Below are 144,179 nucleotides of genomic sequence, written 5' to 3' on the forward strand. Positions count from 1 at the left end.
ATCTTGGCAGACTTGTTTTTGTGCTAAAAAATTTTTTGAAAAAAGAACAAATGAATATTATTTAACCCAAAGACAGAGAGCCCTTGTTGTTTATATATACTTACACTATATCAGATCTTTATTTATATCTCATAATAACATCTTATATTTTGTTTTGTATAGATTTATCAGGCACAAGAGGCTCTGTCAGATCAGCCATCAGAGCCACACCCACTTTTCTTCACTTCACACACACACACACACACACACACACACACACACACACGTAGGTCGTACACGTGGTTCTGTTGCTCAGACAGATTATGTAGTTCCCTGAAGTATTTCAGCTTTTGCAGATTTTGGCTGAATGGCCTCTGTGTTATTGCTCCATAAATGTCTGCAGTTGTCTTATCTCAAAATGTAACCGTTAATTAATTAATGATGATCAGTAAAGAGAATTAACATTGCATTGTACTGCTTTTGGCTAAATTAATTACCTAAGCTTTAGCACTAGGGAGGCCCCCACGCAACACTTTCAGTAGGATTTTTTTTTAAAGACAGAAAAAATCAGTTGGGCTGCTGTAGTCATGATGCATTTAAAAATCCCTGATTTAAATTTTTTGTTTGAGCACAGAGAGGATATACAAAGAAGAGAGGAACAAAAGTAAGAGCTGGCTTGTGGAAGCAATAATCTTCTCCCATCAGGACCTACTATAGAATCATGCAGATAACGTACAAGCCTGCAGAAGTCCTAGGAGAGCTCTGGTAAGTAATTGTACTAATTGCAAGGAGCAGATGAGACATGTTGGTGCTGATCTACCGATTAAGGAGAAATTGGTTCTTCCTTCCTATTGAGAGCATTACATTAGCTCTTAATATCGACTTTATTCAAGGATTCAACCATCTTAAATTATGTGTTTGATATGATGTGTTTTAATCATTTCATCTGCCGGGAAAGATGCTCAGTTCAGTTATGGTCATGTGTTTACAAAGGTTCAGTTACTAACTGGTTGGTTTCATTGCAATACTGCAAATCGAAGGTAATGAATTTTGATTCATCAACCACATGAACAGCTAGCTGCAGCTAAGCTGAGGTGGGACTTAAAAGACTCAAAGCTTAAAATCCAAAACAAGTATTTGCATACTTCCTCGTGCACGACGATACTGTCCACAGAAAGATATTTTTCCGCTATACATGAAACAAATCAAGGTTTGTGGATTTCTAGAGAAGGATGCTGTCTTTCTGTGCTCACAGTAACACAAGATAAGTGAACTTAATTTCCATAATATTCAAGAGAAATCACACATATATTGAACTTTTTATTTATTTATTTGTGTGGGGGTGTCTTTTAGCTGAGGATAACAGTTTTAACTTAACTACAACACTTAATCAAGACTTGGTGCAAAAAAAAAAAAAAACAGCAAAGCTGAATGAGACCAAATAAATGGTTGATATTAAGAAGGAATGACATTTCCTTAGGCCAAAAGATTTAAATTAATTAAATGAAATAGCATTAGTATTTTTTAAAGGACCACTCTGTATTTCTAAAGGCAATCTCGAACCCTTGCTCAGATTGATACACTGGGACTTGGGTTAGATTTTATCTCATCTAATGATATTTCAGATCCTCCCTCCATTTGGAAAGAACTCCAAATGTAGCTGAATGTTTCAGAAGTGATGCTCATTCTATTTCAGTGTACTATTTCTGAGGTCAAAGTATAACTAGAGGAGTATGAGTAGTCTTACCTAAGCTGGGTAAACAGTAGGGGTGCAACGATATTCGTATCGATATTGAACCGTTCGATACAGTGCTTTCGGTTCGGTACGCATATGTATCGAACAATACAAAATTTGTAATTTATTTTATCAATTTTCCTTCTGACGATGCTGTCTGTGTTGAGCGCTCAGTGAATCTGCGTTCGACTACTCCGCCTAGGGTCGACAGTGCAGCCTAGGCGGAGTAGTCGAACGCAGATTCACTGAGCGCTCAACACAGACAGCATCGTCAGAAGGAAGAGCGCAGGTCAAGCTAGCGAGACAGAAGTTAAGCTCTCCTTACAACATGGACCTCCCCCACCCTCATTCAGATCTGGCGTTTGGAATTATTTTGGTTTTCATGTGACGTATGACCCTGAAGGTAAGCGAGTCATGGACTAAAGTAAAACAGTATGTTGGATGTGCCATGCAATGCTCAATTACATGGGTGGGAACTAGTGTGTTAGCGCAGTTAGCTCGTTAACGTGTTGGCCGTCTAGCCCCATGCACGGAGCTATCGGCGGTAGCTCGTTAACGGAGATTTGCTGTGTTGTGGCGTTAAGGTCATTTCAACGAGATTAACCTGAAAGCACTAGTGGGAACACAACAAATATGACTGCACATTTACGCTGACATCATCCTAGTGCAAAGACAAGTGGAAGCAGACAAAAAACAAGCAAGCATGCTACTAACTTTAGCCGAGTCATTTAGACAGCTGTTCGCACATGATTCTCCTTATGCTGCTGAGAATATAGCCCAGAAGAAGCGGATAGTATAGCTTTTATTTTGGAAAGAGACATTTCTCTGTAATAAACTCTCTTTTCCAAAGATGAGTGATTCCTCAATCAGATACAGGGCTCGCAATATCGCTAGCCCGACGTCCTGGAGCTAGCGATTTTTTTCAGACGGGCTACCAAAATCTATCTCTTCCCTGCCCGTCGGGCTTTTGTAGGAAGGAAAAATATATGTCAATGCTTTTGCATTCTTTCAGAAATGTAGCTGGGTAATTATGTCATTGGCATCGGTGAGCCACTGTCAATATGTGACATATTGAAGTCGCGTTTGAATTTGCGCTTGTTTTTTTGCTTTCACTTTGCAATCGTGCGAACTGTGTATAGAGAGCGACAGCACTGATCTGTGAGTGATGATAATTTGTGCACCAATTCCTCTGACATCGTCTTATTAATCGTTAGCTTACTATGCAAACATGACAAGTGAAATCTCCCGCAGCAAGCTTAAACATGTGAGAGGTTGATCGCGCAGAGAATCGCTGAGCTTATGTGAGTCCGTGTGTAAAAGCAGCAGGATTTATATTTGACTACGATGACCTGGATGACTGAGAACCTTCACAGACAGATATATATTTTAGTTCTGCTGAGCCAAATAAGACAGGTCAGGGTGAAGAAGTGACAGCCAAAGAAAAGCTTACCACAAAACGGAGAAGTTATGACAAATCAGACTATAAGGCAAAAAGAAAGTACAGCTTTATGGTTTCATGGACAAAAGAATTTCTGTGGCTGCAATATGACGAGCAAAATAACCAGGGCTGCACATAAGTGGTCCGCAGGTGCGTATTCGCTGTCAAAAAAATAAACGCGCACAAGGGTTAGGGTTAAATTTAAAAACTGTACTTTTGAGTTAAAATATATATTTATAATTTTAATAAATGACAAATTAAAAAGGCATGAACATTTTTTTGTATCGAAAAAATATCGAACCGTGACACCAAAGTATCGAACCGAACCGAACCGTGAATTTTGTGTATCGTTGCACCCCTAGTAAACAGTCCTGAGTTCCCCTCCTGTTAACTGCAATGCACCAATGACAATTTCAAAAGCAGCCAGGGTTTCACATACAAAGCCTACGGACCAAATGCTGTCGGCTTGCAAGGTTTAGCTAGATAACGTGGTTTGAGCAGAACATCACGGCACGCTGGCTTTCTCTATATCCAAAATTAATGTGTATGTAGTGTATATTTTTATATTTTAGCATGTTCCCTTTAACTGTCTTTACTTAAAAGACCAATCCATGTATATGACTTTGTTAATATCAACTGCGTCATTTTGCACTCCACCAAATTCAGAGAGCGGCTTTTTAGCACACATCAAACCTTCTTAGAGTTAATGTAAAATGCATTAAATGATATCAGTCATAAACTTGACTTTTATCTGTTTTATCTACCAATTGTTTTTCATTCCAGTAGCTCACTCCCATATTGAAATCCCAGCTTTTATATAGTTAGGGTAACTTTAGTCCAAACAATGGAACACTTAAACCCATTGCAAAAGTCTGTGGAGCTTTGCAGCATTATTTGAAATTTATATACTCAACATCTAAGGCAAAAAACATGCAAATTTGAGCCAAACACTGATGTGATTTGCGTGTGTGTGTGTGTGTGTGTGTGTGCAGCACTCTTCATACACAGCTTTGAGAAGCTCTTTATCTTACAAAATCCCCCCTCCCCATACATATATGACCCCCCTTCACCACAAGCCTCCTATCTGTCTCAGCTCTGTTGCATTCCTCAGCCTTCTATTAGTGTCATCACGCTCTATTGAGCTGCACTTGTCATACTGATACCAAACTAATCAAGACTAATGAATTCATTTAACTGATGATAATAATGTTATTAAAATGCAAATTGTTAATTTCTTTTAATTGCTCTACATCACATGTAATCAATCACAACAGCTTCTGTCGTCACCACATATCTTTTTGCCTATTTCTCACTTCGCCCTCACAGTTTGAAGATTTCCATTTTTGCCTTTCCTGTGAAGGGTCCGGCTGTGTTGGTTATTTCTGTCATGGTCTGGTTAGAGATGTGATTGTGTGTCATATCATTTTTTCTTAATCTTCTTGTTTGTCTCTGCTCTGGTGGTTCCGAATGGTCTGGTGACTGTAGAGCTGTAATTGGAAAATGCATGACTGATTTGCAAAGACGGAGCAAACATGCAAGCCTTTTTATCAGCATTCACTGTTCTTACTGGCTCAAAACTGTACTGTTAAATGATAAACAAGAGATTCATAACTCCATCCTGGTTACCAGAGCTCATGTAGAAACCAATAAAGAGGTTCATGGAGGTTATTAACACGGCTTACTCGGCGTGACTTCATGAATATTAAACTTATTAACTGATTATTACAGCTAATATATAAAAAGTAAGGTCTGCTTATGTGAGACCAAACAAAGTTATGCTAAAAAGTCCATGCACAGTGCTATAATACGAGCAGTGCCATTTATCAGTGGAGCTCATTTAACCACTTCTGCAGATAAATCTACAACTGTAAGGTGAATGCAATCAAGTACCATATTGTAATCTGCTTAGTTACTTAGAGATTTCATTGATTTTGAAAGAAAAAGCACAAATAATTTATAACTTTAATTCAGTATCTGCAAAAGAGGCCTATTGTCAGAATCCATCACTTCTGTGTTCCAGTGACACACTGTGTTGTGTGATGCAGGTTTATCAAGGTAAAAAGACTAATTGATGTTTAGAAAGGATTTCTCTTTTTTTTTTAATTATCGGAGCACAGAAAAGACAGTTCAAATGATTAAAGAGGCATTAAAGCATTTTAGACTTTGACAAGTTTCCAGAAGTCCATTTTTAGACTATCAGAGTATTGTAAGTACAGGAAATTACCCAGAATGACTTCATGCAAAGGTTTGTACTACTCCCTGGACAGAACATCACAAACTGCCTCTAAACAGAATAGAAATACAAGCTGAAGCTCCTGGTGCACAACTGAAAATTAGTCAAAATACTTCGACGCCTGTAGATTAAGACAGCGGTCCCTAACCCCCGGGCCTCGGACCGGTACCGGTCCGTGAGTTGTTTGGTACCGGGCCGCGAGAGTTGAGGCTCAGGTGTGAAATGTATGGTTTTCAGGGTTTTTATCGGTTTTCAGCGTTATTTTGTTATCGTTTTTATCGTTAACTTGGTTTTCCTGGGTCTTTTCACGTGTGTTATGAATAAATCTTCTTTTTTTCGGTACCAGTACTAGTTTTATCTTGTTGTATTTATCTGCGACACATTAAAGGCCGGTCCGTGAAAATATTGTCGGGCATAAACCGGTCCGTGGCGCAAAAAAGGTTGGAGACCGCTGGATTAAGACATCTTACAGGTCATCATCTTATTGACTGTAACCCTTAAAAACCAGATTGCTCAAGTTTGTAAAGGGAACAGTAACATTTTAAAACAATTTAAAGTAATGAAGACAATCAGCCAAGGAAGTTCAGAACTTAAACATATAACAACAGCAAAGCGTATAATACATTTTTTAAATAAAATTGTAATATTCTCATTTTTTATGATTTTAATAAAATATGCAAGTCTCATGTTTTCTCTACAGAAACAGGTGATCTGATCAGACCTTAATATCAGAATATAAATTGGGAAACTGTTCTGCAGCATCTTTGACCACAGGTTCTCACGTTTGCAGGGAATTGTAGAATCAACAATGAGGCAAGTGGCTGGTACACAGCAAACAGCGGTGCTTGGAGGCTTAATGAAAAGGTGGAAGGGAATAGATCTGAATATATATTAAGGAACCAACACATGAACTTAATTACAAGGTTACCACAGAAATATACCATAAGATAATTTTCAGACCAACTTTAAGATACATATTCTTAAAATAGAGCGTCATCATTATTTTCAACATTTGCTCTACAGCTGCATCTGAAAGTGCTTTTCACTCCTCAGCATTGTTCAGTGTACCGTTTCTTTTAGTTAGGTGTGTGTTGTTAATGCACAATATGTCAGTGCTCACTGAAGAAAAATAGCCACAACCAAAAATCAATCAGCAAACACAATGTGGTCTGCATTTAATCCAGAGGGTTTATGACCTTCACAGCTTAGAATATCAATTCATCTCAAAATTATTTTCAGCACTCCATCTTCCAGTGTTTTGTTACTCTGCATTGTCAGACCCACAAAATTAATTTGGTTTCATCTCAGGCAGAGATTAATTTGGGACTGAACTGCTGGTGTTTTATCAACAGTAACACTCTAATCTTGTCAACTTGAAGCTAAAACTGGACTTTAAATGAGAAAGTTGGGAAATCTGGAAAAAGGAAAAAAAAATACTGCACATGCCATTGACACATTTTAAGTGTCACTAATTTGTTTTATATTTGTGAAGCTTCTTAAAAAGCTGTAGTTTTGGAAACTTTGTTGCCGAGTATGAATTTCTGACATTGTAGTGTATTCTGTCTATGTATTTGGGTTTAGACCTAAGACTTTAGTTCTTAGGGTTTTGGTTCTTTGCTTCCTCTGTTTTGTGTCTGCCCGTGTGTTCCCTCTGTTCTCTGTCTGTACCGTGTCTCTGAGTCCATTCTGTGTATTTCCTGTTTTACTTTGAAGGTATGTGTCTGATGTCAGTGTGTTCAGTTTTGCACCCTCCCTATGTCGTCATGTTAATTAGGTTCAGCCGTGTCTCCCTCCTGTGTGTAGTTTCCTCGTTTCTCTCTGTGTATTTATAGTGTGTGTCCTCTTGTGCTCGTCACTGGTCTGTCTGTGCTGTATCCCTGAGTCGCTCTGTGTTTCCGCTGCACGTTTAAGGTTTCTGGTCTGTTTTCTTAGCTTCCCAGTACAGGTTATCCTTAGTTTCTGTTCATGCGTTCGGTTTGTACACTACCTCCTGAATAAAGCTCACTCGCATCTCAGCCGTGGCTGCATTTTGGGTCCTCTCTCACAAACTCCACATGGCTTGCCACCGCAGCCGTGACAAAAAACTTATATAGTCATGTGGCCTTCCTCAGAGTTGGAAAGCATATATGAGTGAGGCCCTCTGGGCAAGTTGGGAACATTTCTTACCAACATGTTTCTTACATGCTATGTGTTGATTTTGCTATTTATATGTCAATACATACAATATTTGAAATATTTTTACTGCATTAAGAAAAACTCTGAGATTGCTTATATGCAGTAAAAATATCAGTTCCAGTTATAGCACAGGGATGTTTTCATACTTAAAAATGGTACCATTTGTCAGAGTGAGATACAGTAAAGCCCTGCTTGCTGTTGTTTTGTGTCTTTAACCAGGAGCAGTAACAGATGATCCCCCTGTCTATGTCATGAGTCTCTCTATTGTGCTGGCATTGTGAAAGGTTAGCATTCAGCCTTTGACTCATGGAACCATGGATCAAATGAATTGTGCAGTGACTTTGGAAAGGCTGTGGCCAAGGCTACAGCTGAGCGACAGGAGGTACTTTTTTAACTGCGTGTGTGTGTGTGTGTGTGTGCATGTTGTCAATAGAGGGCTCAAAACAAAGCAGTATGTACAGGCTTCAACAAATAGGAATTACTCTGTGTCAATGGTTTACTCGAGAAAGATGTTAATACAAACAAATGTGGCTCTAAAACTGATATGTAACTTTCACCATTGATGGGGCTTCCAGGTGCAAGCTGTCAGTTCCAGCTGTCAGGCCCTAATTTACCCCCATAATATCAAAGATGCTAGCTTTGATCTGAGCATTGAACCCTTATGGTCTTTCTGGTCTTTAGTCTGGAAGATGAAATGTTCATGTTTTCCAAAAAAAGAGTTTTAAATTTCCATTCGTCTGACCACAGAACAGTTGTTTTTTTTTTTTACTTTGCCTCACTCATGTTAAATGTGTTTTGGCCCAGAGAGAATAACAATCTTTCTGGATCATATATTACGTTTGGGAAAGAAGGACCCAAATGCCTCACTCTTTAGGCCGAACTCAAACAAAAACAACCTTTATGTACAGTGGGGCAAAAAAGTATTTAGTCAGCCACCGATTGTGCAAGTTCCCCCACCTAAAATGATGACAGAGGTCAGTAATTTGCACCAGAGGTACACTTCAACTGTGAGAGACAGAGTGTGAAAAAAAAATCCATGAATCCACATGGTAGGATTTGTAAAGAATTTATTCGTAAATCAGGGTGGAAAATAAGTATTTGGTCAATAACAAAAATACAACTCAATACTTTGTAACATAACCTTTGTTGGCAATAACAGAGGTCAAACGTTTACTATAGGTCTTTACCAGGTTTGCACACACAGTAGCTGGTATTTTGGCCCATTCCTCCATGCAGATCTTCTCGAGAGCAGTGATGTTTTGGGGCTGTCGCCGAGCAACACGGACTTTCAACTCCCACCACAGATTTTCTATGGGGTTGAGGTCTGGAGACTGGCTAGGCCACTCCAGGACTTTCAAATGCTTCTTACGGAGCCACTCCTTTGTTGCCCGGGCGGTGTGTTTTGGATCATTGTCATGTTGGAAGACCCAGCCTCGTTTCATCTTCAAAGTTCTCACTGATGGAAGGAGGTTTTGGCTCAAAATCTCACGATACATGGCCCCATTCATTCTGTCCTTAACACGGATCAGTCGTCCTGTCCCCTTGGCAGAAAAACAGCCCCATAGCATGATGTTTCCACCCCCATGCTTCACAGTAGGTATGGTGTTCTTGGGATGCAACTCAGTATTCTTCTTCCTCCAAACACGACGAGTTGAGTTTATACCAAAAAGTTCTACTTTGGTTTCATCTGACCACATGACATTCTCCCAATCCTCTGCTGTATCATCCATGTGCTCTCTGGCAAACTTCAGACGGGCCTGGACATGCACTGGCTTCAGCAGCGGAACACGTCTGGCACTGCGGGATTTGATTCCCTGCCGTTGTAGTGTGTTACTGATGGTGACCTTTGTTACTTTGGTCCCAGCTCTCTGCAGGTCATTCACCAGGTCCCCCCGTGTGGTTCTGGGATCTTTGCTCACCGTTCTCATGATCATTTTGACCCCACGGGATGAGATCTTGCGTGGAGCCCCAGATCGAGGGAGATTATCAGTGGTCTTGTATGTCTTCCATTTTCTGATGATTGCTCCCACAGTTGATTTTTTCACACCAAGCTGCTTGCCTATTGTAGATTCACTCTTCCCAGTCTGGTGCAGGTCTACAATACTTTTCCTGGTGTCCTTCGAAAGCTCTTTGGTCTTGGCCATGGCGGAGTTTGGAGTCTGGCTGTTTGAGGCTGTGGACAGGTGTCTTTTATACAGATGATGAGTTCAAACAGGTGCCATTCATACAGGTAACGAGTGGGAGACAGAAACGCTTCTTACAGAAGATGTTACAGGTCTGTGAGAGCCAGAGATTTTCCTTGTTTGAGGTGACCAAATACTTATTTTCCACCCTAATTTACGAATAAATTCTTTACAAATCCTACCATGTGAATTCATGGATTTTTTTTTCACATTCTGTCTCTCACAGTTGAAGTGTACCTCTAGTGCAAATTACTGACCTCTGTCATCATTTTAGGTGGGGGAACTTGCACAATCGGTGGCTGACTAAATACTTTTTTGCCCCACTGTATGTGCAGAAGTGAAGTCAATAAACAGCATATTCATATAGAGTTTAAAATATTCCTGAACTCCAGAAGTAAAAAAGAAAGAAAGAAAAATAAAAAACAACCGTATTGGAAATTCGTCTAAAGGCCAGGTCAGTGCCAACAAACCAACCAATTTAAATGAGATTTTTTCCGCCAAGACAAGTGGTCAAATATCATGTCAGAATTATTCACCTTGACCAAAAAACAGCATAGTCATATAGAGTTTCACCTTGATCAAAAGCATTTGGTCAAGGTGAAACTTGCAAAGTAACATTTAACCAAATATTAATAGGTGTGTATGTATATCTCCTGTGTGTGACCCTGTGTGGATTACAGAAAATCCAAAAAAAAGCCCAACTTGTGCTCAAAAGTCTTGTACAGCATACATGATTAAAAAAACAATCATTCCTCCTTGGACAAAGAACAGTTCTAAGATCATTAAAGACCATAACATTCAAAGCATTATGTGTCACGCAGACAAATGAAATGTTTCACTGAAAACACTGTGTCTAGAATAACACAATCAACTGTCTGACATTTCCTTACCTGAATCCATGTATGCATAAAGACATGTATTGCAAATAGCTTAAATAAACTAGACTAGGTCAATAAGACAAAAAATGGGGGGAAAGGCTCAATCAGGAAAAATTACAAATGGGAAAAGAGCTCAGTTTAACAAAGAAAATAAAGTAAAACACAATTAAGGGCTTCAAAAGTCTAAATATAATCAACAGCGAACAGATTTCTTGGGTTAATGATGCAGCAACTTGGAAAAATATAATTCAGTGTACATTAGAAAGTATTTTACACAGAAGCTTTGTAAAAGGGAAAATTAGTAATAGATTTCATATACAGTGCAACACATTCTGTGCCTCATAGTAAAATTGAAAAGCTGCAAAATAAAGAAAAATGACTGTTTAATTATTGTTCATATTCATATATCAAGAGTGACTGTTTTGGGGGGGGGGGGGGTTTCCACCCATGTGCACTCATCACCCACAAGCATATGTGTGTGGGCGATGAGTGCACGGGTGATTCTGTCTTAACACACTGGAGTCAAATTGGCACACTCTATTCATCTGTCCATCAATCAACCTGCACTACATCATAATGATCTGACGGGAGGGGGGCAAAGACTAATGCTAATCCCTCTGAGAAGCTCCAGAGGCTCCCAATTAGAGTCTTGCCAAATGTCAGTCAAAACAATTATCAATCAATCAGCCACAATTATGGATAAACCTGATTAAATTATTGTTATTTCTGACAACTAAATCTATGTTGCATATCACACGTACTGAGTGATGTGACGGCTTTGTGTTTGTGAAGGATTACCGTAGCATTATAAGGAAGCTGGGCAGTCACTGGTGTCCTGCTTGAAGACATCTTGGTAATGTGTTTATTAATGAAGGATTTTAATTAATTAATTAAGAAGAGTATTTTATTTACTATTATCTTAATTTTATATGATCATATTATATTAATATTGTCAATACAAATGAATAGGGAACTCCATGCACTTATGTGTGTAGTGGTCAGTGTTGGTCAAGTTACTTGAAAAAAGTAATCAGTAACTAATTACTGATTACTTCCCCCAAAAAGTAATCCAGTTACTTTACTGATTACTTATTTTCAAAAGTAATTAGTTACTTAGTTAGTTTTTAAAAACATGATTTACAACCTAAATAGGTAATAAAGCGATAGATCTTTCAGCCTAATTCTATTTTTTCTGCATAATCCATCATATAAAATGTAATCAAATGGAAAAGTCTCTTTTTAAAACTTTACGCATGAAGCAAACATTAAATTATATGCAACATTCTCTGACTGGAAGAAATTTGTTTAACATTTAAACCTGATTTCTGCACATTCCAGCACATAAAATAAAATAGGTTTTTGTGTTTACACTCACTCTTTCAAATAAATTCAAGTGAAACACAGCAGAAAATAAATAAAATCAAAGACTCAGCGGTCCTGTTGCTCTATTTTCACCTGTATAGCAGGAGTGGGGCAGGCGGAGGTTTGCCCTGGTGCAGGTGTGCCGCAGCAGTCAGTGGAAGAATCCGCGAGTTTCTCTGGGAATTTCCCATTACATAGCAGCGTATTCGGTGCTTGCTCAGAAGTTTAGGGGGTTTTTTGCTTTAAAAAGAAGTTTTCTTCCCACGCAGTGAGCAGCGGACGCTCATGTTTTCGTCACTTTTTACAGAATCAAACTCAAAGTAAGGTCAGTACTTCCACACTTTAAACGCTACACGGTCATACTCTCTCCTGCACTCGATATATTATCCATTGTTGATCTGCACACAGCTGTTGTCATGAACGTCGCACTCGCTTACGTCACTGTCATGAGACACTCTCACAAAAAAATCACGGTTTTAGCAATGCAGTAACGCAGCGTGCTTACGGGAAAGTAACAGTAATCTAATTACTTTTTTGGCAATAGTAATCCCTTACTTTACTCATTACTTGAAAAAAGTAATCGGATTACAGTAACGCGCTGTAACGCACTACTGCCCATCTCTGGTAGTGGTTAGCTTATCTCACTTTAAAACGGACTAAATGTTTATCCACCAACCCCACACAGTTATTATCAATCAATACACAATACAGGGTTTCAGAATATATTTCAAAGCTTTTCTTTGGATATCGGTTGCTTTCTTATAGCATATTCATAACGTACTTCATACCGTGTACATATTACATACTGTAATAGACCCATTTCTGTAATATACTTACATATCTATATTATTACTAATATATATTGTAATATATCTATATCATGGCTAAAGCACTTCTGGATGGATGCAAACTGCATTTCGTTGCCCTGTACCTGTGACATGTGCAATAACAATAAAGTTGAATTTTATTCTATTCTATTCTTTCAATTCTTGTATCTGACCATTTCCAGAGGAATGTTTTTGTTTTGTTTGGTTTGTTAAGCCACTTAACACTGACCTATGAATCATTCTAGCATAAAAAGGCTCCTAACCCAAGGGATGACATTATGAGCAAGTGTTGTGTTTACATAAAACAGACAAGTTAGCAAAGAACCAGTTTTAAGATGTAGCTTCCCTGCCACAAAATGTATAATTTGTTACAATTTCTCAAGAAAAATGTCAAAGGTAACAGTTTGACAGGCATAAAATTGTATTTTTGCGCCAAAAACTATCTACAGGAGATGAGCAGTTTCTGCCGTGCCCTTAAGAAATAGGGGGGGGGAAATCCATCAAAGACTGGAAACAGTATCTAAGAGATGCATCTGGAGCTGAAGTTGAAGGTTCATCAGAAATGGTCTGAATGGAAGGGTGAGGGTGGGACAGCCATTCTTAAGGAAGGTAAACAGGTAGAAAAGTTATTACAAATTACAAAAGAACTGGATTAAAAGTCACTGGCAAAAGGTCTGATGGCATGAGGAAAACAAATTTGTACATTTTGGTTCAAACTACCATCAATATGTATAGAGGAGGTCAGGAGAGAGGTACAACATTGAGTCTACAGCCATCTGTAAAACATGGTGGATGCTCTGCTGTGGTTTGGGGCTGCATTTCAGCCAGACGGACTGGGGATCTTGCCTGATGGAATTATGAACACAGAAAAGCACCGTCAGATTTTGATCCATCATGCAATTACATCTGAAAAGTGTAACGTTGGCAACGGCTTCAATTTTCAGCATAACAATGATCCCAATCATACTGCCAATGCGGTAAAAGCATACCTGGACTGAAAAACACACTGTGGAACACCATCAGTCATGGATTAGCCTCCCCAGAGCCCAGACCTCAAAGTTACTGAAATAGTGTGGGATCATCTTGACAAGAACAAGCAAACGGCAACACACATCCTTTGAAAGCCCTTCAAGAAGCCTAGAAAATTATCCCTGAAGCATACTTAAGATTTGGCATGACCACTGTTATTCTTCAACACAGCATGGACTCTCTTAGCCGTTTTCTTGTCATTTCCTTCACTTTCAGCTCATTAGAATTATACAAGCTCTGTTTTTGCCTTATATATTTTATCTCCAAGTACCTTTACACGTTTCAATAAATTGCTACGCCTATTCCTAACTTTCCTACCAAAATATCAAGAAATAGGAGATGGCCCAGAGCTGTTCTTTCAGTGGCCCAATGAATCACTGATGTAAACAGCCCCATAGCTTGGCTGGATTAATGCAAATGTCTTTTCACCTAAAATTGAAAAAAGCTCAATGTCTGCACTTTTTATGTTGTGGGGTTATGGTGTGGGAGTAACATGTCAAAATTGTCCAAAAAACAGAGTAACCACATATAACCACAATCATTACCTTTTACATTAACTTCTTCACCTCCAAATCATCCAATCTGTGCTCACTGAGAGGGAAAAAGTACTGTATTTTCAGTGAGGCTGTTCCTTCAAGTAGTATAACCAATACTGCAACTGCAGCAATGCTGTATGCTATAATGTCCTTATGCAGCCTTCAGTTCACTCTAACACTGTCCAACATAGGAAGAAACGGGCGTGCCCTGATTACTGAATCCCTCCTTGGCTATTGTAAGGGTCTCTTGCCCTGCTTGGGAAAGCAGAGTGGCTTTCGCCATTAGCGTCTGCTTTGCTGAAGGTGATGGATTCTAACATTATGTGAAACTGTACATACACTCACATTACCTTCCCTCTCATTAGTCTCATGCACATAACTTATGAAACCAAGCAGCTCACATGCAATGTCACTCCATCCATTCCTTATTGACACCTTGTGCTCGTTGAGTGGGCTGCAATGATTTGGCTTGATAATAAGTCACCTGACTGAGTCCATTTTTTTACCCAGAAGGCATATATTCCACGGTAGAGCTGCTAGGAGACGATAAGACGGTGAAGAGATAATGGCTATTGGTATGCCATGTTATAGCACCTGAGAGGGCGTTAATTACCGTGCTTATGGGTGTTTGACAGGAATGCTGAGAGGAGAAAAGGACAGCAAGGTATTGTCAAGAGTGCACAAGGCGTCATTATCACAGGATTAGGATTTCTGTGGCGTCAAGCTAAACAGTGTAACATCAGGAGTACACAAAACACAGCAAAGTTGTTTGAAATGAGTCAGCTGGTTTTTCCTCTCTCTGTGTCTCTCTGCTTAACAATGTTTGATTTAAATTTAAAGCTGATGAGCTGCAACACAAAGATGTCCAAGTTTAGATACGGGCCAACTTTCTACCAAGTGATTAATTAATTTTCAAAGTAACAGCTGCAGCTGCTTAGTTTCATTCCCAGTGGTTTTCTCTTACTGTGTTCTGGTTTATAACATTGAAAATGTTATTGAATTTATGTATAATATACTGTACTCTTAAGCCTAAATGCTGTGAAGCAGTTGATTATGACACCTCAGCAGCTGGAAGCCTTAAAGCAAAACTCAAGTTTGTTTGTTTTTTAATACCAGGGTCTTTAGTTTTACTCATTATAGAATGGAGCAATATACTGACAGCTGTGCAACACAAAACTAAGCAAAGACACAAAGAGTCAGAAGTTTACAAGTTCATTTAGACCAGTGGTTCTCAAACTTTTCACAATGAGTACCACCTCATAAAATATATGGCTCTTGAAGAACCACCCTTATGACCAACATTAAAATACAGTAGTATAGGCCTATTTAACACCACATACAGTTTACACAAGACAGTTTTATTTCTTATATGAATACTATTTATTTTAAATGTCATAAACAGGACGTGACAAGTGATAATAATAACAACTGTACTGCATTAAAACATTCACAGCAGGTGGGATATCCAATCTTTAAGTGATGACCTGATGAACCCTGCTTCCAGGTCCCAACTACTGTGCATTTATTAAGGCTGTTGTGTTTTTAACATTTTTTTAATGTTTTGCGTCTTGTTCTACATAATCTGAACAAGCCCCTAAAAAAATCAGTGATTACTGTTTGCCTCTCTCAGTTTTTGTCATCACTATTCATTTTAAAGCTCAGTTTTAAAACCTTACAATGTAACTACAGCCCAGCCCATGCAGCAGTATATTAATGACTAACCTTATATTGCAGTTGTTCTCCTGCCATGCAGCTACATTTGTTCCTAACCATCTGGAACCCTCATTGAGGGTTTATATGATGCTAACCATAGCTGTGTAGCTACCCACCACATAGCACATCATTATATACCAGCTAGCCCAACTTCAGTAACACTACAAACATCACTGCTGTTTAGTTTTCTGTCTTCATTTATGTCGGAAGTGATAGCAGAGCTGTACATTTAAATTTTTGCTGTGGCAGTTAAGCTGCCGGATTTTTGGCTTCACGACCCTCCTTCATGGTTCGTGCACATCGCAACTCAGTTTGCTCTTCGTGGCGTTTTGGGCGATGATACAAAATACCATCATGCGGTGGCCTCGCTGGATCCGCTGTCCACCCGCCGTGTGATGACCCTCCTCTGGGATCCCCCAACCCAAGGGAAATACACCGCTCTCAAGGCGCTGCTCCGATGCAGAACGGCCAAGAAACTCCTCTCTCTCTCAGGCCTGGGTGATGGTACTGCTCTCAAGCTCATGGAGAGCACGCTGTCCTTGCTAGGAATGGTATATTATTTAATCTTAAAAAAATTGGAGATTTCCCGCGTACCACCCAAGTACCACTAGTGGTACACGTACTACCAGAGAAGCCCGCGTACCACTTTGAGAATGACTGATCTAGACCACACTTTAACTGGATCCATCCATTATTTTTTCAACCCTTGTATGAATAATCATTTTTCAACAAGATTCAGAACTCCTTCAGTAATCTTAACGTGCAGACGAGGCTGATCAAGGGTGTCTTTATTATCCTCCAAGGGGCAATTTGTTATACAATCAGCAGAAATCACACAACCATCAAACAATAATAAATAAATCAAATGAAAACAAACACACTTAGAAAAAAGCAGCATTGGAAACACAGTGAACTTTTATGTCTATTTATCCTGCGTGTTGCCATGTAGCCACACAGAAGCAACTTGAGCTCCTTAGATAAGGGGTGGCAAGGCCTTGTTCAAAGTTCTAACTTGTTTCGCTGTTCATTTTGAATATACCTTTAAGTCTCTTTTTCTTTTTTTAGGTTCAGTGACTCATAGCAGCTAACGAAAAAAAAATGTAATAACAGATTCAATAAAAAGGGCTGTTGAAAGAAAAACCACATAGCTCACAATAGAAGTTCTACAGAGAACATCCACCTCAAACTCAAAGGTCAGCTGATTAATTATAGTGCCAAGATGTTTAGACTAGTACACAAACCTTTAACACCGCAGGCGAGATGGTTGTAGAATCCATCCTAAAATCCATGATCATCTCTTTAGTGTTGAATAAGAACAACTTGCACCAGTCCTAACAACAGAGCCAAGATCAGGTCATCACTACCCAGTAAAGTCACACTGACTGCCCTGTCTGCAAACTTAAAAATATGCCGCCTCACGTATTGGCTTTAGCGCTGGTTGGTGTATGGCACAAATAAATAAGCAGCTCTGTGGTGTTCCAAAGCAGCAGAGAAGAACATCAGATAAACACCCTTATATTCAACATATCGAGCCAGCTTTTAGGAATGTAATAAATACTTGCAAACTCTCCTGCTAAAGCCTTGGGCTACTTACAAGATTCTAAAAGAAAAAGACACCTTTTTTTAATGTGCAAAAGTCTTTGCACCCTCTAAGTTTGGCAGGACCATAGAGTGCCCAGTGCATCATCAGTACCCCTGCATGACCTAAAACCAATCTGGAATGGGTTTAGATTTGCCTGCACTGTGTGTGGAAGCATCTCTTTAACTATCATCTCAAATTACTGCATTATAACAGAGGCAAATGTCACAGGCCTGTGGTCATCAAGTGGCTTAGGAGTGGTGTTTTTTGATAATGATATTGTCATTAGTTTCACAGGTATTTGCAGGATTTGGCATTTTTACATGATGAGCTAATGATGGCAGTGGGATGGGAAAATTAAAATGCCACCAAAGTTAATAAAAATCCAACCTTACGGGGACAATGAATGTCTATAAATAATGTCATATCAAACCATGCAAATGTTGATGAGACCTGAAACAGAAAAGATCATGGCTCTAAAACAAAACTTGGGTGAAACGTCACTGACACTCAAATTCTAGACACTATGACCAAGATGATCTAAATGACATGTTGAGCCATCAAATAGTTGTTGAGAAATCTGATTTAAAAATAGGGAAATTTGGCTGTGTCTTTCGTGGTTTTAATCAACAGTTCTTCAGATAACACCAGCAAATAACATTTGCAGATAATATCACAATAGGGATTCAGATCAAGCGAGTAATCTTCCAGGTAACTCTTTAGTTCAGAAGTTCTGAGGCTCATGGGCAGTTTTCCAAAATGCACAGGATTAGGTAAGTTTTCGCATGTTTGTGTTGTTTGGTGTTTAGCTCAGACTTGCAACATACACTTGGTAGTTGAGTCTGTTTGAGGTCAGATCGTGTTCACACCATAAACAAACCTCTGGAGTTCTTTTGGAACCGGACTGAGAACACCTACTCCAAAGGGTCTTGGTCCAGTAATTTTGGTCTGTACACATATTTGATTACTGTGTTCAAATCTGCACAGGAAAAGCCAGAGTTATATTTAAACTACTAAACACTGCAGATATGAAAACACTGAGAAGTGGGAGTCATTTTTGGGGGCTTTAACTATCTGTGCAAAATTTCACTACAATATGTGTTTGTCTGTGTGTAGAGTAATACAACACTCATGTCACAAGAAAACTTTTAATTCTAGCTTTGGTATCATGTCATTGTGGGAACCACTGAATGTGAAAATGACAGTAAACACAACTAAAACTAGTTGTTGTGCCCATCCATTGCAGTTGAAAGCACGTGCATTGAGTTCCGGTACATCTGGAAGGTCGTAGTTGAGGGAAACAATATTCTCTGCACAGCTAATGTCATCATGCTTTTCGATGTTTGCTTTGATTGCTGTTCCATTTCTTTTTGTTCATGTTTTAAATCTCAGTTAACATCATCATTCTACTCTGTTTCACCTACCTTTGTTCTTCTTTCCACCAATTTTGGTTATCGCCTGTGTTATTTGAGCTAGTCAGTACACCTGGCACCGTAGCTGCTCACTGTTGTGTTGCCAGACTGTCTTTGAACCAAAGGTCCACTGCAGTCAGGCATCGGCCATTCTCAAGTTTGTTTTCCTTATGTTTTCTTGTTAGGGTTGTTCTTTGCGACCTCTAGTCTGTTCTGGGACTTTTGTCCGAGTTTTCACCTTTGTACGTTATTTAGTGTGTGTTTTGGTCTTTCTCTCTCTGGCTTTTGCCTTTTTTTCCTCATCCTTGCTTTGGTTGCTTCAATAGATGACAACCTGCGTGTAACCTAGGGTGTTATTAAAGTTTGGGATTTTTTACTTTTGCCTGTCTCTCTTCTCCTATGTTTGGATCCTCTCTGCTGTGAATCGCCACAGATGAATATAATAAGGAAAGTTTGAGTAATAACCTCTCATGAAACCTGTAATTTCAATAGATTTTAATGTAGTTAAACAGCAGATGTCCCTACATCCATGCTTCTGTTCTGCAATTTACAAAAATAAAGCTGGTGACTAAAATGTGCAACCAGTAGTAATGTTGTGCCGAATATGATTTTTTAAAAGAGCATCCTGTGGGGAAGCAAAATCTCTTTTACAAGCCTTAAAATGAATGTGCACAGACTGAGAAGTAGGGGTGGGTTTTGATAATCGATTCATCGATTAAAATCGATTCTGGCTTGGATAATGTGATATCCATTCATTAAAATCCTGAATCGATTTTTTTATATAAATGTATTTTGCCCAAAATTCCAGAATCTCAGGTGAAACGTCACAAAATTTTGACAACCACCAAACATTTACAGTGGGGCAAAAAAGTATTTAGTCAGCCACCGATTGTGCAAGTTCCCCCACTTAAAATGATGACAGAGGTCAGTAATTTGCACCAGAGGTACACTTCAACTGTGAGAGACAGAATGTGAAAAAAAAATCCATGAATTCACATGGTAGGATTTGTAAAGAATTTATTCGTAAATTAGGGTGGAAAATAAGTATTTGGTCACCTCAAACAAGGAAAATCTCTGGCTCTCACAGACCTGTAACGTCTTCTGTAAGAAGCTTTTCTGTCCCCCACTCGTTACCTGTATGAATGGCACCTGTTTGAACTCATCATCTGTATAAAAGACACCTGTCCACAGCCTCAAACAGTCAGACTCCAAACTCCGCCATGGCCAAGACCAAAGAGCTTTCGAAGGACACTAGGAAAAGTATTGTAGACCTGCACCAGACTGGGAAGAGTGAATCTACAATAGGCAAGCAGCTTGGTGTGAAAAAATCAACTATGGGAGCAATCATCAGAAAATGGAAGACATACAAGACCACTGATAATCTCCCTCGATCTGGGGCTCCACGCAAGATCTCATCCCGTGGGGTCAAAATGATCATGAGAACGGTGAGCAAAGATCCCAGAACTACACGGGGGGACCTGGTGAATGACCTGCAGAGAGCTGGGACCAAAGTAACAAAGGTCACCATCAGTAACACACTACAACGGCAGGGAATCAAATCCCGCAGTGCCAGACGTGTTCCGCTGCTGAAGCCAATGCATGTCCAGGCCCGTCTGAAGTTTGCCAGAGAGCACATGGATGATACAGCAGAGGATTGGGAGAATGTCATGTGGTCAGATGAAACCAAAGTAGAACTTTTTGGTATAAACTCAACTCGTCATGTTTGGAGGAAGACGAATACTGAGTTGCATCCCAAGAACACCATACCTACTGTGAAGCATGGGGGTGGAAACATCATGCTATGGGGCTGTTTTTCTGCCAAGGGGACAGGACGACTGATCCGTGTTAAGGACAGAATGAATGGGGCCATGAATCGTGAGATTTTGAGCCAAAACCTCCTTCCATCAGTGAGAACTTTGAAGATGAGACGAGGCTGGGTCTTCCAACATGACAATGATCCAAAACACACCGCCCGGGCAACAAAGGAGTGGCTCCGTAAGAAGCATTTGAAAGTCCTGGAGTGGCCTAGCCAGTCTCCAGACCTCAACCCCATAGAAAATCTGTGGCGGGAGTTGAAAGTCCGTGTTGCTCGGCGACAGCCCCAAAACATCACTGCTCTCGAGAAGATCTGCATGGAGGAATGGGCCAAAATACCAGCTACTGTGTGTGCAAACCTGGTAAAGACCTATAGTAAACGTTTGACCTCTGTTATTGCCAACAAAGGTTATGTTACAAAGTATTGAGTTGTATTTTTGTTATTGACCAAATACTTATTTTCCACCCTGATTTACGAATAAATTCTTTACAAATCCTACCATGTGGATTCATGGATTTTTTTTTTCACATTCTGTCTCTCACAGTTGAAGTGTACCTCTGGTGCAAATTACTGACCTGTGTCATCATTTTAGGTGGGGGAACTTGCACAATCGGTGGCTGACTAAATACTTTTTTGCCCCACTGTAAATCAGTAAATGAGAGCAGGAACACGGCTTCTGCACAAAGACGTAACCACAAAGCGCGGACCCGCAGATCAGAAGCAGTGAGATGTCGCCTTTCTCACCCGACGGCACGGACACGGTCGGGGCTGAAAGCCGACAGCTCACTGATTCTGATGTTTCAGGGGTTCGTGCTTTGTGTTTATGTCCTTTTTGCGCTGATTCTAAAGCTGTTAGTTTGATCTCTCTCCAAACAATATTGACCGAACCAGCAGCAAAAGAAGATTCAAACTAAGCTTCACATAAACATCGTCATGGATTCCCTCTGACTTTTGCTGTTTTGCTTCCACCACGATAAAATCACACTTCATGCACAGCTCTCTCTCTCTTTCTCAGTGTACTTCAAGAACAGTTTCCTGTCTAAAAATCTGTTTTCTTCATTATTCGCTTGCTTGCTACGCACAAGACGACCGTTGTTTACAGCGCTGTCGGCCAATGTTTTTTTTTCCTTTTACATTCTTCCGAAAAGAAAACCTAATTTCTGCTGTTCAATAAGCTTCTGAACAAATTTAAACTTTTTAAAATTATACAAAATGCAAAATGCTTAGCCGTGTCTCTAATAAAACCGCTGTAACTTCAGAGGTAATGTTCATATGTTGATTAATGGGTTTCTTTCGTTTTTTGATGTACTGCAGAATATTTTTATAAAATCCCAGGCCAGGAAAATCACCTTCATGTTTTTCTGTTTTATCTTCAGCTACTTTGACACAAAGGCATCTGCTGTGACGGTCACACCTTTGATAAAATCTGGAAAGTGTCAGCTGCCTTTTTATAGATACAAAAATATGTAAATGTACTGATCTGAATTATAATATTTCTGACTGTCTGAGGCAAAATTTCCCCGATTCAAATCGATTTGAATCGAATCAAATCGTGGATCAAATCGATTCAAGACCTTGTGAATCGGAATCGAATCGATTCTAGAAATCAGTGACGATACCCAGCCCTACTGAGAAGTTTTCTCTCTGTGATAAAAATGAATAAAATAAGAGAAAACAAGAGCAATCACCGAGTAGCTCCCCAGTTGGGCAGTTGGCATGGCAACAAGAAAACACTGCTCTATCTGCTCTTTATAGGGATTATCAACATAGTTGGGATGCATCCTTGATTAGTCTGCACTGAAGGAAAGCTACTGTGTGTATTTCTGAAGTGAATAAAGTCCTAGAAAGTGAAATATAAAGAAACAAAATTAGTCCTTTTCTAGTTTAATGTGTGTTTGAGAACTTTGCATCGAGACACATAAGAGAAACTTTGCACTTGGAGAAAACTGAAGTCAAATGAATGGGAGAATTGACATCTAAAACTTCAAAATGTGCATAAAAAAGTCCTGATGCATGCTCAATGATCAGTGTTTGTTGTTCCATGGTCATAACAATTTGCATATCAATGATCAAGGAACTGACCTCACAGCCCATTGTTGTTTATAAAGCAGGGAAAACCTGCAGTCAGCTGAGACTGAAGAAGTCACTTGGATGAGTGATGAAAAGTTTCTTCCATTGAAAACGCTCCATCCAGATGACCAGAATCAACTTTTGGAGTGCTTATAAATGTTTATTTATTCCAGATATTTTTGCAATTACAGTACTTACACAACAAAGCCAGCTAAACAACAGCAGCTGGTTATAAGCTTACTTGTTCATGTCTAAATCCAACAATTTCCACTTCAAATAAATTTTCACTAACACTGGCTAACAGCAGATAACAGCAGTACTTACTGACAGAAAAATTCAGGATATCCTTAACTCACCTCAGTATTGCTGGCATTTAACAGACGTGAGCTCGCATCGGACTCTTTTCAGAAAGTTTTACAGCCTCCTCCAGAGTAAAAAGATGTACAGTTACGTCTCCACCACCCTGTTCAGTCATGAGCCTTATTCTTACTTTACTTCCCGTGTCTCATTATTCAGATTTAGCTCGGCCCCGTACAGTTCCACTTTGCCCTCATCACCTCCTGTGTATTTATCCCCTGTTTGTCTCAGTTCCTTGTCACATCGTACTGTTTCTGTTTCCCAAGTTGTGTCAGAGTTCCTGGAGTAACCCCTAGTGCATCCTATGTTTGTTCATGGACTTTGTTATTGTTGTCAACCGCACTACTGCCTCGCTTCCAGTAAAAGCTTATTTTCATTTGATCCCTGCGTGCCTATGAGTCTGCATCTAATATGACATCTACACATCTTATATCAACCAGTAATAGCTCATAAAGATGCATATTTAGATGCCTCATTGGTCAGAGGAAGCCAATTCTTTGAATTCATATATGTGTGGCGCCTGGATCCACAATTAGCATCATAACTCACTGAAATTTCATGTGGATTTCTGCAGTACAAATGCTAAATGCTTATTTGTGATTAAAAGTGTGTATTTTCTTTTATAAAAGCACTGCATCTTATTATAATAGTGTGATGGCATGCCACACATGGTAAGCTCCACACCTCACCACCAGGTGATTCACTTTAGTTTACGTTGCAGTCACTACTTTAATATATTCTACTTATTGTTCAGTGTTGTTTCTTTATTAAATTTATTTATTTTTCTATCACACCTTCCAATGTTTATATGGCGTGCACACATATTAACACTGCAAGGTCAAAGTTCTGTTTTATGTTATATTAATATATCTTTCTTTGTTTGAGTTACCTGGGGTTTGGCTTCTCCTCCTGCCTGGCAAAAGGTGTGTCATCTGGTTTAGCTAAACGAGGAATTTAAGTTCCCCCTGTGTCATTTCAGGAGGTCAGTTTATCTTATGTTTGTTTGAGATTTTGCTAATTGTTATCTTGAGTTTAGTCTATTGAGTTGACCTCTTTTATTGGGCTGCCTGTTTAAGTTTTGGCTTTGTTAAATATATTTTCATATTTTTTGGGTCAATAAAACCCCTTTTTTGAATTAAACACCTGTGTCCTTTATGCTTTACTGCTTGGTCCCTGACAAATAGTAAAAGTAATTTCTTTAATGTAATTTTTAAAATCAGTATTTAAATTCTTTAGATACTTTTTGCAATCATGTGTTTGAATTGGCTGTATTGAAACCTGTTAATTGGTAAATTGTTTAAGTCAACAGATACAGTTTCTAAGTTTCACTTTACAGAAGCGCCAACTTTGCACAAATGACCAGAAAATGGGTCTTTGACACGTGTCCTCTACCTTTATCTCCTGGTTGGTACACAGGTCTGTCTGAACAACCATGTAGTTCATGTAGTTTTTTAGCTACATTTCAGTCAAATGTGCAAGTTAGCTGCTGTGTTCCCTGCATTTTTATCTGTCCATCCACCCATCCATTTTCTTCTACTTATCCAAAGTCAGCTCATGGTTTCAGGGTATTCCAGCTGGTACTAAGTGGCTCTTATTACAGACTGAGCATCATTTAAATGCCACAGTCTACCTGAGTATTGTTTCCAACCGTGACTGTCTCTTTATGATCACAGTGTACCCATCTTCTGGTGGCTGCATCTAGCAGGATAATGCACCATGTCACAAAGGTCAGAACATCTCAAAGTGGTTTCTTGGACACGACACTGTACTCACATGCCCTCCACCGTCATCAAATCTCAATCCAAAAGAGCACCTTTGGGCTGCAGTAAAACAAGGAATTACCATCTTGGATGTGTCTGCAGTAACTGTATAATGTTGTCACGTCAACATAAAGCAAAAACTCTGAGGACTGTTTCCAGAAACTTGCTGATCTGTGCCATGAAGGGGGTCCAACCAGGTACAAGCAACATGGAACTAACAGACTGCCCGGTGAGTGTACATACTCAAGATATCAACGTATTTATTCATGCAAAAATTTCCAAAAGAATTCTTCTCTGTTAGATTTGGCATTTCATTTTAAAAGCCTCACAATATTAAAAAAAAAACAAATAAAATAGAAAGAACTGAACCTAACAAGTGCAGCGTCCACATGTACTGTATGTGTGTGCATATGATTAGCTTACCTACACTAAAAACAGCAGTTACCACGGCTGTGGCTCTGGCTTCATATCAAGAAATTAGGAGCACGGTGAAAACTTAGGAGGTGTTGTCAGTTTTGGTGTAATTACTTTCACTGCCAGAAAGCAGAAAAAACTTGCAGCAGATTTTTTATACTGCACTTATTCATACAAGTATAAAAGTGTCACATCCACACCCTTGTCACACGAATTTAAATGATCTTATTGTCGATAAAATGAGTCATACCATCAATTTATTATTTAAATTTCTATTTTTGTAACTCTGAGGTGTTAATATGAAACTCAATGCCCAGCTGATTAAACTTCCGTGCAACGTCCAGTAATAACAGCTAAAAACCACCGGTACAATGAAAAATTAAAGGAAAACCATCCTGCGCTCACAATATTATTACAGCCACTTACATATTTCTGTCTGTCATTTAAAAATGAATGTTTGAGAGCAGGATAATGGGAATAATCCCGCTGCCCATTTTCAAATTAAATTTTGGTGTTCGTGGTGAGAGGAGTGTGTGTGCTCATCTCTTGGAAGCAAATCCTCCATTTGAATAACTTCCCTCAAGGCTTGATGGATGTGATACAGATATTAGATTTCCATCACTTCAAACTCTGAAGTTTCTGCCACTGGGTGACTAAATAATTGAAGACTTCTCCCATAAAAAATGCAATATATCTGTGTGAGAAAAATGTTGCTTCCTTAAATTTATCAGTCAATATTTCAAAAGGGTGGATGAGTCTATCCCCAGCAGCATAACTATTTGTAAGCAGAGGACTTAAAATGACTCACTTTTACGCCAGCACTCTAAGATTGTGTCAGTTTTATTTTGTGCAGTTGACATGAAACTTGTTGGTTTTAATTAAACATTTACTAGTTGCTTTTTAATAATTTTTATTGACTAGTGTGTGTGTGTGTGTATGTGTGTTTTAACTATCTTCACGTCCTTGCTGCCAGGTGTTTTTAAAGGTCAGATCTGATGGTTACAAATAGTGACTTCTGTGTCATGAAGACAGAGCTCTAGCTCCAACTGAAGAACCTTCAGAGGTAAACTTTCCTCGGTCTCCAGGTTGCACGATACTGTCTTGAACAACTCCTTATTTCTTTATATCTTGGGATTTTGAATATGAGCAAACATACATGGAAAAAATATAAGCAAAGAGCAGGTTTGTATCATTTTAACCAGCTTAAAAGTCTTTTTTGATATGTCCATCTTTATTCTTCAGCACAGCCTGAATTCGTCTTTGCATTTCTTTAAGAATAAAGCTTTGCATATGACTCGTGTCTTCACTGTACACAAGCCATATGCATATACTTTTCTCTGTCAAGCTGATCCAACATGGGTTGGGCTTCTTCTGTATGTCTCAGATTTCAAATATTGGATTGATCACTCCGTAATACCTATTGCCTGACTTCCATTGCTTATATGGTTTGAGTATGATACCTCAGCCTTTTCTCCTGGTTTCTCTTCCTTAAGAATGGCTTCTTGACAGTCAGCCCCGTCCTGTTTTGATCAACTAAAGGTCCAGATATATCTTTCAGGTCCAGTGTCAATTTTTCTATTTCTTAGGGACATGACTTCTGATGATTCTGTTCATCTGCTGTGGATACTTTTAAAGCCTACCACTTCTTCTCTTGTCCTCTGCATGCACATACTGAGTTAAAAAGTTGTGAATTCTTTGGGACTCAACTTGTTGATGGAAAAATACTATTTTATTCTTATCAAACTGTGCTATCTTTGGCATTTTTCATAGATTCAACTACAGACATGGGAACAAGTTATTGTTTGCAACAAGCTGCCAGTAATAAAATGCCAAAAGGTATAATTTAAAATAGGCTTTTTGCTAAGCTGTGCAAACACCAGAGTGCTTCTTCCACTGAGTTCTGTTTTTATGCTTGAATGATTCATGGGTCAATGTTAAGTGGATTAACAAATAAAAAATCATTCCTCTGAAAATTATCACGTACAAGAAATAAACTGAGCCAGTGCCCAAAGAAAAACTTTGAAATGCCAAAGGCCATTGTAAATCTGGCTCAATGGAAGGAAAACTTTTTTAAAAATGAGGGATGGTGGTTCAAGACTTTTGCACAGTACTGTACTGTTAGAGTAAAATACTGCATTTAAATGCATGCTTCTATGCAGAAGAGATTAAGATGACACAGTTCCACAAATAATTACTTCAGTTATTTATATCTGTAATTTAAGGGGAGACCTAGGCATTACTTCAGACTTCTCAGGATATGACTCATTGTATTCTTTTACAAAGAAGGCACAGTGGCTCTTCATCTTCAAAGTCAGTGACTGCCAAACCCTTAGTTGTTTGCTTTATCCCTCAGTCTGCTAAAGAGTAATTAGCACGGCCGTTCATTAATTACTTATGAGTTCATGGCCTGACATCGGAGCGCTGCCCGGGCAGGTGACTGTATCTGTCAGCTGAATCCAATTTGCCAACTCGCCGGACGTTCGTGATTTGTTCAATCAAGACGTCACAGACAATTTGTCTGGTACGCCTCGGCCACCTCCGAGCTCTTCACAGAAAAGAAAATTAGAGTATCCGTCAGCCGTCCCAAAGGGTCTTGCCTTTGGGAGATGTAGCATCCTCCCCCTCTGTTGACAGACCTGGCGCCTGCCTCACTTGTCACTGTAATTAGTTTTGTTTCACTACCATTGTGCTCAGCAGCTCTACTTTATTGCTGCATAGCCATGTGCAGTCAGGGCTCATTCCACAGTGTTGCATTAAACAAGGCTGCTTTTAAATGCTCTGACATGAAAAGCAAGCTTTCTCCTCAAACACTGATTTCTCCTGCTCTCAGCTGGTAATAAGTAAACATACTTTTTGTGTCCAGCTCCCTGCTTATTTGCAACAATTACAGCCCAGTGTTCCACTGATGATCTGTGGATAACTTTAATTAATCAGCTGGATAATGGTGCATGTGATCAGTGCAGAAGAAAAAGGTCATGTGGGGGCTTGGCCCATCACGGATGGGAGAGCAAATCTCGGAGACTGATGAACAGCAGCAGAATGTTATTTTATCAGCCAACACGTGGTCTCTCTGGTAGCAGTTATCTGGTGTGCACAGGATTTAAGGAACATGGAACCAGGACAAAACCAGATTTAGCATTATGTCTGATTGTGGAAATGATACCACGGTTTAAGGAAACCATGCTCATCGTCTGCAGACAGATATATTTTCTTGCAACGTAACAGGCTTATTTACCAACCTGTTGTAACCGGCGCTTGTTTGCCCATGAATCTAAAGCCAATACCAAGAGTCAAATGAACTCGGGGATTTATGCTAGAAATAGCTAACTGAGGCAAAGAGAATGTGCCCTGTATTTTGGAAATATTGTAGCTCGAGGAAATAATTTGCACTTATGACTCAATTTTGAGAAGAGTATTGAAGAAGAATAGACAGCTCTCTCAAAGAAAATAATGGAAAAAAGATTGAGATTCTGGTTTCATCTCACACTTAGGCATGCTCTCTAAACATTAGTAGCGTGCAATTTGTGTGCACTACCAAATTAAATCTGAACAAAATAAAAGTACATGCTCTTTCACTTTTAAGGGTTTACATTACATCTGGTCCTTAGCAGGTCTTAAAATTATTTAAATACATTATTTTAATATAATAACAGATGACATGTTGCATTGTCTCATTGTTTATTTAGGAAAAAACCTAAGCTATAATGCTGAAGCAGTGTGAGAAACGTAAGGGGATAGTGGGATGGTAAGCAGCAGTTATTCAAATGTCTTTGATTAAATTATCATCGACATCTTTTTGTTTGTTTTTTATTTTCTAAACTGTTAAAATTACATTACAGTCACATGCTATGCCTAAAAGTGGAGGTCAAAGTGGCATTGTGGCTATGCATGTAAAACAAACCTAAGCTCTTTCATGAACAGAGAATAAGACAGAATGGGATATTTACAGTTGTGCACAGTAACTCAAGGATATCTTTGGTAGATAAACGGACTAAAAATAGATAACCTTATGAGTAAGAGAGGAAAATAATGAATGAAAATAAAAGTGAATGAAACAACACAGAGTAAGATAGAATAGAATTGGGGCAGCCAGTTTCACCCAGATATAGCTACACGGTAAGGTAATATTTCTAAATGGTTGAAAAAGAGTTTCCATGTGTTCAAAAATTTTGCAGTTGACCCACGTAGAGTATATTTGATCTTTTCCAACTTATTAAAATGAAGCGAATCTCTGATCCAGGCCTCATGTGAGGAAGAGGAGGATGACTTCCACTGGAGCAAAATCAGACGAGAGTTAAAAGGGTCACGTTTTGGCAAAACAATCTCGCCAGGTGTCACACCAAACAGAGCAACTGGGGCAGTTGGATCTAGGTGTGCCTGAAGTACTTCTGACAGTTTACTGAAAATTTCTGACCAAAGGGACAGAACCAGAGCATGCGCATCAGTGCCAGGAGCTTGTTTACGTCTATCACAGACAGAGTCAACATCGGGGTAGATTTTTTGGAAAGCTTGGGTTTTGATTAGTCTGCATAGTACAGCCCCTAAACTGGACTAGCACTAATAGATAATGAGTTTACTTGGATCAGGAAATTGCCCAGGACTTTGTGAGGATACACTTCTCCAAGTCCTGCTCCCAAAGTGAACTAATAGCTGACAATGGGGCACTCTGAAGAGAGGTTTCTTTTGTAGCTGGATGAAATTGCACCTTTTTTATTCCGAAGTGGAAGTAAAAAGGTGTCAGTGGGTGGAGTTAAAGGTTGAGAGGGAAAATGGTGGGTCACTCCTGAAATTGCGAACTTGAAGGTATCTGAAAAAGTCGTTTTTTCAGGATCCTATACTTAGCTACAAGTTGTTCGGAGGAAGGGAAAACTTCCACAGTATACAGATCATGAAATCCTTATTAAATGATTTTATACACAAAGTAACAAAGCCTCCTTCCCCTAGCAAAGTCCTAAAAATATGATTCCTGATTCATAATTTGCAGGCCACGGTGGCACGTAATTGATTCCAGATTTTAAGGGTCTTCTTCCCTGATAAATTTCTGCAGTATTCTGCAATGTCTGGACCTCTAGAGGTCTAGACCAGAGCAGTCAGGGATGATGGTACACAGGAAGAACTCGCTATTCTCAGCCACTCTGGGATGTCAGGTGCATCGTTCTCATGCAGCCAGTACTGCAGTATATGGAGGGTAGATGCCCAGTAATAAAGGGAAATTTGGTAGCGCCATTCCTCCAACCTCCCAGGCCTCTGTAGAAATATTTTACTGATCCTTGAGGGTGTTTTATTCCAAACAAACCCTAAGATCAAATCAAGTTTCCTGAAAAAGGATTTGGAGATAAAAAAATGGGGACACACGGAAACAGGAAAGACAATTTTGGCAAAACATTTATCTTAACTAGGCATATCTGACCAGATATAGACAGAGGTAGTCCTTTATTTCAAAAAGGAGTATATTTTAGAGTCAAATGTGAGTGCGTCTGTCTGACGGTTGCAAAGTCAAGCAACAAGACAATAATCACAAGCTCAGCAGCAAATCTACAACAGAATGGATTAAAAAGAAAGTGACTCAGTCAAAGTCCAAACCTCAGCCTGATTGAAGATAGCTGTGATTAAATGCATGCTTCCAACTTCAATTAATTGAAGCTATGTTATAGAGAAGAATGGCTCAAACTTCCTTCAAAATGATGTAACAGGCTGATAAAGTTCTTCAAGTTAGGGCACGTGCACAATAGGACCAGAGATGATTATGCGAGAAACGTTTCCATGACCTCTTCATGTAAACAGAACACTGCTTTTACATCTTCAGCTGCATCAAAATGAAACGTCCTTTTAGTTCACCTGAATTCAGTGGATCTCTTTAAAGAAAAATATCAAATGTAATTTCAAAAGTTGCTAAGTTACTAAAGCTTTAATAAATTGGTTTGATTAAATCAAGAGGGCACTGCTCTTGACTTTATATTGTGCTACATTCCTAGAAATCGGAAAAAAAATATGTTAATACAACTAAATAAAAAAAAATTAGATGGGGCCTTTCACTCCATTCATTGAATCTACATGATGGACATCAATAACACTTGTAGCAAAGTACTCAGCACCTGTGAGATCCCTTTATATTTCCCTTGTGATGTTTTGTGCACACTGCTATTTTAGAAAAGCAATTGCATGTGGGGATAAAATATCCTTTGTCCAGTAAGTTGACCATTTTCCTGAAGCCTTTGTGTTTCCTGGACACGTATCTTTGTTCAAACGTGATTAGGTTGATGATTTCAGAGAATGCGTGTGAGCTGGATGGATACAATGACACACTGTAGAGACTCACTCTCATGAACGTCTGAGCTGATGTTGAGCAGATGATTCACATTAGCAACCACTGCATTGTTTTTCTTGGCCTTCATGCATTAGTTATGCTGCTGTTTGTGGTTAGTTGTGTTGCTCTGTGGCTCACACACAACTCTACATTACTCTCTATATAATTCTCTATATAATTTCTTCTTGGCTAACATCATTTGTCCTAAATCCATGATAGTATTTCCAAATGACAGATGATGATCCACTTCTAGAGTCGAGCTCTTTCCCCTCTGCTGTGCCAGACATTGGATTTTTTTACAGAAAACGTCAAGCTGCGAGGTTCAGGGAACTGCTGTGATTGGCACATGAAGGTGGGTGATCAGCATGCGTGTGCATAGGGACATTAATGGGTACATTTTATAATTTATGGGCAACAAATGAAGAACTAATGGAGACTTTGTCTGACAAGAAAAGATTGAGTTTAAAAGAACAAATGTCTCATTTTAAAGAAAGTAAAATAAACCTGTGCTACTCAACTACACTTTCTAACCACAATAAAACAGCACCTCTAAACCCAGTGGCCTTTTTTCGTTTCCCTAATTTGCATCTCCCTGTCTCCTTTGTCTTCTGTCCTCCTGCCTGTGATCCAGAAATCAATCGCTGAACACCATGTTGAAGGGTGTGTGTGTGTGTGTGTGTGTGTGTGTGTGTGTGTGTACTAAACCAGGAACAGGGTCCCAGAAGCAGCTCTACACTCTGTGTCACTTAAAATAGCACTGGGCCTCCCCCCCCCAAAAGCTACATCAAGCGTACAGAGGGCAGGAAGTCAGATGGGAATGGTATAAAGAATCCAGTCATTTTTCAAAATAAAAGACAAACCACACTGCTCCTCAAAAGCTCCCAATCTGTGTGCGTGATTTGAAGCAGTGCAAAGCACAACATCAAAAACATGCATCATATATAGGAACTGAACCAAAACAGGTGACAGAACCAAAAATGAGCAAGCACGTGTGTGCAAAGCAGAACATAAAACTCGTGAAAGTACTTTTAATTTAAAACTTAAAAAAAAAACAAAACCTAAAAAGTGATATTTACTCTTAGAAAATTGTGAATCATAGATTTGTATGCCACTCCAGTGGCCTATAAAATACTGAAACCTGGCTTTAAAGACTGGCTCCTATTCAGCACAAAGGCATTACTGAAGCTGGCCACTGATGGTGATAAGGTCTGACTCGCAGTCTGAGTTCCAATTTATCCCAAAGCTGTTGGATGGTGTTTTAGGTCAGGGCTCTGTGTAGGCCAGTTAGGATCTTCTAAATCAAACTGGGAGAAGTTTTTCTTTATAGACCTGGCTTTGTGCCAATTTGTCAGGTGGGATGGGGTGGGGGGATTGCCAAGGTGAAAAAGGAAAGGGTCGAGCACAAACTACTGCTGGAAGCACACTCTTCTCTATAATATCACTGAATGCTGAAGCATTAAAATTTCTCCTAATTAGAGCCGAGGGGCCTAACCAAACCATGGAAAACATGCTCAGACCACATGCATTTGAGTGTAGTTTTCATACTGAATAATAGTCGAGGCAACGTAAGGAAAGAAAGAATTATGCAACCTCTGGGAGGTCCAGCTTTTTTTAAACATGCTGCTTCCAATCATCCTTGCTAGTTGTCATTTCAAGTGCACACCAGAATAGGCTCCATGCTGTCTCGCCCACCTTAGCATACATTTTCAAAGTTCAAGTATTCATTGAACTATTCTCTAGTTTTGGGGGGGTTTTTTCAAACCCATTTTTTCCCACTCTCAGCCTAGGAACACCTGCTCTTCAGTCCACAGCCATTAGTTTGTTCTAGCATCAGTCCACTCCTCTCACACACAGGTATCGCATCCTGCCACTACAATAACAACAGTAATGAACTGACTGGCAAGTGGCAGCTGTGCTCTGACCGCTCCTCTGACTTAAACCGATTCACTTCAACCCATAATGGTTTTTTTATTCCCAACGCTCCAGTATTACCAATACCACACACATGTTGCGGGTTCATTTATAACCAAGGACAGCCTTTTAGTAATCAGATAGAGGTTCGATAAACGCTGAACTGCTGACTCCCTCGAGGAAGGCTTCTGAAGGGCGATTTACCACCTCAGTGCTGATGTGATGTCTACCCTCTGCTGGCTCTGTGTGTCTGTATATGGAGGAGGCGTGGGGTATATGTGTGTGTACAGTCCTTTGAGAAGGGATAGACAGTGTGTGACAGAAGAACAGACTGATAGGCCCAGAATCCCCTTTGGCTCCTCTGGAAAAAAAAATAGCAGCAGACAAGCATCTGATGATGCAGCCTTATATTCTGTCCAGTGACAACACAATTTACACCTCTGAAAAGACACATCGATGCATAATAGCGTCTTTGACATTTTCATATAAATAAACATTTCCATCCCTCATAATGCAAAACAAATATTACGCAATAGGGGCTAAACCTCTGCTCATATCCTGAAAGCATTTCCATTTACTGTTTTTCTTTGATTTGATTTTATAAATATATATATATGTACATACGTGCCATGCTGTAGACCTTTTTATGGGAATAAGCTTGGTGGCCCACAGGAAATGATTTTTTTTCTCACAAAGCAAGAGTGACGCACATTTTTAATAAATACAAGAAAATAAAAGAAATGAAAGACAGAGAAAGTGGCAAGAGGGTAAAATTCTTTACAAAGCTGTAGAAAGAGAGCACAGAGGGCTACAGAAAAACATTTCAGCTTGAGGGTCTTCATCAGCATCACTGTAAAATATATACAGAGAATGTCTTAATATTGTTATAGAGTGGAAACAAATTAAAACAACCAGTTATATACACTGATTAGCCAGTTTGTTAGGTAAACCTCTTGATGAAAATATCTGATTTATCCGTTAACATTTAGGCATGTAGACCTGGCTCCAACTGAATATCTGAATGGTATCATTACACCTCTTGTTACAGCCAATGCATGCAGGAAAGATTGTCTAAACGCACAACATGCGATGGGCTGCAGCAGCAGAAGACCACACAGGAACAGGAAACACAGGAAACAATTCATACAGCCTCATTAAAATTGGACAGTAGGAGATTGGAAAACATTTCAGATGACAGGGTCATAACGTCACGTCGACAACACGAACGCATGGATCCATCCTGCCTTGTGTCACTTGTTCAGGATATTTCTGGTGGTGTAATGATGTGGCAGATATTTTCTTGGCAAACATACAAACTGTGCATCATTCAAACAACTTCGACAACAAAAATCAACTACAAATTGTGCATCTTACGTCCCCTCAAAGTGTTATATTAATGAGAAGCCCTGAGAAAAAATACATCTTTTAAAGAAAAGGCAATATACCACCTATAAAATGAAGAGAAAAAATTTTGGTTTTTCTGCTAGAGAGAGTTTCTGAGACTGAATCTAAGACAAAGTAAAAATTGATTTCACCTTTTTTTAATGCAAACCTTAACCACACTTTGATATAGTTAATGGAACTCGTAATCTTGATTTAAAGGAGCAACACCGTGACAAGAAGATTGTATTACAGCAGCAAATTGTTCACAGTTCAGCTGTGTTTTTAGCACCTGGATCAGCAATCACTGATATGAAATGGAAAATGCACTTCCACTTACCATCTACATGATGTGCGCCATGTATGGGTTGTGTCAGTTGATTCCGAGAACAGATGAATTATTGTCTTTCCTTTCATAAAGGAGGAACAAGCAAATCTTTTACTAAAGGAGGTAATAAGGGAAGCACTGAAGCACCTTTCCTTAGACTTTGAGAACTTGGACAGTTGTTGTTATGACAGCCACTCAGATCATTCTTGCTCAATATTCTCAGCTGGGAGAATTTCAGAGCAAAATTGACTATTCAACCACATCCATCATCCAGTGTCCAGGGGAAAAAATGCACCAAAAGGATGGTGTTTAAGTTTACTCCGTCTACCCAGAGTAACACAGATCCACTTAACTGACTTAAAAAGACAATTGTAAAAAAAAAAAAAAAAAAAAATCGAGTTGCAAAGCACTACCTACAGAAAAGTTATGAAAAATATATATCTGACAATACCACAAACAACTGATTAAAATAATGCTGCCATAGAAATGTCACAAAACCCAAAATAACCTTTTCAAGTATCATAAAAGAAGTGTCTAGAAGTTATGGATATCTTTCTATAAATATGTTTTACTTTCCTCTGTGAGCTCCAAATGTTCATGAGCATGCAAACTTCATGCACAATTTATTCATAAACATGAACTCATTATACAGGCCTCATAAGCACATTATTTATGTGCTGCTCAAGTGAAAAAGAATAATTTAAACTCGATGTACAGCGTGCTTGTGGTAAAAGGGAGCTTCTCCCCCTCTTTGTGATGTCTTGGCTCTGCTCAGCAGCCTTGCATGAATAAATAAATAAATGCATGTCCTCCTGTCGTCTTCAGTTTCTTCAAGGTTTAGCTCCTCGAAACAATGTCCTGGGCAAAGGCGGGCATGGAGGAGGCTGTATGTCTTTTTGTTTTCCCCCCGCCTTCCTCGTTCCATTCTCTGAAGATTATGAACATATGATGACAGCAGCACAACATAATGCAGAAAATAGAAAAAAGTAGCTTAGCGCTTCTCACAGGCTTGACAGGGACACTGAAAGACAGACTGTGCTTAACAATCAAACAATACAGTGAACATACATTTTGCATTGGTTTCTAACACAAAAAGACACAAAAGTAGGAGAGAGAAATGTAGCAGGAATCCTGGAATCCTGTATTGCATCTGTGTATTGTAAACCCCCTTTAAAAAAAATAGACTGGTATTTATGTAGCAGTTTCAGCGTTTACTGACCGCTCACAGTGCTTTTACACCACAGACCACATTCATACAACACGTCACCTTCTCAAATCTATACCTATAGACATTTCAGACTCACCGGTTAACCTTAGATATCTTTTGCCTGTGAAAGGAAATCAGTGCACCCAGAGACAAAAAAATAAATAAATATACAGAAACAGGAAGAACATGCCAACTGCTCACAGAAAGCCCCCAGGAAGATCTGAGCCCATGAAATTCTTGCTGTGCTAACCAATGCACCACCATGCCACCGTTGATTTTTATGCATGAAGTTCAATGGGGCCCAGGATTTTGGATAATGTTTCCTGTAGCTCTGAAGTGAGCTTTTCAGAGCTGGAAAGAATAAACCTGATGATGTCATCAGGGTGCTATTGAGCTGCATTTTGGGAGTCCAGTATTTTTGGCACTCTGGTACTCACAAATATGCTGGCCTCTGGTGCTTTAAAATCCACCACTTTTTTCACTGTGTGAGAACCACAGTTACTGCAGGCCTCTGAAATGTATGTATATACAAATGTGGGGGCACATAGAAATAGAGCAAAATTCACCATCCAGTTTTTAATCCAGACAGGAATCATACATCTACAATGTAAAGACTGGACATACATACATATATACATACATATAAGATATTCTTTTAAATGGAAATAACCCCAAAGTTAATCCAGCAGGAGGCGACTCCTTTGCTTTAAAGGGACTTTCAGTTCTTTAGATGTCTATGTTCAAAAGATAGCTTTTAAATGATCCCACAGAGTAAAACATGTTGCAAATCAAGGCATGATTTAGGACTTGTTAGTCACAACTATTGTGACCAACAAGCAAGGAGAAACCTGCTTGCCACATCTGCCACCTGAGGCTGGATCTCCTTAGACTCCCATGCTAAATTTATTTTAAATCAAAAGAAATGCCTCATCAGCAATATTTGACTCCCGGCACTCACATATCTGCATGTAGAAAGACTATTTATTTAGTTATATGTTTAATTTGGAGAAGAATTTGTTCTCTTTTTTTCCACTTTTTTGTTTTTTCTTGGTTACAGTGTTATGTTGCCTAGTGACAGGAGTCCTGACTCCTTTTCCTGCTACTGTGGCAGTATAGCAACAATCTGCAAGGAGTGACAATAGCTTCAAAACAACTGCTGTTTACGTGACATTTTTACCACAAGTGACTGAAAGGATCACTTCACACACCTGACAAATTCAAACTTAGTGGGAAGGTGGAGCTTTACTGTTGCTGTGTACACACCTCAAGCAGGTAGTTGGGTTTGTTTGGGTTTTCTTTTTCTTTTTTTCAGGCCACTTTCAGTTCACAGCAGATGAAGGGGAATCTCGGCTCGCTCCATAGTAAATGTTGGTCTTAGAAATGGGTTGTGGGAACAGTAAGGTGCTGCCTGAGGCATCTAAGAAAAGCTATGTAAGTGTGGTGCAGTCACTAGTAGCTTTCAGTAAAGGACATGAGGATGATGATGAGCCAAAGAAACAAAAGAAGAAGCAAAAAAATCCATGGTTTTCTGCCAGTGTTCACCTAGGACCAAGCAGCAAACAGCAAATCAAACAAAGACAAGAATGGAACAAGGTTCCCAGGTATAAGGACAAGTTTGAGCCACGCGTCACAGCACGGTAAGTGTTCACAGTTTGAATAATTATTTCTTCAGAGTTTTTAAAGCAGACAGTATTTTTCATGCTATGCTTGCTGGAAATTGTATTTTGTACATCCATGATATTTAAATCTGCCAATCTTGTACTGGAAAAAAAAAAATCAAGAATCAAATATAACATGGTGGATGGTTGAAATTTAGGCCCCTCAAAATCCAGGAAAGTGGCAACTGATAGATTGGCTTTTATCCACTAATCTTGAGGCCAGTACATTATTTGGCAATAGCAATTTACAGCCAAACATAAGTGGAAAAGCCTGCATTTGCAGTGCTCATAGGAGCCTTTTAACATTCGTCTTTCTCATTCTTTCCAACCCAACATCCTGCAATAATGGTAGACAGTCATTTGAGATCCTTGGGGGTTTTAATGCCGGAAACACCGCCTTCCTGTACTTGTCAGATAAAGGCCTAGAAACAATTAAAGGAACAAAACTGATTCCTTTTTAAGGGGAAACATGTGTATTGCTCATCATCCCATAATTCAAAGCTTGCATAAAGTATTGCCTTGTTTATTGGCGATCTAAATCAGGATCATACATATTGGTTTGATCGACTTTGCATGCTGTATAGCATAGTGCAAAACATATATTCCCATACATCAGGACTGCAGCTGCAGGGAGAGACATTTAGTGCTTTGCAGCAGTGTATCATGAGATAGTTATGCTGTAATGAGTCACCATTCCCCTTCTGCCCTGTCAGGTATGACATCAAAGCCCTGATTGGTCGTGGAAGCTTCAGTCGTGTTGTGCGTGTGGAGCACAGGGCAACTCGCCAGCCCTTTGCCATAAAAATGATGGAGGTAGAGGCCCCAGAGGGTCGTGAGGTGTGTGATTCTGAACTAGCAGTGCTGCAGAGGGTGAGCCATGCTAATGTCATTCAGCTGGTTGAGGTGTTCCAGTTTCCACAGCGTGTTTACATGGTACTGGAACTGGCGACAGGAGGGGAACTTTTGGACCGTGTTGTCAGCAGGGGCCACTTCACTGAGCGAGATGCTACCCAGGCCATCCAGATGATACTGGCTGCATTGGTATACCTGCACAGCCTGGGAATCACCCACAGAGACTTGAAGCCTGAGAATCTTCTGTACTACCACCCCGGAGCAGACTCCAGATTGTTGGTGACCGACTTTGGATTGTCTGCTTTTGCCAGCACACTCACCAGGTGTGAGATTTCTGAACGAGGCAACGAGGAAACTGGAGAGTCGTGGTCTTTGAGGACCACTTGTGGAACCCCTGAGTACATGGCTCCTGAAATGTTGCTGAGGAGACCCTATTCCTGTGCAGTGGACATGTGGGCTTTAGGGGTAATTGCCTACATTTTGCTGAGTGGAACTGTGCCGTTTGAGGATGACAGCCGCACACGGCTCTACAGATCCATTGTGAGAGGAAAATATAGCTTCCGTGGAAATGTAAGTTTACTGGACTTTTTGTTCAGTTATGTTTAGTAAGTAATTTTGGATAGCAAATAGAGGTTCTAGAGGATTTAATAAACTAAATGAGAAAATTTTGCACCATAAGCACGTTGTGCTACTGCTAAAACTCTTTGACCAGAATAAAGGAAATATGAAGACAGATTGGATTTAAGTGCGACCCACAGCAGATTCAAGAAGAATTTTTGTCTTTTTATTAATTTTTTGGTGGGTAAATGTGCCTGTTTGTTGATGTTTTTCTGCTAATCATGAAATGAAAAATACACAAAATGTTGTTAGAGACACTATGAGCAGGAAAAGTAGCCCACAGATGTAATTTACAGGCTGAACTGAAAAACATACCCTTTAATGACAAACAAGTGGATATCAGCCGTAAGGACCAGGTGAAAATGGAAAACAGTATGATAGGTTTGTAGCTTGAACCTATTCGCTGGAACGTTGAGGACAATATAATTACACAGCAAGCAAGACCCGAAGTAGGCAAAGTTCTTCATGTTACTCATGCATGAGGGAGACCTGCCTGGGGTCAAGCGTCGTTCCCCCACTTGACCTCCGTCAGACTCTCAGCCAGGTTCCCCATAGCACTCCTTTTATTGTGGTTACATGAATATGCATAGGGTCATTAACATATAACATCTTACATAGGTATACATGTGAACAAAGAATACTGTGTATGTGTGTGTGTGTGTGTGTGTGTATGTGTGTGTGTGTGTGTGTATGTGTGTGTGTGTGTGTGAGGTCAAGATGTGACCCTGTGAAGACTCCCCAAACGCTGGTGCCAGGAGTCTAGCGGGTCCATCTGAACAAAAGGCTCTTATACTTAAAGAGATATACATATGTTTGCTATGACATATATCAACAAAGAGAAAATACGACCTCTCCTAGGAGGTGTGTGATCTATGCCAGAACACTCTGTAGAGGAGTGAACGCACTCCCCCTTCATGCTACTCAGAGTTGTTACAGACCTCCTAGGATGAGACATTCTTTCAATCTACAAATGATTATACACCTCTAAGCATATATGGTTAAATATTTCTAAGCATAAATGACAATCAACAATACAAAATCTAACACAGTAGGATCCTGAAAATCTGTAGGCCGACTTACTGATAAGTATCCAAATTAACCTAAACCATGTCACTTGTGTTGGTGTAGAATGTGGATGATTTAAAAGCTAAAGTATTATTAACATCAATATGTTTCGAAGTGCCTTAGGTCAAGCCAGTATAGGTTGCTAGCACATAGCTAATATTAGCCTTTTAGCAGCTAACTAGGTAGAGTGCTAAAATAATTCCATACTGAAATCATATTTTTATACAGTTAAATGTGTTTTCTTTGCATTTTATATTGTGAGGTGACTTTTCCCCCACTGAGAGTGGTATTCATATGCTGAACTCTAGCAACACTCAGCGAAACTGTCTGTTTAAAGTAACTGTTAACGTGCTGTAGCTTGTTGCTAGCACAGTGATTGCTTGGTTTATGGAATGCAAAATTATGATCAAGTTTTATACTTCTTTTATACTTCCCAAATAGTGCTGTGGTAACTTTTATTTGTGATCTACATGTTGCACTGGTTTCTAAACAGTCGGTTTATTTCAATATAACATGCCCAATCTCCCAGGAGCCATTCAGTTTGGACCATGATCGCAAACTGAGTGATGAGATTCAGCTGCAGGTAATTTCCTAACAGGACAGGCACAGCTTGTTAATTGCAACCAGAAAAGCATTTAAATTTAGGTCATACATGTATATGTTAAATCTAGGCCTAATGTGGCAGAGAATCATTATAATGAAAACATTCTTCAGTAACTGACAGGCTCTAATGTGGGACTGCAAACCGTGCAAATATTTTTTGACATTGGTTCTGTTGCGCTCTTCTATTAAAACAACTTAGATCACTTCAGGAAATGCCTGATTAACAAAAGTTTATTTCTTTACCGTCAACATGTGCAACGCATTTTTTTGCAGATTTCATGGGGAATCTTGTGTGTGTGTGTGTGTGTGTGTGTGTGTGTGTGTGTGTGTGTGTGTGTGTGTGTGTGTGTGTGTGTGTGTGTGTGTGTGTGTGTGTCTGACAATCCGTGCAGGTCGTGTTAGAGGACAACTCATGAGATTATGGTGAAAACTGTGAGCGCTGTCCATGGTCCTGAAATTTTAACAGTTTAATTTGACTGTAATAAAACTTTATTAGGGAAAACTGTGTTTGATCTCTATCTGAGGCACGATTGTTTTCAAGATAGGGTTCAAAGTCCATGTCGTCATCCCTTTGTTCTCTCAGTTCTTCAGCTATTTCACTTCAAATCTGATCGTGCAGGCTATGATAATCCTGCACCTGCATGAGTTTTCATGCTTGATTTAAATATTCCTCTTTCTATATTTTATGCCTTGAGAAAGAAACTGCCAGGAATGCATATGCAGGAGGCTCAGTTGCAAAAATCTCCAAGTTTCCACCTCTTACAAGCAATCTTGCCATTGCGCTCTCTTTTTAAATACCAACTTTACTTTTGTTAGGGAAAAACCCAGTTTGTTTTGGCATAAGGCATTAAATCTTAATCTTGAAAACAGAAAGAAGCTGAAGAAAACTGTCAAGGTAACCTTGAGCATCTATTAGAAATGCGTCTTTGTTCATTTTCAACTTTTTGGCCAGCTGTGGCCTCACCCACTGAAGTGCATCTGCTTCCAGCATAATCATTGAAAAAAATGTAGTTTTAACTAAATCCCTGATTTTCATTTTGACATCTGGTCTTCTCCCTATAGTATAATCTGGCATTATTTATGACGTGCATGCTCTGAAATTATGCAAAACATTTCTTCACATATGGTCATTACATCTACTCACCACACAATAATAATTCATACCTTAATCACTGCGCTTTTAGAACTACCAGAAATGGTACCATCCTTCCATCCTTGCCTGACATAAGTAGGAAAAAAAAGTCAGCTCAGCACATTGCAGTACTGGTGTGGTAACAAGGTGAACCTCTCCTTGTTTTCATGTCTTCTTCTGCAATATTGCAAAGCACATGAAAGAAAATGTGAAAGTTTGTTGTGATGTCTTTGAGTTCCTCGCTTGGTTTGGTTCTTTGAGAATGCTTTGAAATGGTGGGAAATGGGGCCTTGCGTGATTTTCTCCCCACTTCCCTATATCATATAACTGAAGTGGGTGTTTTTAAAAGCCTATTCAGTCAAGCTCAGTAGTGAGTTCGGGCTTGTTCTTTCACGCTGATTACACACAACGCTGGATTATTCACTGGGCTTTAAGCCTGGCTCGATTCTTAGGGATGCAGTCTGACATTTTAGTCTGGCATACAAGAGGCTCCCTGGACTATTATCCCTGTGTTTACCGCTGCACTGACCACCAGCTGAACAATAATGCAAAATCCTTCTAAACTTCATGCAAGAGCTTATTTTATGTTTTTCACGGTGGTTTTTGACATAGCACATATGTAGGCCACGCTAGTGAGGAAAAAGTCTTGACATTAAAGCTAAAAGCAACATTTATAGAACCGTACGCTCAGTCTCTCACATCTCAGTGAGATGCAGTCAAGGCATCAATCTGTAAATTCATATGGTCGTATTATAAAGACATCATACATGGCTGAGTAACAGTCCAGGGCTTGATAGATCAGCCATCAATCACATTTCCATGTTGACAAGGCACTTATTCTCTGTCATGTGCGAGTATCCACCCTCTCCAGCAGAGTGACAACACAGTTAAGCGCGCACGCTGTGATAATAATGTAGTGAAGGTTGACAAGTACCCACAAAACGTGGACGTCTGTCATCACAAGGGCTCCTCATGTCATTAAGAAGGGTTCCTCTCTTTGGGTGCCTCAGGAATTTCTTTCACATACTAAACTTGACTTGAAGCGCATCAGTTGGAATGACATGTCCACCAATTAAACAAAGTGACTATTGGACTTTGCCCCCTTCCCAAAAAATGTGCTTTTCGCAGCAAGAAGGGGAACACTGACTGACTGGATCCTCAGTGTCTTACGGCGTACTACTACTGAATGACAGGGGTGGTTTGCCTGGAGTGATATCTTCTTGACTTGAGATGTTACAAGTGAATGTGATTGGATGTCAATCCAATCTGTGCATTTTCACCTCCACAGAGACTGGAGAGCAGGTGTTGCCAATAACATGAACAATGGCTCGTTCCAATCAAGTGTCCCAGTATGGCGTAACAGTGCAAACAAAGCAAATGCCATAGCGAGACACTGAAAAGTAAAGCAGTCAAAAGGAATGAAGACATAATTAACTCGATTTCTGTGGTCAATAGGAAAAAAAGGAGTAAAAATAAAGTTGGTATGATCACAGATGCAGTCAGCATGGCAAGACAGCCTTTGAAGACATTTGCTGGCAGTGCACATTCTGCTTCAACAAGATGGCAGAGATGCAGTAAATTAGTACAATTTGACACAACAAGTGATAATATTAAACAGTGGAAACCATCTGGTAAATCTAGATATGGTTTAAAACCCAAATACCCGCTGCTATTAATTTATTGAAAACCTGCAGTGCTGTATTAGAGCAAGCCCGGTACATTTATTAGATTTTTGTTACCTATCCAGCGTATCAGCCCCTTTTGCATTATGAAGTGTTACGGCAACACAAATTTGTTTAATGGGCTTTACAAAAAATAAATAAATAAATGCATAAAAATTATGTAGACTTGCTGCCTCGTAAAATATGCGTATCTGCTTAATAAGGGTGAATAATAATATTTTGAGTGTTTAGTACTAATGAGGATAATTCACATGAACTAAAAGAATTTCAGTTTGAATTAAATGCACTTTGGACAACCTAGGTTTAGCAAATTTTATCATTTAAAAAGAAAAGAGAACTAAAAAAATCCCACTTTTGTTACATTTCTGTTCCCCATGCGCTGCGCAATAACAGGTCCACAAACCCTAACAACACCACTGACCAGGAGCACTAATCAAAACAAGAATCTCAATCACCACAAGACTGCAAAATTACTGAAACAAAAATCCCTGCGCTGCTAACTTAAGGGTTTAAAGTTAAATATTAACAGTGCAGACGATGAAACCAGATCAAATTATTAAATCAAACAAGTATGCAAGGCTGTACTCTAAAGCAAAAACTCAATGCAGATAACTCAATATAAGTGAGGGTACTGTTTGCATTTACAGTGTTACAGGAATGAGTTATTACTTTTAAGCCTAAAAGTTTCACTCTACCCAGCCCAAAGCCATGTTAAGTAAGTTAGCATATTTCTGTATAACCACATGCATTAACACATGGGTTTTTTTAAACATTTACAGCAGACTGCAGTCATCGGAGACCATGTATAAATATGTATTCAATGATGCAGTGTAGCAAAAAGGATTAACTTCAGGTACAGATGGACATAACTGTTTTTTCTCCTCTTCCTCACTATGTAAATTAATACACAGGGGCTGCAATTACAAACATTTTTCCAAATGTATCAGCAACCTTTTGTTTTTATTCAGGCTGAACGGGGACTTTGGGCACATGCATGTGTGTAATTTTGCGTGAAAATGTGAGTGGGATGGGGGAGGTTTGAGGAGAGAGGCGAAGGTGAGACTGAATCGGAAATGCAGAAGGCCGCTGGCACCTTCCCACGAATTGAGTCCCTTTGTCTCACCGGCAGCTCCCACCCCTTCTTTTATTGCACTAGCAGCAGACACACAAACGGTACATTCATACGTGCCATGCACGCTCCACTCACAGGTGCAGCAGCTCCTCGCCTGAGGACCTGTAGTGCAAACTCACGCTGATGTGTTTGCTCAGTAGTGAGCGTGAGGAAGAGGGGGAGCCGGGTGTTGATGGCACGGGAGTGAGGGAGGATGCGAGTGAGGAAAAGAGGAGGGGGCAGAGGACAAGCAGGACAGAAGAAGGAACGGATGTAGCCTCAAGGGCTTTGAACGCCTTATCACTTAGTCCCTTCTCTCTGTATAAGACAAATAATTTCCTTTGCACATAATCGGGGACATCTCATCTGTGTGACTGTATTTTGTTTGTGTGCCTGCGAGCGTGAATGTGTGGCAGTCTTTTGCATGTAAAGCAGCAGTCCTCGCATTAGTTCTGTCCAGGTAGCCTGGTAACCTCCTCTGCATTCTGCCGCTGTGTTATGGAAGCCACACTTTCCTGACCCAGCCCAAATGTCTACATCTCCAAGCAGGAGGCCAAATGGGGTAATGGTTAGGCCAGTCTGCCCCCTAGTGAGCACCATGTGAACAGCCCCAGCCTCCACTTGGCCACAGTATATTGTACATGACAGCCCACTCTCTCCTGCATCCGAGTATTGATATTTTGATTACTGTGGGTTAGCTGGTACTTTCACCTGAATTAGCAACAGGCCACCTTCTCTATTTGGACTTATTATGATGAAGCATATTTACCTTGGCTTTCTTGCTCGGGGAAGGCTGCCAGGTGAATCAGATTGCAGTAAATTGTGAGACAGACACTCGTGGAGTGCTTCATGTGATCTGCTCTTGCTGCTTCTCCCTTTTTACTCCCAGCAGGAGCCTTGATGGTTGCACCTGAGAGGTGAGAGTAACAAAGGGTATAACGCCTGCTCTTTTAGTCCACTCTCTGGGCATCTTCTGCTTCTCCCTGTCCAGCACCCTGCAAACATTTACCATGCACCACTGACACCTGACACGTCCACACCCCACTACATGTTCAATTAGATAAACTGATCAGGAAATTGAACCCGGTTGTCCTTTGTTTGTTGCGGGCCTGAGCTGAGCCGGTAACACTCATTACTCAAAAGTGCGTTATCCTCCTGATCACATTAGCGCAATCCAAGCTTCTAGCGTTTTCTTCATTTGTTGCAATTACAGCTTTGTCAGGTAAAGATGTAGCGTGGCGCAAACACAGTCACTGGAGCTTCTCATTCACTCTAACAAGATGTTGCTCAATAAGCCAAGCCCTGTAGGTTTTTCCACTGCTTATACCGTATCTGCACTCCACTCATCTCCCTCCTCTCTCTTTCTCTCCCCTCGTTGGCTAGCTCTCAGCTCAGCAGTGATGTATAACACTAGCTCTCGCCCCCTTCCTCTAAACGCAATAAAGCCTTTGTGTATTTTGACGTGAAAAATGTTCAAAATAAGGGGGAGAGATAAACTTCCTGAAGGAGGCTCGGTTCCAAGGAGGCAACTCAGTTATGTCTCTTCTTCTTTAAGTGTACAGGAGGAAGGGAAACTTTTGATACCTCTCAACAGCAGCATCAAAGACTTTTACTGCATAATTCCAGCTTTTTTCTCATACATTGCCATCAGGCACTAAACGTATGTATTCCCGTTATTTCAGATCAAGGACAAAAGGCATCTGCTAGCCACAGCTGCTATCAAGTGTGTATTTCATGGCAAGGTAATAAGAGGCCTCGCCAAATCACCACCAGTGCCAGATAAAGGGGAAAGTCAGACTTGTTAGTCGTGGGAGCTCAATCAAACGGTGTCACTCTGCCTGCCTCTCAGGTGTGAAATAACAACAGTGTGAGAAGAAAGTTTGACTGAGAATCTTTTCTTTTTTTTTATGACTCGTTCTGCTGGCAGCTCAGCACCCTGTGCTGTGCTTATACACTCACACTCCCCACCCCACCCCCAGTCACTACACTGTGAGAATAAGAAAGTCCCCCACTTCTTTGAATTCCTCTCACCGGCAACAGTCTCGCGATTGTCAATTTCATGCTTGATTAATTGTCATTACTCCGCCAGAGACAAAAAAAGGAGAGAGAAATGTATTTCAGGATTAAAATGGAGAGCTAGACCTCCCTAAAGAGTGAGATTTAGTCTGAGCAAGGTTGAGCAAAGAAGCAGAGAGTTTTACACTCTGATTTCACTGCGTTTAGCTTTTTCAGTCCTCAGACAAACATGCCACAGAAATATTTGAGCGCACTGTGCTGAATATGGAAATAGAGAACAGAGATTAAGAAAGGGATCTTTTCATTGTGTTCAATACTACTCAGTAATAATTGAAATCACCAAATTTGATGGAAAAATCATGCAATTTGTTTTCTAATTACTCTAGTTACATAAGTGTTAACAAAGGTGTACCACAGGGTTCTGTTTTAGGACCTCTTTTAGTTGCCATTTTTTTAAAAGTGTCAAAATTTAGAAGGACTACAATTCATCTCTATCTTTAAATAATACTTTTTCATAGACGATAGTTCCTTTTGTGGCCCAAGTGGTACTGTACTCCTACAATTCAATCACATACTGAAAACTCTCATACTGAAAATATCCTCTCATTAAAAAATAAAAAAAATGTGCTTGGCTGGATGACAAACTGTGCTTTAAATAAAACATATAAGTGAGTTTTGGCAAATCTCTGGCTTCACATATATGTGAAACTATAAATCAGTATTGCACTGGACCAGGTTCTAAGATGAAAACTGTCTCTTAATGCCAACATTAGAAAAAAAATGGATTTAATTTGCTAAAAGCCAGACAAGTGGAACCATCTGAAATTTGTACAATTAGAGAAGTTAATTTCTTTTAAATGTGAAACTTCTTGGTCACATCAAGCACAGCGACCTTTTGTTGTCATTTTTACTTACAGTATTGCTTTATTATGTCAAGTTTTTATTGTTTTGAATATATTTATATGTATGTTTTCTTAGTTTAATTGTAATCAAGGATTTTTGTAAAATTGTGATAATGATTATGACCATTCAACATTAACCAGTTGCCTGATTTTCTTTTTGCTTTGATTCCAGATCAATCTAGTTGAAAATCTGTATCAATAATATTTTTATTTAAAATTTGATGGAAGCACAAAGGTCATCACTTTCCCGAGGCAGGCCTCTAGAAAGTTGATTCCCTGACTAAGAACCAAGGCTGTGATGAATAATTTAATGAATTTGAATTATGATAAGGATTCTGATGTCTTCTCTCACCCTGCAAAGATGGCTTTGCCGATTTCAAAGCACTCTTTAATGTCAGCTTGGGTCATGACAAGGCGGATGATTTGCAATGGATTCCACTGAAGCTCATCTTTGCTGCCTTTATTGTGCACCCAAAAAAATCCCACACATGCAGCAGAGCTGTCCTACCTCCCAGTCTTTGTATTCATTCAGCCAAGACTGCTGCTTCCTTTTGCCCAGTGACATTTAGCTTTCTTTTGAGTTTAGTTCTGCTTGTTAGGCCTGCAGAGCTCAGGGATCATAGTTTTATTGCTTTGTTAGAATGAAATCTTGCATCCCGCTTTGAAGCAGCTCGGAATCTGTGCATGCGCCTCTTCTAGATACCCAGCTATTAGAGCGCTGTGGGTGTCTGTGTGTGTGTGTGAGGGGTTTTGTAGGCTGAATTGTCATCTTCTTGGGTGAGAGTGTTAATAGTCTGCTTGTTCTATCCACAGCCTTGGCCTTCAGTGTCCAACTTGGCTAAGGACTTCATTCTGCACCTGCTAGTGTTGGACCCGGCCACCCGCCTCACTGCCGAAAAAGCCGTCCGCCACCCCTGGGTGGTCACCACGGCAGCCAACTCCTCCATGACGAACCTCCATAGATCTATTTCGCAGAATCTCAGGCAGCGGGCATCACGCAGCTCCTCCCGGTGCCCCAGCAGCAGCACCACAAGCTCCACTGATGCCAGCAGCCTGGGAAGGCTAATGCCACCAGAGACAAAGCCGAAGCAGCAGCAGCAGCAGGGAAGAGCAGCTGGACTGATTCAGCCTCAGAGAGCCATACAACCTCGAGCCAGAGGGCACAAGGAGCATCAGCATCATCCAACTAAAGCATTAGATTCACGAGAAGGCTAATGAAAGGATGGAACCAGCTGCCCCAGCTCTGCTCACGAACCACAGGGAGCCTAAGTGCCTGGGACAGGTGTTGTGACAAGAAAGTTTTCTGGATTGAAGTCAGGTTTTTCTACCAGAGTAATAACCCAGGTTCCCCTAAAGGCTCATTTCCATCTTCCATTAGTTTCTTGTGGGTGAATATCCTTTGATTCTGAGGTTCTGGCCAATACAGAGACAGAGCTGTCCACCTCCACAAAATCTCCAGCCCCTGGTTATTCACACTGCTCAGACTAATGGATTCAAGGTCTCATTTAGATCATTATGAGTCACAACATCACCTGCCTGTGAAGAGGTTCATTCTAAAAACCTAAAAATTTATCATTTGAGCAATGGGAGGTAATCATAGCCAGGATGATAAAATATTGCTGTTTCCTCTTTGATCTATTTTTTTTTATTATTTAAACTCCCCCATCACCACACAGCATATTTTGAGGAAAAAGAAGGAAGTATGACAGCGCTCTTGTCTTTCCCTTTGTTTTCATTCCTCCTACATAGGAGCACCCACAGTCCTGTGGAAACACTGAAAGCACAACCCATATATATACAGTGGCAGGCCTCTATCACGTTAAAACGAAGCTCTGGGATAAAGAGCTGCATCTTCTCCTGCACACTTTGTGTGAGCTGTAAACAACAGCAAAGAGCCTTCTTAAGAATATGTGTTATTTTCCAGTGAGAAGTTTTAAATTGAAATGCAAATATGTTACAGGAGGGGAAAGGCGTGGAAAGGCTGGATTAAAATGCAAGCGTGATGCCAAATATAATTGCCAGTGAAATCCAGTGTTATTTATCAGACATTACGTTTTAAAAGATTTAACAACAAAAGGAAAATCCACCAGATATTGGTGGATTTTCCTTTTGTTGTTAAATCTTTTAAAACTAATGCTTGGACTGTCTATGGATTCAAACTGTTTCTGACAATTGTAAGAGTTGTAAGTGTAAGAGAGCGCAATAAAAAGACAGCACAAGAGAGACGAGACAGTTTGTATATTAAAGTTTAATATTCAAGTCCATGGTTGTAAAAAAAAAAAAAATCTAGATTATTTTCAAAACCACTGATGCACATATACACATTAGCCACAACACTCAAACCACTAACTAGTGAAGCAAAACACATTAATCGTTTCAGTGTGAAATCCTTTGATTTGACACGCACACCCTGCCAAAACAATGGCAACCAGTGGGCTCCCTGGCGCACCCCAATGGCAGTGGTTTCTTGTAACAGAATAAAACACAATTTGTTCATATTATTCACATGGTCAAAAATGTCATAACACTGTTAGCTTTTTTAAATATCTTTAACAAAATGCTAAGATGTTCCATGCTATGCTCTCAATCCCTTCTCGTGGCCTTTGGCTGACAAATACTACAAGCTGTTTAGTATCAGCTTGAACTATCTTGGCCAAACACCAGTCAGGCAAAATTAACTTCAAGGTCACATCATTTTTGCTCTTGATAATGAAACTTTAGAGATGGCCGTGGGATGCAGCTGGAATCTTTAGAAAGTGCTAATAAATGGACCTTAAGGTTGCCACTGAAATACAAGTTCAACTTGGAAAAACCACCCAGCTCCATTCTCACCAATACAGCAAAGAAGATGCTTTACCAAGCTGTAAAAATGTACACTATGATGTAATTTGGAAGAGGTCTGTGTATTATTTCTTCAGCAGGGAGCACAGACACTTAACACTCGCCTCTCAAAGGCTGCCCATACTCAGTGACCCGAGATCAATGTCCCTTTGGGCAGAACAGAAGAGCTGCCGGTTGGAAGTAAAAGGGAAAAAAACACAGAGAACAGCATACAAGTAGGATGGTGGTGGGCAAAGAAAATCTCCTTAAAAGACCTGAGCCAACACTGCGTGGTCTTCTTTCTCTGTCCTTTGATGCCTTTTCTATATTTTGCTTTAAAATGAGTCAGTAACTTTTTGCTCTTAGAACCATATCGCTTCATATATTATGAGAAAACTTCATTTTCTTTGCCTTTTTTTCCCCTGAACTGTTTGCAAAGTTTGACAGAACGCTTGAGAATGAGCTGATTTGTTATGGATTTCTGTTTCAAACTCTGCAAATAAAATTCCATTCACGGGCTGATAAAGAAATTTGAATTGAATTAAACCAAATCGAAGTCAGCAATAGTGGAAAGTGGTCTTTTTGTTTAATCCTTTATCTTTAAGACGGGAAAGCAAACTAACTGTCACGTCTTTGTATTGGCCAGCTCATTTTTGCACACTGACTAATTCCATTGTTTTTGCTGTTATAGTAGGTTTAGAGTGGGCAGTGAGAGCCGCTTGATCTCGAGGAAATTTCTATACATATTTACTGCTGTCTTTAATAGAGCTCTGCAGAAAATCTCCCTATTATTTTAGCTTGTGATGCTATGTGATCAGTCAGCTATTGCTGCGCGAGATAAAACCATACTATTATTCATTATTCCCACCAGTTGCATGCAAATAAAGCTACCGTTATCGTTCACATAGCTTATTTTTTGACTTCTCTACCTTGCAAATTCAACATATTGGATTTGAGGTTTAAAATATCTCCTCTTGCAAGTGGAGGAAAGTCCTGAGCCTTTGTATTTTGAGCAAGAACTGTGTCCTCAAAACTCATTTAGCTTGTGTGCTGCTGGGTCAATATCTTTTGGGGCTTTAGTCGCATGCTGTGGTCAGCAAGGCCAAACAATCGAGAAAGCAGAGCTCTGCAAAGATTGTAAGAGATAGCGTGTGCTCTCTAACACCGGCCCAGTGCTATATGAGGACAAGTATGACAAGTAAGTGTCTTTTTCTTTTCTTCAGCTTTTCTCAGCAGAAAGCTGGGGAATTATTCTCTTTATCTTTGGCCTTACTTGAAGAGATCATTTGCTGCTCACGACCCTGAAACATAAGCCAGTTGATCCACTTGTGGCTGCTACAGGAAAGAGGATAACAGAGGGAGGGAGAGGTGGCAAAGTCCCACAGCTCGTGTTTTGCACAGGATGTGTATAAAGAAACCATCTGGTCCCACCCCCAGAGGGAAGGCACCCCTACTCTCCTTCACGTTTGTCTACACACAGTAGAATCAGTCAAGGTAAGTGCCTTTTATTTCTATTGTATAAACCAAACACCCACAGGTCAAATTCATAGTCTTTTGTAAGCTGCTCAGTGCAGAGATTATTTTCCTTAAACAGCAATTACAACTCCACTCTGCCTTAATGATTTGAGAGGAAAGAATGGTCAACATTTTAGCCAGTAAATTACTTTTTTTTCTCTTCCAGATGAGCATCCTATTTGCTGTTGTCCTGTTATTGTACTGCAGATGCAAAGCCACAGGAACACAAGGTGGGTCAATACTTTTCTCATTGAGGATGCAATGAAAGTAAACTGTCTCATTATTCTTGCCGCTCAGAAATTCTCATTTAGATTGTAGCCCGGATCCCACCAGTTGTTTGCCAGTCAAAATTTGCTCTTGTCATCTGCTGCAGGCTGAGCCGCTCTCTCTTTTATATGCAGCGCAGCTCCAGACGCGATGGGACAGCAGGTGGACGTGCGTTCACTTCTGCGGGGCAATTTTTATTCTTTTCTCCTTTTTTTTGCAGTGTGTCACAATGATAAAAGCAAATGGGTTTGAATCAAATTTTAGGAAATACACTTATGTTAGTTGCCTTCACAGAAAGATATCCAGGATTTCTCTCGTCTGTGTAATCACTACTCATTCGCAGACAGTTGTGAGAGGATGGACTCCCCTCTAGTGTGTCTGAATGCTAAATATGAAGCTGCAGCAAACAGTCAGGTACATTAGCTCAGCGGTCCAACCTTTTTTTTTGCGCCATGGACCAGTTTATGTCCGACAGTATTTTCAGGGGTCGTCCTTTAAAGTGTCGCGGCTAAATACAACAAAATAAAACCAGTACCACTACCAAAAAAAAGAAGATTTATTCATAACACATGGGAAAAGACCCAGGGAAACCTAGTTAACGATAAAAACAATAACAAAATAACGATAAAAACCAATAAAAAACATACATTTCACACCTGAGCCTCCACTCTCGCAGTCCGGTACCAAAAGACTCATGGACCGGTGGTTGGGGACCGCTGCATTAGCTCACTACGGATGAGGGAACCAATCGGCTAGTTAGCCGATTTATCCTTTGGGGGCAACAGTATTTTTTGTTTGGCTCATAAACTCTACTAGCCACCAGTATGCCCACCATGTGAAGTCCAACTGTTTCCAAATAGTTGTGGCTCTAAATAAAAAAGTAACCCTAAAGCATACCTTCCTTTATCTCTTTTTTTTTTTCACTTTCATAATTAAGACCACACACTCAACAGGAAAATACTCAGAGGTCATTTTCCTTTTCCTTTCTGCAACCAAATGTATCTGCCCTGCTGGCCATTGCCAAAAATGCAGGTTATAGTTTAAAGTTTTTAGTTTATTTATTTATATAGCACATTTAATTACAACAGGAGCGTTGACCAAAGTGCTGTACAAGAATACAACATACCTAATAAAATAACTTAGAGTATTGATAGCAAACACCAAATATGAATTAACAAATAACTCTCATGCTGTATTAAAAGCCAGTAAACAAAAATGTTTTTTAAGATAAGATTTAAAAAGATTGACAGTAGGAGCCTGTCTGATGTATGGGGGTAAATTATTCCACAGCTTAGGTGCTACGACTGCAAATGCTCGATCGCCTCTATGAACCAGCCTCGACCTTGGTACGGCTAAAAGCAAAAGATCACTTGATCTAAGAGATCTGAGGGGGGTATAAGTCTGCAAGAGGTCAGACAAATATCCGGGAGCCAGGTTTATGGCACTTTTCTGACCCTAAAGCTTGCGTCCATCTTTTATTTACCATCTATACTTGAACATATAAGCAGGGTATCCAGTTAAAAAAAACATATGTGTGCTTCAAAACTTCCTGTTCTGTCCACCAGCCATTGTTTCCATCTATCCACCCATTTCCTTATGCATATCAAATTCAGGGCTGCAGGGGAGTTTGAATTTTTTTTAAAATTGCATTCTGACTTGTTTGTTTGTTTGGGGGGTTTATTTCAGTTCCATTTCAGTTAGTTTCCAGAGTGGATTTTCTTGTTTTAGTTTAGTTTTTATTGGTTTCGGTGTTAGTTTTTCAACTTTTGAATTATTATTACATGGTGGGAATATGTCAGTGGCATGACATCCTGTATCCACACAACAAAATGTTCTCAGGTGTGACTGATCAACAGAAAGTGCTACAAAACACCTGTTTGCTAGACTACAGTTATCTGCGTATTCATAAGCAGATATCAGTTTATAGAGATTCAGTTAGCTTAAACAGTTAAGATACCTCTGTAGTTTTAAAAAAAATAATCTATTTATGGACTACAATTTAGGAGGTATTGATGCATACAGATTTTTAGTGTGACTAAACTGATGACAAACAGCCAGCAGTGTGATTCTGATCATATATTGACTTGAAATGTAATTCACAAAGCCTGCATTTTTAACATGGGTCAAGTACAAACTATAGAATGTTTTTTAAGTTGTAAGAAAAGCGTTGCTAGGTGACTGACAAGGAAAAATGTGCATTGACAATTTGTGATTTTGTGCTATGAGAAACAGAGAGAGGAAAAATCTGATCGGCTAATCCCTTGACTTCCAAAATGTATCCAGTACAGAGCATAAAAATCTAAGTTTGCTTTTCTTCTGCGTACGGTGCATTCACATGATGGAATATTGGAGCCTCTTGCTAGTTTCTGTTCTCTTGCAGACCATTCACATCACAAATGTGAAAGTCAAGGGGTCAGGAGCTGTGGAGAGTGCCTGGCAGCAGGGCCACATTGTGCCTGGTGTACTTAGGAGGTGAATGGCCTCGGAAATACGCTGTGACTTCTTTTTTGGCGGGTTCACTGTTAACTGAACACCAAGTATATTTTTGGTCCACAAAAAGTTTTTCAGTACTCCAGATCTGTTCCTTTAACAGAGAGATGCTTAGTGGATATAGAAATCTCCAATTTATTTGAGTGGAGACCTTGAAAAGTTAGCAGTGGATGGGTTAAGTCCTAGTTTGCATTTTGTATTAAGATTGAATGCTATTACTGATTAATCCTAATAAAATTAAGTAATTACATATTTAATAACTTAAATTACAGTACTGTGTAAAAGTCTCAAGCCACACCTTATATCTTCATATGCTGCTTGGGAAATAGGTGCAAAATATAGAAGGCAAAAACAGAGTCTGTGCAATCTAAGGAACTTGAAGGTGAATATTTTTTTTAAAAATGGCTTCACGACAGCCACCCTTCAACTGAGAACATTTCTGATCAAGATTAAACTCAAGCGCCTCTCACAGGTGCTATGTCAGGTATTTGCTGCACTTTTTCCTATTTCGGAAGAACACAACTTTCATATAATCTTCATTTTGCTATAGCTATAGCGATAGCTGATGAAGCTATGGCTTTTTTAGGCCTGCCACTTCTTCTGTCCTCTATTTGTCCAGTTCTCCAGTTTCTTTGATTTTTTATGGGCAGACTGCACACGATGCCAAAATATCGCATCTTTTCAGCTCATAGAATCAGCTTGTTGGTTCAAAAGTACCATTTTATGTCTATTAAATTGTGTTATCTCTTCCTATCTCTCTTTCTCTCAGTGTTTAATGGTTTAACAACTAAAAAAGATCCCTCTAAAAATGGTCAGATACAAGGACTGAACTGAAAATGAGTGAAAAAGGAGCCACTGTCCAAAGGAAAACTTAGCAAGACCTTCAGAAAGTCTGAAAAATTATAGCTCAAGACGCCTTTTAAAAACAACTGCATGAATGTCTGACTCCTTGGAAGCAAAAATATAAACTATTCAAGGGTGGTTCAAAACTTTTGCACAGTACTGTATATTTAGTACATCATATGTTGTCGTGTGCATGTTGTGTTGTATCAAACAGTGATGTAAGCGTGTGTTTTATAACAACAGTAAACCCTGTAAGCAAATTTTGAATATGGAACATCATATGTGTTCCATTTTAATGATGTTGTTGAAAGATGACGGGCTTTGTTTTTTGAGTTAAAAGAAACACACAGAGACACACACACACATTCACATCCTTTCTGTACTGCTTCCATTAACTGCAGCACTGACTTTGCCCTTTTTGCAGTCAGTGTTGATGTAAGGCGTTGAACTTAACTTAAACCTGTGTAAAGAATTTTCTAGAAGTGGGTCAGCACATATGGGAGCGCTGCGACACAGCTGGAGCCCTGCTAAAGAGGGGCTGTCCTTTTGATCACCTGGAGGACCCTAGAGGTTCCACTGTCCTTCTGAAAAACCGGAAGATCACCTTTCATCCTAAAGAACAAAGACATAAACGCTTGCACAGAGTAGTGACCCAGCTCCAGCCTCAGACTGTCCTGCTGCACCTCAGACCAGGTGGGTATAAATTACCAGTATAATTAATGCATTTTTAATTACATTAGTAATGTCACTTATTAGCTTTAGCAAACTGCACATAAAAGAGGGATGTAGCCAATGTCATTAGTTTGTGTAATGCAATTTTTTAAGCACTTAGCCTTAATCGTGATAACATCACGGGAAGGAAAGGACACTACATGTATTGTATCATGGTGACAATGCAAAGTCAAGTGAATAAGGCCCGAGCCACACAGCCCTAAAGACCAGTCTGCAGCCAATTTGCAACCACTGGTTGCTGGGGTGGCAGCAAGGTGGTGCGGTGATTAGGACTGTTGTTCTCTCTGAGTACTCCAGCTTCCTGCCACAGTCCAAAGACATTTGATTAGATTAACTAGTAATTCTAAATTGCCCATAGGTGTTAATGTGAGTGTCTTTATGTGTTAGCCCTGCCTCTCACCCTCTTGCGCTATGGTAGCTGGGTTAGGCTCCAGCCTGGTAGCAGAGAGGATAAGCGGAAATAATGGATGGTGGATCAGAGTGGATTGATATTTGCTAGGGAAAAATGTGTATTGGCCAAAAAATTGCAATTGCTTGAGTCACTAGCAGATTACTAGTTTGCTTACTTGTCTAAAAATACTTTTTATAAGCAGTACTGAAACTCTGAACAGTGAGACATAAAATGCATTGCTTTTAAAGTTCCACCTGGTGAAATGTGTTGGCTTCAGCACTGACGCATAAGTTGCATTTTGAAACTGAACTCTCTCCATTTCTAGTCTGTGTTACTCCTTCTCAAGTTTTTAATATCACTCAGCTAGCAATTAACAAGTGTTTGAAGACAAGTCAAGGTGTTCCATGTAGACATAACGGATGACTGTGGCAATCTGCTAGTGACCAAAGTAGTCTGGAGATTTTTGGTGCAGCTCTCTCCTTGTGACTGATTTCACCTAATGACAGCTTTCCTTCAAGCTTTCCTGTTCATCTTATGAAACTAAAGCCATCGTAAGTCAGTCAAAATAAAAAAAAAATACCTTTAGAAGCAATGACCAAATCAGGTTTACAGGGTTTTGTGCACAACCTTGGCTGAGTAATGAGGAGACCAAAAACACCCAGCGACACCCACACACAAAAGAAACCATGAACCACAAAATCTTTTTGTATCAACTGCATAAAATATCAAATGTAAAAGTAGAAACCTTCCACAAATATCAGAATCAGCCTGAAACAGTGTGTGATGTGTGCACACTTCCAAATAGTACCGAGCTACTTTTATAGCTGTGGTGTGTTTTGCAGTAGAATTTCCACATTTCGCATCTATAGGAGAACCCCAGAGCTTTGAGGTGAAGTTCAAACAGGTGAAGGACTACCTCATAGACCTGTACTACCTGATGGATCTGTCTTTTTCCATGGAGGATGACCTGATGAATGTTAAAAAGTTGGGGGCTGACCTCATGAAAGAAATGAAGAATATCACCAGTGACTTCAGATTGGGTCTGTTTGCCTCAGTTTCCTTATCATATGAAATTTAGGTCAATGCAATTTTCTTATAACTTTTTATATCTGTATATTCTTTTTTTTTTTTTTTTTGAATACCCTTGTGCCCCATTTACATAGTTATACACCTGGGAGCTGCCCAGTATAATCATAATCTTACTACTGACCACTGAGCAGCACTGCTGGAGTGATTGGGAATTAGGTGCTTTGCTCAAGGACAACTGGTAGCTTTTGGGAGACAGGAAACCATTAGTTATCTTACTTCCCCCCCACCCCCACCCCAACCTTTTTTTTTTTCATTCACTTCTCACAGCACACAGTACTCTTATTTTCCTTTGTTCCTTTCCACTTCCACTTCCAAAAGGTTTTGTTGCATTTGTGGGAAAGACAGTGATTCTATACATCAACACTGCAAAGGACATGCTCCGAAATCCCTGTAAAAGGACTTAGCCCTGGCCCTGCACCCCTCCCTTCACCTACCACAACATCCTAAGCCTCACCACCAACGGAAGCCTCTTCACAGAGCTGGTAGGGGGGCAACGGATCTCCAGTAACCTGGATTCACCAGAGGTTGGGTTGAATGACCTGATGCAGGCCACCATGTGTGAGGTAATGTGAGAAAGCCCAGCAGGGAGCTCGACTGCAATACAGATATTGTTGCTTTTGTTTGAGTGGGCGTTATCTGGAGGAAGTGGAAAGACTGCAGACAATAGATGAAAGGGCTATTACAGAATACTAAGCTTCCTTTGGGAAACTGCATCGCTCAGTTTTGGGTGTATCTTAGACTCACAAGCTCTTAAACATGAAAATTTGATTTCTATAATTGAATTTCACAGGTTTTTGATCTAAGCCCTAAACTTGAAGGCACAAAATATTACTCATTCACAGTTATTTGATTACATAGAAAAGCAGGAAGGTAATTCTTTTCTAGAAGTCTGTCAGAAACACTTAGGTCGTGGTCGCTGTGTTCAATTTTCTGCCAATCGGTAATTTATTGACTAAATGTTCTTCACTTGCAGCGGCAGATTGGCTGGAGAAACGTGACCCGTCTGCTGGTGTTCTCCACGGATGCTGTTTTCCACGTTGCTGGAGATGGAAAATTATCCTGCATTGTGCTTCCAAATGATGGGAAGTGTCACTTGCTACAAATATATACATTTTTTAGAAGAACTTTAATTTTTTTTTTTTACTAAAGAAAAAAAGTTCAAGCTTAAATGGTGTTTTCATTATAGGTCTATTATAGTTGGACTTACACTGAAATGGGCCAAACATTGAAAATCATTGCAGAATTAATGTTTTATTTAATGGTTTTAGGATTCCTAGTTCAAACCTGTCAGCTGTATGGGACTTGCATGTTCTCCCTGTGCATGCATTGGGTCCCTCCAGGTATTCCAGCTTCCTCTCACAGTCCAGAGACATGCATGTCAGGTTAATTGGTGATTCTAAATTGGCCATAGGGCTGAGTGACTGTCTGTCTCCCTGTATTAGTCCTGTTACAGACTCACCCATTATCAGTTGGGATAGGCTCTAGCCCCCTGTTAAAAAAAACCACGGATGCATAAATCAACAATATGTCTATGTTACTTCAGTGTGCTACAGCAGACCATGGATAATATTTTTTAGCCCATGAAAAACACAAGCACTCTCATGGTGTGATCTGTTAGATGTGTAGTGCTACAGTAAAAGTGTGTTCTCCTCTGTCACTGGACTCTATAGACAGGTACACCAATCCAAATTACTGAATTCAGGTGTTCCAATACCTTCGATGGCCTCTGGTGGAAAGGCGATTATATGTTGTAGTATTTCAGGAGTTGGGCTCAGTCCCTTAGATCTAAATAAAGGAACTTTTAATGTGTCAACATAACAAGACATTTAGGACTGTTTCATGCTCCCAACTTTTTGGGAACAGTTTGGTGAGGGCGCCTTCGTGCTCCCACATGATCGCGTACCAGTGCACAAAGCTAGGTCCATAAAGACATAGATAAGTGAGCGGGTGTGAAAGAACGTGACTGGCCTGCATAGAGTCCTGACCTCAACCTTATAAAACACCTTTTAGATGAATTAGACCAGAGACTGCAAACCAGGTCTGGGAAGATGGTTAAACATTCCCATAAACACACTTGTAAACCTTGTGGAAAGCCTTACCAGAAGAGCCGAAGCTGTTATATCTCCGATGGGTAATCCATATTAAACCCTGTGGATTAAGAATGGGATGTTTAGCACCTCGAGGTGACTGCTGTTGTGATTTGGCGCTTTATAAATAAAATTGAATTGGACTGAATGTTACAGAGGCAGACAAGCAGATACTTTTGAGATTACAGATAGATAGATAGATAGATAGATAGATAGATAGATAGATAGATAGATAGATAGATAGATAGATAGATAGATAGATAGATAGATAGATAGATAGATAGATAGATAGATAGATAGATAGATAGATAGATAGATAGATAGATAGATAGATAGATAGATAGATAGATAGATAGATAGATAGATAGATAGATAGATAGATAGATAGTGCTACTTCTGCTACTTCTGCTACTTCTAGCAAACATAGCATTTCAGAGCAATGCAAATTACTTTTAGATCCATTTTCACTAAAAAGGCTTTTATAGACCCAAAATATACACCAGCAACAAAAGACAAATATTTTTCATGAATTAATAAAGACCTTGCAAGAACTAAAAGGAGTGTAAATATCAGATTTCTATCCTTTTATTGCTCTGCAACACAGTTTAATAGGGTAATAATGCTGCTCGTTGTCTACTGGGATTGTCTGTCAGTTTCTTTTCAAACTCATCTCACTTGTTGAGAAAACGGATTAATCCTGCCTTGTGAAATCCCACAGTTATACTCACAGGTAAAAACCGAAGCTTTACCTTGCCAGAATGAGCCATCACAGAGGTATATGTGTTTTCACTTACTTTCATGCATGCTTGGGTGACTGTGGTCCCAAGGAGCATACAGTGTTTATCCTATGGACCAGATATTGCAACGCGTGCTAAATTGATTCCCGTCTGCAGTGAAATAGAGGTCCAGGCAGCTGCAGAGAAAGTCAAAGACAGTGATTTAAAGGTCAGAATCAACAGCACAGTTCCCTGGGTAGAGAAGATGCTGACAGGCACACCCTGATGGGAAACAGCTGGAGTGTTTGTGGAGTAATTCAAACCAAAGCTTTCATCTCTTAATCTCACCCGGGTTGTGTATAGAAGGCTGGGTGGGTGTGTGCTGTGCAGGTGCTCAAAGAGCATGCACGCCTGGATGTGTGCTTGTGAGTGTAATTCTTTATACGCGTGTATTAAACATCCATATAGGTGTCTCGTTAGGTTCATGAGACTGTTAGTGTCCTGACCTCATTCCAGTCCAGACACTTGACAGGTGGAGTGAATATGGATGCATTATTAATCTATTTCTGTCTCAATGCATGGCCACCCAAGGCTGAAAATGGATGTGCAAGATACGGGCGTCACTCCTCTTTGAATGGGACTTATTTATCTATTTGGAGGGAATGGAAAGTCTGTTACGGTGAGTGAATGAAATGAGCAATAGAAAGAGTTGTTAGATGGGAGGGAAAGAGGGAGGACAGCAATAGAAGGAAGAGGTAGAGCATGCTTAACTACTTATTACACATATATATTCTGGCCTGACTGTTATGCATTGCAATTTGCATCTGCCCTGATTCCACTGTGACAGGACCATCCTTCGGTGGCTCAGATTGCTGAAACACTGAGACAGAAGAACGTCCAGATCATCTTTGCTGTCACTGAAAAAGTCGCACCCTTGTATAAGGTATAGCAGGGCCTATCTGCAATAATTTATCATTTATTTGTTTGTGTTTATTTTGATGCTTTGCCGTTTGAGTTTTTATCTAAAGCTGACTGTAGACTGTAGCCCATATAAAAGATGGAAGTATCCACCATGACATCACCCAATGATTAATGGACTACATTTCGGAAGCCTCGAGTGTGGCATTTCTTCTGTCTACATGTTGTTTTATTGGACCCAGAAATTATCATATTTGCATTGATTAGCTAATGCTAGCTAGCTTGGATAACACTCCATGACAGTTTTCAAAGGATATTCTGCAGTCACATGAAAAACTAAATGACTCAATAGGTTTTGTAGCTTGTAGGAACAATACCTTTAGCAACAATAACCTGAAGCAATGATTTTCTGTACGACTTTATCAGTCTTTCACATTGTTTTGGAGGAATATTAGCCCACTGTTCTTCATAGCTTTTTCATTGAGGTTTGTTGGCATTTCTTTATGCACAGCTCTCTTAAGGTCTGACTTCAGCATAACAATGTGGTTGAGGTTTGGACTTTAACCGGACCATTAAAACACCTTGATTATTTTCTTTTTCAATCATTCTGTTGTAAATTTGCTGCTCTGCTGCAATGACTCCAATGACCCATGACCTGCTGCCATGATCCCAGTTTCAGTCCAGCTTTAGCTGTCAGACAGATGGCCTCATAATTGACTCCAGGATACTTTGGTATACCAAGGAGTTAATGGTTGCTTTAATGATTGCCAGGTGCCCTGGTCCTGTGGCTGTAAAACAAGCTCAAATTATCATCCCTCCACCACCCTTCTGATAGTTGATATGAGGTGTTTGTGCTGAAGTTTCATGTTTGATTATCTCCAAACATGACAGTGTGCATTATGGCCAAATATTTCCACTTCTTTTCATCCATCCAAAGGACATTTTTCCAGAAGTTTTGTGTTTTGTTCAGAAGCAACATGGCAACTTAAGCCAAGCTGCCATGTTGTTTTCTAAAGAGAAGAGGAAATCCCCTCCAAACAAGTCATTTTTGGAGGCTTGTAGAGTCTAAAATGTAGCTCTTGAGGGGTTTTTCTGAGCATTGAAATGTCTGACCACGGAGTGAACTTGCTAGGATGCCCACTCCTGGAAAGACTGATAACTGTCTTGAATGTTTTGAATGCCTTGACGTTAGATAACATACTCTTTTACCATGCATAACTTTAAATCTTACTCAGTTTAGTTTGATTTGTATAGCTGTATTAAACGGGAAAACCAACTATTGTACTATTTTACTATTTATTTCTACTATTTGCTGTAAAAATGTTTACGTTTTAAGCTTCCCTGTTCCCTTCGATGCCAACTGAGTAAAATTATGTAGCAGTTTCTGGAAAATCTATAATTTTTTAACCACTTGCATTGCACTTTTGCCAAAAACCTTCACCACATTGCATTTTCACTGGTTACCTTTTATATTAAAGACCTAAAAAAACAACAACAAAAAAACAATGTGCATTATTGTAGAACTGTTTTCCACTGTGCATTTGGTGCTCCAGTAAATATTAACTGCAACTCTCAGTTGCTAAAGTAAACCAAACTACTCAAGTGCATTATAATGAAGATAGATGAGACTCATTGCAAGGGTTTCACTATCAGTTCTCTATTTTCTGCACATGGAGTGCTGGTGCCTAATCAAGGACCAATACCACCTATTTCCACTTAAAAGCAAAAAGCTATGAAAAACTTTACTGATGATTTGCCTGCAAATGGACCCTAACCTTAAGAACACAGTCAACATCTATAACACACAGGAATGAGTTGTTCTACATTGCCAGTTCACTGTTGTTCTGAATCTTTATGCTATATGTTGGTAAATCCAGAATTAAAGTTAATCTTTACCTTGATCCATCAGAGGGGGTTATTTTCACCATAACTATGCAAGCCCCTGTGCTCTGACACTACGTTCCACAGCCCTTAAGTAAGTCATCTGCTTGGCAGCCATCCTTGTTATAGCTCCAGGCACGCCTCCTGTCTAAATGAAAGGTTCCACATCTTTAATTTAATTGCATAGCTGGTTCATTCAAAACCAGTCAAAGAATTGACTTTTTCTATAAATTAATGAATAACTAAAGCCATCCTTCCACACACAGTTTATGTGATACACATTTGAATTAGCTGTAGTTCAGTCCAGAGATTTGACATGTTTGTATCTGTCAGAGCACTTGAACAAATGCCATGATCATTCCCATTATGAATACAGTAAGTCATGAAAAATGCATACTTGCCTGCTTCTCTGTTATAACTATCGTGAACCTCTGGCATGCATCAGTGCAACAACACGACAGGCTCATATGTTAGTTTAGCTCGTGGAAGGGCAAAGGTTGTACGCCACCGTCTTTACTTATCAACTCTTATAATCTCTCTGAAACATTTGGTTCGTTTTTTGCTTGTCCAGCTGGAAGACTTTGAATAAATGCATAAGCATTAATTTGACATTAAAGATGCCGTTGGGAAGAAGATACTTCTTCAGGAAGAAGCATCTTCCCAAAATGTGAGCTCAGAATGCTGTCCAACAACTCCCACAACATCCTGCAGATAATTGTTGAAGCATATAGTGTAAGTGAACCACAAACTCCCTTCCTACAGAGGTCATTAGCCTCATGTGTATAGCTTGCTGACACCACCTCATCTTTGAGAGGTTAACTGCTTTACTGGCTATAGGCACTGACCTCTGAGGTTGTTATGGAGCACAGCAAGTTTCCACCGGGCTAGCACATCTCCTATACTCCCACTGTAATGACCACAGGCCGAGGCATGGAGAACAGGGGAGGAGATGCTCCAACATCTCTGTAGATGACGAGGTGAGTAGCTGCATGTAGCCGCGGCTCTGTGTGTGGTAAATTGTGTGAGTGATTCTGTTAGCATGCGGCCATCCTCTGTTGAAGAGATGGTAATGCTGATTATGATTACCTCATTAGTGGAGGATTATAATGGTGCTCAAGGAATTCTCACCCCCCTCTAGGTGAGCTTTAATGTAAGAATCACAGCACCTCTGTGTGTGGCTGCTTCACAAAGACCATGCCGCTTTATTATTAAGCCCCAAGGCTATAGTGAAGAGGTTGAGGTCCTGCTGAGCCCCATATGTGAGTGTTCATGTCAAAAGGACAGGGTCCCACACAGTCTTTCATGTAGCCATGGCAACAGGACTTTGGAGTGTGGCGCATGCAGGTAGGTGAAGCGGCTTGACGGCATCAATTTGGCTAACAAGTTTAATTCCAGGTTATTAAGGGGGGAAACAGGCTGATGTGTGTTCCTGTGTTGCAGGTGTAAAGCAGGGAGAGCCGGGACATTTTCTGAATGTGAGCAAGAGGAGTCGGGCACAGCAGTTGACTCACACCTTTGTCGCCGTGATAATGCATCTGAAGTGTGCAGTGGGCACAGAAAGCGCATTTGCGGGAGGTGTGTTTGTCAAAAGAGCAGCAAAAAGCCCAGCCATGTGTACTATGGGGAGCTGTGTGAGTGCAGTGATTTCAGCTGTGATCAGTACCGAGGACTACAATGTGGAGGTATAGTAGCAGGAACACATCTACAAAAAAATAACAGGAGGCCAGTATGTCTTTTTTAAAATTGTTTGTTCTACTGTCCCAGGGCGCGGCAGGTGTGTGTGGGGGGAGTGTTTGTGTTCCCCAGCATTCAGGGGCCGAGCTTACGAGTGTCTGTCTCAGGATGGACAGATTTGTGGAGGCAGCCACTGCGGCACCTGCATTTGCCATGACAAGCGCTTCCAGGGCCCGACCTGTGAGCTTTGCCCTTCTTGTCCCAGCATCTGTAACTTGCACCACTACTACGACCTTTAAAGTTCAGGGCACAAAAACATGAAAATGAAAGATTCTGCCACACTCTTTTTTAAAAGCTGACATTTTCATAATCATGAATATGTCGAGTAACGTTAGTCACTTGCTACTTTCCAAGGTTGCTGCCTTTGCAATACAAGAAATGAAGTGCATGTCGGTTTGTATGCAGCCTACTACTACACCATAAAAAGTAAGAAGCTTGTTAATTTTCCTCTGAGTGACTGCTCTGGCCAAACTAAAAGCTACCTCTTCTGTTCCTGAGCTCCACCACCGCCATCATTCTCCTCCTCAATGTGCCACCAGTGCTGTGGAGCTGCTGTGCTTAGTTCGTTTGCAGGCATCCTTAATCAAATTTGAAGTAGAGCTCCTCACAGCTGACAGACACTTATTATCACCCAGGCACAGTTTCCTTTTCCCTTGTTGTTCTTTTCCCTTTCACCCACAAATGTAAAATGTTGCAAACTCCTTCACCTCACTGGCTAAGATCCACATGCACACTGACTAATATACTAATAAACAACTACATACAAAAAAGCAGCGGACAAACAGAAAGAAATGCATTATTAATCTGTTATGCTTGGTTCTGTGGCAATAAAAGGAATGGGTAACACTACCGGTAACTTAACTGTAATGGATTGCTTATATTAAAAGTGACTAAATAAATGATTGCTTGAACTGCATAACTAACAGAGTTCTCTGAAGAGTTACCCCCTACATTGAGAGCACGTTGGGGGTGCTTTAATTGCCTTTATAACTAAACACATTTTCACTTTTGATTATGGTTCTTTTCACAGAGAATGTGTATCATGCAGGGCCTTCTCAGTGGGCTTGAGTCCAAATGAGTGCAAGATGAAGTGTGCCCACCTGAACCTCGCCTTGGTAGGTCAGACTGGTGTCTTAGTAACAGTGGCTTTCTCCCCAGGCCTTTGCAGGTGAATGGAAGTGGACTCAGAAGGCTGTATAGTGCATTTTTGGGTGAGGACCCTAGGAAGAGAAAAGTCTTTCTATATAGCTTGCAAACGAGGTAAGCAGAGCCAAATGCTCAATTTTTTTATGACTACACCAGTATATCAACATTAGATGAAGAAATTCTGTCAGTTGTAGCAGCTCCAGGGAATTGTTTTATGCAAAAACACATTTTATTATAGTAATAAGGGAAAGGCAGGGCACCAACAGAGATATAGATTAAACCTCTTTAATGCGCCTTATTGGCTGATGGTGGCATAAATGCAAATCACGTCTGTAGAATTCTTTAGGACTTTGTATTCTGCAGTCTGCCCTTTGTAAGTTGGTTAATGATGCCACAGTGAGATTGTACAAGCACATTAATTTTATCTGAAATTCACAAACACGCAGTCTATGGCTGCTAAAGCGCTGTGGCTTCTTCTTGTCTTTCAAGAGTGCCCACCGGGGCCGAATGTGATCCTGATTACCACAGTGCTTTCAGGCTCTGTTGTGGTGCTGGGTGTGGCTTTGTTGCTGCTATGGAAACTACTCACCAGCATCCATGACCACAGGGAGTTTGCCCGCTTTCAGAGAGCGCTGGAGCAGAGACGCTGGAACAGGGTGAGCCCCTGCCCAAACAAATCCTTCAGTCTGTCACAGACTGCACAATAAATGCAGGAGTTTGTCTAGGGAACACCAGTACAGAGACCTATCAACAGTTAACACAATAAAGTGGGGTAAATTCAATACCAAGGCAATAGGAAATTCAGCAATAGCAAACAGAAATGTATGACTACATTAAAAGTAAAACATTCATTCACCTACACCTCCAGTCAATCAATAGGAAAGTAAATCAAATACCGAATAACAGTCATGTCGTGACACTTGTTTTGTTGTGTTGCAGAAGGACAACACCATCTACAAAAGGGCCATCATGACAGTTGTCAACTGGAAATATAAAGAGAACTGACAGCAGCCGTGGAAGGAGATCAACTTTTCAATCAGGATCCCCGTCGTGAAGCACAATGAAACAACATCCTTCCCCCTGAACTGTTGTCAACAGATGGGACCAACTTGTCTGTGTGGGTTGGTGGGTTGGGGTGGGGGGGCTGAGGGTGAGGTGGATGTTGACGCTGATGTCTAACTTACTCGCCTTTGATCTCAAACACGCAACCTTGGACTGCATGTCTTCAATCCTTCACTGCATGCACGGCACGCACACATATTCAAAGAGCATCTCCCTTCCATCATAAGCTGCTTCTTATATACAAGCTTGCTGTCCGTGGGATATATGCAAAGTTATGCCCTCACATTTTGAAATTCCACAAAGGCTAATTACATATAGCTGAATATTTTGTTGGGGCATGCATATGTGTTTGGGGGGGGGGGGGGGGGGGGGTTCCCATTTGTGCTGATGGCTGGCTCAGCTGTGTAACTCGGGGCTCAGGAGGCGAGAGATTGTGAGGTGAGCATCCTGCATTCTGCGTTGCAATTCCAGCAGAAGCACAGGTCTTTGCGCAGGTCTCCACTGCCCTCTAGATGAGAGGAAAAGAAAGTGTCACTACGCAGGAAAAGATGGAAGGTGCTTCGAGTCACTGTAGCTATAGAAGATGACATTTTTGACACCAGTGCAAAATCCTGACTCTTGGGATTTTATTTTTTTTTGTACTCCAGCAGACCTGTGCATTTGTTAAACAGATATAGAGACAGATATGCTGCACAACTTTAAATGTGCAGCTAGTGTATGTGCCAACCACTTAACCGGTGCACTGGGCTGAATCGTGTAAACGCAGAGAAACAATGGGATGTTCAGATCTAAATGGATATTAGGGTTTTTTTTCCCACTGCCTACAGATGGCTGCTGATGACCTTGCTGGGAGAGTTGAGCAAAGCAATATTCATCAAAGTGATGCCTCCCCTCCACTCCCAGAGTCACTGGGCAGGCGTGCATGCAGCTTTAACAGCTAGTGGGGGTAGTGGGAGGTGGGAAGCGGCGGCGGCAGCAGCAGCAGTGGTGGTGGTGTTGAAGCAGCACAGAAAATGACTCCATATGCTTCCACTATACTATGCAGCATTCTCTTTGGACGGTGTCTGATCATGAAAAATGTGCAGTGCAGATACCAGAGCATCAGAAAAGGAAGGAAAAAGGAAGCAGGAGCAGCCCTGCCCTGCGACAAAACTAGTGGAGGGGCAGAGGGCGGTGGAGGGAGGTGACCAGCCCAGGAGACAGTTATGTAACAAATACTGCAGCTATGTTATGAAAAAAAAATGTATCTGATTATTTGCTGTTCAGTAAGTGGCTCTAATAAGTTTTGCCCTTTGACTCCGTCTGTGTTTAAAAGCCTATTTAAATCCTATTATTTGCACACTACCGTAATAAATTCGCATTAATGCATGACAACATTTTTCCTATTATTATTATTATTGTTACTTATGTTGTTGTTATTCGTGGGTGGGCGGGGTTACTAGTGAGCTCATCCTCCCCGAGTTCTCCACAGGTGATTGGTGGCTTTTACCGTCCAATCACAATCCGCCTGTAAAGTGGTTTGGTGGTCACTTTGGATCGTTTTTGGGTTGTTTTTTTTTTTGGATCGAAGTAACCTGAGCTAACTAACCAAGTTTTTCGTCAGCGACAGGACAGCTCCTCCTTTACCCTTGCTTTGGCTTCCAATGACCTCTCTTTTTGCATCAACGGCATTTGCATATACATAAAAAGAAACTGAATATCCTTCTTTTTTTTTTCTCTCTCTGAGGCGTCCTAGAAGGGAGCTAACAAGCGTTAGCATTAGGCTAGCATGACAGCCAGAAGAACAACTGCCACCATCACCATCCTCCTCCTCCCCTGTGGGTTTGCTGGCACCGGGTAAGTTGCGAGTCAAGCTCAAGCTTGTTTTCCCCGTGTTGTATCCTTGGGAAGCGAAAGTTGTGGCTTTAAAGTCACTTGCGAGCTCAAATGAAACTGTTGGTGGCTGTCCGCAAACTGTTAGCTGGCTAGTAAATGGCGCAGGGTCAGGGTAACTGGGCTAAGCTAGCGTTAAGCTAGCATCTCTATCGCTCTTCTTTGTGCAAGCAGCTGTGTCTGGTCTTGAGAACTGAACGAATTAAAAAGCCTTCGAAAACTCATTTTTGGGGGGGTCGAAGCGGTGCCCAATTGCTTGTCATTTGCTAAAACGATACCTTACAGCTTTTTTGCTGTCGTGTCCTGTTCTGTTTACCCATCTGTTCCACCATATATGGCTTACTCTACTGTGTACTCTATTGCAGGAGCAAAACTTGCTGTGTGTGCTTCAAAACAGTCCAAAGCCAATGGATATGGGAAAATTCATTCGTACAAACATTTACTTGGCAGCGTTAGTGTATACGTAGATAGCAGATGTAGAAATTGTCGACGTTTTCTCCATTGTAAACCTGCATACAGAGTTAAAGAGTCCTATAGAGAAAATAACCTCACAGCAGATGCCGAGATGTCTTCTGGGCTTAGAATTTATATTTGTTTCCAGTAATAACTTCCAGTAATAATGATGTTTATAAGCACTTCTTCTTTTTTGACTCATTTTGTTTCACAGGCCTCCATTATGGTCTACAGATGTCAGCCTATGTCTCCCAAATGGATGACGATTATTGTGACCAAAATCTTCGCCTGGATCTTGTATTCATCGCCACAAAAATTTTCACCCATCTCTTCAGGTTATTTGCGTTTCTTCTTATTTTCAGTGATTTTGATGAAGACTGTAACGGGAGGGTAGCTGGTTTCCATGGTTTTCTTCCACTTATCCAATTCAGGATCGTAGTAGGGCTGGGGCCTATCCGGTTGTTCAGTGATGACGCGACGAATCCTACTTCCGGGCCTAAAGTAGTCTGCGTTTAATATGGCTTTTATGTTGTTAACATGTTTAATGTTATGTATTTTCTTCGATTTAATCTCAAAAAGCTCCTAAAACAGTCAGTGATCACTGTTGACCTCCCTCGCTTTTATTACCGCTAATCATTTATTTAAGCTCAGTTTTTAAAACCTTAGGATGTACCGTAGGGCTGGGCGATATGACCCAAAATTCATATCTCGATATTTTTTAGCTGGATGGCGATATAAGATATATATCTCGATTTTTTTTTTTTTTTTAAGCCATAAGTTAAGAACAAAAAGAGAGTTCTTAGTCACACTGTGTCCCAGATGTCACACGGGCACTTTTATTTACATACAGCGTAGATATTACTCAAAAATAAATTATCAGCATATATTAAATAATCATGGTCCATAAATAAAAGAAAACAATGTTGTTTTTGTGCATAACAAAAAGCTCACAATTGTGCAGTCAAAATGTAAACTAATAGACGCTGAGCATAATAACAAAGAGACAGATTTCACAGCTGCACCACGTCTCTGAACAGGTGCCATCCTTATACACACACAGTACGTATCACTCCGCGAGGCGGCTCCTCTGTAGCCGTAATTCTCCGACAATCCATCAAGCGGTGCAGCTCCGTAGCTTAGCAAAGTCATATTAAAACATTTTTTGACAGATTGCTGAGCGCTGTGTACCACATAAAATCGGTTCGCGGTCAGTAAGCACAACCAGAATTCATACATAAGGCGCACTGTCGATTTTTGAGAAAAGGAAAGGATTTTAGGCCGTGCAGCCCCTCTGGGCTGCATGTCGTTAGCGCGGTTAGCTCGCTAACACGTTGACGCCATCCAGCCCCACGCACGGTAACTCGCTAATGGAGATTTTCCGCTTTCATCTTGTCATTGCCTGCAGGTGAAGCTATGGGGGAGTTGTGTTCAGTGCAGGAGAGGCGAGGCCGAGTAACGTTGCGTAGAGACAAAAGTGGACGAAAGAGAGGCAAACCTGCGGCTCCACAAGTATAATTATAACGTAACATAGACTATATCGATATAAACGATATTGTCACATCTTATATCTCGTATGAAAATATATCGATATTTTTTAAAAACTCGATATATCGCCCAGCCCTAATGTACCGTATTTCCCGGACTACAAAGCGCACCTGAATATTAGCCGCACAAGCTAAAATCAGGGGAAAATCCTGTTTTGTACATACATTAGCCGCACCTGACTAAAAGCCGCAGGTGTTTCAATGTTGACTTATCATATGTAAGAGAATATGCACAAAGGGAATTGTCAGGAAAGAGATGGCTGTTTGGAGACACACCCCTTTTATTAATATTTTGAAAAACAAGTTATGGGTACATATTTGCACATGTAGTACATAACAGTAACCTACAGCACACCAGAAAAATAGATTCGGACTACCTTTTAGGCTCAGGTGAAGTGACACGGAGAAGAAAAGTCAGTCATTCACCATCTTTCTCTTCTTCCTGCGCTCTAAAACCACCAAAGTCCTCTTCTCCAATGTCGGAAACGAACAGGCTCAGGATGGCTTCGTCATCCACTCTCCGCTTCTCCCCTTCGTTGTCACTTTCAAAACCAAAGAAATCCTCGTTGTCAGTGTCAGAGTCGAACACCCTCAGAAGGGCCGTGGCGGTGTCCTCCTCTCCATCATGCAGCAGTCCAGCCCTTCAAAATCCGTTGGTGATCGTGGATGTTTTCGCACTTTTCCACGCTGTCAGAATCCACCGGTGGAGTTGGGCATAACTTGCTTTTCGCAAGTTTATCGCCGCTCGTCATCCACGCCTCCCGCTGAATGCGTAGCGCTACTTTGAAGTTTGTTTTTCGCGCTACTTCATACGGCACTACGTTGCCTGGCGGACGGACATGTGACTAACATACCACTCTTGAACCTCGATCCTTCCGCCAGGCAACGTAGTGCCGTACAACAGCGGAACAAACAAAACAAATCGTCTTACGATATCACAAAAATCATGGAAAATCCATAGAAAAGCCGCACCTGACTAAAAGCCGCAGGGTTCAAAGCTTGTGCAAAAAGTAGCGGCTTATAGCCCGACAATTACGGTAACTACAGCCCAGCCCATGCAGCAGTATATGAATGACTAACCTCGTATTGTGGATGGATTATCTCAGTTGTTCTCCTGGCTGAAGTTTGGTCCTTTTACACCATCCTGCCATGCGATTACATTTGTTCCTGACCACCGAGAACACTCACGTTAACTTTTATCGAGTGGGAAAAAAGTTAGCTTGTTTATATTATGCTAACATAGCTGTGTCGCTAGCGGTCACATAGCACATCATTATATACCAGCTAGCCAAACTTCAGTAACCCTACAAACGTCACTGCTGTTTAATTTTCTGTCTTCATTTATGCTGGAAGTGATAGCAGAGCTGTACGTTTTAATTTGTTTCCAAAACCCCGCAGTCAGGACATGCTATATTGTATTTAGATAGAAGCTAGCGAGCTAACTCCCTGCTAACTTCTAACTCCGTTAAATGTCATAAATTCCGTTTTCATGGATGCCTGGATGTTAAACTCAATTGTTACACCTGGTAGAGCAGAACGCTGATCATTTTATTAAAGATGAAAGACTTTAGACAGTTTTTCAACTCTCAGTAATGCCATAGTGATCGTTTGATATATGGACCTGCAGCGGAGTTTAGGCCCAGACACGGCTAGTGACGTCAGACTTAACGACCGGATAGAGATTGATAGACCATGTGACTTTTGCGCATTGCATGCTGGGAACTCGTGGCAAAACAATCCAAGTACCGCGTCAAATGCAAGCATTTGCAGCACCGCAAAACGTTCATTCTCCGGTTCCAATACCTTCTTGCTTTGTCTTTGCTCCCCAAAAAAGGTATGTACAAAATGAAGGAGAACAATGCCGGTCCGTACAAAGACAGACTTGATGAAAAGTCAAAGAAAGATACGAGGAAAAAAAATCAAAGGAGTGAAAGGGTTAGACCCGTACGAGCACACAGAGTGGACAAAATACGTTCGCGTGCTGCCCAACTTTCACCACGCTAATTATACGGTTCTTGGAGTGAGTGCATACACTCATGAAGTTTAGTAACTTCAGGTCACTGCAACAAGCCCAGGTACAGTTTACCGACGGATGGGTACAGGAACTTGAAATGCACCGTGTAGAACGAAAGACCATCGTACGAACAAATGTAAGTTTACCAGTCTCACAAATCGTCTTCATAAATACACATTCGTTAACAGTTTATTAATGGGAACTTTGAGCTAAACTGTAATTAATTAGTAGTGGAAATAATTTCTGGTACGCATTACAGAAATGCAGCAGTGACAATAATATTGTATGCTGTAATTGTACTGGGCAATTAGTGATACAAAAAAACAAAGGAGCATAGCGCGACAATTTCTGTTCAGCACCAGACTTGCTTGTAAACTATATCACCAATTATGTTAAGAAAAATGACGTATTAACTACAACAAAACACTAACCTTTGTGGGAATGCTTGGAGCAGACTAACCTGTGAGCTGGAGTGTTCTGGGACGTTATATTTGGTCTTTGAATGGCTGCAATCCAGGCCATCCGTCGCGTCTTTGTTACTTCGGAAACATGGCTTGAACAATTTCTCTTCAACGATGTAATCCGATAACAACCGATCTCTTTACCCGTCGGCTTCCCGTGGCTGACATGCGACCGGCTATTGCAGTTAATAATACAACAGCTTCTTGCCATTTTTTTTTTTTTGCTTCTTTTATCGCTGTGTAACAGATTTCAATTGAAAGCCTGTGTGCGCTAGTACCTCTTGCCACGACTTCCCAGAATCCTTTGCGGTGTTACCCCTGAATGACGTCACATTTTCAATCTCTATTCCAGTTGTCAATGGGCAAGAGGTGGGGTACAACTCTGGACAGGATGCCAATCTGTCACAGGGCTAACACAAAGAGACATAGATTCACATTTATGATGAATTTAGACTCACCGCTTAATCTAACATCGATTTCGCTAGTAGCAGGTCTGAGATTTATGGATTTGAAGGCCTTGGTGAGGACTGGCAGTGGCCCCAGGTCAGACAGATCCTTGTGTACTAATGAGGGGTGTGAGAACTGGGAAAAGTGGGGAGGAGGGTGAGGCATAAAAATAAGAACAAACAGGCTGCAGTGCAGGAATGATCAAGGAAATCAAGGAAATGGAACAAGCCAATGTATCTGTAGAGAGAGACCAGGCATGTACAGGGAAAAGATGCAAACTTAACACAAAAAGGCCCTAGCTGGTCTGTGCGTTCAACCCTATCTATTGTGCCTCCTCCTAATATCTGTATTAATGCTGTAGTTTTTAATGTATTGAGTCTTTGTGTATAATAGTGCATGTTTGCATGCCGAGAAATCATCTTGGAGCAGTAATATTAAAAGTAAAAAGTGCTGTGTTCATAAAGCCAGAAATATCCTTATTCAGGCTGCCTACTTTCTTGATCAACTATAAAAATGGAAAACAAGAATGCATGCAGCTAATGGCTTAATGGTCAAGAATGAAGAAGCTATTGCATTTAATTATTGTTCCATTAAATGAAACGGACCAGCAAATGTGCTGTGATAAAGATTTGCTGAAATGAACAAGTTTGGAAGTTGGTGGCTTCCCTGATTTATTTCAGCTCTCTGCAGTGAGAAATTGTGATGCTGATCATGATGCACCAATGAAAGTGAGAAATGTGTCATCTAACATTTGGTCAGATGTAAACTACATCTCAGAAGAACCAGTCAGGGTGGTAGGTTTACTTTTCTGCAGCATTTCCTGTACTGGCAACCACCAATGAGAAGATGAAGCTTCGGCGAGATGAAGCTACAGTTAATCACAGCAAATTGACACTTAAAAAATTAAAGCATTATATGCACCAGTGTATTTTTGTTTCTGTTGCCAAAAAAGGCATGTAACATTGTTGTGGTTAAAACGGCATGTATGTACCGATTAGAAAGAGTTATTGCTCTGGGGTACTTCTTATTCTTACTGGCCAGGCACCAAAAAGATGCACATTGTCAAATATGAAATACACAGTAAAGGTCACTTAGTAAAGTGATGCACTTGAAAAATGATATAAATAAGGGTGCTTCCTGGATTCAGATGTTGTTTTTTTTACATTGGGATGTAATCACTTTGTTAGATATACCTTTTCATTAGTGCTAACTCAATGCATTTAGGCATGTAAACATGGCCAACGCAACCTACTGAAGTTCAAACTGAGCATCAGAAAGGGGAAAGAAAGATGGTTTATGTAGCTTTGAACCTGGGATGTTGGTGCCAGATGGACTGGTCTGAGTAGTTCAGAAACTGCTGATGTACTGGGATTTTTCCACACACAACCGTCTCTAGGGTTTCAGAAAATGTTCACAAAAGAGAAAGTACCTTGTTGATGCTAGAGGTCTGAGGAGAATGGCCACACAGCTTTAAGCTAATGGGCAAGGTAAAAGTAAGTCAAATACTCAGTGGTTACACAGAGCATCTGTGAATGAACAACACAGTGAACCTTAAAGCAGATGATCCACAGCTCAGAAGACTACACTGAGTGTAACTCTTGTCAGCTAAGAACAAAAAACTGAGCCCGCAGTTTGCAAGTACTCACCATAATTGGACAGTAGAAGTTTGGAAAAATGTTGCCAGGCTTGAGTCTTCATTTTCTGTTGTGACATTTGGAAGGGTCACAAGTTGTTGTAAACTACATGAAAGTGTGGATCCATACTGCTTTTTATTAATGGATCAGGATGATGTTCTGTGGGATATTTACTTTGGGGCCCTTAGTAGTAACTGAACTAAGCTGGTACTGACCACATTTATCCCATAATGACCAGTGTGCCCATCTTCTGGTGGCACACATAATGTCATGAAACTGAAATCATCTAAATCATACTTTTCATGAACATGATAGTGAGTTCACCGTATTTCAATGGCCACTACAGTCAATAGATCAATAGTGTATAATAATATAATATATAAAAGATACTGTCATTTTTATATATATGGACATTAACTTCTTTACAGTAAGTGTATTTTATATTCAGTTTCCAGGGTGAACTGCTCTTCACATACAACAACACAAATAAGGCCAGAATACATATTTGTTTATTGCTCAACCTAAACCAGTTTTGTTCCTGTTTCTTTCACCTTCTAGAGCATTTTCTGTAGTATTTGGGCGTAACGTTGCGGCTGTGATGACGACACATCGGACTACTTCCTGGCTCTGACCACGTTAATACGTTTTGTGCATTCGCATGAACACAAGTCAGTCCAATTATAATTAAAAGTGTAGTGTTTGCACCACAGGGTGGCGATATTTGCAAAACAATTCACTAATTGATACAGCATGTTCTGGTTGTTCATAATATTTTTAACACACGATACAAGTTTGAAGAATTGCGTCCTTGCTGTGTTAGAAAACACCCGTGAAACCTCTGAGTTAGGGTGGTGTGTCAGTCCTTAATACGATCTGTCTATATGTGGCGGCATAATGAATGAGTTACGTCCTTTTTACATTTTTTAAAAACAATATCTATATATACTTTTTTTTTTTGAAGATGTAAAATATATGTATTTTCTTACGTCAGCATCAGCCTGTCGTATAACAGCATGAGAACACCCCGAGCCTAGGAAGTTCACATCCCATCATCAGCATCCAGCGTTGTTGTTTTTTTTTTTTTTCCCCGCTGTCGATTCAGCCCCTCCTTCCTCCCTTTTCTCGTACCCCAAGGGTCTCGCGAGCGCGCACGCGTGCGAAACTGCGTGGGAATGGCTGTTTGTATGATCGAGGGGGTTGGGCCGCTTGGAGCGAGCGGTGAGCTGCATGAGTTTGTAATGTCCGCCATGTTGGCAATGGCGTATTGAACCAGGGAGGAACAGCGGTGCCTACGAGAGAAAGAGACCGACAGAGAGCGATCGAGACCCGGGCCTGCCCGGCTCTGTTCGCGCTGCTACGGACCCAAGCCCGCCCTCAATCGACCGGCTGACTCTCAGAGACCGTCACAGATTCATCCATGAGAACTCGAGGCAGACCTGCTGTTATTCCTAGCAGATCGAATAGATTTATGCTGCATCTTTTATTATAAAAATGAGTAAATTGTCGTTTCGGGCACGGGCACTGGATGCTAGTAAGCCCCTGCCCGTCTTCCGCTGCGAGGATTTGCCGGACCTGCACGAATATGCCTCAATCAACCGGGCAGTACCGCAGATGCCAACGGGGATGGAAAAAGAGGAGGAATCGGTATGTTATTTTATTGCTGCCCGACTGGCGGTGGATCTTTGGCGGCATTTTCATAGCGCGAGGCGCCGCTATGTTGCCTGCGCAAGCTTGTGCAAAATGGCCGCCATATTTTCTCTTTCGTGCGCACGATAGAGCTCGATGAAAACTGAATTCTACTAACCCGTTTCACCACGAGTGGCTGTGTAAGGTTGCAATATTGTGATATTTTATTGGTAAGCCGTGTTGTGTCCGTTTATTTCCTTTTAAGCAGTACCTGAATGCACAAAGAAGTCACGTGACCTCTATCTGTTCCACCATTTTGTTGACTTTCTCGTTGGTAAAGGCGAGCGGGATAGGCCTTGGACGTGGTGTACTTTTCGTTAGCGAATGCCAGGGGGAGACACTGAGCCTTCAGCCCCGGTTGACAGCTAGGCGCCTCGTGTTGACAGCCACAGCCCTGCCATGTGTGCTGCCTGTTTCGCGGAGAACGCGGAGTTTAAAAATATGTCCCAGAGCTCTGCTTTATGATTAATAACGGCACTCCTCTTCACATATACGTGGTTCAGTTCCTGTAAACTGTGTTACGACATGCATGGTGTAGCCATGACGGTGCCATTCATGGGGAAGTTTCATTCGTGTAGTGCAGCACGTGGATGTAGTCTTCTTTTCTGGAGCCATATTCCAAGTATCTTATTGGTTAGAAGCGTCGATGGCAAGAAAACGGTGACGATAGAGAATTTCAGTTATGTTTCTGAAAATTGGGCTTAAATTACTCTTATGAAAGTGTCTTATTGCAACTAATTTATTACTTGAATCCTTCATAATTGCATGAGTTTGGCCCACTGAGATGTCTGTACTGTGGTATTAGTCGGATTTTTGTTTTTTAACACTATAGTATATTGTTCTGCTTTTACTCACGTGTTTTGAGATTACACATATTCAAATTATATCCAAATACACAAATTTGCATTTGCCTGTAGACAGATTGGTCTATATGTTTTGACCACAAAGCCTTTCATTTAGAGTTTATACCTGAAATGAAAGCTGTTTTTCTGATAGTACACAAAGTTTAAGTTGCTCATGCATTACCTGCTCATCTGGTCGGCCCCACTGACTTTTTCTAATTCACTTTTATACACCACCTGAGATGCCTCAGCAGACACAAACATGATCCACAGATGGGATGTAAAGCAAGTTGAAATCCTGCTTTCATACCCTCCTCAACCTGCTGTGCACATACACAGCAGAAATTGCATAACAGTGTGACAGAAGAGATAAAGAGGACAGTTTTACTCCAAGCCTGTGCGTGGCTTAGCTCCCTGACCCACATCCTGTCCAGGAACAGTGGGGTGTTGTTGCATTGACTAAATACCCAAATGTTGGCTGAGAGTTATGTTGTTCTAACTTACCAGCAGGCACAGTTTGTGAGTGTTTGTTGCGTCACAATGCATGTGCATCACTTTGTCTCTTTAATTCATAATTTTAGCTTGCAAGTGTAACCAGAATCTAAATCAGGTGGAAGTTTTTGTTGTTGTTGTTATAATATAATCAAGGGACTAATTTCATCAGCATTTAAACCTTCAAACCTCTGGCAAACAATTAACTTCTGACACAATCTATTTTTGCAATGCAACAGGACATCTTTGCTTGCACCATGTCCTGCATAGTGTAAATAGTTTGTGTGTTCCAGTGGCTGTTACCTTTACACTCACATTGAATTGTTCCATAACGTCTGGGGAAGTTAAAAGGTAAATCTGTAAACCACGTTTTTGACTACAAAATTAAAATGCTTTAGAGGTGGACTTTGTCCCTGCGACGCCACAATTTATGATTCACAATACGTCAGCCAGTAAATCCTCCTGTCTTTAATTATAATTTACAGAATTGTCTCAATGTTTTATTTAGTATGATGCTAAGTCAGCAGGAAATGGTTTACTGATGGAGGGGAAGGGAGTTGAGGCTAGTTTTCCCATCTGTAACAGTAATGTCCTTATTCACCTAGAGAAGTCGCCCCCTGCTGGCTGTCAGGTATACGCTTTTCAGTCCTGGAAGCTACATCTATCCTTCACACTGTTTGCAGTCATGATTTCTCTTTGTGTGTATTTATTAACACACAAAGTATTGAACAGTTTGTTTAATCGACTAACGGTCTTAAATTGAGTGATTTCTAGAATTATCACTGATTTCTGGTAGTGTTACTAAAATGTGTGGCACAGTGAAATTGGATGCTTCTGTGCAAACAGGAGAAACATGTAAAGCCAAACAAAACACAGCCACCAAAATGCTCCGTGTGGATCTCCTTCAAAAAAACCAAATGGACAAAAATGATGTCTGGTGCACACTACGTCCATAAAGCTACCATATTACAGCTCGACTACAGGGTCATTTAACAAGTATTAGGTATGGGCATGTGTCAAGTTAACCTTTATTAAATTTAAAATGTTAATACTTTAGAGGGGGCTTGCATTCGTGACCACTTTAGCTTTAAATTGAAAGGACGTCCCCCTCTCCCATACTAATCATATAGTACTTATGCACCTGCGTGATGTTTTGTGAGGGTTGATATTGAGCGACATTGTTTCTCCACTGAATTTTGAGTGTTGTTCAACATAAATCACTTTTTCTCATCTGTGGAAAACTAGCAGTACTTGTGGATTTTACACAATATGTGTTCTTGGATTTGCTGAAATGCACCACCCTCACTTCCTCGCCTTCCTCTGGGCATGTTGAGCTGAAAACACCTGCTGGAGGCCACACTTTTGTTGCCATGGCAACTTTTATTGGAGTCATCTATTTTTTCTTGGGAACATTTAATGGAGGGAACGCGTGGTGCTGTGAAAAATAGATTTTCATTTGTCTCTCCTCGATCTGCATCTGTGACCGTGACAGAAAGCATAACTGCCACTGAGTCCCAGAACATTTTGTGTGGGAAGAACAAGAGAATCTGAGGTTCAATTAGAGCTGGGCGATATGAGATTTTTTCATATCATGATATGTTTTTTTCATTTCAGGCGATAACGATATCTATCACGATATAAGCCAAATAACTATATTTGTAAGATTTAAATGTGCCGTTGCTCATAAGTAAAATGTGAAATAATCAGCAGCTTGTTTTTAAATATTTATTTCCCATAATAAGTTCAACAGGGTAGATGTACTTAAGGAACATGAGACTTTTTCAGATAAATAAAGGCAAATATTGCAAACTACGCACAAGGCAGCCGCTAAAGCGTTTAAGTTTCAAAATAGAACAAACAAAACAGACTAAATTGTCAATTCCACTTAGAAACAAAGTATTAATTCTAAAAATAAATCTTAGTTTGTTTTACAGAAGAACAGACAAAACTGACTAACTTTTGTCAATATCAAATAAACTGAGAACTAAAAGGAAATTCTCAATCTCTCCTTGTTGTATAGCTTAGCTTTTCAAACAGTTTTAACAGTTACTTTAGTCTGACAAAAGCCGAATGACGAATTAGCGCTTCCAGTCAGAGACTGAGGCTACGTCCACATGTACACGGGTATTTTTGAAAACTGAGATTTTTCGTTTTAAAAAATAATCCCGTCCACACATAAAGGCAGAAATGAAGGAAAACGCTGCTATGAACATGCCAAAGCAGCAGGTGGCGCTAGATTCCTAACCGTGCAGAAATGTTGGCCAATCAGAAGTCTAGAAGCCTCGGTGGGGAAAAAGTAAACAAAGCTGGGGCATAGAAGCAGAACCGAGTCGTATGTGTGGAGGGACAGTAACTGTGTGTATTTGTAAGCATTTAAACACTGCAGAGAGTAGAATTAACAGTAACAGTATTGTAGAAATTCATTTCACCGAAACAATAACGTGGCGCACAGTGTGACGCATGCACCAGTTTATTGTATTTCCAGACTTGCTTTCGGCACATTTACAGTGCACGCTACTCTGTTTTTTGTCAGACTTGAAATAGCCGAAATACCTTCCCACTACGGAACTTCTATGGCTCTTCCGTTCGACAATCTCTCCGGCATTGGAACCATCATCTGTTTACTCTTCGGTCACGCTCGGTTGACTTTTCTAGTCGGCACACTCATGTCCTCCATTATGCGCTGGCTCCATTACCCGCTGGCTGCTTCCCAAACAAACACACGTGCGGCTTGGCACTTGTGCTGTACGTAACAAGTCACGCGACGTGACGCTGCGGCTGTGATTGGTTCGGCTCTGCGCTACTTAATTTGGATTGGCTGACCTTTTTTTTTTTTTTTTTTTTTTTTTTGAGGACAAGAGCGGCGAGGTCTATCGCGATAGCTTAATTTCTCTATCGAGTAAAAGTTATATCGCGATACATATCGTTATCGTTCTATCGCCCAGCTCTAGGTTCAATATTAGATTGTGTTTTCTCGGGTGGAAAGCCGTTAGAAGCTACTTTGTATCCAGTTGTTTTCACTATTTGTGCCCACTTTGCACTAGATGTGTCACAAGACCAAAAACGTTGTCTGTACCAAAATAAGTCAAATGCATACATTACAAAGCATAGTGTGCTAATACATGATCATGAATCATCATATTCTTATAAAATGAACAGTAAGCCTACTAATTAGCTATTAGAGTAGCTTTGCATGATCCACTGCTCAAACTAATTCTTTGCAGCCTGCAAACTGTGCAAGCTCCTCTAAATTTAAGCCAGCTTTCTTCTTATTGGCTGCATCTTACAAACAAAAGGATTGACCTGAAGTTGGGAGTGGCCGCTGTGCTCACCCTAAGCTGGTTCCCTGATTTGACCATATGAGAGAGATCTGCTTTCACTGACATCATGCAGAGCCAGAAAAGAAATTGTGTTCAGATAAGTGTGAAGGCTGAGCTTCAGGCCTTGTATGATACTGGTAAATATGCTAAACTCATCATTTGAACCTTTAGCTTTTTGTAATATGCTCATTTCATCATTGTAACTTGATTGTACAAAGCAGGATATAAGAAAAAGCATAAAATTTAATTTACTTAAAGTCCCAGTTTCTTATTTTTACTTTTTTGGAAGCAAGACCATAGGGACAAGTAATTTTCAGCATCCAAAAACTGTTGAAAGTTCAAACAGCATAATGGCACATCAACTTGAAAGTTTGGCTAACACAGGCTTTTGCTGTGGGTCCCGTAATAACCTGGTTCACTTGTTCTCATGTGCCATTCACAAAATCCTTTTATCCGACACTCTCAACTCCTCTGCAGAGGAAATCCCAGGCTGTGAACCATGCTTGTGAGGATCACAGCTGTGAAAGATCAGGATATCTTTAGGTCAGAGAAGGCTCAGGGCTGCCTGCTGCAACCTGCCGAACCAATATCCTTTATAGAAGCTCGCAAAGGCAGGTCTGGGCCAGGCTCAGGTTTAATTGGCACCTTACGTGCACGCTTTATGCAGGTTCCTTATCTCACAAAGCTCCTGGGTTCATCAGCATGTCAGACGGTAGGGTTCAGAGAGGGCAGTGTCTTTGTGGCGGTTTTATGAGCAAACGCATCCTTCACTGTGCCAGTCAAACATGTAGTTTACATAAGCTCATGCCATGTCAGTAGACAACGCTTTGATAAGCAGTACTCTCTGAGCTGTAACAGTTGCTGAGTAACAGTGCAGACAACAGTTAAGTACATTTTGTAAGAAATGTATTTCAGTTGAATACTAGTTTGGAGTGGTTTGATTTCTTGCATCATTGTGCTTCAATTTTTGCTTGTAATTATCAATACAGGCTGGTGTTTCAAAGACTTAAACTATGCTTTTAATTTAGATATGAGAAGTCTCATGTAAATGTGCGTGCAAAGCGTAACTTTTAACGTTTTAAGTCTCTGAGCTCAGAGAACCACAGCTTCTGCAGTTTGGGTTTAACCCAGGAAGGACTTTTTAAATGTACAATGACACAGAGCTGTTGGCTAATATGCAGGAAGTTGTGTTTGTGGGCAGTGAACATGGCTGTGTGAAATTTTTAATAAGTGTGCCTGCCCAGCCTGCTCACGCTCGCAGTCGCAGCCAAATCTGGTTCTTTGTTTTTGTCCTGACCCTTCAATTTGTGTAACCGTGCCAAATTGAGTCTTGGTTGAGAGTGCTATTCAAGCTTTAGATTGTGGTTAAGTTAGTGCTTGGTAAAAAGTTGTGTATTTCTCTCTTGTGCTCTTTTAGAGCCTGCGGCAAGCAGGAAATGCTGGGATTTAGGATGTTGTGGATGATGTCTAAAATCCTCAGTGGTGAACACTTTCGCAGTTGACACAATAAGATGTTTTTCTTGGCGTAGACTGTGCTTGATGGGTTTACAAGGGGCAGATGGTTCAGCTCTGGGCACATGCTGTGTCCTTTGATGCCAGTTCACAGCTCTGATATGGTTCCCCTGTTAGTCCATGCAGAGCTCCTCGTGGCTTTGAATTTTTATTTAAGGCAGTTCAGACACCCATGCAAGTGTGGAAGTGTATAAAACTGAGTCGTTGTCAGGGAATGCTTGTTTGTGGTCATATTTGCCAGGCGCAGTTGGTATCTCTTAACATTGACCCACATTTCAGATTCTAGCCAATAAACTGTAGTTGAGAAAACGTGTGTGAAGTGTAAAATGAGTAGGAGCTCTGTTAAAATACTTGTTAGAGCAAGACGGATCTTGAGTTGGTTTGACTTGATTGGCCGTCTGTTGCATCAACCACAAATAAAAGGCCTACAGATATTGTGTGCTACAGAGTGAGCGTGCAGTGCTAGTAAGTTGCAGTGTCTTTCATGCAGATCTTAATGCCAGTGCATAAGCGAGAGCTTTGCTTAAACTCCTGTCATTTAGTAATAACACTGATTCTGAACTCCGAGGAGCTAGGGCCGTTCGATACAACGATATATATCGGATGACGATATAAAAACGTCTATCGTTTCATTTTACGCTATCGTTTGTTTCGGGGTGTCGCAAAATAAACTCTTTACGGCAATATTTTTTTCATCGTTTTAATGGTCACTGTAGTGGCTATATTAATTTATTACAGTTCTTTCTTTCTCTTATATTTTAATAACCACACTACGGACGGACAAGCGCCTGTTTTTATGCGTTGTGGTTAGCAACAACAACGGTAAAACCACCGTGTGTCTGCTTGTTTATTTTCCACATAAACCTTTCACAATAAAGCTCAAGATCCTGTTGAGACTTTGCTCTTTCATGTGATTCAGTTTATTTTGAAGATTATTTACAGATGAGAATTAAAAAAGAGCCGTCAGGTGCTAAAAAATAAACCTTAGACTCAAACGTTAGAACAGGCTTTTCCCCGCAGCACGCCGTGTAATAAATACTCACAAAGAAAACGGCAGCCGTTACAACTTATGTCTAAAAATGTATCGTTTCATGCATCGGTTAAAACACTCGACTCCAGCTACATGACGCGCAGCTGGAAACACTTCCTGCAAGTCGAGCTGCCCGAGATTCACAGAATTTACAGAAAATGTTACATTTTTGTGATTTATATCGTTATCGGGATGATAGAATTCTTATATCGGGATATGAGATTTTGGTCATATCGCACAGCCCTACGAGGAGCAGTATGCTGTTTGGAAAATTAAGACACTGTTTTATACAGGGGGAAAAAGATTCATGTTTTTGTGGGATTCTTCCAAACAACATATATTTCAGGTAACTATCAGTTGTGTAATATGAAAACATTTTGTACTTGCTGAGTTCAAGAGTCAAACAGTCTGAGTCATTTGCCCACGTTTATGCTTCTGCTGCCAAGTTGGAGTACCAGATTTGCTGCTGAAGAAACTTTGCAGGTATTTTAATATGATCCACTGGCTCAACATAGGCAACAGAATATCTGTAAACTTTTTTCTTCTCTCTCCATTTGTTCCACCTGAGAGATGCAGTAAATAATAATGAGTCATTGTTGTGAGTGATAGTGGGGTTACCTGAGGGGTCCTCAAAAAGAGGTGTTTGCCACAAAGCACATGCTACAAAGTCCAACTCGGCTGACTGTGAAGCTCACCTTTCCAAACTCATTGACATGGCAGTGCACTTGCTGATACTCCTACACTGTTCTCCTGCTGATGACTCATTTCTCTGAGACATCATTACTGTGTTGGCATACATTATATAGACATAACAAACTATGATAAATATTATGCTTTGCCTGTCAGACAAGCCTAGACAAATGAATTGAGATTAGGTTTAAAATGACAGCTAAGAAATGCCACACAAACACTGAAAGATAATGAGCGAAGGGAACTGGAGAGGATTCACACCCAGGAGGTGCAGGATGTTCAAACGAGTGCGATTTTTATTTTGACCCAGCGGCTGACATGTTTGTCCCTGACTTTTGATGATGAATACACCCTAGAGGAAGAGGAAATGTTGGCAGCACCATATGAAGCCAGTGAGGGTTTCACAAGGGATGGAGAGATGACCATTCATGTAGCAGGCCTTTCCTGTTTTGGAACATTTTGTATTTGAACAACTGCCATCATGCTTTGCACTGACAAATAAGATTGCAGTAGCTGATGTTTATATGTTAAGTGTAAATTTCTGTTTTGTTTCTGTGTTTATTTCATTCAAAGGTTAGTGTGATAAAAGGATTGTAGACTTTAAACTGGTTTGCAGGGGGTTTCCTGCCTCTTAAACAGGTATACGAAAGGCTGGATTTACAAAGCTGAGTCTGGGGTTCCTTATTTAACAGAAGTCTGTGATTGTTCTTGTGGTATCTATTGCTGTTTGATAACCAACAATGGCGTTTATGCTTCACTAAATGAAGCCCAACTAAGAAAACATTACTATCCTGGTGTTGATTTCAAGGAAGACAAAAACTAAACTAAATCCTGGTTAATTTTGGGTGTAAATTTGAGTATAGATTTTTTTTTTCTGGCACAAGATGTAAACAGTACCTCAGTCTACTATCAGTCAAAATATTTCAAACATCTGCATTGGCTCAGAATTTCATAATTCTGTATTTCACAGTGTGACAGATGTTTTAAACCAATCAGTCAGAGCAATAAGCAATGCCAGTGTTTTTTGTATTATTTCTTCTGTGCCAGGGAACTAAAGAAATCTCCAGAATGAAAACAACATTTAGGCAGCGCAAAATTGAGCCAACACAATAGATAAACATCAGCCGCTGCCATCTTATTTGCCAATATACTGATGAAAGCCAGCCAGACCATAAACATTGGCCAGCCTAAGACATTTGCAGAAAAAGGCTAATATCAGCCACTCCTGACGTGCATCCTTTGGTTTTACATACGGATTCTCGATGTTATGTACATGAAACATTTCACAGCTCTGTCCTCGCAGACCTTCCTCTGGAGCTCGTCCAGTGAGAGGTTTAGGCTGTAATCTCTTTAATGTGAGAGGTCTGACGCCACAGATCACATTTATTATCCTGTTAAGTACAATACTTTAAGCACTTGGCGTTCTTTAACATCTGGACTGCTTATGGTTATTAGTCCTGTGCAAGCACAGCGAAACGATATCATGCACCTCATAATGAAACAACTTTTGGTCTTAACTAAATCACTCATTGTCATTGTTTCCATTACACACTGTTGTACGTACATGCAGATGCACAACAGAATGAAATGGGGGGGGTGATGTGTAAAATGAGTATTGAAGTAATTAAAAGATTTTTTTTAGTTTGTCAACTTGTAAACAAGATGGTTTAAGAAACAATCCGGAGTCTTTTTTTTCCTTTTTTTTAAATAATTCTTTGTGTACAAATGTCTCTTGACAAATCAAGATACTGATCACTGCAGAAGTCTTTACATTTTTTTCTAAACAGCAGCTTCTTTCTCTCTTTCAGGAGCACCATCTCCAGCGGGCCATCTCAGCGCAGCAGGTATATGGCGAGAAGCGGGACAACATGGTTATCCCCGTCCCCGAGGCGGAGTGCAACATCACGCACTACGAGTCCCTCTACCCCGGGGAGTTCAAAATGCCAAAGCAGCTTATTCACATACAGCGTGAGTAGCAGGCTGCGTGCAAGTGGATTATCTTCTTAGCTGTGTTAGTGGTCTGTGAGCATGTGGTGATGTTGCCGTTTGGCTGCACCGGATGGCTTCAGGGTGTTTGTCCTGCTGATTGAGAGATTTTAGTGTTTGTGGTTTTGATGAGAAACCTGTGAGTAATTAGAAGCGCTTTTCTAAGAGATGTGTATTTATATTGTATGTTTTGTTTTCTGGACGGTTTTCTGAAAGTTAGTGCTTTTTCATGTGGACATAATATTGACACACATAGTTGTTGCTTTTTTTTCTTAAGAAAACTTTAAGATTAAGTCTTGTTGTTTGGCATTTACTGTAGCCATGAAATGTCCTGTGTTCGCATTAGTGAAATGTCAAACTTTGAGACTGCTGTTGCAGATACTTTCACCATAATTTGGCAGTCATCTTAACATTTTAAATGTAGGGGCGGTGAGGGTAACACTGCAAGCTTTTCCAAATGCCACTGGCTTTGACAGGTTAATGTGTTGATTACAGTGGCTCTGATAGTGGCTGTTCAGTAAACATCTTATTTTTTCACCCGAGGGCCACAGTAGTGACAGCCACTTTGAATTTATTTTCTGCAGAATCTCAATGTCAGATTGGCAGGGCCAAAAAAATACAAAGCCAGGGGCAATATTTATGTTCAAATGGTAGATTACATTCACATCTCATATTTGTCCTAAAGTGTTGCCTTATTGAATGGGTGAAAGCACACAACTAAACTGAAGCACAGCGCTTTGTTATGATAAAATGCTGTTTATGTTTTGAGCATAGTTCGGCTGCAGTTGGCTGAAGATAAAGGCTTCAGCAGTTCATATCCTATGGGTTGTGTTATTGACATTGCTTGAAAGGCACTGTTGCTAAATACAAAATGATGGTGAATTATAAAGTCTCTGTATTGTAAGCCCAGGCTTTGCTGACTGAAATGTGTCATAGTTATCTAATATTGATTCATCAATTTGATACACACTGCAGCCTCTGCTGGTATTGTTCAGAAAAGTGATGTTTTGTTTAGTTCAGCAGCCTCATTCCTGCAATGTCTTTGAAATATTTTCTTGGCTGCATCTGTCTCTCCAGTAACCAGCTCTTTTTTTTCTTTTTCTTTTTTTCCCACAGCTTTTAGTTTGGATACAGAGCAGCCAGACTATGACCTAGATTCAGAGGATGAGACGTTTGTGAATAAGCTGAAGAAGAAAATGGAAATCACTGCTCTGCAGTTTGAAGAAATGATAGACCGGCTGGAAAAAGGCAGTGGACAGCAGGTATATGTAACCCTGTGTGGGGAAAGTATTGCTTTGCATGCACACAGTCTTTTTATTCACTTTACACTGAATAAAATGTACACTCTGAGTCACTTTTTGCATTACTCCATTATGTTTAACTTGTATTTTAGTCATTTGAGAGGCCTGTTATTCTCTTTGTCAGTGGTTTCTTTAAAAGTTACTATTTATTGACGAATAAGCACTTCACATGACATTGAAAAAGACAAAATATGAGTTTATGTGATGTGCCTGAAGGCAGCGTGACTGCTTAAAATCTAAAGCCTTTGTTTTGTTGTGTCTTGGTGTGTTCATAGTGACTGCTTGTTTAAACCAGCTGGACTTAAGTGCTCAACTATGTGTAATAATTATTTCCAGAATGATGTGGCTCAGGCCATTACACTAACTTGGTCTGGCCTGTGTTGCTCTGTAGCTTGTCAGTCTACAGGAAGCCAAACTGCTGCTGAAGGAGGACGATGAACTGATCAAGGAGGTCTTTGACTACTGGAGCCGGAAGAGGAAAACCAGCAAGGGTGGCTGCCTCATCCCCAGCGTCAAGCAGGAGAAGAGGGATGGCTCTAGCACCTGCGACCCTTATGTGGCCTTTCGCCGACGGACAGAGAAGATGCAAACTAGGAAGGTAGGACTTTCTAGCCAAAAATGAGTAAGATAAAGGCAAATTAAAGGACATAAATTATGCTGACCTACATTTCTACTGGGGCTTCACCAATCCAACTTTTGAAGATAAAAACCTAGAACCCTTGTATTATCTTTTTACCAACGTAATTATATAAGCAGTTTCCATGGGTTTTGGTATGGTCCAAACTAGGGGTGCAACGATACACAAAATTCACGGTTCGGTTCGATACTTTGGTGTCACGGTTCGATATTTTTTCGATACAAAAAAAATGTTCATGCCTTTTTAATTTGTCATTTATTAAAATTATAAATATATATTTTAACTCAAAAGTACAGTTTTTAAATTTAACCCTAACCCTTGTGCGTGTTTTTTATTTTGACAGCGAATGCGCACCTGCGGACCACTTATGTGCAGCCCTGGTTATATAGCTCGTCATATCGCAGCCACAGAAATTATTTTGTCCATGAAACCATAAAGCTGCACTTTCTTTTTGCCTTATAGTCTGATTTGTCATAACTTCTCCGTTTTGTGGTAAGCTTTTCTTTGGCTGTCACTTCTTCACCCTGACCTGTCTTATTTGGCTCAGCAGAACTAAAATATATATACTGCTGCTTTTACACACGCACTCACATAAGCTCAGCGATTCTCTGCACGATCAACCTCTCACATGTTTAAGCTTGCTGCGGGAGATTTCACTTGTCATGTTTGCATAGTAAGCTAACGATTAATAAGACGATGTCAGAGGAATTGGTGCACAAATTATCATCACTCACAGATCAGTGCTGTCGCTCTCTATACACAGTTCACGTGATTGCAAAGTGAAAGCAAAAAAACAAGCGCAAATTCAAACGCGACTTCAATATGTCACATATTGACAGTGGCTCACCGATGCCAATGACATAATTACCCAGCTACATTTCCGAAAGAATGCAAAAGCATTGACATATATTTTTCCTACAATAGCCCGACGGGCAGGGAAGAGATAGATTTTGGTAGCCCGACTGAAAAAATCGCTAGCTCCAGGACGTCGGGCTAGCGATATTGCAAGCCCTGTATCTGATTGAGGAATCACTCATCTTTGGAAAAGAGAGTTTATTACAGAGAAATGTCTCTTTCCAAAATAAAAGCTATACTATCCGCTTCTTCTGGGCTATATTCTCAGCAGCATAAGGAGAATCATGTGCTAACAGCTGTCTAAATGACTCGGCTAAAGTTAGTAGCATGCTTGCTTTTTTTTGTCTGCTTCCACTTGTCTTTGCACTAGGATGATGTCGGCGTAAATGTGCAGTCATATTCGTTGTGTTCCCACTAGTGCTTTCAGGTTAATCTCGTTGAAATGACCTTAACGCCACAACACGGCAAATCTCCGTTAACGAGCTACCGCCGATCGCTCCGTGCGTGGGGCTAGACGGCCAACACGTTAACGAGCTAACTGCGCTAACACACTAGTTCACACCAATGTAATTGAGCATTGCATGGCACATTCAACATACTGTTTTACTTTAGTCCATGACTCGCTTACCTTTAGGGTCATACGTCACATGAAAATCAAAATAATTCCAAACGCCAGATCTGAATGAGGTTCAATTTGCCTGTTGCAAGGAGAGCTTAACTTCTGTCTCGCTAGCTTGCCCTGCACTCTTCCTTCTGACTATGCTGTCTGTGTTGAGCGCTCAGTGGATCTGCGCTCGACAGTGCAGCCTAGGCGGAGTAGTCGAACACAGATTCACTGAGCGCTCAACACAGACAGCATCGTCAGAAGGAAAATTGATAAAATAAATTACAAATGTTGTATTGTTCGATACATATGCGTACCGAACCGAAAGCACTGTATCGAACGGTTCAATATCGATACGAATATCGTTGCACCCCTAGTCCAAACATATTGGCTTTAAAGTGGTTCAGATGAGGCAGATAAATATTTTGTCCCTACAGTAGTGTTCCCCTAAGATGAAAGATGAGCAGTTGAATATTTCCATACCTTAACCTTTTTAAAGATTTTCAGTTAAAATGGAAACTAATTTAAGGTGACATCCACCAGACACCTCACGGAATGAGATTATCACAATATTTAACTCACAATATGACATTATTTTGCTGTTTAAAAAAGATTTTTTTTAGATTGTGTGATTTGCTGACTATTGCAGTAACATTGTGATTAATCACCTTTTGTCTATTGCAGCTACGCTTCTGTATTGATACAGTATTCACAAGCAAAATATTGGAATTGAGATTTCTGACACTGAATCATCACTGCTCTGTTTTCAGAATCGAAAGAATGATGAGGCCTCATATGAGAAGATGCTGAAGCTGCGCAGGGACTTGAGTCGAGCTGTCACCATCTTAGAGATGATCAAAAGAAGAGAGAAGAGCAAGAGGGAACTGTTGCACCTCACACTGGAAATTGTGGAAAAGAGGTAAGAAAGTTGACTAAACTGCACCTTGTCAGACAAGTAGTTGCTATAAAGGAGACCTTTTCACTTGTACTCTCAAACCACATGCCCCACTTATCTGATTGGATGACATTTTCAAAAGCGGGTCATTCAGGGTAATAGCTAACGGCTGTGCCCTTGTCCTGTTTTGGGAATGCTTTCTGATAACATCTTAAGAAGCTGAGATGATAACAGCGTGGTGTTTTGGACAGTGTATGTGGTGAACCTTCATATTTGATTAGCCTGTTGTTTACTTGCCAAGTCTGAAATTCAGCACAATGCTTGTCTGCATGACTGATCATACAAAAGTCAACCACATATTTTCTGTAAGGCCAGGCTTCACTGCTCCTGTTAATTGGGGTCACAGTTAAATGCACTTTTCCATGCAAAGTTCACCTTGTTTATTCAGTAGTGTTTGGACCACATTAGCTCAGTGATGTCTGGGTCCTGGTCAAGGCTTTGCTTTCCCCAGTCTTTTAAGCAGTATAGTGGACTCTATCTCTGTATTCCATCCATCCATTCGCTTCCGCTTATCCTTTTCAGGGTCGCGGGGGGCGCTGGAGCCTATCCCAGCTGTCATAGGGCGAGAGGCAGGGTATCTCTGTATTATAAAATATAAACTTTGTGTTTTCCAAACTCCATTTTGGATTGTCCTCCCTCCACCCCCCAGTGGAGCCTTTGCAATCCATCTAAACATGACATCCGAATGGAATGAATTTACTCTGAAAGTAGCTGTCAGCGTGAGCTTAAATTGGACCCTTCTCCTTGAAGTGCTTTTGATTTGTAGTGACATTTCAATTTCCTCTTGTTATCCCAGCCTGGTTTCTGCCTGCGCATCACAGCTAGTGCTCACTCTCAGACTGGACCACTCTGTTCCCAGTAGGTAGTTTTTCCCGGTCACTTTATGATGCTATGCTGCTGTAGAGGGGCTCAGGTGTAATGTCTGGTGGGTGCAGTCTGTCATTTGTGTGTCTCAAGCCCTTACTGTGCATTGAAGTTTAGGTTCTTTTGTGTTTCAACTGTGGTTGCATGATGTTAGCAGTTATACATTATTCATGGTAATGTTAGTGATAAATTGAAGTAGTTTACACAAATTTCCAAGCTTAATATAGTCAACTAAAACTATGTGGGAGATGCATCTGTTAGAGCCCGAGCGGTTTTCATGACAGTATGTCATCTACAATATTTAAAACTGAAGCGAATAAAAACAACTTGAACCTAAGTGTGTAATATTTCGTATTATTATGTCTAATGTTATTGTTGAACTGACATGTTGGGATGCACTGATTCAACTATTCATTTCTGATCCGATACCAGTCTTAAGTAAACAAACTCTGCTCCTCACTGTGAAACTCGGAAGCATTCTATATTTCTAAGGCAGCCAACCCTCCATTACTTTTCTGTTAACGTCCTCTATAACAAATATGCAGCAAAAAAAGAGAAGTCATCGCCAGTAAAAACCGGGCACTCTGTCCATCTTCACAGATCTGGAGTTGAGTGCACTATTACTTTGTATCCTGTACACTTCCAGCTTTTTTTATTGATGCATTATCTCCTTCTGGCAACTCATACACTGCTGCTGATTTATTGTGTAGTAAACTGGATCAGCTATAGATGGGCTTTTGTCAAATATCCGATTGAGCTTTGTTTTACCAATAATTGTTCATACTTACTGTGTGAGCTGATAAAGCTGAAGTTGGCAGGAGTGCAGTTGTAATACTAAAAATTAGGGGTGCAACAATACTCGTATCGATATTGAACCGTTTGATACAGTGCTTTTGGTTCGGTATGCATATGTATCGAACAATACAAATTGTTTTTATTTATTTTATCAACTTTTCTTCTGACGATGCTGTCTGTGTTGAGAGCTCAGTGGATCTGCGTTCGACTACTCTGCCTAGGCTGATTCTCCTTATGGGGACCTGATATGTTTAATATGCTGCTGAGAATATAGCCCAGAAGAAGCGTATAGTATAGTTTTTATTTTGGAAAGAGACATTTCTCTGTAATAAACTCTCTTTTCCAAAGATGAGTGATTCCTCAATCAGATACAGGGCTTGCAATATCGCTAGCCCGACGTCCCGGAGCTAGCGATTTTTTTCTCGATCAGATAAATTTTTTTATTATTGTTGTTTCAGTAACATTAAATTAAAAAACTGTACTTTTGAGTTAAAATATATATTTATAATTTTAATAAATTACAAATTAAAAAGGCATCAACATTTTTTGTATCGAAAAAATATCGAACCGTGACACCAAAGTATCGAACCGAACCGTGAATTTAGTGTATCGTTGCACCCCTACTAAAAATGTTAACTTCTTTGCTTTGATTTTCCTCATATTTTGCCTTTCTCTCTGTGTCCACCAGGAATGTGTTGCCAGACTTTGGTAGTGAGGTGATGGCAGAAGCACTGGCACAGCGGGCTCTGGTGAAGCCTGTTTACACCATCCCCATCATTCCCCTGTCCAGCAGTAACCAGTACAGACATCAGGACCACTTGGACATGAAGGACTACAAGAAAGTAAGGACATGTTCATCGTGTGTGTGTGTGTGTGTGTGTGTGTGTGTGTGTGTGTGTGTGTATACAGAATGAGGAGCAAACTACGGGAAATTGTATTGACTTTGAATTCGTCCTTTAGTTGAGTCAATTCACTCAAGCTGCTTAATGCTGTACTCTGTATTGGCACACTGAGTCATATCAGACCTTGGCATTTTCATTCTGAAAGGGTGCATGGTTTGAAATGACAACTAGGTCTAAATTATTAAAAATAATTTCCCTTATGGATAAGAAACTGCAAATTTGTACTTAAGTTTATTATAGTATAACAGTTCTTAACAACACACAGGAGCAAATGTTGGACAGTGTTTTATCCGTTAAATGTAATGATATAAAGCTAAACGTCCCTTTGTTTACATATTATAGCACTTAATTACTTTGCACAGTTGTGACCTCGGTGTCATCGGAACTTCATTAGCTCCAGTGTCCACCAGCTCTCCCCTTGCCCTGCAATGAGACACCCATTTCCCCTTCTTTTATCTTCTGCCTCCTCCTCTTCCCCTTTACCAGCTGGCTGACCTTTTGCTTTTATTTACACACGTTCATTTTCAGTTTAACTCTACCCCTCCTCCCTCGTCACTCCAACCCTTATTTTTTACAGTGATTAGGCACAGCCGTTCTTCACTGTAGCCTCCCTGCCTCTCTGTTTGCTTTGTCCCCAGAGTGTAAGGACTGAATGAAATCCTACTAATCCTAGCAGAAGTTGGATCGTGTTCAGACAGGGAGGGGTTGTCCCACTGGGGAAGTTTGGGGGTGAAAGGTGGCACGGGGTAGATTTGGGAGGGAGGGGGAGGACAGCCATCTGGCTAGGCAGCGGCATCTGGCACGTGCCACCATCTGCATATCAATGCCTCTCTTTACTTGCTGTTGTTTCTGCACACACTCTAGGTGCCTGTGCATAGACCACCAACACTCAATTGCCGCCAGCAGTATTGTGTCGCGTATGAAAAAGTGTTCTTGATTACACAGACTGCAGTATAAACATGTTTTCATTTCCTTTCCTTCTTCACAGCCTGAGAAGACGGAGGCAGTTCGAACCAAAAGGAAATATGAAAAGAAACCCAAAATCCTGCCTATGTCAGCGCCTCAACATTCAGGGCCCCCTGTGTTCAATCCCAAGGACCTTAACCAGTATGATTTCCCCAGCTCAGATGAAGAACCATTCTCACAGGTAACATTTGGTTCCAGCCCTTCGGTTGTGATGCAATTTCAGTGGGATTTTTACAGAGACTAATATTATACATGAACAAACATGGAACAGAAGTTGAAAGCAGTGATATTGTGTGCTCAATCTGTAAAAACCATGTTTGGCTAGTAATACATTTCTTATTTTCCCTTTAGGAGGGCATGAATTGAAGTTCCTAGCTTTTCCTTTACTTACATTTTTTGTGTCGTGTAGATTCATTCAGGTTCCTCAGAGGCAGAAGAAGAGAATGACCCAGATGGCTGCTATGCGTTCAGGAGGAAGGCCGGCTGTCAGTACTACGCTGTGAGTGCCCTCCTGTGACTCCCGTGCTTCTATTTATAGTGCCAACAGCAGGCTGGCCAGTCTGGCTGCTCTTTCTTCCACACTCTACTGGACAGAACAATGCAATAATGAAATCACCTGTTTTATTTTCAACTTCTGTTTGTTCTCAGATCTAATCGTTTTTTGTTTTTTTCCCCCTTTATCTTCCCTCAGTATCGTCCAGACGAGAGTGGCAGCTGGCCCTGGGTAAGCCCGTCAGATGGTGGGCTCGGCGATCCACGCTTCCGCTACTGTCTGACCTCGCTGAACATCCCAAGGCGCTGCATAGGTTTGTCAAGGCGCCGTGTGGCCAGAGGCGGCAGGTGAGTTCAGTCTGGCTGTTTGTTACAGAGCCTTTGAGGGTCATGCATGTGTTGATCATTTGGGTAAATCAACCCGCCCCACCCCACTCTAACAAAAAAGAAAAAACAGTGTTATTTCTTTAATTTTTTTTGCGAAGCACTTCATCCCTTGTTGCTGACATGAAGAACAATAAGGGTGACACGAAGGTATTACTATTCATGGTTTTCATGATGTACCAACTTCTCCAAATTCTGGAGAAATTAAATATGAAATGTGTTTAGGAATGTTGCCAGTATCAAATGGAGCAGAGGAAATTGAGCCAAGTGTTAGCTGTCACTGCCAAGGTTGTTTACCATTCCAACTCTTTGGCAGGTTACCAGCGACCGTTTGGCAGGCACATTTTATTATAAATATCAAGCTGGCAGGTGAAATGAACATGACAGTCCCATTTTAGGATTTACCTGTCACTGTAGCATGTGTTTAGTTTAAAAAACAAAACTTAAATGTGCCCTGCAGCCTTTTCTGATATCTCCTCAGTATTTACACAGACAGTTAAATACACCGAGCTGGGTAGCAGCTTCCTCAGTGCCAGGTGTGAAAGAGACCAAACGAGGGTCACACAGTATCTGCTCCCCGGGCACACATGAGATAAGCAATGTTCTGTTTGTGTCTGCAGTGACCTTATCAACTTCCCCAAGGGAGATTGAAGGATTCCTCTAGCTCTGAATTGAAACATCTTTTCAGTATAATGTACTATGGTAATGCTTGATCGTGTTAGGAAGCATGGAAAGTGGGTTAACAATAGTGTGGCTGTGGGGTTTGTAATGTCAGTGACGGTTCAGTTGTTTGCCTTGTTTTGTTTAAGAGGATGTGTGTAGGTTGATAAAGTTTTGTTTTTTTTAAGAAGATATTTTGTAACAAACACTCTTTAAAGGTGTTAAATTGTTTTAAAGTTGGAATGGTCTCAAATGTTTTCATTCACTTTTTAACTATACATTAAAAACACAAAGAACTGATTTGATTATGTTCAGTTTTAATGTGTATTTTAACTGCAAGTTGGTCTTAAACTTCAAATAAAGTGTTATTTAAAAAAATAAACTCTTAACTAAAACCTGTAAGACATACGTATAAATTGTAGTACTGTGCTTCAGTGCATTATGTTTTGGGTTGTTTTCTGACATTTCAAGCACAATTTTAAATATTATAACATCTTAAAATGTCTCTGTATGTTTTTTACTAGGGCTAGAACATGGCCTTGCAGTTTGAGTGATAAGGCTGTACTTCTAACAGCAGTTGTCTCATTTTTTGCTAAATATTACCCAGCTGAACCTATGAAGTAATAAGCTAGACTTATGTCATTACAAAAGTATTCTGTTTTTCTCATGAAATAGCCCACTATATGAGGTCCTCTCCAGTGAACATTTTTATTGTTTCACAGGGAAATGCTTCACTCAGTGCAGTCATTATCGTAGGACCTTGATGTTGTGCTGTTAATGACTAAAGCATGTTTTTCATGTAAACAGACCTTTAATGACTGGTAGTAAAAAGCTCACGTAACATGTTGATGTTTTAGGATCTTGTTGGACAGAGCGCACACAGATGTAGACAACATCTGCCAGAGCCTGGACTCTGACCCAGAGCCCGAACCACTCGCCTCACCACTTCCAAGCTCTCCGCTCCACATCTCCAACGCCAGTACCTCAGAAACCAATACCTCGGACCCAGCCAGCTCCTTCCACCTTCCCCCATCTTCATCACCCCTGTCGTCATTAAAACCGAAGGACCTCAGCCAGATTCTTTTGAACATTAAATCTTGCCGCTGGAGGCACTTCAGACCACGGACGCTATCTCATCACCCTTTGGGTGGAGATTTGTCACGCAGAGGATTTAGGGATTTTAGCTGGACTGTGTCGGGACTAAACCGAACCCTGTCTGGAGGAGCCAGCGCCCAGAATCGCATTGGGCCAGCCACCACTCCTGTAAATGGTAAGTCACTTGTTTATTCTACCATGCTGGTTATTATTTTTTAGGGATAGGTTTACATTACTCAGTCACAAGTGTCCCTACGCATCCAGTTAAATAACATTAGTTGTCTACATGGCTATAAAAAAAGTATACTGAAAGGTTTAAATCCCAAATGTGGGACTCTCTGGGAAGGCTGTTTTCACTTTGTGTTTATTGTCATAGCTCTGAGTGGAAGATGGTAAAACACTGAATTGTGTGTTCGAAGAAATTGGTTCATCTGAGTAAAATATACATTTGTAAGACAATCTTTAATTGGAAATAGGCCAGCACATAAAATGTACAGGCAAATTTTGTTTTCGGAAATGTGTTGCTGGCATCAAATTTTTTAAAAAACAGTAAAATGTTGGTTTTGGAGCCTTGGTACCACTGAGGATCACCTCATCTTTAAACAGTGCTTGCTTGGAGGGCGCTGAAATGAGAAAACCAATTCTTCTAGTTTTGAAAGCAGAGTGTTATCAAATGCTGGTGTAGATACAGTGCTATGCTGTCATGTAACTTCATTACTGAAATTTTGGACTGTGGAATAATAACAGATCTCGTGGGCCATTCAGTGTCCAGTTTTTATGCAGACAGTTTTCCTTTTTAAACCTTAGTCTTACTTAAAATGAACTAGGGCCTATTGGAGACTGTTGTACATCTATGCTTTGTTTTTCTTTGCATGGTAAACATTTCAGTTGCGTTCAGTGATCCACTGTGTTCACTGACAGTGGTTTTCAGAGAGGTCCAGGAATAGATTTTTCACTACAAAACCTGCGTTAGTTTCCAGCTTTGGCTGCTGCATCCAGAGATTTATTAATTTTTTGTCTTTTGGTGTGCATTACACAATGTTGCTATTGATTTTTTTGTTTGGTTGGTTTTTTTTGCCAATGATCAAACTTTTTTTTTTTTTTCTTTTTTAAGTGTTTTGAAGTTTTACGCTATGTCCCAACAGTTCTATAAACGCATTCTGTGCTCAAACGAAGTTTATTATGGCATCAGGAGTGTGCAGCCACTGCTAGCTCCATGTCACAACTATAAACACATCATTTTGTATTTTACTTACACACACACACACACACACACACACATGAAGAAATACAGTTTTGTTTTCAGTTAATTTTACAGCTGCTTTAATTATGGGTGTTCAGTCATCTTCTAAGAATCTGGAGACTTGTTTGGAGTGGGGTTTGTAGAGCACCGTGCTGTACTTTATGATTGTTTTCTTATTGCTTCTTGATTTTGTCAGTTTTCAGCTCATCTTGTGTTTACAAAAACACATCCTGCAGAATTGTTTTTCTGGGTTGCACATGGAGCAGTGCAGTTAGGTTTATCCACGCATAATGCAACAATAATGGTGTTAGTTGGCATTTATTTTGGGATGTGACCTGTGTAACATTTTTTGATGAGGCACCTTAAAGGTAGATTGCGCTGCTCATGCCTAGTAAAATCACAAACTTTGTACTTTCGTTCCCCCTTTCCTTTTCATACATAAAATGATATGTTCCCCTAGCTTGGGGGATTCACTTAGAACATGGCTTTTTCTAAACAGATTTGGAATATCCTGTGAAGTGAATCAATGCTGGAGATAGGAAAACAGGGTGGTGATTTCAGAGACTGGGTAACAATTTAACCCTTTACAGGCGATCGGAGCGGGCACGCTCCATTTTGCGTAACTATTTTTAAATCCCGGTAGCACTGCAACCACGTAAGCTAGTGCAATAATTTTTTTTGCATATGAAACCGGAGGAGTTGTACTTACATCTTATGCTATCAGCTTGTCCTAGGTCACAGTTTCCTTCCACATATAGCTTTGCAAAAACTGCATAAAAATCACTTGCAGCAACAAAAACATGATATTCCAGAAACACGCTTCGCCGATCCGATCAGCTGTTTGTAACACTTCCTACGTCCATCAGCACTAACTATCACATGACCGCATGACCTGCCCGAAACCGGAAGTGACGTCATTTTGCGGAAATGTAGTTTTTTTACGATCGGGGCCTTATGAGCCTATACTTGTGTTTTAAAAAGTTATGTTTGAGTTTATGACTTTCTGTGTCGTTTCTGGGATGCTTAGGACTCATATTGCACTGCTGGAAATAGTTTATTTTGATGCATATGCTGTTATTTTGCAAATTTGCACTATAATATTTATTTTCGTTTTTCCTGCAGTATATAAAAATTGGTGTATTTCAAAAATAAAACTATGAAGACACTCAAAATAAATTTCCTGTGGTGGGAAACTAGTTTGTGCAACTTTTTTGTATTTACAGTTTTGAGGGATGAGCCTCTTAAATTTCTCTAACTAGAAATATATGTTAAAAAAACAAAAACGATTTTCAATTTTTTTTGTAGTTTATTGCACTTTTTTGCAATTTATGTAATTACTATGCACCTAATACATACATATTATTAAAGTTTGGGCTATAATGGTTGTATTGATGTATAGCAACTTGAAATGCTCCCAAAAATGGCTACACAGCATGTAAAAATATAATATAAGCTCTGGCGGACTTGGTTCTATGGTAGGTCTTAAAGGGTTAAAGAGGATATGAATTTACCAGAAGCCTGGCTTGACTTAGTTTACACTTATTTGTTTGACAGTACTGGCAAGTTAAAGAGGAAACTCTTATTGATTTTATTGTGTAACGACAAAAATTAAGCACAGATGAAACCAATTTTTCCTCCATGTCTTCTCAACATTTCGTCTGCCTTTACAAAAAAGGAAAGCAATGAGACTGCCAGGTTACTTACTCACTATCACCAGTTCACTGTTTTGCTGTTCAGCCCTCACAGCTCCTGACAGTGCTTATATCTGTAAAGGATGCTGTAAACAAGTACGGTCAACTCAGACAGATACTCCACCTCTCTCTGTGATGGGACATTTTAGATAAGCAACATGTAAAGTTTAGTCAGCTGAAAGCTGTGAGGAGCAGTGCAGTCCTGCAATACTTTGGTGTAGGAAATAAGTGGTTGTCTGGCAGCTGTGTCAGAATGAGCTGACATGTAAGAATTTGGCCCAAGCAGATTTGTTCAGACATTAAGCATCATACATTGCAAAAAATCCTCAGTTTAAGAGGAGACACAAATTCATGGGGCTTGTGTGCTCATATTGTCGGTCAAAAGCCCGGATAAATGGGAGTGTTGCGTCAGAAAGGTCATCCAGTGTAAAATCTGTGCCAAACTAAACATGTGGATCCATCTACTGTGGCTGTCCCTTTAGTAAATAAAGAAAGAACCAAATTTCTTTATATTTTAAATATAATTTTAATTTAAAATAAGTCTGGTATCCCCTGCAGGGTGTAGCCTCCCTCACCCTGTGACTGGGATAGGCTCCAGCTTCTTTGTGACCCTGAGTAGGATGAGTGGTTAAGGGAGAGTGAAATAAATGGATAAAATACAGACGTTGGGGAGGTGGGGCGCACAAGGTTATCTGGTAAGGAGCTGGTTCCTGACCAAGCAAGGGCATGAGGGCACCTGTTAGTCTAGCTCAGGGGTGTCAAACTCAAATACACAGTGGGCCAAAATTCAAAACTGGAACAAAGTCACGGGCTAATGTTAATATTTATTGAAATATATTTATTCCTCCAGATATAAGAATGAATCTTTTCTTATGGACTCAAACACATTTTGCTGAAAAACTGAATATGGAACAAGCAAAGCTTAATACTAAACAATATATATATTAGCTGTATAATACCAGTAGGCCAGCTCTAATAGTAATTTGGTATGGCTTTGCGGGCCAAATGTAATTAGGCTGCGGGCCAAATTTGGCCAGAGTTTGACACCTATGGTCTAGCTGATCTATGAATCATTTTATTGACCCAAAATTAACTAAATAGTTGAGTTAGGGTTTTCAGAGAGGGGCAAAGACACACTATTTTATAGGACAAACTTCCTAAAAGCAAGTAGTGAACATTTATACCAAAAATTCAGCTTTTTTTTTTTTTTTTTTTTTTTTTTTTTTTTTTTTTTTTCAATTATTCAAAAACAAAATCTTATTTTTAATTAAAATGTATTTTTTGCCCAGCCTTTGCTGCCACCTTTGAAAAACTTGAAATGAAATGATGTTGATTGTGTGCATGTCCACAGCATGGAGTCATGAGGTGGCAGTCATGTAATTGGATAGCCTGTAATTGGTGGATATCTGAGAAGCTATTTAGCTTCAGATAATAACTGTAAACTACATTTTTTTTGGGGGGGGGGGGTTGTCTTCTCTTATTAAGCATTTGAGCTCATTCTTTCAAATCATTGAGCCATAGTTTAAACATGAATAGAGATTTTGCTGTTTACTAGGGCTGGGCCATATTATACCGTTCACGGTAATACCAGTATAATGTTAGGCAACGATAGGAAAATGAAATATCGCGATAGAATATGAGTAAAACGCGCATGCGCAGTGCCTTTGTTTTCATACGCACATGGCCGATTGTTGAGTGAAACAGATGAACCAGAATTGGTTTGTAAAAATGGTGCAACTTCAGTGATGTGGAACTGGTTTGGTGTTTGTCCGTCAGATACACGACAAAGCACATTTTTTTTGCAGAACATGCAAGCGGCCGTCGTTATTGCCGTGTTTGTCGGACTAAGATGCTCTTAAATCTGGGAGTAATCTGGGTCCTAAACTCCGTCTTTTTCAGGTCAAACGAACACTGCAGCATCACTGAGAGTTAAAAACTGTCTAAATTCTTTCATCTTTAATAAAACGATCAGCATTGCTGCTTTACCAGGTGTAACTATGAAGTTTAACTTCCAGGCATCCATGAAAACAAAATTTATTACATTTAACGGAGTTAGAAGTTAGCAGGAAGCTAGCGGAAGTTAGCTCGCTAGTTTCGCTAGTTACCTAAGCATGATATAGCACGTTCTGACTGAGAGATATCTGAAAAAATTAAAACGTACAGCTCTGCTATCACTTCCAACATAAATGAAGACAGAAAACTAAAAAGCAGTGACGTTTGTGGGGTTACTGAAGTTGGGCTAGCTGATATATAATGATGTGCTACGTGATCACTAGCGACACAGCTATGTTAGCATAACATAAACAGTGAAGCTGGAGGACGAACACTAACACTTTTCCACTTATAAAAGTTAACGTTAAGGTTCCTGATAGTTAGAGACAAATGCAATCGCATGGCAGGATGCTGTAAACGGACCAAACTTCAGTCAGGAGAACAACTGAGATAATCCATCCACAATACAAGGTTAGTCATTAATATACTGCAACAACATGGGAATAGATCAGCTGCCAGAGAATTCAACATTAATGAATCAATGGTACAGAAGTGGAGGAAGCAAGAAGAATGAGTTTAATAAAGTTTGATTTATCTGACTGCTTTGTTTCGCTTAATGTGCCTTATAATCCCGTGCACCTTATGGTCCGAAAAATACGTACTGCACACTACAGTTTAATGTTGCAAAGCACCTTTTTAATTTCAGTGGATATTATACATGGTTATGCTCAGTATATGTCAGCCCATTTCTACTGGAAATGCCTTTTGGTTAAACTTTCAGCAAGGAATTTGCATTTGCACTGTTACATTTTTATAAAGCTTTAATGTACATAAAAACCAGCTTCTTGTTTAAGTGAAAATAAATGGAAGTTTGTCTTTTTGCGCTAGTAATGTTGTGGAGTTGCATTTTGTCTCGCATCAATTATATCGTCAGTTATATCGTTATCGCAAATTTTCAAATATATATCGTGATAAATATTTTTGGCCATATCGCCCTGCTCTACTGTTTACAATACAGTGTAAAACAAACTATGTATGAAAACATGAAATATGTCCCTGTTTGCTATTGTTATTCTTGTCCTAGCTTGACACCTTCTTGGTCACAGTGCAGTGTCGTACACTGTTGAGCTCTCCAACATGTGCAAGCTCACGAAGTGGCCACAAGCCCTGCTAGCATGAACCTTATATCACTGTGCATATACAGGTTTGAAATGTACAGTCATGCCCCCTGAGCATAAACCACTGTGTGACTGTGTTTGAGAGGCCTTCAAACTGGTCTTTCTAGCTTATTATACATTTTTCTGTACCCTGTGGCAAGACGCCTACACCAACCAAACCTTTGGATTGTTCTCTCTAAAAGCCCCCCAAAGGAACTACATTTTATATACATCTGCAGAAAGCCAAGTTGTCTGTAACTGCTTGTATTAACAATCATTCTTGAATGATTTTGAAATAAATAAATGCTGCATGTATATGTAAAAGGCGGGAGTAGCTTGAATTGTAACAATATGGAATCATGTTTTAGTTACTTTATTAATAATGTTATATGAAGTATCTAAAGATTTTTTTTTTTTTAATGTAGTAAACCAAACACTATTTCCCTCTTTTGACATGCCTGCAGGCTATCAGCAGCCAAAGAAATCAGCCAGATTAAAAATTTACGCTAAACCCAACATCTGCTTAGAAATGTGTTGTTTCAGCTTGTTCTTACTTCAGCACCTTCATTTCTATGTAAAACAACGTGTTGGTCGTTGGAAGCAGCTGAAAAGATTAGCTTTCTTCATCTTTAAGCATGTTGATGAAGTGGCTTGGTAAAGGACCGTTATTGGTAGCCCCTTTTTCTGACTGATGCTAGAAATTTCACAGCTTTAATCTGGGACTTTAAGAGAAACCACAGTCTTTAAATAAAACTATGGTATGCTGCTAAATTAACCATCTATTAACTTTACAAATGGACAAACTGATGGCTCTTGCTGCATAGCACCTATAGTTAGCTGTTTTAAATTTGCTTTATCTGCTTGCTGCTATCATAACAAATTATTTCCACAAAGGCTGACAGAGCACATTAATCCACATGTTTAATTTGTCACTGATTTTTATGCCAGATGAGCTTCCTGTCGCAGCTCTGCTAATTATCTGAGCCTTTAACAGGCACCAGGAGTACACTAGCTTGTGACTCCCAGAAGCTGGGTGTGTTACTGTTGGGTAGCTGCTAAAAGTGGCTACCTTGTATGTATGCACCAGCCAGGGTTAATATTATGGATAAGTGTTCATTAAAAGGAGTTGAAACAGGAGTAGTGACCTCTTGTGTTGTTTAGCATTGTAAAGGTGAACTACTGCAGTTGCTAGTGAAGGGGGACTGTGTGCCTGCCTGTCGGCAGCAGTGTTAGCTGAAGTTGTGTGTAAGCTGGAGGAGGCAAAGACAGCACTGTTGGTATCAATACTGTCACAAATGAGTAAATAATCCAATAGTAAGCATTTTCAGGATCAATTTTTATCTGGGAATTGATTTAACAACCATAATCTGCTTGCTGACAGCTGGAGCATAAACACACACCCTTAACAGTCCTGCAGTCTTTACTGCTGTGTAGAAGCCAATCCAAGGAATGTTGAAGCGAAAAAGCGCATTTCCCCCATCCTGTTTTTCACCCTTGCCTTTTCTCTCACACAGTGTTCACGGCTGAGCAGTACCAGCAGCACCAGGAGCAGCTGGCCCTCATGCAGAAACAGCAGCTGGAGCAGAGCGAACAGCAGCAGCAACAAGCCAACATTGTTCCTACAACTACCAACACACAGGTCAGTGTGTACCCTTTCTGTACCTTTTTATTGTAGTAGACTCGGGTAGCTGTCCAGTATTAAGAAGGCAACGGGATTAGGAGGAGGTGGTATTACCACAGAAGTGTAATATTCTGTCCAGAATTGCTGGGATGATTCTCAACACTTGTGTCATTCTCTGCAACCAAGTGGCACATTTAAAATGTGCTTTTCTGGCCAAGTAGTCAAACTAAATGAGCCAGACTTCTCCCACTGATTTACAGCTGAAGGTCACTTCCCTCATCCTTAGGAAGTGGGACACATCCTCATTCCCACGAGCAGCGTTAATGCCCTTAGCTGATTTGGCCGCAAAAGTGCTGAGCTCAGTTGTTTCAGCAGTTTCATACATTTTAACACAGGAGTCAAGCATTTGGCACAGACCCACATTTTCTTTTTTCTACATGCCTCTGGTTTCCAGGCGCTCATATCCAAGACATTAGACCAGGCCAGCGCCCAGTTTGCTGCTTCAGCCCTCGTCACCACGGATCAGCTGCTGGCTTGTAAGTCCAAAGAGGACCCAGTACCGGTAGTCACGAGTGGAGTCAATGGGATCCTCCCAGGTGCAGGTGAGTGACGCAAATATGTAGTCGCTATGTGCATATATCTTTATGTTAAAAGGAGCATGAGCCAAAGATCTTAGGGACAATTTCCAGGATACATAATAGTTGGAGAGACCAATTTAAAGCAATGTCTTTAGGGCTCAATTTTTGGAAATACTTGGTTTAGATTGTGCATTCATGTCACCTCAGAGGCTGGGGAGAAAAAACAAGCCCAAAAAAAAGCAAACGACAACAACAAAAAATAACGCTGCCAACAGCCTCACAATTACCATAGTGTTGCATCAGCACCTCTGACAGTGTCAACAAACTTAACATAAGCTTCAGAGAGATGGAAGTTATTGCAGCACTGTTGGTTAGGGTTGCATTAGATTGTGCAGGTGCACCTCTGATCCAAAATGGTATTTTGTCATTGCACAGGGAACTTTATAGCTCCAGGTTTGTGTGGCTGCCTGACTACATTAGCTGTTATCATTTGCATTCATGAGACCTTTTCTTCATCCACCAGGTGTTTTCAAAGGTTTGCACCTATCCAGCACAACAGCAGCCCATCACCAGACCAACCAGATGACGCACACTACCACCACCGCAGCCCCCACTTTCCTCCAACCTTCCTCCAACTCGGCCACCCCTTCGCCCGCAAATGCCGTCCCCACCTCCCTCAACTCCAACCCCGGCGCTCATGCAGCAGCGGCACTGGGGCTCCTGGGGTGCAGCGCTGCCAGTGCCACCCCTGCCACCACTCAGGTCCTCCTCGGGAACAACATCTGTCTGGGCGTGTCGTCGGCCGCCAGCCTGGCTGCACGCCACATCCCCCGGACCCTTGGCAATGTGCCATCCTCTGCCTTAAAGCTGTCCACCACCACCAACTTGCAGATCCCCAAAGTATCTGGAGCAACATCCATGGACATGAGCTCCAGGTGAGGCTTTGCTCAGCATTTCTAATATGTGGCAGGTAAATATAAGTTTGTTTTTTACTAATCTTTATTGTTAAGCTTAAGGGAACTGGGATAATGCTGAGTAAGCATGAAATTGCTAAGTTCTGTTATATGTACTGTACTTACGCTGTGTCCTATAAGAACCATTGGACAAATGTCCCACATGCCTCCATAAAGAAAGATACACTTGTTGAATATGATCACTGTGTGAGATTGTGGCAGTCATGTATGGGTTTGGGTTGAAGCCAAAAAAAATCAATTAAAATACTACCACGTCCAGCTATCTTTATGAGAACCATTTTTAGTTTTGTGATTACATTTAGTTCAACGTCTTTTTTCACACAATTTCAAAAGCCTGATTAAGTGCTAACACTTGAAGAAAAGGAAGGTTTAGGTCAGGGCAGTAACTCAAGCTTTTTTGCCATGCTCTGCTTCAGAAGCAAAACATTTTTACGCCCCACCCCAACAAATTATTTCCTCACTCAAGCTGAGTTTTATTTTTATTTTTTTAAAGAAGAAGAAAAAAAGACCTCAGTGCAGTAGTATGTCATGTTTAATTCCCCAAGAAATTTTTCTCCATTCAATTTTTTTTGTCATCCCCCATCTGTTGGTGCCTCAAAGCTTGAGAACTCCTGGGTTAGGGTAAGGGTTTATCCCTACATGCTCATGCTCAGTTCTTTTTAGCCCCCATGAAAGAGGTTTTGACTTTCCATTCAGGGGAATTTAATTTTGTTCAGGACATGAAGTGACATTAACAGGCCCCTTGCCTTAACTGCATATTGACTAATGAGGCTTACACGTGTCCAGTCATCTCCAATACACAAGAAAATACCAGCGTTTCCCCAGCACTGACTGGGGAAACACTGGTAACAGAGCCCAGAGAATCTTTAGCCAAAATATGACAATTGCTGATCTAAATATCATCAGATAGGCAGCTGGACAGACTTCTTGAAATATTAGGCAGATTTGGCACTCAGAGGTTGCATATTGGATCAATCTGAGTAAAACTCGCTGCTGATAACTACATAGATGACAGTTGGTCACATTTGTAATATCAGTCAGCACTATTCGTTGCTTCAGTTCAAAACTCGAGTCGGAGTTACAAGTTTTTTTAAAATATTTTGTTCCCCCTGTTGTTTTATTGGCGTAGTTGCCACATCACTTCCTTCCATCCTGCCTGTACACACCCTTTCAGAGTTAAAGGATTTCAGCATCATTACACTTTGTGGCATTGCGTTCTGTTCATTTTGTTGTTGTTGTTTTGACTGACTTCACACTGTCACAATCTTTAATTAATTTACAGCAGAACCAAAGCTGCCCAGACACAACATAAACCTACCTGAATTGAAGAAACATAAACATGCATAGAGGAAGAGATATTTTGATATGTATTCATTCAGTCATCACATATTACACAGACTGTACAAAACAGCTCACAAGAGACTTTATTGTAAGATTGTCAGTGTTGCAGAAGTCTCAGATTCACTTTTATATCATGTTTGTTTCGAGATAAGCGCTAAAGCTTTTGCATTACGAGACACAATCCCTGGTTTAAGTAGTCAGCTGGACCTGGCAGATATGACCAAAATAACTGCCAGCAAGCCACAAGTGGCACATAAAGTGTGTGGGAGAAAAGTTTGAAGAACAGCAGGGATTAATGTTTTTCTTTGTCTCCACAGGGAAAATCACGATGAAGAAAAGCCAGCACTGAACAATATAGCAGACAACACAGTGGCCATGGAGGTGACGTAGTAGCGGTGCAGCAAAGAGTCCGCTCTTTAGGTGCTGTGCATCGTAGCATCGGGAATGCAAAAGGGACGGCAGGACTCGGACTCGCAGACGGGACGTGTGGCCGCGGCCGCTCGCAATTCTCATCTCTCTCATACTTTTTAAACCTTTTCTTTCTTCCCTTTTGGTTTTTTTTTGTTACTGTTAAAAGTAAAATATTGACACCTGTAAATTATGAATATGGCAAAGTTAGTATCTGTACAGTAACTTCATATTTGTAATATCCTCCCCACCACCCAGTGTATATATACTACTTGAATACAGAACTGTCCATTTTTGATGTTTTGCACTTGGGAGTCAAAGGAAAAAAAAAAAGTGAGCCAAGTAACTTGTGGCGAGTGTGAGAGACGTGCGAGTTGTATAGAGAAGAGTTTTATTACATCATGTGCATGGTGCGGAGCCTGCTGTTTTTATCTATTTATTGTGCTGTGTTTACAGTTTCTTTGTTTTGTTTTTTTAATTTTTGTTTTGTTTTGATTTTTATTTGTACACTGTACCTTTTGTTGGTTCCTGTGCTGTAGTAAATGTTAGGTAGCTACGGACTCCTGGGTATTTTTGTATATTGTGAACACAAAGCAGGTCTCACCCCCCCCTACAAACACACACACAGATTTATTTTGGCTCCCCGTGCTTCTCTCTGTGGATCGTGTTAAAATCAGTGGTGACATACATACAGACAGACCTGGAGGCCAGGAGAAGTGGGTGGAGGAGGTGGTTGAAGAGGAGGTGGTGTGGTTCCCTCATGGAGAGGCACTCCTCTCTTCAGGGGGCTTCCATTAACATTATCCCAATTACAAGTAACAAAACAGGGATGAAGTCTCTTCCCAGAAGCTTCTGCCGCTTCTGATTTAAGCACTATTGTATTTTTTCTTTTTTTGATGGTTTTGATGAATATCAATGCTGCTTTTATATTTTATTTGTTCTTTATGGGGTTGTCCTTCATTTTCATGCAAGCGGAGTCCCCCGTTTTTGTATTTGTTTTATCCCACAAACATTTTTATGTAAAAGAAAATCAGTTATTTTTGTATTTTTTTTCTCTCTCTTGTGGTAAACTTGATTGTAAGCCTTCGTTCATTGAAAGACTTCATTCTTTTGTTTGTTTGTTACTTGTTCATGCATAGGTGATAAGGGAGGTGAATGGACAGTAATCGCTGTACGTGTTTCGTCATTCCAGTTTTTAATAACAAAAAATGCTAATGAAGGGGCAGAGAGTTGTGAGAAAGCATCTGTTCTCTCCTCTCTTCCCTTTTCTTCAAGTTCTTTTTTTTGTTTATTTCTTTTTTCTTTTCTTTTTTTTCTTTGAAAAAAGAATCTCCAGACGGCTGCAAGGCCAAAAACCACAAGTATTGGGTGCCTTCCTTTGGGGAATTTTATGTTCTCTCTTCTATGAAGAGTTAGGCACAAAGGCAGCATTACTTAGTAGTGCTTCTCGTCTTTGTCAGAATCTGAATGCCCAGTCCAATGGCAGGATATATCCTTGAGGTTTACTTGTCCCACCTGGAGGCTGAAAAGACTAAAAAAAATGTGACAAAACTCTCACTAAAATAAGACAATAAAGCCCAGGGCATTAAATGTGATTTGTTCAGACCCTTCTTTTATATGTGTGTGTCTGTGTGGGTGTTTTCAAGGTTGCCAAACTGTACAGATAATACAAGTGAGGTTAACTTTGGTTTATCTGCGAGTTTACTTGTACATGGTCAGAAATGTAAAGGGTATACTTAGGCACCCACTATCAGGTCTAAAACAATTGTGACACTGAATTCCTCAAGCAGTTTCACTGGTATTTACATTGGAAGTCTTACTGAACAGTATGTTCAAATTACACATATATGAATGTCATAAATAATGTAGGATATTAGTAGTTTGATATTTAAGCTCTGGCTATACAAGTCAGCCACGCCAATGTTTTACCCATGTTTTAAATAAAGTCTTTGGGTTAAAATTTAAGTCAAATTACTAAAACTGACTTGGATCTTTCAAAAATACTCATTACTTTATTCTGTTGCATGTAAGGAAAGATTGATAGCTCTCACAAGTGTGATTCTTTACACTTTAGTTGTGAGATGGGAGTACTGTGCCCCCTCCCCCAAAAAAGCAGTGCCCTTACTTTATTTTTGTTTGGGGTTATTAGTTAGCTTAAACTAATTCTGAAGGTCTTTCAAAGTTTTTCTGTGGACATTGGCTACTTTTTCACTCATTTCAGTTTTTGTACTTTTTTGTTTTTTGTTTTGCTAAGCAACTTAATGCAAACCTATGAATCATGACCGTAAAAGGATGAACCAGTGTCTCCATAAAAGAACCAGTTTTAGATTGTAATCCTTAGCCTGCCAGTAACAAAGTGCCTGTCACAAAACACATGATTTGTTCCCATTTCAGTGTAAAGGCCAACACAGGCACAAAATAGCATTTCTGCACCAACAAGGCCATTCCTGAAGAACTATTAGCCAAAATCCATTATAACCAGTGTTGGGAAGGTTACTTTTAAAATGTATTCCACTACAGATTACAGAATACATGCCCCAAAATGTATTTTGTAACGTATTCCATTACGTTACTCAATGAGAGTAACGTATTCGGAATACTTTGGATTACTTAATATATTATCATGCTGTTTACAACTACATGAATGCACTATTGCTGTGTGATTTATTACTTTTTACTGAAGGTTATTCGCCATACCAATAGCAACTAGATTTTTAAATCTTAATATAAAATGAGTAACAGTAGGGTGGACATTAGGGAAGCACTTTTTGCAGCAGTCTCATAGAAAACTATTCTATATGAGATTCTATATGATATAAAACAGCTCCGCAGCTCCGAACCGTAAAGGCATAAAACCGTAAAGAGACCTCCGGCTAATACGTCGGGCTCCGTGTCGGGCTCGTAGCCGAAAACTAGCTTTACTTTGTTGTCGGGGTCAACTTTGTATATGTATATATATGTATATATACATTTACATGCTTCCATCTCCCGTTTCTGGTCGGTGACATCTCGTACTTTTCGACTCCTTTTCTCCCTCCTTTGCGCTCACAGACACATAAATGATATGACAGTCCATTCTCCCTGCAGCACGGACTACACTGCCCATGAGGCTACATTCTTTAGGGCTATACCTGTAACACTCTGCCTATTGTCTTCATATTAAATCATTTTTGTGAATCATTTTATAAAATATTTCTTCACATCATTATGTGGGCCGCAAGTAGGGGTGACATGAGAGCCTCTTAATGCGCGTTTTGGTTTGTTTTCCACCAGCATGGACACCAAAAACAGAGTTCATAGCCTTATGAAACAGGAAAATACAGCTGTGTAATCCATTCATTTCAACAAAGTAACTGTATTCTGAATACCACCTTTTAAAATGGTAACTGTAACGGAATACAGTTACTCATATTTTGTATTTTAAATACATAACGGCGGTACATGTATTCCGTTACTCCCCAACACTGATTATAACTTAGCAGTCCAGTGTGACCTTAAAAGATTGGAGGAAAATAGACAGTTGGAGGACAAAAGATGTGTCAGGGGTTAAAAAATAAGCTCAGCAGATGAACAATATCTAAAACTCCTTAAGAAGCGGGTGGCGGGGCAGGGCAGCAAAGACCTGACACAGATCTGACAGATGCATGAGGCCCTTCAGTTGATGTATCTATTGTTCACTGAAGCCTCAGCAGAAATGGTCTTGGTGAATAGGTGATTGTTCTAAACGTCCTCTGGCATTAACATCAGCACAAAAACTGTGTGCCATAAGCTTTAAAGCAAGTGTGGCCACTCTTTCAATGATGAGGATATGCACATCCTGGACGGAAAGGAGCACTGGTTTGTAAAAGGCAGACAGCCACCTCTGAACCAAAGAAGGGGCCTAAGAGTACAATATTTGCCATCTTTTAGTGCTGTGATTGCAGTCATTTCTCCAGTTCTTTGTGAACAGCCCTTGGGATTAATAAGTTGGTTTCACAATAGTTGATGTGCAATCTTGTGGCTCACTGTTATGCATCTATCTTGTTTATAAGGTTGGGGAACCCTCCAGTCACCCAAGTTTAAGAAGTCAATTTGATGAGTATTTATCAGACTGAAAATGTTGCATCCAGATCAATGAAAAAATGAAATAAATATATGTTAGAAATAATTCTAAAAATTGATAAAAGACCAGGATGATCTAACTTAATTTATTATCTAATGAAGTGGATATCTCCCCTTGGTGGATTGCAACCTTAAATCAAAGATCTAGTTTAGCCTGCCCAGGACAGCAGCACCAGGGCAGGGCCAGGCCTTGGTTAAAGAAGCTAAACTGATCTGCCTTCTAATAGGCCCACCAACCACACCAGGGGCTCTGAGAGTTTGGTGCCTTGTGGTTGGGTGGCAGTCAAGGGGCAAAGATCCTTGCAGACTCTTCAGCTTCCAAAACTAGCTTGAGGTACATGGCATTGACTCCTCCAAGGTGATGTTATTCATGCATGTCCTTCGAGGAGGAGGTCCTGGGGCAGACTAAGGAATCACTAGAGAGATCCATAGATCCGCCCCCCCCCCCCCCCGATGCGTTGAAAGAGGTGCCTAGACTGCTGCCTCCTCTACCCAAACTCGGATTAATGGTAGAAAAGAGATGGATGGATAGATTATCTGGCCTGCTGAGTGGTAATTGTCCAAGCTGAGCTCCAGCTTTGTTTGGTAAATTATATGAAACAAGGACATCCTAACACAGCTGTATATCACTAACTGATAGTGGCCCACCATCTTTTCCAAATATGGTCCCTTCTAACTGAAAACAGGGTTCAAAATGCTAAACCTGAGACATTTGGGAGACACCATCTCTGTTTTTAAGATTTGGTTTCAGATGTTCCTTTTTAATAAAGCTTATATCCTGGCAGTTAACTGCAGGTTTCTTCCTGTTAAAGAGGAGTTCTTCTTCCCCACTGTCACCAAGTGCTTCTGTTGGGGTTCTCTCTCTAATATCATAGACTCTATAAAGACCACTTAAATGGCTTGCTGTGAACTGGCAGGATATAAATAAAACTGAATTGAAAAGCTTCAAAATAGTAGTTCACAAACCAGTGGGTGAAAACCAGAGATGGGCAGTAACACGTTACAAGTTACAAGTAATGTGTTACTGTAATCCGATTACTTTTTTCAAGTAACAAGTAAAGCAAGGGATTACTATTGCAAAAAAGGTAATTAGATTACTGTTACTTTCCCGTAAGCACACTGCGTTACTGCGTTACTAAAACCGTGATTTTTTGCGAGAGTGTCTCATGACAGTGACGTGAGCGAGTGCGACGTTCATGACAACAGCTGTGTGCAGATCAATGGATCATATATCAAGTGCGGGAGAGAGTATGAGCGTGCAGCGTTTAAAGCGTGGAAGTACTGACCTTACTTTGAGGTTGATTCCGTAAAAAGTGACAAAAACATTAGCGTTCGCTGTTCACTGCGTGGGAAGAAAACTTCTTTTTACAGCGAAAAAACCTTTTTCCATTTGATTACATTTTATATGATGGATTATGCAGAAAAAGTAGAATTGGGCTGAAAGATCTATTGCTATTAAGGTTGTAAATCATGTTTTTAAACTTTTTGGGGGAAGTAATCAGTAATTAGTTACTGATTACTTTTTTCAAGTGACTTGACCAACACTGGTGATAACACAGTGGCTATGTCGTTGTTTTATATCGTCTATGGTGGGATCACTCTGCAGCATGGTCTCTAGTTACCTTTGCGCAGAGCATATCTAGCTGTTTCCTGTTTTCATGCTAAGCTGATACCTCAGCTACATATTTAATCTTCTCATCTAACCTTTAGCAAGAAGGCAAAGAAGGGGAAATATCACCTTCAAATCTCACCAAACAAATAAGAATACATCTCGCTGGTGCAGAAACGAAAACTGTCTGCGACAGCTTCAGTCGACTCAGCGCCCCTTCCTTTATTTACAGTTGGCTCTTTATCAGCGTTCGAGCATGAATAAAACAACACAAATCCAGCGTAGAAACTCAGCAGTGTAGATATCTCTTTCTCATCACGGGCCAAATTACTCCCAAGTTTTTCAATTTAGCTGCGCTGGAGCGCTGCCAGCATTATTCAGTCACAGATTACTCAGTTGCAGAATTGAAATCATTCAACAGTGAGACAACTGGCCCAGTGCACAATCTGCAAGGTGGGCGTTAACCCTGCAACATTTCTCCTCATTACTACAGCAAGCATTTTTTTTCTTCTTGCCTTTTTGTGGTGAGACTTGAAATAAAGTTGCTTTTCTCATCAGCTCTGAAATATATCACCAGTGTCATCAGGGGGTGAATAGCTGCAACTGTAGCTCATATCTTGATTTTTTTCCTCCATTAAATTCACTGCACACCCCCCACCCACCACAACCACCGCCCCATGGTGACTTATGTGCATGAGTCTGCAGCTGCTTTTTCAGGAGTAATTTAGTATTTAAGGGAGTAAACCATGTGCAAGGTGACCATGTTTGTTTTGTTTTTTACAGAGGGTTGAGTAATTCATCTTCTCACGTTGCATTCTCAGAAGTTTCAAATTTACAGTTTCCTCACACATTTTGTTTTCTGCCAAATTCCTCTACAGTCATAGCACATCATGGGCAAGCGAGATCTAAAGGGGTGATTGGCGTCACAGTGCTGACAGCACTTTTCAGCTGTTGGCCACCCCTGGATCAGATATCCCCATCAGGGTGCAGGGCCGGGCCTGCTAACACTGCTCACACTTTTTCTGTCTCCCAGCAGACAACAGGTGTAAAGCCGGAGGCAGGAGTTCATGTGGTGGTGACTGACGGTCTGGCTCTGTGAAAAGTGACCCCACTTTCCAAGTAACCGAGAGCATAAAATGACACGCACGCCTAATTACTAGCAGGAACGAGGATGTCAGGATTTGAATCCTCAGTTTAACAGCCAAGCGGCGTTAATGTGGGGAGTTTGTTTTCCCCGCTCTGTGGTGGTTAAAAATACTGATCCCAGTGCTGTGGCTTTAGCCGGAGCCTCTCTTCTCGCTGCAGTTTTTTGAACCGCGGCTGAAGTGCTCAGACCCTCTGAAGAGGAAATGACTCACACAGGCTGTGGACGGCAAAGTGCAGCAAAGTGCAGCAAAGTACAAGAGCTGTCTTTCTAACAGTGGTTCAGAGGAACTAGAGTGTGAAGAGCTGCGTGTGGACGCTCTTAACCACACAAGAGATGGTTTCATTCTGAATGCTGTGGACCTTAGACTGAGTACCACCGCAGCACTAAAGAAACCGCTTCACTGACTTCATCATTATTCCCCGTGCTAGAAAAGGCGGTCAGAGTCTTTTCCATATATAAATCTTATTTTATTTATTTTACAGTTTGATGGTGGTTATATGGTTACAGACAGCTCTTATATGAACACGCTATGGCACATAAATCTTTAGATATCTACAATCTACATGTTGGCTCTCCTAGTTAATGCACTGAATCAGATACTGAATTTATTTCTACATTTCTAAAACAACATCTTTAGGCTACTTCCATCTTTCTGCATCCATCTATTAATTGTTTTCTGTATTTACAAACTACACATCGTTGCTTTGTATTTTGGTAGGAAGATGGGGAATAGCTGCTGTGATTTATTAAAATGTGCAAGCATATGTAGAGAGACAGAATATAATACTTAAACAGAGTTTGCACAATTAAAAAAAAACTTGAAACTCAGTATCTGGTGTGACCACCTTTATTATTCAACACAGCCTGAACTGTCTTTGACATGTTTTCTTGTGATTTTCTTAAGTAGTCTTAAGGAATAGTTCTCCATACGTTTTGAAAGACATTCAAAGCTCTTCTTTAGATGTTGGCTGCCTTTTATTCCATTTTCTCTCAAGTTGATTCAACATGTCTTCAATCATTTGCCTCCTTTAGGGGTCAGAACAGTGGATCATCTGCCTCCATCTCATCCTGTCTTTTTCTGTCAGACCAACTGTCTGCATGTCCTCCTTCACTACAACCACGAATCTTCTCTGAGGTCTTCCTCTGCACATGTCCCAACCATCTCAACCAGGCCACTCATTCTTTTTCAATTTGAGCTGGACCTCTGATGTTCTCATTTCTAATCTTGTTCATCCTGGTCACTCCCAAAGAAAATCTTAACATTATCAGCTCCATTTCCTCCTAGAACATTACAGCTTTCACCGGATTAGCATGCTTCAACTAGGCATTAATAGCAGATGCAGCTGTAACTGATCAGTGTCCATCAGGCCTCACCTGACTGCTAACCAGTGAGCGTTTGTGCCCTTGCTAACTTTGAAGTATTTTAATGGAACGAGCTGAGAAATAATATGAGCTGGTGAACAAGCCATCTAAAACCTTTATGCTTCGATTTTGGTGAGTGAAATTCTCCACCCAAAAGTTCAAAGATTGTTTTTTAATAAAGCCAGCATTGCGAGGCCTAGGTCCATCTGTTTACTGTCTGTGGTGTCATGCTGCAGCAAGACCATGGCAGAATATTGTGGCTGTCTGTTTTGAGAATTTTGGTACAGTGTAAATGATACTGTTCCAACAGCTAACTTTACATTAAAGAAGCGCTTCACACTGCTGCTTTTGCTTTTGCTCCTGTCAAACTGTCAACCTTTGACTGCACCTGATTTCCAGTTTCCATGAACAGGTTGAAATGTGAGAGAGAGGTTGTTGTATTTGGTTGCTCTTCAGGCCTGAAAAGCCAAGGAAGATTTAAAGAAAATTGTAAAAGACCTTTCACGGTGCTTTGCTTGAGTCGGAGAAAAGAAGCTACCCTCAAACACACACACTCATGCAGACGCTACATGCCTCCACAGCCTATACTGCAATCTCTTGTTTCATGCCAGTGGCACAAAGGTCTACAATCACTGCGCCATTCAGGCTGCCTCAGAGTCAATAAAGTCTTGTCTGAATTCGTTCTCGTATCAAACCACAGAGGCTGTATGCTAATATTATCCCTCAGACAGACTTCTTGTTCCAGTGTTTGGCTCTGGCTTAGTGTTTCGCTGTGCCAGGAATGAGCTGCCACTTTGATGACACATTAAAATATTCCAACACGAGAACAGAGAAATCCATCTCCCCACTGAGTGCTGCCACTCGCAGAAAGGCAGATGCATTGTTGAAGGTGACTGTGGGGGAATGTTAATGAGAGATGGGCTTGTTAGGTTTTTGTTTGTTTTTTTCATTATGCATCCAGGGGACTTAGCTTTGAAGGTTGCGTATAGCTGTGTCTGTTTTGTTCTCTGTCTGATAAAAATTTGAAACGGTATTGATCAGACCACAGGAGTGGCTTTTTAGATGGAAGGAAAAACCAGATGAAAGTGGCTCGAATGGAAGTTTTTAACACTATGGATGCTGGCTTTATATCATGTTTGAAGTTCATCTACAATTGCATGTTCAGTCTTTGAAATTCAACCTTGTTGTGTGGCGTATGAGTATTAAACCAGGGGCATGGGCTTTTAATTATATTTTCCTAGAGAAAATAAATAGTGATAACTGAGAAAAAGCAGTTTTACAGCTTTAAAGCACAAGTCTGAGTTAATCTTGAACAACTGAAGACAAATTCAAGTAATCTTTAGCGTTGCTTTAAGTGTTAAACTCAAGTCCGAACCACGTCTGAAGTAAAATGCAGGAAGAAATGCAAGTTGTTAATGTTTCTAATAGCTGTGTGTTTCAAAATATTAAGTCCAAGTCAAGTTTTAAGTCTAAATTAACAAAGTTAAAATAATTTCAGACAAGTTTTTCAGCTTGAACTCTCTTAGGTGAGTTTTCTTGTAATTTTGCTACCGTAACCAGTCTCAAGCCCATGACTGATATGCTTTTACTGCACTGGGAGAGTTATTTCATGTGGAAAAATGAAGCTTTCCCAATCAGATGCTTTACAGATGACATGTATTGCATGGTAGATCATATTCTGATGGTACACTTCTTCTTTTGACAAGATCCCCAACACCACTGGCTGAAGTGGAGCCCCAAACAATGACAGAGCCTCTACCTTGTTTTACAGATGGCTGTAGAAACTCGCTGTTGTACCTGTTTCCTGATCTCTATACATTTGGAAGACAACTTGCACCAAAACTTTCACATTTGGATTCATCACTTCATAAGACCCGTTGCCAGTTCAGTTGAGCTCTTGTGTAGTTTGGCATACATCAGGCTTTTCTCCCTGTTTCTCCTCCTTAAGAAAAGCTTTTTGAAATCCAGCCTTCCACTGAGACTGGATGTGATGAGGCTTCAACAAAAACTACATGGATCACCTGAATGTTCCGTGCATCTGTACCAGGTCTTTGTTGGATTTTGATCCTGTTTCTTAAAGATATGACTTTCAGATATCATTTATCTAGTTTATCAAGGTTTTTTTTTTAGTTTTTTTTTTTTAAGGCATGTCACTTCTTTTGTTCTCTACTTGTTCAGTTTTGTCAAATCATTTCAGAACACACTGCTCACCATGCTGAGAGTTTTCAGCCAATAATTTGTTGGGAATGACCTTGTTGGTGCAAAAATGCTATTTTATGCCTGTCAAACTGTGTTATCTTTGGCATTTTTCATGGATTCAAATAAAGAAACTGGAACAAATTGTGTGTTCCTCTCTCGGACTGCTAGTAACAAAGTGCCTAAAGACTAAATCTTTGCTAAACGGTTTTGTGTGGATACAACACCGGTTCATTCCTTGAGATCCTTTTCTTAATTTCTCAATTGAGTCAAAGGTCATTGTTAAGTTGCTTAACAAACGAACAAAAATATTCCTCTGAAAATGGTCTTTGCCATGGTTACTTCTCCCATTATAACCATTAAATTTTATTTGAATTGTACAGTTTCTGGTTGCCACATTGTTGCTGACCCTCATTTCACGTCTGCCTGACAGAGACAGGTCTTAGTGTTAGACAAGTACTGAGTACAGAAATCTGAAGTAATTTGAGGATGCAAACGGTTTCCCTTTAACTACCATTTAATAGTGTTGCATAGCCTTGAATATTCCATACTGAATTAATCACTGCACTGTTGATTGAAATTCTTAAGGTTTCTCATTGTTGTTAAGTCTTTATAAAATCTTTCAGAGGTCTAAGTTAACATTGATGACAACCTCAGCTCCAGCATAACCCCAACTCTAATCCTAGGCAATCCCAGTGTGTGATTTTTTTTTTTATTTTATTTTATTTTTTATATTTTTAAAATAGTTTTCTCAAGTCTTGGCAATCAGGGAACAAGGAAAAAAATAATCAGTCTAACTGATGCATATCGAAAACTATTCACATTCCTTACTAGGGTTAGGGTTGTCATCTGTGACGTAGACCTCAGAGGGTTGAGATAGAAGAGTATGAACAAGTCTCAAAACCACTTTTTTTTTTTTTTTTTTTTTTTAGAGTTTAAACTGAACTAAACTCTCTACTTTCGCATTTGATTTTTAGTGATTTGTATCGGGCAACTGTGCAAACACACAGTTCAAAAGATTTTGGTCAGCATTGATTGGTCTGATGTAATGGTCTTGCTCGAAAACATCTGGATCGAAGCTTCTTGAAGTTACAGTCCATGCTTACAGTTCAAGGAGAGACCCATAGATTATCAATCTGCTGTGAACAAGAGACCATTTATTTCGCAATGTAGTCACGTCTCCTCACATAGAGATGGGACTAAATTCATTCAACTCCATAAATGTAGCTCTCCGCCTCCCCCTTCATGCTCCCATTTTCATTCTCTTTTCATCACAACCCTCAGCTACATTCACCTCAGTAAAAAAAAAACAAAAAAAAAAACACCACTGCAGTGCAGTTAATGGGCTCTGTCAAATTCATCAGAATGAAATATGTATGTCAATTTGTTTTAATTTCCACCTCATAGCTTTCACACTTTTTTTTTTTCCCCTCCTCCTTTTTGTAATAAAAATGTAATTTCACTCTTCTTCTGAGAACATGTAATTGGGGTCTTGGTACAACTTCCTGTTGAACACTTTTAATTGAAATGTATTTTTCTGTTCCTTTCACAACAATTGCAATGATATTTCTTGTTATAACTTATGCAGTTATTACTTCTGCCACCAGAACCTCTTGGAGTGTCCTCTGGCATTAGGAACATGTATCCACTCGGCCTTGTGAGTTTCAGCGTGGAGTGTCTGTGGATCTGGTTTGTTCCAGTTGTTGTTGCTGGGGAGTTTAGGAGCTGGTTCAAGCCTTTGGGCTCTTTGTCGTTCCTGAGCAGTTTTTGTAGTGTGGCAGGGTGCATTGTCTGGCAATTATGGGGCTTGTCATGCAGGATAATTGCCAAAACCCAAGGTTTTCCATCAGTGTGGTATCCATTTCACCTGTCAGTGGTTTTAATGGTCCAGCTGATGTGGGTAGAATATGACAAATATTTTGTCTTCTTTAACAATTCTTAAGTAACACATTTATCCAGTCTTGAAGAATGTGTTGTTGTGGGGGGTGTTTTGTACGCTGACATTTGTCGGGCTGGAAAGGGTTTGTCTTCACACTGCAGTTTGTTGATGATGTGTTGATCAAATTCTATACTACTCACTAATCGCTTGACTGAAAGCAACTGACAGTCATTGTTTCAAATTGTTCAGCCATTGCTTTAAATTGAGAATCAATGAATACTTACACACAACACAACAGAAATCCACACACACTTGGGTGCCTGATGCCTGAGTACCACAAAGCGGGTAGCTGCAAATAAATGACAGAAATATAATTTTCAAGTCGTGCACATCTGAAAACTAACATAATTAACAATTTGTCCATTATTTGTAACTTATAGGAATCATCAAGCATGTGCTTGAAATGTCGCAAAACGAGGATAAACTCATTTTCCTTTGAGCGCACTGATAATCTGTGCAGGGATCAATTTGCCTTTGCTTTCTGTGCCAGCCTGTTCATTTCTCAGGGTGTCAAACTCCGTTTCAAAGACATGTACAAGGTGTCCTTTGACGTTTGTGCCATGAAGCACCAGGCTTTGCTATGGTCTGTCACTCCCAAATTGTCTCACATGGATACTTCGGATCATATTGAAACACACTCTCAATGCACAGTTTTTCAGCATGCACTGTCAGTGTTGTGTCATATTTTAACCCAAATTTCTATATTTTCCTAAATCTAAGTAGTTTTTAGGACCCAAAAAGCCAGTAAAAATGATTCACAAAACACAACCCCCCCATCTCCAGGCTGTCAACATTATAATCTACAGTACTAACACCCCTCCAACCTTCTACTGCAAAATTCTTTAAGAGGGACTTCCCTCTCATTGTCCAGTACTGCCCTGGCTAGTGACATGAGACACAATATCTGGCATTTAGACTCTCTTACATAGAAAAGCAGAGTCCAACAATGATAGGAAGTAGGACAGGACCCCCAAGAGTGTAGACACTGATAAAGACCATCAGGGGGAGACTTAAACCCTTTCTCTATATGGCCAGGTTGAGGTGGGGAGGAGGTGAGACGGGTCTGAATCTGATGGGCGTGGGTTGCATTGAGCTATGGATTTGCAGAACAAAACACATTATGGGCTTGTCTACGATTTGGACATGGAACTGCTTCCGCCCTAAGTGAGAGATCAAGTCCATGGCTTAAAGAAAGACAATATTTAATAGTCCACAATGTTAAAAGATTGTTGTTGTTGTTGTTGTTGTTGTTGTTGTTGTTTTTAATCGTGCAAAAATGCTGACTTAAATAGATGGGGGTAAAAAAAAAAAAATCACAGAGAACCATGCCCGGGCAAAAACAAACGAAGAGGGGGAGAAGGCTTTAAGCCAGCTATGTAGAGCACCATCAGATTATGAAATCAAGACTGCTGGTGACTCTCATCTCAATTAAAAATGAATAAACAAATCTTGAAAAAGAGTTTTTTGTAAAACAAAAGGCCAATGCTGCCCCTCAACTGCTACACTTCCTCTGGCTTCTTATGCAGATGGGCGAGCCGCCACAGCTAATCAGCACTAAAGCAGCATAAACACAGGAAGCAATTAGCTCAACCCACATCGCTTTGGTTCCTAGCAAACATTCCAGGCTCCGGCTGCATAGGTAACCCTCTAATGTAATTGCCATCTTGTCTTACGTCTCCCTGCAATATCCCTTATTCACATTAGTAGTCACATCAACCTGGAGCTTGCCCATTTCATTTCACCATTGGATGTTTTGTTTTCTCCATTGTCACTTGATTTGGCAGACTATCACTGACCTTTGACGGTCTATGGTTAATGTCTAGTGGTCTGTGAAGAGCACTAGACACTTTGGTAGCTGATTTAAAAAACAGACACTTTAAATGTGCTGGTCCATTTAGATGCAAGTAACATTCAACTATGCCATCAGGATCTGTCAGAAGTCCAGTATTTGAGACCCTGAAATGAAAAATTATAATTTTACAAAGCAGTTCTACAAATGCTCACAACACAAGGCTTTGCTGGCTTTGGCTATCCATGTCTGTTTAATAAAATGCAATTTCTGGGCTAATGAAAATCCACAAGTCTAAGTTATTTGAACATAAAGCAAAAGCTAACCTATATTTGCCCACAATACTTTTCTATGATGTTCTTCAGTAGCTTGTTCCAGCATTTCAGCATGGATAGGGTGCGTAAAATGTGCCCTAATGAATACAAAAGATGACCAAAAATACAATACAATGACCCAGTTTGTAAAAAAATAAATAAATAAAATGAAACACTTTTCCTTTGATAGCGCTCCACAGGGCCTTTGACCTATTGAAGAATAACAATGGAGCAATCCGATAGGGTAACATTCAGCGTGCGATGAGGTAAGTGTCGGCTTATTGATCTTGCAACGTAACCTCCCCCTTTACAACTTCGATCACTAGGTCTGTGGAGCTGCTGCTCTGCCCACTCATCACCGAATGTTTTGCACCAACACTCAAGTGTCCTCCCCCGGACTCTCTCTCACAAATGCGCACACACACACACACACACACACACACACACACACACACACACACACACACACACACACCCTCTTGATAGTTTTCAGAAAAGACAATCTTTGCTCTGAGACGAGGCGAGGAGTGAAGTGACCTTTCAATCATTCCTCCGGGGACGGTGAGGGGCGGAGCTTCTCCCTGACAGAAGATTGGAAAAATGCCTGCCCAGATTTTGTTGCTAGGCAGCGAGACCCAGCAATGACAGTGTGTCAACAATAAGAAGAGAATGAGAAATAGATTGTGCCTGGTCGCTTGAGATGAGAGGGCATTTGATTCATGGCTGCTGTGTGTGTGTGAGCTCCTACCGTTGTTCTGGGCAGTGTTGAAACACTTATTTTTCCTTTATGTCAAACTCACATTGAGATGAACCTCACCTCACCTTGTGAAGACGCAACAGAGGCAGGTTTTGCGTTGGTTAATGGTGCTTTGAAGGATCTAAACTGTACATCACAAATGGCTGATGGTTTATAATGTATTAATGTATTCTTTAATCTTGAGCTTTTTAGCAGTATCTAACAACATTATACTGATGTAGTTTTTTTTTTTTAAAATTAGGTAGAAATGTACTCCTAAAAAGGTTCTAAAAACCCATTACATTTCTTACTTAACAATTTGGATGATCATTAAGGTTACAAGGCTTTTTTTGTGGGGGGGGCATTTCACATCTTATGTTTATTTCATGTTTTTCTCAGAGCTCTTCTCTTGGCCAGCCACAGAGTGAGTGGAAAAAAAAGATCTGTTATGACATCTATTTACTAATGGACACATTGGTGTTTGAGGGTTTAGTTTTAGTTGGTTTTTCTTTCTTTCTCAGTTCCCTTGTCTTTTCTCTGTGGTTGTCTTTGCCCCCCGGGTTTTTTCTTCAAATTCATCTTTTTTTTTTCTATATCTTCTTGTCATCAAGTTTCTAGCATCCAGCCTTAAAAGCAATAACTGCAATCAAGCCTTTGTGATAGGTTTGAATGAATTTTTTACATCACTGTGGAGGAATTTTGGCCCACTCATCTTTGCAGAGTTGTTGTAATTCAGCCACCCTGGAGGGTTTTCGGTCATGCCACAGCATCTCAATCAGATTCAGGTCAGGACTTTAACTAGGCCACTCCGAAGTCTTTCTTTTGATTTTCTTGATTTCCACTCCGAACCCAAGTGTGCTTCAGCTTGAGGTCATGAATAGATGGCTGGGACATTCTCCTTCAGGATGTTTTGGTAGGCAGCAGAATTTATGGTTCTTAACACAGCAAGCCTTCCAGCTCCTGAGGCAGCAAAACAGCCCCAGGTCAACACAATACAATCACCATATTTTATGGTTGGTGTGAAACGCTGCGTTACTTTTACACCACATGTAATCGGACACACACCTTCCAAAAAGTTCAACTTTTGTCTTAGCAGTCCACAGAGTGTTTTCCCAATGTTTTCTGGCAAAACTGGGAAACTTTATATAACCCTTTTGTTCAGCAGTGGATTTTGTCTTGGAACTGTGCCAAACATGCCTTTTTTCGCCCAGTCTCATAATTATGGTGGCGTCATGAACACTGACCTTAACTGAGTCAGAAAGTTGAATTTAATTACTGGAATAAGACAGGAACTCAACCAGCATATAATTGCAACTAAGGTCTGCAGATTCAGGCTGATTCTGTTGAAGTAATGATGTGGGAGATATTTTACAGGCACACTTTGAGTGTGTTAGTACCGACTAATCAAGATTTCACAGAATCTGCAAAAAACTGGATGCTGCTTATGGTCTAAGTCAACATGGAGGTGCTTAAAACCAGCATTTAAATTTTTTTATTTTGTATTTTTTACGGCCACCAGGTGGCGATAACAGTGGGTGAAAAGTTACTGTCATGCTTCTGCACCTTTCATTGATGGATGTAAGTTAAATAAAAGATGATTCCCAAATAAATGGCACACAGCGTTTAGCGTTCATTAAAATCTGGAAAGCAGTCTAAATCAGTGCAGTATTGATTTTAATGTGTCTATCAGAGTAGAGAAGAAGACTTCAAACTGAGTTGGAATCTGAGGTTTCTATAGGTTTTGTTTTTGCAGAGCTAGCCGTCTGTGGTGAGACGAAGCACAGAAAAATGAGTTGTACTGATGTCCTAAATGGGAGTTTGATCACTTCTTAATAGTTCATTGCCTCTTTCAGAGCCCATTACCCTTGAGAGAATTGTCATTGTGGTGGGAGACTCATCTGCAGTGCAGGTGTTGTTCATATTGATGGTGCAAAATTCAATTCAAAGAGGAAAAAAGAATCCTAAAAGAATTCTTTTACTAAAAGAATCCTGTTTGACAATGTGCTTTGTTGAATACTTGTTCTGTACTGAATCTTTGTGTATTTCAAGGACAAAAACAATGACTCGCAAACATGTTAAAAGCTGATTTCTTTCTGTGACTAATCCCAGCAACCAGCCAAGCTTCAGTAGGTACAAAAATTTGGCTGGTTAGATAAACGATGTAATTTAAACAGGAGTTGAGTTGATGTTGGGTTCCACATCTTAGGATGTGACATATCTATTTGTCCAGGAAATACACTCTTGTTGGATTTAGAATTTTTATTTATTTTTATTTATTTTTATCTTCATCCAGTGTAAGGAAAGGAGAAGGATAAGAGAAAAGAAATGATTAAGAGTGGGAGAAATGACAGGCAAGGAGGCAAGGAATCACACTTGTCTGTGATGGTGGTAGGGCTGAAACAGCATGAGACAAAGTGAACGTGCAGGAGGGGGGCAGAGAGAGATGGACGAGTGTGGAGAGTCCCTCAAAGGAACCACAAGTGGCCCACTGTTCCCCTGCAGCAGCACCTGCCTCGCCACCTCCCTCCTCTTCATTAACCAGCAACAGAACACTTCTTAAGGCCAGTCAAAGGGAGGCGGGGGATGGTTATTAAGTGTGTGTGTTTGTGTGCGGATTTGCAACAGGGCGCATGTGTGTTTATGAGCTCACAAAGACGGCCTTTCACTGTTCACATGGGTAGGTTCTGCCAGGTAATTCATGGTGGAAAAACAACAAAAAAACAACTAACTGAATTTCACTCATAGGTTTAGGTTGTCAATTTAGTCCTTTAGGTAGTACCAGATAACATATAGGAGACTAATAACAAGGTTATTGTCTAAATAGGAGTAACTGCACATACTGCCAGCTATAATATTGTTGGCAGCTAATAAACCTAACATCACCTCTATGAGTTGATGAAATGTCTTTTTTGATTGATGAGCCCATCTACAAGATACGGCATCGTTCACAAGATGGTTCTAATGTCGAAAGTAATAAGGTAATAAGCACAAATATTGATTTTTATTGAGCTCTAACTTTTGAATTCTTTAGCCAGCTGTTAGAGCTAATCATGTTAGGCTATTTCGTCTTTTTCACAAAGTGTGTTTGGGTGGGGGGGAACAGCAGCAGGTTTGATCCAGGAGTTGAAGTTTTATCACGACAGCTTTGGTACATATTTCAGGATGTCAGGGGAGCAGACTGAGCTCTTTGGCAAAGTTGGCAGCGGAGAAATAATTTCAGAGAGCTGACTGACCTGGAACAGCATTTAGCCATGTGTTGATGTAAAACAGTATTATTTTACTATTTCCATATCATTGCCTATTCAGTACCGGTGCGTGTTTTAAGCTACAAGCACTCTTGTTGCCAAATGCAGTGGTCTGATTAGTCGGATATTATTATTCACATGAGAAAAACTGGAAAAATCTAACTTGATCATAAAAATTAATGCTGCAAATTCATGCGAATAGATGCGGAGAGTGTGAAAATATTTTAACACATGTAAGCTGAACATATGAGCTGTTGTGCTATAGCAGTGAAATACAAGGTATCTCCCCACCACCACTCCCCCTGCCAGTGGCAGACGCCCTCAGACATCGGTGCATTGGTGGTTCTTGGTGTCTGCACCGGCTCCCTCCTGGTGGCTGCTTGTCGGGGTCTGGAGCCTGGGGCTCGCTTGGGCCCCTTCGGGGGTGAGGTGCCCTCGGCCTCTCGGCCTGGGCTTGGTCACTCTGGCACTGAAAATGCTGACTCTGGCTGCAGGCGGAGCTCACAGGCACTCTGAGGGTCTCTGGATGTCTGGAGCCTGGATCTCCTCCATACGTACTTCATGCCTATGGCTCCCCACACCCTCTAGCAGATGGTTACATGAAGGAACCTTTTAAATACAAGCTCGTCCATGCTCACAGGTGTACACACAGGTGCTCACACACACAAACTACACCCTTTTTGGCTGCTACCTCAAAAAAAAAAAAAAAAAAAAAATACTCAAAATGCCCTGCTTAAAGTTCAAACTGAGCATATCTGAATGACATCTTTACATCACTTATTGCAACCAATGCAGAAGAGTCTCTCTGAACACACAGCCATCAAACCTTGAAGCAGAGGTTGACATAAACCAGTGTAATATGCTGGTTATTTCGCTTTTTAGCTGCCAGCCTTAGTTGAATGCGCTACTTACTAATCTGTAACAAAAATGGCAAGGTTAGAATGACAACATCCTCAAGCCTTGGACCTCAGTTTAAATTAGCAGTGGTATAAACTTATTGACTTCCCCTATCTTCCTTGAAAACCAATGCAGGCGAACAAAAGAGGAATTTTTGAAAAGCAATTTCTTACAAGGGCGAATCCAGCAGCCAGTCAATGACAGGCCAAGTCTTTGCGTGTTGCCTGTCGGAGATAATTACACCACAGATAATTGGCTTGTTGATTTGGATCCATTAGGGAAGCCTACTGCTTTCCAAGAATGCATGACTGTTCCCTTTATTTTCATTCTTGCTGCAGATTTGAAAAAAAAAAAAAGCTTTTTGAGGGCTGTTGCTGGATTCTGGGGAAAAAAGGAGCATTTCCAGTGTTTCAAGTTGATGTTTACTTCCTGCTTTTGCTAGATTTAGCTTCAAACTTGTAGCACAATTTTAAATGTAGACAGCCATAACCTTGCTATTCTAAAAGAAGTCAGATGACAGCATTAAGGTTGGCTGAAGTCAGCATTTTCAGTTGCATTGATCATCTTAGACAGATAACCAGCTGATTGGAAATTATGAATGATCTGCTATCAAATATCCATTTTTTTAAAAACTTCTAATTAATTAATCAATAACCTCTTAAAGGCTTACAATCCTTGTTTTTCCCCAAGAGACAGGGCTGACATGGTAGGCTCCTGTTACAGATGTACTCCACAAAAATGCAGCGTCCATGGTTGGTATGATATTCTTCGCTGTCATCGCTTGGCGCTTTAACCCTTTCACGCATAGTGGTCACTACAGTGAGCAGCTATTCAAAGGCTGTTTTCTTGTATTGGTGTCAGTGTTGATGGTATACTTGTACATAAACCACTACATTGGACACTGATGTGTCACTTCATACCCTGCCACCCACCTCGTTTAATGCTACTATAGATGTATGACGTGTTTCATTGTAATTATTGTTATTTAATCCTGTCATGCATGAATTATGACAACCTCAATCAGGATTTTTTCTCAAGTATTTTTATTCATCTTTAGGCCTGAAAACATGAATAAAAATACTTAAAAAAATCACGATCACTTATGTCAAGCATGAGAAAAGAGACACTGGTACGCTAATGTGTCTTATGCTTGTTGTTATGTGTCAGTGACAATCTGTGGTTATTGCTTCCTGTTTCGATGTCCCTTAAGTGTCTTTGTGTCATTTCTCCAGTAAGCACATTTTATTTTAAAGCCTGTCTTTCACTGTCGGAAGTTGCCATTACACTTGGGCTCAATTCCAATCCGACTCCTGCACCGCCCAATTCCAGGATTAATGTAGCTCCATGTGGAGTCACATCACACCTGCGGCTGCTGAAGGATCACTTAATTTAGTCAAAGAGTAGCAGGTTTGAAAAACAGCACCTTGCAATTAGCATCTTCAGAAAGTCATACCATTAATAGATGTCTCGTTAAGATTATGCTCAACACTTACTGACAAATGCAGCTATTCAAAAAAATACCAAAAAGACAGGTATGCAACACATACAAGCTTGCATCTGTGCAGGCCTCCAAAAACAAAAACCAACTGCACATAGGTCAACATGGATGGCACGGTACATGGGTCGAATGCTGAATGGTTTGACAGTTGACCAAAACGGGAAGGGAGTGAAAAAGGAGTTAACTATAAAATGGAGAAGTTCATAAAAGTATCTTTTAATTGCTTTTAACTGTCGCTTTCACTTTCTTTTTATGTTATAACTTTAATTTCTCTCTGTACCATGCAACAGCAACACAAGCAAGAGTAGCCCATGGGGTTGGTTGTTTGTGACGCTGCTCTCTGATGATAGTAAACAGTAACAACAACATGTAAATGACAATCTGTAAAGTTGAGAGAATATAACAAAACAAATACTGCATGGTTTACAATAGCTAATATACTCAGCTCAACCTTTTCAGATATTCATTTATTTGTACTTTTGTCTTTGTGTATATATCTTTCTGTAGGGGAAGAATATGAATCATTTGTCTTATTCAGTGTGTAACATGTAGCACGAGACCTATTATCTATGATTTTGGCATTTAATAATGTTCAATCCGGTCGTTAAGTCTGACGTCACTAGCCGTGTCTGGGCCTAAACTCTGCTGCAGGTCCATATATCAAACGATCACTATGGCATTACTGAGAGTTGAAAAACTGTCTCAAGTCTTTCATCTATAATAAAATGATCAGCGTTCTGCTCTACCAGGTGTAACGATTGAGTTTAACATCCAGGCATCCATGAAAATGGAATTTATGACATTTAACGAAGTTAGAAGTTAGCAGGGAGTTAGCTCGCTAGCTTCTATCTAAATACAATATAGCATGTCCTGACTGCGGGGTTTTGGAAACAAATTAAAACGTACAGCTCTGTTATCACTTCCAACATAAATGAAGACAGAAAATTAAACAGCAGTGACGTTTGTAGGGTTACTGAAGTTTGGCTAGCTGGTATATAATGATGTGCTGCGTGACCGCTAGCGACACAGCTATGTTAGCATAATATAAACAAGCTAACTTTTTTTTCCACTCGATAAAAGTTAACGTGAGTGTTCTCGGTGGTCAGGAACAAATGTAATCGCATGGCAGGATGCTGTGAAAGGACCAAACTTCAGCCAGGAGAACAACTGAGATAATCCATCCATAATACGAGGTTAGTCATTCATATACTGCTGCATGGGCTGGGCTGTAGTTACATCCTAAGGTTTTAAAAACTGAGCTTAAATAAATGATTAGTGGTAATAAAAGCCGAGGGAGGTCAACAGTGATCACTGACTGTTTTAGGAGCTTTTTGAGATTAAATAGAAGAAAATACAAAACATTAAACATGTTAACAACACAAAAGCCATATTAAAAGCCGACTACTTTAGGCCCGGAAGGAGGATTTGTCACGTCATCACTTAACAACCGGATAATGGTTCAGTGATGTTTTTTTATTTTATTTTATTTTATTTTTTTTGTTTTTTTATTGTTCTTCTGGATACAGACTAATTTCCTTCTTTTTTCACACATAATCCCCCAAATATTTTAATCTCTCTGCAAGCATCCAGTACACATTGTTCCTATACGCATTTCTACATGTCTGGAATGTATGGTATGTATATCTGGTATGTGTGTGTCTGTCTCTGCACATCCTCTCGGGCTACGACTGTCAAATAAAGGCACAAAACAGAAATAGAAAATGAAATCTTGACTTGGAGGAGTGGGACAGGTGGAACTAATAACTTTAACGACAGCTCTGTTCCATTTAAGTGTCCGACTAAGCCGCTGCAATGAGCCATGCAAGACAAAACTAATTTGGTAGCAGCCTTCACGAATGTTATCAATTTTCTGCTCTAACATTTCAGAATGTCTGCTGTGAAATGTTGTGATAAAGTGTCTTCTTAGATTGCGACTGACAGCAAGAGCCTGGATGCATGACGGCCTTAACACACGTTTTACAAGCCAAATTCTAAAATAAAGCCTCGTGGTTTTAAAGGGTGTAAATCTATTTGTGGAGACAGAAAGTTTGCTTTACTCACTCTCGCCCACATCATTTGGCAGCAGAGCCTCAACATCATGTGTGTACCATAGCCTGCAATCATGACAGCGCCCACTTGGATTTCTTTTCTTTTGGTGCCTGCTGGAAATAGCAATATGTATAGACAGAAAAGTGAACATACACGAATGTTAACCTATTTAGTTTAGTCTTTTAATTAAGCAGCGAAACTCAGATTTCTCAATTAATGTAAAACAGAACAAGCTAAATTTAGCTATGGGTTATTACTGAAGCAAGAGAAATGGATGAATAGGTAAAAATACCATCATACTGACTTTAGTTTTATTCCTATAGTAAAGTATTCAATACCTTTTTTTTTTTACTAGATTGTCATAAAAGAATATTTCTAAAGATTCAGGTGAGATTTTCTGCTAAAGACCAAAGGATGTGATGCTTCTGTTTGTTGTGTCCAACAGTAGCTTGGAAATTGAGTCATAAAAGTCAACAAACAACAGCTCCCAGCACAAGAACTCCAGCACAAACTATACATAAGGACACAAAAGCCAGCAAGCTAAGGTCAGAAAGTTTACTTCTACATTTAGATAAGATATACCATGTCTGCAGAGAAGCTAATGTTAGCTAAAACTAGCATGTTTTTCCACCATCGTCTTCTTGATGTGCTAAAAGCAGATATTCTCCCCTTTTGGAGACTTGCTTGTTATCAGTGCATTCTGTTATTATTGCAGGCTTATGATTGGCCAGCATTTCACCACCTGTTCTTTCAGTTTAAAAACTACTGTCTCAGGTCCCAGTCCCCAGGTTTCATGAGCACTTTTTTAATGGAAACAGGAAAGTAAACCTTTGTTGGTAAAAATTAATATTAAAGTCATGAGGTAGCTCTCCTTTGCTTGTTCTCTCTTAAAACATTCCTCACTGCGTTTCACCATGCAACATTCTTTAACTTGGCTCTGGGTGTTTTGTCTTTGGGATGAACTTTTTTTTTTTTTTTTTTCTAAGGGGTTGCTGGGTCTCAGATTTGGGTTCCATGCATTTCTAACGTTATCAATACCTAAATCCTACCTGAGTAGATATAGCTAGATTGCTAGCTTGCCATTTAATTTTACTAACATGATCCATGATGCTAACTTATTCGTTTGATAAATAAGTTACTATCATTTTACACATGACATACATCGTGTGGCAGCTTTAAACCGAGTGATGGGTCTTCCAGCCCAAAGATTGGTGGATCAGTCCTCAACTCTTCCAGTCTGCATGCTAAAATATGTATAAGTGTGTGTTTGTGTGTGCATGCATGTGTGAATGTTAGATGAAAGATAAAAGTGCTGTATGAATGAGTGTGTGACTGAGCGAAAGCACTTTGAGTGCTCACCTAAGTAGAAAGGTGCTATATTTGCTATTTACATCTCATCATTGTCTGGTTAATGCAAGCTAGCATACTACAAATGTAAGACTAGAGTTCACTCGAGGGCCACACGCATCATTAATGGTTTCCTGAGGTCACACAGAGCTCCTTTTTAATATGCATGTTAACTCCACATGGTTTTAACAGCTTGCATATTTGTAAGTATATAATAACTTCTGAAACCTACAGGGGCTCTTCCAGAGTGGGCTTAGTGCAAACACATGAGATTCATGTCTCACGAACACACACACACACACACACACACACACACACACACACACACACACACACACACACACCTCAGTTAATGGGAAGGAGGACTCAGCCAGCTGGTGGAGCCCACACTCACACCACACACACAAACACAGACACCTAATCCCCCGTTCGATTTGTCACCCCTCCAAATCCTATTCATCCAACTTCCTATTCACTGCTGTAGAGCCACTACAGCGGAGTGTCTCCATCAGCCTCTCATCTTTGTTCTACGTCTCAATAGTTTGAGCCTCGCAGCCAGTGTGATATACCGAGAAGCTGAACACATTCCCTGCACTGGAAAAAATAAAAAATAAATAAAAATGGCAGGCTGAGTCATCTAATCGGATGTTGAGCTTCAAAGAGATTGTTTTCTAAAAATAGTTTCACTATTTATTTTGATAAACTGTCTCATGTTTACTACTGAGCATTTGATGTGTTTGTTTGTGTGTTTTAGGAATCCAAGAAATGTAAAGCTAATGAAGTGATTTTAAAAAAAAAAAAGATGTGATTTTTGTGGGAGGTTGTTTTCACAAGTAACTTTTATTTAAATACTTTATTTACAGAGGATTTAAAGAGATTTTTGGTGCCAACAGTGTCAGTGAAGGTGGAAATCACAAGTTAATAAAGGACAGTATGCTATAAATAGTCTTTTTAACAGCGGCTATAAGAAGTGTATACAGGGCATAAGCATACACACAGTGTTGTGCTGCACAAAAACAAAAATAATGATATCATACATAACTTAAACTTCTGTTGTTCAACATAAACAAAAAGAGTAATTTTAGCAAAGGCAGCAGCTCTGCCGCTTAAAATGTTGCCGCTTCCAATCTAAGCGCTGTCTTCACAAACTACTTAACACTAATCTTAGGCCACCGTATGTGCTCTGAGACAGTCTCGGCCTGGAGGCTAATCGTGTGCTGGTGCACACTGTTGGGGGTACTGACCAATAGCAGGGCTGCACAGAAACTGAGAATGAACTCTGGTGACCTCATATTATCACACCAGGTCACCCAATAAATGCCTTAATAGGTGTGATTAGAGGCCCAGACTTAAAGACAGACACACAGGGAAACACAAAGCACTAATAAACCTCATTCACATTTTCATTAGCTGTTGCTTAAACAAATCCAGTGTGGATGTCCTTTGAGAGCTACAGTGCTGTGAAAAAAAGTGTTTGCCTATTTATTTATTTTTGTACATTTTTCACACTTACTTGTTTTAAATCTTCAAGCAAATGTTAACACTAGACAGAGATAACCGGATTGATTATTGTAGCTTTTAAATGATGATTTCAGTTAAGGGTAAACTTTTTATCCTGTGTTTTTAAAAAAAAAAAAAAAAAAAAAAAAAAAAAGAATTGCCCGCTAAACTAACAATTGGTTGTATGATCTTGTCAGCAAGAACTGCAACTGGCAAGAATCTTTTCAATCACTGAGGAAGAATTTTGGCCCATTCTTCTCTTGAGAAATATTTAAATTCAGCCAAATTGGATGGTTTTGAGCATGAGCGGCCTGTTTAAGATTGTGCCAAAGCATTTTACTCTTACGTCCTGTACTCTTACGTTGGAGTGTTTCGAATCATTGTTGGATCACTCCTGCCGAGTATGAACTAATGACCGGACATTCTCCTTCAAGATTTTCTGCAGAATTCATTCATGGTTCAGTCACTTATGACAATTCGTCCAGGTCCTGAAGCAGCAAAGCAGCCTTAGACCATCACACTACCACTGCCATGGTTGACTGTTGCTATCACAGTCTTTTTATGAAATGCTGTGTTAGCGTTACACAGATATACCAGGACACAAACCTCCCAAAATCACTTTTGCCTCATCAGTCCACACAATCTTGGGTATCAATTTTTGCCAAATGTGAGACGAACTATTGTGTTCTTTTTGGTCGGCAACGGTTCTTGCCCTTGTACTCTCCCATCCATCCAATTTTTGTCCAGTCTCTCTCTCTTTTTATTTTACTTTTTTTACTGTTGAACTGTGAACACTGACCTTAAATGAGGAAAGTGAGGCCTGCAGATCTGGAGATGTTGTTCTGGGTTCTTTTGTGACCTCCTTGATGATGTGGTCTTGGGGTCATTTTGGTAGGCCACTCACTCCTGGGAAGGTTCACCACGCTTCCAAGTTTTCTCCATTTGTTCGTAATGTCTCTCACTGAGGTTCACTGGAGTCTCAATGCCTTACAAGAGGACTTTTCAGACTAATAGACGTCAGTGACATAATTTCTCAGCTGTTTCTTTAGATCATGCCTTGACATTTTGCTTTTTAAAATCTTTTAGTCTCTTTCACTTTGTCAAACACTTTCTATTCAAGTGATTTCATGATTCATTAGGTATAGCAGTACTCAGGACTGGGTGTCGCAAGTGAAACTGAACTCAACTTTCTAACAAATGAGGTTAATGTCAGTTCATTCATGATTTAACACGGGGGTCAGTTACAATTTCAGACAGAACCAAGTAAGTTTCATACCTTTTTGCCCCTAATAAGTCAAATAATAAGATAAGATAAGATAACCTTTATTAGTCCCACACGTGGGAAATTTGTTTTGTCACAGCAGGAAGTGGACAGTGCAAAAGTTATGAGGCAAAAATTAGAATACAATAAGAATAAATACAGTACACAACTGTACAGAATAGAATAAAATGAAATACTATATACAGTAGAATAAAATAAAATAAATATACAATAAGATAAAAATAGAATACAAATACTATATACAACTGAGTAAAAATACAACGATGACAGAAAGGATTATTGCACTTAGTATTATTGCATATGTATGGATGTGTGTGCTTGATCAGTTAAAGTCTTTGTTGTGGAGTCTGACAGCAGTGGGGAGGAAAGACCTGCGAAATCTCTCCGTCCCACCGTAATTATTTGAATCCTGTATTTATTCTGGTTATCTGTCTAATTAGAAACTTTGTTTGATATTAAACGTGTGCAAAATATGTATTTAAGAAGAGAGAGAGGAGAAAAAAATCTCAAAAAGGGCAAATAGTTTTTCACAGAGCTTTTCTGTTGAATTCAAAACGGTAATCAGTGATTAAAATAAAGCAACTGTCCTTAAAACCTTTAGTAACCATTTTTTAAAATCCACATTTTAAAAAATCCAACAAACAAAAACAGGATTTAAATTTTTCTTTTTTCTTAAAAAAACATCCCCACTCCTTTTGTTGATTTCAGAAGTACCAACTGGAGATATCACAGATTTGCAGCTCCACCATGTGGATAAAATTAGCATTACACTTTAAGTGTTAAATATCAACATCAAGGCTATACGATATTTTAAAAATATTCCGGAAAGCACTAACAGACCAGATAGTGCCATAGAGTGAATGTATATATGATTAAATATAAAGCATGTGTCTCACACAGAAGCTATATAACATTTCAGTAACAACACATAGTCCTGAATTAGGTCAAAAGTGGTTTTCATCTTTTAAAACCAAAGAACAGGTCTGAACAAAGTGGTACAGTAGCAGAAAACATGTTCAGTTAAAAACATGTTGCACCACCTCTCCATAGAGGCCATTTTCACTCTGTAGATGAGCAGCAGTCAGAAATCTGACACTTATCTAATGTGCGGGAAACTCCACATATACCATATAGCAGACTATATATAAACTCATAAAACTCTGAATTTGCTGAACTAAACCTGTGGTGTTGAACCTGCAATGGCTCTTTACCCCTCTTTGTTTGCCATTTTAATACAATTTAAATGTACAGTGTAAGCAACACTATGGTATTCATACCCTTTATGTATGCAGTTTATTTGCCCATCTGTTGTATAGCGCAAGTGTAGCATTCACACTCTTTTTTTACTTCTGCTTTTGGTGTGTGCCAGGTATACCTGAAAAGCATCTGCCTGCTGTACTGATGAGTAACAACATGACACGACACTGAATTCTGTGGCTTTATGTTAGCAAACTGTCAGTTAAAATTATGAATTATAGCTACCTTAATTTTTGCATTCTGGTATTATTATTTGTATTTTTTAGACTCTGTTAGAGTAGCTTTGCTTGATTCTCAGCTCTAAATTTGTATTTATCTATTTTTTTGGCCTTGTGCAGCCCTTCAGCTCACTAACTGTACTTTACTTCCTCTCCCTTTAAGCCAACCTTATTCTTTTTGGCCGACTCCCTTAAACCAGAAGGTTTGAAGAGAAGATGTTTTGGGCTTTTATGCTCACCATCAAATCTCTGTGGTGCGATTGGGAGCTTATTCTGCTTATCCAATTCAGCGTCACGGGGGCGCCTATCCCAGCTGTCTTAGGGCGAGAGGTGGGGTACACCCCGGACAGGTTGCCAGTCTGTTACAGAGCTAACACACAGAGACAGCCAACCAGTCACACTTAAGTTGCCCATAAGTTAACTGATAATTCTACCCTGTTACCTAACCCCACTATCTGCATGTCTATGGACTGTGGGAGGAAGCCGGAGTACTTTCATTGACCAATACTAAGAACGATAAGAAATTCCAAAGAACTCAGTGGAGATCAAGTTAGGAAGAACTCTTGTCTCATTTCTAAAAAATGGCAGATTCCAAAACCTAAGAACGCTGTACCAGTCAAGTATGGTGGTAGTAGTGTTATGTTCTGGAGCTGTTTTGCTGCCAGTGGTACTGATTCATTGGACAAAATCGATGGAATAATAATAAAGAGGGACTGCCTCCTCCTTCAACTTCACCTTAAATCAAAAGCTAAATAGTTAAAACTTCGACACAACTTGCTGTTCCAACAGAACAATGATCCTAAACACACATCAGAACTAGCTTTAGAATGGATGAATAAGGCTAACATTAAGCTTCCCAAAGGCCTGTCTTCAACGCTAAACTTTTTTAATATCATTGTTCCAATTCACAGCAGACCAAAATGACACTTACATGAAATGTCTTGGTTCTCCTGATGGACATTGCTCCACTGCTTCTGGCTGTGTTTTCTTGCCCAGTGCTGAGTTTTGTGTTCCTTTGCATTAGTTTAGGCTATAAATGCTGTATGCTGTGTGGCATTGGTTAACGCTAGCTACTTGCACCTAAATAAAGTAAAAATAAAATAATAAGAAAATATCTTCATCGTTCACTGTGATCGAACTAATCTGAGAATCAAAGCTTTTGTAAATTGAATTCACTTATTGGTTCATTGTTTTTCTTAAAGATGTAAAGTTGCTGTCCAGTAATATATCTTTGCATGTCTGGCAAGTGTTAAACTAAACCAGAAATGTGTTTAGTGTGTCTCACTGAATAGTTCTGCTCCCACATGCATCATGTGTGCAGAAGTGGGTGTGTTTGCAGCCAGTAGAGGGAGGTGGAGTTTCATATTTAGACACAAGAATAACATCCCCCAACGCTGATAGAGAAGTTTACATCAAATGTGTATGTTGGGAAATTTTTAAATGAAATCTTTCCAGCATCAAGACACAGAAACGTCCTCTGCTGTTAACCACAACATCTACAAAAGGACATTTCTTCTTCTCCCTGTGGAGAACCAGTTTGTCCCCTACTGTTGGTGTTTAACACCCAACTTTGTCTGTTGGCTTCCATTACCCAGCAAACAATTTAAAGTTCAGAGAAGACCTCACATAGTTGGAAGATGTATTAACAGCACTAACATAAGGTGATATGTTTGTGCATCATTTACTGTGGGCCAATACCTGTGTATTAATAGGTTATTTTCATTGGGCACCCTTGATCTCTTCATTTCCCAGATCTTTATTTTCTCCTTCATTAATTTTCCATCTTTTCTCATTCTCTTGATTTCTGTGCTTTGACTAGCAAATGATTGACTTTCATCTCATTTATCTTTTCTTTTTTTTAACCCAAGGCTCATCTTTAATGTCCCTTTCCTGCTTCTCCTCCTTTACTTGCTTTTTTTCACTTTCACTCTTGGTCTTTTCTCATACCTTCCTTTCACCATCACTTACTTTTCAATTCATTGACTGCTTGCCATCAATTCTTCTGCCTTACTCTTGGACCCATCTTCTTCTCCCTTCCTCACTTTTTTCATCAGATATTGAATCTGACTCATCGATACAAGCACACTCCGAGTCTTTATTTCCTGCCTTTACTCCTTTTTGAGATGTCTCTTCCACGGTGCTGCCAAAGCTGTTCCTCACCTTCCTCTCATTCTCTCCAGCTTGTGACTCATCCTCCACTCTCCTGTGTTATTTTTTCCCTCGGTGTGCATCGGTGTTGATGCTGGTAGAAATTTATTAGCACGGGATGTGCGAATAGCTGATGTCGTGTAGATAAATCCAGATGCTCCAACTCACAGCTTGTGAACAGAATTGGCACACAGGACAGAAAATTACAGCACTTTGTTCAGGATTAATGGTTCATGCTGTAAAATGCTTAATGCCATGGCGAGTAATTTTAAATAATGAGCAATGGGTGTGTTCACTTAGTGATGCCCAAACACTGCACAGCACTGCAAACTGGTGTTTAATTGCATTATTTTAAAGCTCAGAGTAAAGACAAACCTCCCTTTTTGTTTCTCTGACGTAATTTTTCTGGAAGCTTTCCTCAGCGATATTGGTCCACATTGACATGGTAGCGTCACATCTGCTGCAGATCTGTTGGCTTCACATCCCCAGATCTTCCACCAGTCCCCAAAGGCGCTCTGCTGAACTGAGATCTTGTCATCAAGAAACCAACTTGAAATGATTTGAGCTTTGTGACATGGTGCATTAAGAAGCCATCAGGCTGTGTTGTCACATGGATTTGGACATGATCAGAAGCCATATTCAGGTAGGCTGTGGTGCTTAAGCGATACACCATTACACCAACAACAACCTGAACCATTGATACAAGGCAGGATGGATGGTGCTTTTATATTATTTCTACCAAATTATGACCCTACCATCTAAATATTACAGCAGCAACTGAGACTCATTAGACCAGACAATGTTTTCCAGTCTTTTATTGTTTAACTTTAGTAAATCTGTATGAATTGTAGCCTCAGTTTCCTTACCTTTGCTGAAGGGAGTGGCACCTTGTGGTCTTCTGCTGTACCCCATCTGCTTCAGTGTTTGACATCTTGTGTGTTCAGAGATGCTCTTCTGCATACTAACAAGTGTTTGTTTGACTTACTTTTGCCTACCAATCAGCTCAAAGTAGTCTGGCCACTTCTCCTCTGAGGTCTCAAGAAGACATTTTTGTGCAGACAACTGTCTCTCACTGGATTATTCAGTTTTTCAGACCAGTTTCTGTAAACACTAGAGATGGTCGTGTGGGGAAAATCCCAGTAGATCAGCAGTTTCTGAAATATTCAGACCGTCAGGCACCAACAACCATGCCACATTCAAAGTCACTTAACTTGGATTTCTTCCTTATTTTGGTGCATGGTTTGAACTAGACCATGATTACTGACATGCCAAAGCGAACTGATGTGATTGGCTGGTTAGATATCTGGATTAACTAGCAGTTGAATAGCTGTACCTTATAAATTCTTGTATTTGTTGCATTTTAAATATATTTCTAGTTTGTGTGGCTCAGCCAGGCCTTTTTTATTAAAGCATTTCGATTTGACTGGAACTTAATGGAAAATAAATGTATATAATATTTAAAAAATAAGAAGTTCTGCCAAATTTAACAGGTGAATCAAATGTATGATATTTAAATTTGAATTTCACACTATGTTGCTTTGGCCTGAATGGTTGAATCTCAAACTTATAATGAATTTAATATGAGAAAATGATTGTTTTTTGTATACAATAGCTATCCTACCCTTCCTGAATGAGTGGGACCAAACAATAAAAAATGAACCTTTAGCACTTTGTATTTATTTTTATTCTATTTTTGACTTCTCATGTCTCGTTTCTGTTTGCAATCCCACCCTCTTCATCCATTTGCAAGTGCCTTTGTGTCGTCTTCAAATAGCCAGGCCATCAAATGTAACTGCTAAGTGTTTGCAGAGCATTGAAAGCCACCCAAGAATATAGACTCTTTCCCTTTCTGGCAGCAACCTCTTAGTCTGGTTTCATTTAAGCTACCACCTTAAATGGGCTACTTCACCATAGCAACAAAGATATGGACTCATTTCAACAGACACTTGTCTGTAAGCACACTTAAGTGTAATGAATGCACTGTTTTGTATAGATTTAATTTAGAACTTTAACTATTTATCTATGGGGAACGTTCTTGTATGCTCTATTTTGTCAGGTATTTTTCAAGGGAAACATCTTTGGGTACACGGCTTCACCTAGAGTGGCTCCAGGTGAAGAGTGTTGTTCACCTTCAGGAAGTTAAATAAAAAAAAACCCAAAATCTTCAGCAAGGAAATGCTGTTGTCCTGGTTACATGTTATCAATAACAATGCAAAAAGAAAGAAAAAAGAAAATTAGTGAGTACAGTGAACTAAGCATGTCTTTCATCTGCATCATGCAGCATGGCCAGCTGTGACTCCCACATGAGCTTTTGCTGCGAGCTTGTTCCTCTGGCGGAGGCTCTTATCATGGGGCTTGGAGATCTGCTGTGGTCTGGCTCACATTTTCCACAAATACACAACGGCACAGAGAGAATCGACAGCACAGTGACAACATGTTGTGAGGTCCTTACTGTTACTGCAGATGGCTGATGTTGGAGGTCTCCTGAGTGGGACAGTAAATTTCGAGCATGTTCCTATTTACTGTTATTTCAGTATTCAGTTATGCATGACTTATTCTGCCTTTCTAAGCAGATAATCTTTATTTCTGGCGTGCGTCAGCTGTCAGTTTGACACCCTTTGCGTGGCTACTTAGAGCATGTGCTGGCACGGTGTGATGCTCGGGCCTGGATTAATAAATGCTGTCATATTCATTTCGTTTACTATGATTTATATAGCGCCAGTTCAAAGCAACCATCTTCTCAATCTCTTATGAGGAGCACTTGGTGAGAATGGGGAAGAATAACTCGCTTTTAACAGAAACAATCATTAGTGAGGGCACGCCATCTTCCACGTGGAAAGTGAAGATTAATAATAGAAACACAAAGATATGGACTTGATTTCAGTAAAAGCTGCTGTACAGTAGCTTGAGGCTAGCTTTGCAGTCTCTGCATTTTTGTCCTACTAGTTTGCCGGTTTGGCTACACTGGTCCACCAATTAGGTCCAGATTGAAATATAGAGCCAAGTAAAATTTGTAGCCTGAATTCAAGTTACTTTGCTTGATTTAATGCCAACTCGAGGCCATGTATGTGGATTTGATTTAACGTCCACTTTTATTGGGAAAAATTGTAATAATTTTATTTAACTCCTGACTTTTGCTCAAATTCTAATATTAGGTAAATTTTTCAGTTATGATTATCTTAAAAATGACTGATTTAATTTTGTGAATTAATAAGCTAATGATAGCATGCTAGCTATTAAATGTTATATTGCCCAACACCATCTTTTCTCTTCTGTCCAGGTAGCATTAAGCTCCAACAGCTGCTATCATGGTTACAGACTGCTAACTATGTTCATTCTCAAAGTCGCTTTAAAAACCGTTTTAAATGAAATCTTGTTTTATGTTCCTTTTACTGTTTAAAAAAAATACAAACCTCCCCAGAAGCTTTTAATATCAGGCTAAAGTGGTTTTGGCAGAATATTAGAGATGTTATATAGGCCTGTTAAGTACAACCAAGCATCAATTTTAACAAAAAAGAATAAACTTGTAAAATTATATTTTATAACATAATAAAATAAACTCTGTATTTTTTAATAAAGTATACAAGACTTTGATCACATTGAAGTCTAAGACGACGAAAAGCCAGAAATCTTATCTTCTCCTTTGAGTACACAGTGTCTCAGGGTGCTAAAGGATGATAAAGTCTGCCTTAGGCTGTTGCTTCTTGGAGTGTTAGCCAAAAGATCATGGTTTAAAAACTTTGGTTTAAGCTTATTACTAGCTGACTCATTCCCTTTTTAGCTGTTTTTAAACCTTCATTTATTACTTCATTAAGTCTGGGCACAAACAACTCCTACTCTCACTATTTCCATCACCAAGTATGGGATGGCACATCAGACATCGTATGCATGTCTGTGAGATGTCAGCAGTTTTAGAAACTTGTGGTTTTTGATCTTCTGTCTGGGATGAGAATAAGCTGTTTGCTGTCATAAATGTTTTTTTGTTCGTTTTTCCTGTAGTTTGTGTTTCTTTTGTTAATTCAAGTAGCAGACATGCATATGTGTGTTCCATTGCCCCTGCCCCCTTCCTAACCCACCTTGGTAGACTT

General features: G+C 40.1%; 2 protein-coding genes and 1 pseudogene across 4 annotated transcripts; all 3 read left to right on the forward strand.

Annotated features, from left to right (window-relative positions):
- Positions 1 to 38,009: 38,009 nt before the first annotated feature.
- LOC146567101 (serine/threonine-protein kinase H1-like) lies at positions 38,010 to 49,483 on the forward strand. Its single transcript, XM_085285843.1, has 3 exons — positions 38,010 to 38,266; positions 39,001 to 39,709; positions 49,082 to 49,483. The coding sequence occupies exons 1-3, from the start codon at positions 38,010 to 38,012 to the stop codon at positions 49,481 to 49,483; spliced, it is 1,368 nt and encodes a 455-aa protein (XP_085141969.1).
- A 3,744-nt stretch (positions 49,484 to 53,227) lies between these two features.
- Positions 53,228 to 67,902, forward strand: LOC146567102 (integrin beta-1-like; annotated as a pseudogene).
- A 1,246-nt stretch (positions 67,903 to 69,148) lies between these two features.
- Positions 69,149 to 111,049, forward strand: LOC146567103 (enhancer of polycomb homolog 1-like). Of its 3 annotated transcripts, XM_085286708.1 has the most exons (15): positions 69,149 to 69,795; positions 70,499 to 70,619; positions 87,765 to 87,924; positions 89,059 to 89,204; positions 89,635 to 89,841; positions 92,110 to 92,258; positions 94,642 to 94,795; positions 95,844 to 96,002; positions 96,231 to 96,320; positions 96,513 to 96,661; positions 98,215 to 98,627; positions 106,050 to 106,174; positions 106,611 to 106,758; positions 107,258 to 107,669; positions 109,367 to 111,049. In XM_085286708.1, exons 3-15 carry the CDS (start codon positions 87,825 to 87,827, stop codon positions 109,437 to 109,439), a joined length of 2,325 nt encoding a protein of 774 aa, XP_085142834.1. In that variant the 5' UTR covers positions 69,149 to 69,795; positions 70,499 to 70,619; positions 87,765 to 87,824; the 3' UTR covers positions 109,440 to 111,049. The 3 variants fall into 3 exon arrangements, with proteins under 3 accessions (XP_085142834.1, XP_085142833.1, XP_085142832.1); XM_085286707.1 differs by lacking the exons at positions 69,149 to 69,795; positions 70,499 to 70,619 and adding an exon at positions 77,538 to 78,028 and having other exon boundaries at positions 107,258 to 107,704; XM_085286706.1 differs by lacking the exons at positions 69,149 to 69,795; positions 70,499 to 70,619 and adding an exon at positions 77,539 to 78,028.
- Positions 111,050 to 144,179: the final 33,130 nt, after the last annotated feature.

The sequence above is a fragment of the Mchenga conophoros genome, linkage group LG9 (genome assembly GCF_057382185.1).
Source record: "Mchenga conophoros isolate Kocher_MC1m ecotype Shallow Benthic linkage group LG9, M_conophoros_male_GT1.1, whole genome shotgun sequence".
NCBI classification, from domain to species: Eukaryota; Metazoa; Chordata; class Actinopteri; order Cichliformes; family Cichlidae; genus Mchenga; species Mchenga conophoros.

What these genes read in the sequence shown, in the direction of transcription:
- LOC146567103 (XM_085286706.1), top strand. Translation starts at nt 77,876, where the DNA reads ATGAGTAAATTGTCGTTTCGGGCACGGGCACTGGATGCTAGTAAGCCC. An exon ending in AGAAGATGCAAACTAGGAAG is followed by an intron (nt 89,842 to 92,109) that starts GTAGGACTTTCT and finishes CTCTGTTTTCAG; the next exon opens with AATCGAAAGAATGATGAGGC. An exon ending in ATGAAGAACCATTCTCACAG is followed by an intron (nt 96,003 to 96,230) that starts GTAACATTTGGT and finishes TGTGTCGTGTAG; the next exon opens with ATTCATTCAGGTTCCTCAGA.
- LOC146567101 (XM_085285843.1), top strand. Translation starts at nt 38,010, where the DNA reads ATGGGTTGTGGGAACAGTAAGGTGCTGCCTGAGGCATCTAAGAAAAGC. An exon ending in GAGCCACGCGTCACAGCACG is followed by an intron (nt 38,267 to 39,000) that starts GTAAGTGTTCAC and finishes CTGCCCTGTCAG; the next exon opens with GTATGACATCAAAGCCCTGA. An exon ending in AATATAGCTTCCGTGGAAAT is followed by an intron (nt 39,710 to 49,081) that starts GTAAGTTTACTG and finishes TTCTATCCACAG; the next exon opens with CCTTGGCCTTCAGTGTCCAA.